The sequence below is a fragment of the Bufo gargarizans genome, chromosome 5 (assembly GCF_014858855.1).
Source record: "Bufo gargarizans isolate SCDJY-AF-19 chromosome 5, ASM1485885v1, whole genome shotgun sequence".
NCBI classification, from domain to species: Eukaryota; Metazoa; Chordata; class Amphibia; order Anura; family Bufonidae; genus Bufo; species Bufo gargarizans.
Genome location: NC_058084.1, coordinates 490,837,057 through 490,981,235, shown reverse-complemented (window position 1 = coordinate 490,981,235; position 144,179 = coordinate 490,837,057). Strand labels below are relative to the sequence as shown.

Sequence of the window (144,179 nt, the reverse complement as noted above, 5' to 3'; positions counted from 1 at the left end):
CGGAGCGGAGAGGGGAGGCCGCCATGTACTGACAGAGCGCTACCTGGTCCTGGAGGTCAGGGATGAGGACTGTGTTTCCCAAGGATCATTTTCTACTGGGAAATACAGGGCACAGTATAATACACTAGAATCTATATACTATAAAGATATTAGCCCTACCCCCGAATAATAATACAATTAGGGGGTCATTTATTATATAGAAATACGTCTATGTTGGGCGTATTTCTGACACAGATTGTGGCGCAAAGGTCCTTAACACCGCAATCTGCATATTTTTCCCGCTCATGCCAGGTCTAAAAAAGGATGGTGTGGGCAGGGAAAGGGATACAGTTATGGCCATCCAGTTATTGGATACCACCGCCATACACTGACCGGATAACACCTCTGTACAGTGACCAGATAATACCGCCATACCGTGACCGGATAAAAGGGTATAGGAGGGCACAGTACAGGGAATGACTAGGGGCACTGCACAGGGTGTGGTAAGAGGGTACAATGCAGGGTATAAGGGGGCACAGTACGGGGTGAGGGGCACAGTCACATGACCCTGTGACATTAGAAGGTCCTTATGGTGAATGCGGTTCATACGCCACCGTAATGAGAGGCAGAGGAGTGAGACAGGGGTGTGATTATGTGGCTAGAGATAAAAAATGTAACTGTCAGCCAGGAGAGGCCCCAGAAATTAGGCAATAGGCATTCACCTGACAGCAAAGAACTTTGGATTCTGTGGCTGGAGGTGCATTAGGCGGTCACAGGATACCCACTGTTTCGCTGTGGGTGGAAATTCCTTTGCCAGTGCCCGCAACAGCAGAATGCAGCATCTCTCGCAGCAAGGCCTGGAAATGCTGCATTCTGACAGCCCTCTGTGATGCTGTTACATGTCCACCATTTTGTGTTTGTACCGGGGGTCTAAGTACGTTGCCACCCAGGACAGGTCCTTGACCTTTATGCTTTTTATACGGTAGAGCATGAAGGCCCCCATTTGCACTAAATTGGAAGCGGTGGAGCGCCCTGTCTCCTGCTCATCGCCCAGGAGAATATCGTCCTCAGTCTCCTCCCCCCATCCACGGACAACACCACGGATCCCCGAAAAGTTTAAAGCCTGCTCTTCTTGCTCCTCCCCCTCCCCCCAGCCACCATCCTCCTCTTCAGACTCCTGCTGACTTTTCTCAGATGGAGCAGCCCCCTCTGGGAATTCATTAACCATTGCAACTTCCTCATCTTCCAGCTCCTGCTCCTCGATGGCTTGATCAATGACACGACACCATGCACGCTCCAGAAAGAAGGCGTAAGGTACGATGTCACTGATGGCGTCCTGGCTGCGACTGACCAGTTTGGTGATCTCATCAAATGGCCGCAGAAGTCTGCATGCGTCGTGCATGAGCAGCCACTGGTGCGGTGAAAAGAAACCAAGCTCCCCAGAACCTGTCCTGCTGCAGAGTTCGTACAGGTAGTCGTTAACGGCACGTTGCTGCTAGAGCAGCCTATCAAGCATATACAAGGTGGAGTTCCAGCGCGTCGGGCTATCACAAATCAGACGTCTGACTGGCAGGTGGTGTCGCCGCTGAACGTCAGCAAGTCGAGCCATGGGCGTGTAAGTTCTTCTAAAATGGCCAGAGATTTTCCTGGCCTGCCGCAAGACGTCCTGTACCCCGGGGTATTTGGCAACGAATCGCTGCACGACTAAGTTCAGGATGTGTGCCATGCACGGCACGTGTGTCATTTTGCCCTGTTTCAGCGCGCTCAGCAGATTGGCACCGTTGTCGCACACCACTTTACCAACTTTCCAATTGAGCGGGGTTAGCCACTGATCGGCCTGTGACCGCAGAGCTGAAAGCAGTGCAGGACCGGTGTGGCTCTTGGCTTCCAGGCACAACAGCCGCAGCACAGCATGGCAACGTCTCACCTGGGATGTCGAATAGGTTCTGGGGAGCTTGGGGGGTGCAGAGGAAGATGCAGTAGCAGTGGAAAAGGAGGAGACAGAGGATGGAGTAGGAGGAGGAGAAGAAGAGGCAGGCCTGCATGCAATCTGTGGCGGTAACACCAAATCCACACAGGTGCCACGGGTTACATGCTTGACAGCCCTCAGTAGGTTCACCCAGTGGGCAGTAGAAGTTATGTACCTTCTTTGCCCGTGTTTGCTAGACCACGTGTCTGAGGTCAGATGTATCTTGGCACCAACACTGTGCCAGAAATATATTCACTTGCCGCTTAATGTGGCAATATAGCTCTGGAATGCCCTTCTGGGAGAAATATTTCCTTCCGGGGACCTTCCATTGTGGTGTGCCAAAGACCACAAATTTTCTAAAGGCCTCTGAGTCCACCAGTTTATATGGCAGTAGATGGCGGGCTAGCAGTTTCCGACAAGCAAGCGGTCAGCCGTTTGGCGTCATCATTTTTTTACGCTCGAACATTTGGGCGACGGAAGCCTGCCTTGTGCCAGATGAACGTGACGACAGCACAGTGGAAGGTGGAGTGGAGGACCAATGGGGGGAGAGAAGGAGAAGAGGCAGGACGTGGAGAGTCGGGAGTGTGGCTTTGAGGGTTCTGACTGCGTTACTCCCACTGGGCTCGGTGATGGGAGGCCAGGTGCCTTATTAAAGAGGACCTTTCACTAGTTTACAAACTAAAAACGAACTATATCAGTGGGCAGAGCGGCGCCCAGGGGTCCCCCTGCACTTGCTAGTATGTCTGGGCGCCGCTCCGTTCGCCCGGTATAGCCTGGCTATGAGCTGTGCGCTACGATTGGCCAGCGCTGCAGCAAGGGACACGCCTCATACAAAAAATCAGTCCAGTACAACAGACGGAGCTGGAGACACCGGAGCCTATACCGGGCGAACGGAGCGGCGCCCAGACATACTAGTAAGTGCAGGGGGGCCCCTGGGCGCCGCTCTGCCCACTGATATAGTTAGTTTTTAGTTTGTAAACTAGTGAAAGGTCCTCTTTAAGGCAGTCGTCCCTAGGTGAGTGTTGGGCTTACCGCGACTTATGCGTTGACAGCACACGATACAGATGGCAACACTATTATCAGCAGCTGACATGTTAAAAAAAGCCCACACTGCGGAGCCATGTGATGGCATCCTAGGAGCGCAAGATGTGACCGTGCATAGTGGATGATTCGCTCCAGATACATTTGCAGTCTGCTTTTTGCCTCCTGTGCACTGCGAGTTCTGCCTGCTTCTCCTCCTCCACCCTATCTGCTGCTCAGTCTCTCCCTCTGAACTCCCCTCCTCTTCCTCTCTTGTGGGCACCCACGTGACGTCCATCGACACTTCATCATCATCACCTTCACCACCACTGACATTAGAGATCTCTGAGTAGGCAGCAACAGTGGGGACCACCCTCCTTAGGCTGATCTGGGTACTGTCGTCAGACCGCTGGGTGGCGGCCGTTGCTTCCTCCTCTTCCTCATCCGATGCCAAGAATGGCTGTGCATCGGTAAGGTCTGGGAATGGATGGGAAAATAATTCCTCTGACTCCAGTGGAGGGGCTATGGTGGTGGTGGTGTCTTTGGGGGTGCACACAGCAGAGAGTAAGGAGGGTCCAGATACAGAGGATGAGGAGGGTGCAGAAGCGGAAGGCTGAGTGAGCCACTCAACCAGCTCTGGTGTGCCCTTTGAAGTTATCACACGTGTCTTCTCCAACTTCCCACTTAGGCTCTGGCCTGGTGCATCTGCCTGACCCCTACTATCCCTGCAGAACGATCTGCCTGTCATTTTCTAAATGACCCTCTGCCTAAATCCGTAGAGAAGAGCAGTATTTGGGAAAGAAGGTATATTGCAGCCCTCAATCGGTATTTGGTGGAAGAAGGTATATAGCAATAGCACCCCTCAATCAGTATTAGGCGGAAACAGGTATATGGCACCCCTCAATCAGTATTTTGTGGAAGCAGGTGTATCACAGCCCTCAATCAGTATTTGGTGGAAGAAGGTATATAGCAATAGCACCCCTCAATCATTATTTTGCGAAAGAAGGTATATGGAACCCCTCAATCAGTATTTGGCGGAAACCAGTATATAGCACCCCTCAATCAGTATTTGGCGGAAACAGGTATATAGCACCCCTTAATAAGGATTTGGAGGAAGCAGGTATATGGCACCCTTCAATCAATATTTTGTGGAAGCAGGTGTATCGCAGCCCTCAATCAGTATTTGGTGGAAGCAGGGGCAGACACAGACAGCAGAGGGCCCGTGTGCAAAGAATGTGCCTGGGCCCCCTCCAAGCCAAGTTCTCAACATAACCAATTCCGTCCTAACATTACTTATAGCAATACAAAACATACAGGTTAAGGCTACTTTCACACCTGCAGCACTACGCTCCGGCCACCTGATCAGCACTACGCTCCGGCCACCTGAGGAATTGGCCAGACACAAAGTCAGGCATGCAGCAGTTTGTGTTCCGCTGATTCTTTGCATTTTTGGCAGATTGTGGCCGGATCTTTGCCAGACCCCATTATAGTTAATGGGGCCGGCGGACAATCAGTGCTGGAGCATTCTGGTAGGCTGTTCTCTGCTGGAAGAGCCTGCCAGAATCACTATTTTAGATGTGAAGGTAGCCTAATACAGGTTCACATACCTCTTCCATCCAGTGACTTCTTCTTTAATGTAGATGTTCTCTGCCCTCATCTTCTCCTTTCAGACCACACCGCCATGATGATTTCTTTTTCAGTCATCTCTTCTCTCTGCAGGGTTTGATAGACAGACAGACATCTTAGTTTCCTAGTTTTCCATCATCCTCCCACCTAATCAACACCCCTCTAATATTGTGCCCGCTGTGCTCCATATACAGGTTACACAGATAGTTCCCCTTCAATAATTATTGCCACACATGTCCTAAAAGATAACTGTGCCCAGGAAACAGTGTCCCTGACACTAATAGTGTAAACATAAAAAAATAATTGTGCTAAGCTGATATCGTGCCAGGGTGCCCACCAAAGTAACAGTGCTCCCCAAAATCCCACCAATAGAAATAATTATCTACAGACAACACATAGAAACATAGAATGTGTCGGCAGATAAGAACCATTTGGCCCATCTAGTCTGCCCAATATACTGAATACTATGGATAGCCCCTGGCCCTATCTTATATGAAGGATGGCCTTATGCCTATCCCATGCATGCTTAAACTCCTCCACTGTATTTGCAGCTACCACTTCTGCAGGAAGGCTATTCCATGCATCCACTACTCTCTCAGTAAAGTAATACTTCCTGATATTACTTTTAAACCTTTGCCCCTCTAATTTAAAACTATGTCCTCTTGTAGCAGTTTTTCTTCTTTTAAATATTCTCTCCTCTTTTACCTTGTTGATTCCCTTTATGTATTTAAAAGTTTCTATCATATCCCCTCTGTCTCGTCTTTCTTCCAAGCTATACATGTTAAGGTCCTTTAATCTTTCCTGGTAAGTTTTATCCTGCAATCCATGTACCAGTTTAGTAGCTCTTCTCTGAACTCTCTCCAAAGTATCAATATCCTTCTGGAGATATGGTCTCCAGTACTGAGCACAATACTCCAAATGAGGTCTCACTAGTGCTCTGTAGAGCGGCATGAGCACCTCCCTCTTTCTACTGGTAATGCCTCTCCCTATACACCCAAGCATTCTGCTAGCATTTCCTGCTGCTCTATGACATTGTCTGCCTACCTTTAAGTCTTCTGAAATAATGACCCCTAAATCCCTTTCCTCAGATACTGAGGTTAGGACTGTATCACTGATTTTATATTCTGCTCTTGGGTTTTTACGCCCCAGGTGCATTATCTTGCACTTATCAACATTAAATTTTAGTTGCCAGATTTTTGACCATTCCTCTAGTTTTCCTAAGTCCTTTTCCATTTGGTGTATCCCTCCAGGAACATCAACCCTGTTACAAATCTTTGTGTCATCAGCAAAAAGACACACCTTACCATCGAGGCCTTCTGCAATTTCGCTGATAAAGATATTAAACAATATGGGTCCCAGAACAGATCCCTGAGGTACCCCACTGGTAACAAGACCATGGTCTGAATATACTCCATTGACTACAACCCTCTGTTGCCTGTCCCTCAGCCACTGCCTAATCCATTCAACAATATGGGAGTCCAAGCCCAAAGACTGCAATTTATTGATAAGTCTTCTATGTGGGACAGTATCAAAAGCCTTACTAAAGTCTAGATAAGCGATGTCTAGTGCACCTCCTCCATCTAATATTTTAGTCACCCAATCAAAAAAATCAATAAGATTAGTTTGACATGATCTCCTTGAAGTAAACCCATGCTGTTTTTCATCTTTCAATCCATGGGATTTTAGATGTTCCACAATCCTTTTCCTTAAGTATGGTTTCCATTAATTTCCCCACTATTGATGTCAGGCTTACTGGCCTATAGTTGCCCAATTCCTCCCTACTACCTTTCTTGTGAATGGGCACAACATTTGCCGATTTCCAATCTTCTGGGACGACTCCTGTTACCAGTGATTGGTTAAATAAATCTGTTAATAGTTTTGCTAGTTCACCACTGAGCTCTTTAAATAGCTTTGGGTGTATCCCATCAGGCCCCTGTGACTTATTTGTATTAATTTTAGACAGCTGACTTAGAACCTCTTCCTCTGTAAAGAGACATGCATCAAAAGATTCATTAGTCTTCTTTCCTAACTGAGGTCCTTCTCCTTCATTTTCCTTTGTAAAAACTGAACAGAAGTATTCATTGAGGCAGTCAGCTAGTTCTTTATCTTCTTCCATATACCTTCCTTCTTTTGTTTTTAATTTGGTAATTCCTTGTTTTAGTTTCCTTTTTAGATCTATGTATCTGAAGAATGTCTTATCACTGACTGAGCAAATTTCTCTCCTGCCTGTGCTTTAAAAAGCTCTTATAACTTGTTTGGCCTCTCTCTGCCTAATTTTATAAATTTGCCTGTCATCCTCGTTTTTTGGTTTTTTTTATAATTACTAAATGCTATCTTTTTGTTTTAATGATTTTGGCCACTTCTGCTGAGTACCACAGTGGTCTCTTCCATTTTTTTGCTTTTACTGACAAGCCTAATGCAATTTTCTGTTCCCTTCAATAGTGCCACTTTTAAGTAGTCCCATTTCTCCTGAACTCTATTGAAACTGTTCCAATCTGATAGGGACTCGTATACCACTAATCTAATTTTAGAAAAGTCAGTTTTTCTAAAATCTAAAACTTTTGTTTTTGTGTGGTGTGACTCAGTCACTGTACTTATAGTAAACCACACTGACTGGTGATCACTAGATCCCAAGCTTTCATCTACAGTAATATCAGATACCAAATTCCCATTTGTGAATACTAAATGTAAAATGGCCTCCTTCCGGGTTGGCTCCTCCACTACTTGCTGTAGAGATAATCCCAGTAGGGTTTTTAGAATATCTGTACTCCTGGCAGAACTAGCTATTTGGGTTTTCCAGTTTACATCAGGAAGATTAAAGTCTCCCATAATGATAACTTCCCCCTTCAATGTCATTTTAGCTATTTCCTCAACTAGTAGATCATCTAATTCTTTGACTTGGCTAGGTGGTCTATATATCACACCTACACGAGTTACCTTATGATTATCAAGCTGTAAGGTAACCCAAACTGACTATAAATTAGTCTCGCTAACTTGTATCAAATTAGATTTCATGCTATCTTTCAACATACAGGGCCACCCCTCCCCCTTCTTGCCTTCTCTGTCTTTTCTGTATAGAGAGAACCCTGGTATTGTTATATCCCAGTCATTACTTCCATTGAACCACGTCTTAGTAACAGCCACTAAATCTATATTCTCAGATGCCATTATAGCCTCAAGTTCATTGATCTTATTCCCTAAACTGCGAGCATTTGTAGACAAGACTCTGAGCTTGTCATTTCTTAACCTATGTGCTACTGGCATCTTCTGGCATTGTTCCGGGAGGCAGTCGGACTGCTGGATTATCACTCTTTTGCCCTCCTTTCCTAGTTTAAATGCTCCTTAGCAAATACTTGGAATTGTTCACTGAGGACATTCATTCCCTTGAGAGAAAGAGGCAAACCATCTTTCTTGTACAGTTCTTTTCCATTCCAACGAGGGCTAACATGAGACACAAAGCCAAACCCTTGGTTCAGACACCATTCACCAAGCCATACATTGAATTCCTTAATGCGCATCTTCCTGTCATGCTGACGGTTATGCACAGGCAAAACTTCAGAGAATGAAACAGTTGATGCAACCTCCCGTATATCCTTTCCAAGTGTGTGAAAAGCTTCCTTCACCTTTGAAACCTCATTGCAAGCCAGATCATTTGTCCCAAGATGGAGAATAACATCTACTTCCCTTTCCTGCTTTGCTTGCCTAACAATATTAAGGATCCGTCATCTATCCCTGCTAGTGGTAGCACCAGGGAGACATCTCACAACACCATTCTCCTCAAACTTCACACCTCTTATGATGGAATCGCCCACCAACAGCTGCTTACTATCAATCCTCACCTTCTCCTTTTTGTCTTTGGCTGCAGTCTTACATACTTTAGGCATGGGAGATGATTGTTTCTCACCCACTGTGCTTTAGCCATCCTCCATGTTGCTCTTGCACTATGAAAGTGCTGTAAATGAATTATGGATAGCCACAGACTGTGGGACATGTCTTCTATCAACAACTCTCAGTCTACCAGAACCTGCAGTATCCCATCTTCCATTTCTAGGGGACCTCTGTGGCAGTGGCATTGCAACGTTCTCAGCCTGAGTTTGTTTAACGGTTAATTTACAAACGTAGTAGTAATAGTGCCCCTACAGTAATAATGTCCCCACTGTTTCCCAGAAGTAATAATGCTCCTATAGTGCTCATACTAGTATTCAAGTTCCTCATAGTCCCTCAACTGTAATAAAGCCCACCATAATGCCCCCGGTAGTAATAATTCTCTTTATAACTCTTTGTGTAACAGTAGAAAAATTCCCCCTTATAATGTGCGCCAGTACATAAAAGTGCCCTGTTGTGTGGCAGTATAAAATATAACTCCTCTTAGTGCCCCCTTTAGAGCCAATGTCCCTATAGTACCTTCATAATGTGTGCCAATGCCTCCTACTGTGTGCCCAAAAAACTCTCTTAGTGCCCCCAGTTGAGCCAAAGTCCCCATAGAGCCCTATAATTTGCACCAGTATAAAATACTCCTATATCACGCACCAAAAGTGCACCTCCCCTTGTCCCTATGGTGCCTGACAATGTGCCAGTATAAACTGCCCCATAATGTGTGCCAGTATAATGCCACTATATAATGACCCCATTCTCCATAGTGGCCCTTATGTGTACCAGTATATGAGATAGTGCCCCCATATTGCTCCTCCCCCTCCATAGTGCCCCCCATGTCTGCCAGTATATAAGATAGGGCCCCCCATAGTGTTCTTTCCCCTATATAATGCCCCCTCATGTGTGTCAGTATATAAGATAGAGCCACCATATTACTCCTCCCCCTCCATAGTGCTCCTCCCCTCCATAGTGCCCCCCATGTGTGCCAGTATATAAGATAGGGCTCCCCATAGTGCTCCTCCCCCTCCATAGTTCCCCCCATGTGTGCCAGTAACTAAGATAGGGCCCCCCATAGTGCTCCTTCCCCTTCATAGTGCCCCCCATGTGTGCCAGTAAATAGGATAGGGCCCCCCATAGTGCTCCTCCCCCTCCATGGTGCCCCCCATGTGTGTCAGTATTTAAAATAGGGCCCCCATAGTACTCCTCCTCCATCGTGCCCCCCATGTGTGCCCCAGTAGATGCCCCCATGAGTGCCAGATAGGGCCCCTAGCAAAGTGTAAATAAAAAATAAATAAACACATATACTTATTACTTGCCTCCTTGCTGCTTTCAGTGATGCGATGCAGGCCTCTTCCGGCCTGTGTTTCGCGCTGTACGGCTCACACAGTGCGATGATGTCATTGCGCCACCTGCGCCGGCCTCTGATAGGCTATAGGCACTAGGCCTGCAACCTATGAGAGGGCTGTGGAAGGGAGACACCTCTCCCCTGCACCACCGCAGCATCCATCTGTATCGCCATCCTAAGGACAGCGATACAGATGAATAGAGATGAGCGCTTCAACAATGGAAGCGCCCATCTCCCCCTGGCGCCGGTAATAAGGGGCCCCCTCCTGCTCTGGGCCCCTGTGCAATGAACCGGCTGTACATGCAGTATGTCCGCCCCTGGGTGGAAGAAGGTATATAGCAATACCACCCCTCAATCAGTATTTTGTGGAAGAAGGTATATGGCACCCCTCAATCAGTATTTGGTGTAAACTGTTATATAGCACCCCTCAATCAGTATTTGGCGGAAACAGGTATATGGCACCCCTTAATCAGTATTTGGCAGAAACAGGTATATAGCACCCGTCAATCAGTATTTTGTGGAAACAAGTATATAGCAATAGCACCCCTCAATCAGTATTTTGTGGAATCTGGTGTATCGCAGCCTTTAATCAGTATTTGGTGGAAGAAGGTATATAGCAATAGCACCCCTCAATCAGTATTTGGCGGAAACAGGTATATAGCACCCCTCAATCAGTATTTGGCGGAAACAGGTATATAGCACCCCTCAATCAGTATTTGGCGGAAACAGGTATATAGCACCCCTCAATCAGTATTTGGCGGAAACAGGTATATAGCACCCCTCAATCAGGATTTTGTGGAAGAAGGTATATCGCAGCCGTCAAGCTGTTTTTTGGGGGGCAACAGGTATATCACACCCGTTGCAATTAGTTACTCCAATAACGTTTGTCCCTCTATCTAGCTGCATTATCGCAGCAGAACCGCACACAACTGCTGCCCAATACAAATACACTATAATATAATTTATATGTTAGAAAGTATATTATAAGTATATCACACCCCTCAGTATATCACACCTATTGATAGCACACCTATACTAGTCCTTAAAAGGACTTTTGTGGCCCTATTAGCCAGCGTTTGGTGTCCCTAACTGTCCCTGCTCCACACAGCAACCTCTCCCTACACTGGCAAAACACTGAATGTAAAATGGCGGCCAGATCAGGTCTATTTATAAGGTAGGGGTACGTCCATGTGCTGAAACGTCTCAATTGGCTGTCCTGTCCCACCTGATGGATGTGTCATGGGGCAAAGTTCGGCGCAATGCAAAAAAAATATGGCGCGTGCGAATATCGCCATATGTTTCCATGTTCGGCGAATCGCGAACGAGCAAAGTTCGCCGCAAAACGACCGCCGGGCGAACCGCAAGGCCATCTCTACTGATGACGTCACCGGGCTCACTGCTAGGCGGAAGCCTCTGCCTTGCTTTCCCCATGGAGATCCCGGTACGTTACCGGATCTCCAGAAAATGCCTTTGCCCTGCGGGATTGAGCACAGGGCAAAGGAGAGCATCATGGGGGGGGCTGCCTGGATGAAGAAGGGGATATGTCCGGTTTTAGCTGACCAAGCCCGGCCAGCAGTCCTCTACGTTTGTGCTGAAATCAGCGTACAAGCCATTACAGTAGTTGTGACTTTTCACAACTTCCCAAGGTGAGCATATTTGCAACCACAAATTGTCTGCCATTACATGCAGCGATCTCCTCAACAACATGGGGAAGCGTGATCGCTAATTCCATCGCTCGTCCACATGCTCTACAGTGGCGGCAGATCGTAATTAGACAGCATGATCTGCCGCCAGCAGATCCTGATCTTTCTGCATACTGAATGCGGCTCGGATGCGGAACCAAACCACGTTTGTGTGCATGTAGCCTAAGTCTCAAGCACACTCCTTGCTGCAGGAGACAGACTCCATAGAAAGTCTACAGTCCCATCTCAATTTCATCTTCTGCAGCAATGAGAGAAAACACGCTATGCAAACGCTTTTCTCTTTCCTCCTTCCAGGCATCAGTGGGAGTCTCAGTACTCAGACCCCCACGAACAAAACCTTTGTTATGTCTCTATGACCTATCTAAAGTTTTCTATAAACTCAGCATAAACTTTTGCTTTTAAATGGCACTTTAGCACTTGGCACTCTCATTCATCCGCAATACAGCGGATAGTATTTCCCATATGTAAACCATTTATTATGAATAAATAAATAAACAAACAAGAAAAAAACAAAAAAATATAAATACAGTTAATCCATTATGATTAGTAGGGATTAGCGAATTTCATGTTATGAAATTCGTTCACGCTTCGTTTGGTGGTAAAAGCAGAATTGCGTTATGGATTCAATTACCGCAGACCATAACGCAATTCCATAACGGAATGCCTTTTGAGGCATTCCGTTATTCATTCCATCATAATAGAAGTCTATGGGCTGCATTAAGGATCCATCCCGTTTCCATTATGCAGAAGAGGACTCCCCTGCGTTCACGGCACAAACTCCGGTAGTCCACTCCAGAAGAGGAACAGAGTTCACCGTATCTGGCATAGCTGTATACTGCCATGCACCCCCAGATCCTCATTGACTATAATGGGATCCAACAGGGATCCTGCAGCTTTCTGGCATAAATAACTGCTTCATACAGACAAAAAAAAAATCAGGATGCATAGTTGAACGTAGCCTAAGGCAGGATAGGAACACTATACACTGCCGCTCCTTGGTCCCTGGAGGGGGCCTGTACCCCATCATTTCCTGCAGGCTGTAATGATCTATGACATTTCTCTGTCTGTTAACTCCCATTGATTGCAGATGCCATAAAGCGCACACACACTGCAGCACTGTCTATGCACGAATATGTGCTTCCAATATGGCCGCCACCTGGAACGGTTCTTAAAGAAAAGAAGATAGCTACAACATTTTAGGAAAAAAAACAAAAACATGAATTATCTTATAAGACAGTGATAGACCCTTAAATTACATCCACAAGACATTCCCTTTAAAAGTTGAAGGTGGGTGTCCATCTAAGAAGACGTGTCCATTCACAATTACTTGCTCATTAGCCATAGGAGGTTTTGTCAATATCTAAGCAGCATTGCCCGACGGCTTGTGGCGACAGTTGGTGTTTTTTTCCACATATCCATGGGACTTCAAGTTCTGCACCAAGACTCAAGAGACATTAGGCATTAGCCGCATGGAAGATGCGCATTGTAAGTCTCTGTTCACATCTGTAAAATTTCTCTGTCACCAATAGGCCCTGATAGGTGTCAGATTATTGAACATTCTGGATTGTTGGATGGCCATAGATATGATGCGCTCTTGACCAAAATAAGAATGTTAGCATGAAATCTGCTGCTATAACTTTTTCAGAGGAGGCTGGTAATCGCTTGTCTCTGCTCAGTCTTCTGTGTCTGGCCTTGTAAAATTCCACATTATATTCCAGATCTGAGCTGGAAGCAGTTTTTTTCATTTCCAGAATGTGAAGACTGTCTAGAAAGAGAGTCTTTGGAGTCTTTGAAAGCCCATTGATTTCAATGGACAATATGTAATACTTAATTTCCCCAGTGGCGGCGCTGCAGTATAATTGAACACTTACTGGCAGGTTGTCCTTTAGATTACAGATGATCACTGGAGGTCTCAGCAGCACAACACCCTGTGATTAGCTCATTTTTAGTGACCCTTTCTAGAAAGTCATTGTCTAAGTAGGTCATCTTCATACTTCTCCTTGTGACCTTAAGGACGGCCAAATATCTTCTTCTATTTTTGGACCAGTGATATACAAACTGGGTTTAAACCGTAGAGACTGGAATAGTGTGGATGTGGAAGTTCACAGGTTGATGACCATAATAAGGTGTTTCTGTTCTTTCTTCACCACAGACTCTTGCATGGCATCATACGTGTTCTCCAGACATCTTGTTCTAACCACACAGAGAACTTGAAGAACAAAGCCTTGAATGGGGGCAGCTAAGAAACGACTATACCCCAGTGAGCCGCAGTGCGACCACAACATCCTTCTTTGTCACTTGCTGCTCAGTTCTTGATGATCAGATATCATAATCTTTTTACTTCACGTATTGCAGCAAGATTGTGCTGCTAACCACCGTGTGCTTATGTTTCTGCAGGTTCCTCTGCTGTGCCAGCAATCATACCGCCAATAAATAACCAAGACTGGCAAAAATAACAATGCAAGACCAAAACATATAGTTATCTTTTGTCAATGTGTGATTACTGGAATAGAGGAGAAAGGGCTATCTATTGGAAGAGTGTTTTAGATGGGTGGTTTCCATCCAAGGTGTCCAAATCTGGATCATAGGTTTTGGTTAGGTTTCAGGAGAGTTTCTGATATATCAGGGAGAGGGGAAGACTTTCAGGCTTTTGCTAGTTCTTGCTTTTCGATGGTTCTCTAAAGCATTTCTTACCAGGGATTGCTTCTTATCTGTCTCTGCCCATATCATATGATGGAGACAGCCCAAAAAACTTGAGTGGGTTCTTCAAGTGGAAACTTGGATACCGACCCATATGCACTTTATAGGAGGTTTTAAGAAGTACAGTGGAAATTAAGCATCGTGAGTCCAAATGGGCATCGATTGTGCATCATCCAGCTGAGATCACCCGCCAGACTCCCATTCATGGTCATATGTGAGGTAGGAGCGATAAGGGGCCGTAAGAAGGTTAGAATAAATTTGTGCACTAATGTGGTCTGAAAGATAGATGCAACCAAAAGAGGTCCTCGAAGGTTGACTGGACTAGACTTTCACTGTCATAAATTCTCAAGAGCTAAGTAAAGTGCAGTGATTCAAGTGGATCTGTTAGCCAGATCAAACCTACTGAATTAAGCATACCGTCCAGTAGGGTTGATCCTGATGATTAAAATGATACCTGTCTTCTGAAAATTGCTCTTTAATGTTAGAAATTAATCTTTAGAGTGAAGACCAATAAGAAATGTTCTGAATATTCCAGGGTAGGAACGTGTTAGGGGCCATATATAGTTACAGTACAGGTGAGCAGGACAGGTGGACCACTGTTGCTTCTGGTGTTGTCTAATGTAGAAAACCCATTTTCTTGTATTCTGGGTGAATAGAGGGGATGGATCGCCCATTCAGGACCCTTGCCCATAAGGCAGAGTGTGAAGAACAGCTATAGTCCCTCCTGGAGGACCAAACATGTCTCAGCATTACATGAACAACCAATTGGTTTCAATGAGAAGCTGTAACACATAATTTCCCCTCTAGGGGCAATGCAAAAGAATACTTTACTGTAAATTAAATCTGATTGCAGTGGATCAAACAGCAGGTCACACTGTGAGCTCTTCATCTTTGGGGGCTTCTTCTAACAAGAAAGAGGTGTCCAAAGCAGACAACCCAAAGGGTTTTACATTTTAGGTGAACAGATCCCATCATTTTATATTTTTTATTATATATCTTATATTTTTTTTATAATTTAATGAAGATATAGTTTTTATCCAAAGGCTAAAAACAATGCAGCTGCAGGACTCATTACAGTGTGTCAGAGTTGTCTCTTGAAAGGAATCTAGAATTAAGAACAACACAAGGGATTGCAAATACCTGTTGCCAGGTTGCGATTCACAGAAGGCTGTGATGGACAAAATACCAAGTAGCTAAGCAACTAGAAGCTTGTAAACATTCCCGGCAGACTACATGAAATCTCTTGGTAATTCCAACCTCATGTGATTGCAGTGTTGTTCCCAGAAATGGAAACTTTTCCCAGGCTTCGAGCCTTAGGATGTGTGGTCTGTGGCGATCCAGTGTCTCCATGCCCATCTCCAGCATGCCCACCTGAACTCTTCAGTGAGGTGGCTCAGGTGGTCTACAGGTCTGTCTTACTATCTTCTTCACATCCTAAGTTGACCAGACAAGAAATTGAGTCTAAGCTTCGGATGGGTGAGATTGAGAGTTTTCAAAGCTATCCACTCAAGAACCATCTGAAGTCTCTGGAGGACCAGCCTAGTTATGGACAGTTCCCAGCCCTGGCTGGTAGTGACTCCATGATGGTGTCACGACGGTACCACCCACATCAGAAGACTTCCCCAGGCTTCTTTTCTAATCTAGCGCATTTGCAGAGGCAGCTTGTTTCTGGTAGGTAGATTTTGAAATATGTATTTTACAGCTGGATGTCATCTATTGCTCTCTGTTATCAGCCATCAGCTGTTAACCAGATTTCTAGAAAAATGCCCCCATCGTGAGGTCTGGTAACAGCTGGGTGCTCTTTCTTCTCTGTTTCCATCAGTGTCAAACACTGGGGAGCTCCAATTTTTGCCCTGTCTTAGGAGACTAATTGGGGGCAGTTTTTTTTTCAATTCTTCAGTCAAAAATGCTGGCCCATCTTCCAACAGAGGACAGAAGACATTTGTAGGATTGCTAGGACCCCTCAATGATTAGATAATTTTGCATATCTACAGTCATCTTTTAATATTACCAGCTCCTTTTATATATTTTGTTAGGTCCCTACACAAACTCTGCAAATGGGCCCCCACCTACCATGTGGAATTTATAATAATGGGGTCTCAGTATGTGGCAGAGGGGCCTTTCCTGGAGTATGAAGGTCTGAATGCTACTGCTAGTTTTGCACCCACCGGGTCTTAGCTAGCTTTCAAAGGCATAATTACACTGCAGTCTATTTATGAATTATGGCGAATATTTATATTATAATTTGGCCCATATATTTCCAATATTAATTCCGCAGTGGAACAGAATGCAAATAATGTTTTGTTGCAGATTTAATGTAGCTGAATGTCTCCTTTCATTTCAATGGAGATGTAATCCGCACAGAAATCCGCAACATAGTTCACAAAGAAAATACTGGAAAAATCTGCAACAAAATCCATAACAAAAACAAAAACTTAGCAAAACCTGCACCTGCATATTTTGTTTGCTGAAAAGTCTGCAATGTGTAAGTGGGGGCCTTAAGCTCCACTCATCTTGCTTGCCAGGTATTGGGTCGTCAGGTTAAATTACCTTATAAGTATGTTTTTGGTGTGGGAGGAAACAAGAGACCACAGACAAATGCCAATCAAGAAGAGGATATACAGAAATCTGAAAAAGTCCAACACGAATAGTGGCCACAGGAGCAGTGCTACACAAAGACTGCCCACGGGAGCAGTGCTACACAAAGACTGCCCACGGGAGCAGTGCTACACAAAGACTGCCCACGGGAGCAGTGCTACACAAAGACTGCCCACGGGAGCAGTGCTACACAAAGACTGCCCACGGGAGCAGTGCTACACAAAGACTGCCCAACGGGAGCAGTGCTACACAAAGACTGCCCAACGGGAGCAGTGCTACACAAAGACTGCCCAACGGGAGCAGTGCTACACAAAGACTGCCCAACGGGAGCAGTGCTACACAAAGACTGCCCACAGGAGCAGTGCTACACAAAGACTGCCCACAGGAGCAGTGCTACACAAAGACTGCCCACAGGAGCAGTGCTACACAAAGACTGCCCAACGGGAGCAGTGCTACACAAAGACTGCCCACGGGAGCAGTGCTACACAAAGACTGTCCACAGGAGCAGTGCTACACAAAGACTGTCCACTAGAGCAGTGCTACACAAAGACTACCCACAGGAACAGTGCTACACAAAGACTGTCCACCAAAGCAGTGCTACACAAAGACTACCCACCAGAGCAGTACTACACAAAGACTGCCGACAGGAGCTGTGCTAAACAAAGACTACCCACCAGAGCAGTACTACACAAAGACTGCCCACCAGAGCAGTGCTCCACAAAGACTACCCACCAGAGCAGTACTACACAAATACTGCCCACAGGAGCAGTGCTACACAAAGACTGTTCACTAGAGCAGTGCTACACAAAGACTACCCACAGGAACAGTGCTACACAAAGACTGCCCACCAGAGCAGTACTACACAAAGACTGCCCACCAGAGCAGTGCTCCACAAAGACTACCCACCAGAGCAGTACTACACAAATACTGCCCACAGGAGCAGTGCTACACAAAGACTGCCCACAGGAGCAGTGCTACACAAAGACTGTCCACTAGAGCAGTGCTACACAAAGACTACCCACAGGAACAGTGCTACACAAAGACTGCCCACCAAAGCAGTGCTACACAAAGACTACCCACCAGAGCAGTACTACACAAATACTGCCGACAGGAGCTGTGCTAAACAAAGACTACCCACCAGAGCAGTACTATAGAAAGACTGCCCACCAGAGCAGTGCTCCACAAAGACTACCCACCAGAGCAGTACTACACAAATACTGCCGACAGGAGCTGTGCTAAACAAAGACTACCCTCCAGAGCAGTACTACACAAAGACTGCCCACCAGAGCGGTGCTACACAAAGACTGCCCACAGGAGCAGTGCTACACAAAGACTGCCCACTAGATCAGTGCTACACAAAGACTACCCATAGTAACAGTGCTACACAAAGACTGCGCACCAGAGCAGTACTACACAAAGACTGCCCATCGGAACAGTGCTACACAAAGACTATCCACAGGAACAGTGCTACATAAATACTACCCACCAGAGCAGTGCTACACAAAGACAGCCCACAGGAACAGTGCCATATAAAGACTGCCCACAGGAGCAATGCTACACAAAGACTGTTACAGAAACGGTGCATACAGAGTTCCCACAGAACAGTGCCATAGGAATAGTGGTAGTCATATAGTGCTTGCAAACATAGTGCCATACAGTGTGTATAAAGGGGTCAGTCCTCACAGAAAGGATATTTTCTTTTGTGAGTGGCATACATGTCTCCCGACTCTAAGGCAACAGAAGGAAACAGGTGGACACTGGGCTATCAGAAACAATGGCTTTTACCGTTCACATGTGACTATCGTATGGTTACCATCTGTCAATGAGGGCACAGTCTCGGTCAGAGGCAACAAGTGTAAAAGCAGTACTGTCTCTCTAAGTAACAACAGCTTACACTCTCACTCTGACTGGATGGGTAAGCATGGTGAGCATGGGTAAATTGCATTTGGCGCCACAGTATCTCCACCACGTGGTGCTGTCTCACACAGTGTATCACAAAAACAACAGAATTAAGTCAGCTCACCAGTCTACGACCTTCAACACATGAGATTACGGTTCAGGGAGAAGAAATATCCCGGATCAGTCAAGGAACAAACGTAGTTTGAAAAAGTAAAAGAAAAAGCTCTCCATAAAACTCCAATATCTATTGCCACATCTTTTAAAACATTGCAGGCAACAGCCTAAGACTCTATTTTTTTAGTAGTTTAGGAGATTTTTTTCTTCTATGTTTTTAAACTTGCACAATTTAGACAGTCTCTCACAGGCCCCCCCAGATATTGGTATCTCACAACCACAGCATACACTGTGCATTACCTCCTCTCCGATGCGGTATGCACTTCTACATGACATATAGTATAGCTTACAGGCCGCAGGCTGGCTTGTCTACAGTAGGTCACGGTGGTCGCAGGCCTGTCTGATACAAGGACCATAGCTGTTACCAGGATGTGAGGGTTACGAGGTTCTCTTCTACCCATATGCCTCAGCCTAAACACTGTCTAGCTTCTGAAGCTTCCATGTTTCACAATACAGTTGTGCTCAAAATAATAGCAGTGTGTTTAAAAAAAGTGAATAGAGCTCAAAATCCTTCTAATAGCTTTTATTTCCATACACACAAATGCATTGGGAACACTACACATTCTATTCCAAATCGAAACATAAAGAAAAACATCAAATTTGTGTTGTTCCTCTAAAATAATTGAAGAAAAGTGATTAGACTGTTCAAAACAAAATAGCAGTGTTTGTCTTCTTTGCAAACTCAAACATTTACTATATAAACTGAAAAATTTAATAAATATAGAGAATGTCGCACTAGAGTGAGATGGGGATCCAATAGAGGTGCACCCACTAACAGACAACACCCAGTCTGATAAGGATAAATATATATAAAAAGAATGGAAGTGGGGCACACTCTTAAAGTATAGGGATCTTTATTGCAACACACTAGTAAAATAATCACAGTATAATATCAGCAGTAAAAAAGCAGATAAATCATGTAAGCGGTATAAGTGGTGTCAGTAATATTTAAAATAGTATAAATGGTAAAATGATGGAATAAACAAAATAAAAATGTAAATAAAAATATATTAAATTCAAGGATATCAATATAAATAAGAACCCGATAGGTGTATGGATTTCCTTGGAACGGGTTAGTGTTCAGTATTATTCCTCCATACACTGGTGCTCACTCCGGTACCAGTCCTTATGACAGGTGTTTGAAAGGGTTAAAGTCCCAGGCGTATACAGCTATACAAGTTTGTTTAGACAGTAAATCAGCTGTTTGTACGCACAGCGGCGTCCCGCTGTATTGGTAGGAGGCTATCGCTTTAAGTGGGCTATGCAAGCTCTTACCCGAGGATCCTTGATGCTGGATGATGACCCCTCGACTCGGCGTATTGCTGGTGCCTTCGGTCTCAAGGGGTAATGTTCAGATTTAAATTTGGCGCCAGTAGAATTGTTTGCTCCACGTGGTTAGGTTCGTCTCACGTGTGGTAGCGCTTGTGTGTACCGGCAATTCACTGGTAACCACTGAAGAAGGGGTCTTTCTTGTAAATCCCCGAAACGCGTCTGGTATCCCCCCCATTAAGAGGAGAGGGTCTGCAAGTCCGAGGAAGTCTGGAGATCATCTTATTGCCAGTGAATTGCTGGTACACACAAGCGCTACCACACGTGAGACGAACCTAACCACGTGGAGCAAACAATTCTACTGGCGCCAAATTTAAATCTGAACATTACCCCTTGAGACCGAAGGCACCAGCAATACGCCGAGTCGAGGGGTCATCATCCAGCATCAAGGATCCTCGGGTAAGAGCTTGCATAGCCCACTTAAAGCGATAGCCTCCTACCAATACAGCGGGACGCCGCTGTGCGTACAAACAGCTGATTTACTGTCTAAACAAACTTGTATAGCTGTATACGCCTGGGACTTTAACCCTTTCAAACACCTGTCATAAGGACTGGTACCGGAGTGAGCACCAGTGTATGGAGGAATAATACTGAACACTAACCCGTTCCAAGGAAATCCATACACCTATCGGGTTCTTATTTATATTGATATCCTTGAATTTAATATATTTTTATTTACATTTTTATTTAGTTTATTCCATCATTTTACTATTTATACTATTTTAAATATTACTGACACCACTTATACCGCTTACATGATTTATCTGCTCTTTTACTGTTGATATTATACTGTGATTATTTTACTAGTGTGTTGCAATAAAGATCCCTATACTTTAAGAGTGTGCCCCACTTCCATTCTTTTTATATAAACTGAAAAATGTTTGAAGATTTTGCTTTCCTTTGAATCACTTCACTAATATTTAGTTGTACAACCGCTGTTTCTGAGAACTGCTGGACGTCTGTGCTGCTCGGAGTCACCACCTTCTGCCCCTGTGACCAGGTTCTCCAGCCCAGGAGGATTGGACTATTTTCCACAGTTCTTCTCTATTTCTTGGTTTTGCCTCAGAAACTGCATTTTTGATGTCACCCCACAAGTTTTCTATTGGATTAAGATCCGGGCATTGGGCTGACCGCTCCATAACGTCAATCTTGTTGGTCTGGAACCAAGATGTTGCACCTTTGCTGGTGTGTTTGGGGTCGTTGTCTTGTTGGAACACCCATTTCAAGGGCATTTCCTCTTCAGCATAAGGCAGCATGACCTCTTCAGGTATTCTGATGTATTCAGACTGATCCATGGTCCCTGGTCTGCGATAAATAGGCCCAACACCGTAGTCTGAGAAACATCCCCATATCATGATGCTTGTCCACCATGCTTCGCTGTCTTCACAGTGTACTGGGGCTGGAATTCAGTGTTTGGGGGTCGTCTGACAAACTGTCTCCGGCCACTAGACCCAAAAAGAACAATCTTACTTCCATCAGTCCACAGAATGTCTCTTCAGGCCGTCAATGTGCTCTTTGGCAAATTGTAACCTCTTCAGCACATGTCTTTTTTCAACAGGGACTTTGCGGAGGCTTCTTGCAGATAGCTTGGCTTCACAGAGACGTCTTCTAATTGTAACAGGACTCACAGGGAACTTTACACCTTCTTTCATCTTCCTGGAGCTGATTGTTGGCTGAGTCCTTGCCATTTTGGCTATTCTTCTATCCATTCGAAGGGTAGTTTTTCACTTTCTTCCACGTCTTTCAGGTTTTGGTTGCCATTTTAAAGCATTTGCAATCATTTTAGCTGAGCAGCCTATCATTGTCTGCACTTCTTTATATGTTTTCCCCTCTCCAATCAACTTTTTAATCAAGGTACGCTGTTCTTCTGAACAATGTCTGGAACGACCCATTTTCCTCAGAATTTCAGAGAGAAATGCACTGTAACCAGCATGTTCAACATGTGCTGCCTTCCTTCCCTAAATAAGGGCAATGATTACCAACCTTTTTTCAAAGAATGAATGACCTCACTCATTGAACTCCACACTGCTATTATTTTGAACATGCCCCTTTCAATTAGTGATTCAATTACACAGAATCAGCAGCATTCATGTCATGACTGTTGGGTCCTTTGGATTTCTATTACTCTACTACACCTTCTAGTAAATTATTTGCCATGTAGAAATATAATTTCTACCAAAAACACTGATTGATCAGGTTAGTGATGTCTGACTGCTATTATTTTGAACACAACTGTACATGGCAGGTGAGGAAAGTGTTCTGGGATAAATCCTTCAGAAAGCACTTTGACTGCTCTCTTTTACCTCTCCTGAAACAACTTATAAGCTGACCAAATCAACGTTGAACTTGAGAAATCATAAATCAGCTTAGAAAATCGTTCAGGAGAGGTCAGAGAGGGACTGAAGACAGAGTCATGGGGTGAGGTCTCAGGCAGAGTTATTATGCAATAGCTTTCTGCAGCTGCTGTGTACTGTGAAACACGGAAGCTACAAAAGCCAAACCATGCAAAATATTTAATAAAGATATTAAAAATACATGTAGATAGATAATATTAAAAATAAATGGGGTAATTTATTAAGACCCCTGCACTGGCGCTTGATGCACCTTAGTTATGTAGAGGCACATCCACTGCCAGTCTAAATCTACACCAGCTCCCTTGCTGGCGTAGATTTAGCTCACTGTTTACACCTAAAACAGGGCGGCCAGCCCGCTCCCTTCCCCTTCCAAATCATGCCCTCTTTTTTAGAACTGGCATATGTGGCATGGATGGGAAAGTAGGGGATTCAGCTGCAAATCTCCATTGCGCCTGATTCTGCGACAGATATACTCCAAAAAATGGCGTATATCTATTCATAAATGACCCCCCAAATCTCTCTAAAAATGCCCATTGCCTTTAAATGTAGTGGAACTAGGTACTAACGGGGTCATTTATTAGAACCAGCATTTTAGACACTGGTCTCAATACCCCTGCGCTGGCACTTGATGAGCCTAAGTTACCGTATGTAGAGGTGCCGTATAAAAGCATGCACCGCCAGCGTCAAACAGCCTTAAGTCTACGCGAGCTCCCTTGCTGGTGTAAATTTAGATGATTTTCTTCGCCAAAAATTGGCGTAGAAAACGATAAATGAGATGGGCCTATTCGCCTTATTCCCCACCCACGCCACACGGCCACTGCTTTAAGAAAAATTGGTTATGTTTTTAACATTATATAAAAAATGAGAAAAATAAAAACTTCAAGTTTATTCTTAAAAAAAACTACTTTTGGAGTCTCTGTGTACAAAAAGTCTGGAATATTACACTAATCCGTCATAATTAATGCCATTAAAAAATACAATATTACACAATGCCAAAATTGCTGTTTTTTGCCCACCTTGCCTCCCCCGAAAAACTAGAATATAAAAAAAATTCAGAAAGTCATGTGTACGACAAAATGGTAAATATGGTACATAAAAACTACAACAAAAAAAAAGCCCTCACATAGCTCCATCAACAAATTTGGTATTGCCGGAATTGTACTGACCTGTAGAATAAGGTTATCACGTCATTTTTTACTATAAAGTTAATGCTCTAAAAACAAAACCCCCATAAATTTCGGAATTGCATTTTTCCCCATTTTACACCACAATATTTTTTACAATTTTGCAATACTTTATATGGAACGTTAAATAATGCCTTTAAAATACAACTCTTCCCGCAGATATAAGTCCTCATACGCTAGAAGAGTAAAAATGTGATAGCTTTTGGAAAATGGAGAGGAAAATCCAAAATGTTGCCAAAAATTGGCTCGGTCCTTAAAGGGTTTTTCAGGGACTTTAATATTTACAAAATATACTAAGAAAGGGTCATCAATATCGGATCAGACATGATCAGCTGTTTGAAGAAGCCTCAAAAGACTCTTTTTACTATACCAAGCACAGCGCCCTACATTGTATAGTGGCTGTGTGTGGTATTGCAGGTCAATAGCATTCACTTGAATGGGACTGAGCTGCAGAAAGGCCATGTGACCGATGAAGGTGACATCATTGCCCTAGGAAAAGGACGTAACATTCATTGGAGTGCAACTGTCTATTCAAACAGTTGATCGGATAGGCCATCAATATCAAAATTCTGGACAGCCCCTTTAATATAAGGAGGCGCTGGATGACTAATTTCTTTCAGACAGGCTGAGGAGCTAAACACAGCGGCAGTACCAGTCTGTCTCCCGTCCTGATTACATACAATGTATCAGTGCAGATAAAATGGGTCACTCTAGAGCAGGGGTATCAACCCCCGACACTCCAGCTGTTGAAACTACAACTCCCAGCATCCACACTTGCTCCGCTCTTCTAAGAACTCACATAGAACTGAATGGAGCATGCTGGGAATTGTAGTTTCACAACAACTGGAGTGCCGAAGGTTGCTGACTAGTGATGAGCGAACTTGTGTTTTAAGTTCGGCGTCTAAAGTTCGGCTTCCGGTTAGCGGAGAATCCCGATATGGATTCCGAATTCCGTTGTGGTCCGTGGTAGCGGAATCAATAATCGGCCATTATTGATTCCGCTACCACGGACCACAACGGTATTCGGAATCCATATCGGGATTCTCCGCTAACCGGAAGCCGAACTTTAGACGCCGAACTTAAAACACAAGTTCGCTCATCACTATTGCTGACCCCTGCTCTAGAGTTAGGACAGACTCTTAACAGTGAAAAGCATTAGATCTGTGTAGAATGTGGTAAATATTTTTCCCATTCAGTGACAGCAAACAGAGATCATGAAACTAGTGAAGAATTGAAAACGTGAATTTTTTAAAAAGTGGCAGACATCTCATTACAGCTTCAGTTAGAGGAGACAGGACCTGCCCTTCCATTCCTTTTTCTACCATGCTGACCATGTTTTACTATTCTCCCTGCAGGACCCTCACGATGGAGCCCACCTATTGGCCAACCAGGCGAAGGAAAACCATCCAAGGCGTTATCCAGCTCTAGACGTGAAGCGGCACAGAATGCCAAATTATCAAGAGCGCCTACGTATGGTCTGTTCCCTCCGGTTCTCGATGTGTGGACCCAGCATGATGCAATGCAGAGGTCGATTGTACTGCGGATCTAGAAATCTCATGTTCTTCACTTCAGACCAATGGTTTCCAACTTGTCACCCCCAACGTTCTCATAGGCCACCATAAGAAATATTCGGACCTCATGACGGTAACACTTATGTGAAATGAAGGACATCGTGTTGAGAACCAAGTTTGCATTCCAGGACTGGTGGCCTTGGGTAGTGGGTTGGTTGGGGACCATTAGTTCCCAGGACCTCTGACAACAGCATTAAATTGACTGCCCTAAATGGCTGCCATGGGCAGAGGTGTAGCTTCATGGGGTACAAAGGTAGCAATATATTACTGTGTGCATTCCTCCCTACTTTTTGGATGGTCTAATGATTCATTGAAGGAAGAATTGTCACTGACACATTAAATGGAACTTGTCACTAGCTTTTGGGATTAGTAGACCACCAGCATGTGGGTAGGTAGCGGGTAGGTAATGATGCCCCTGTGAAAATGAACTCAGGGCTCCCCAGCGAAATCGGGCACAAGCACATTGAAGCTGGGTGGACTGACCTCAGCTTTATATGCGCATGTGCCTTGTGACGCATGTGCAGTGAAATGACATGGACTGTCCTTGGAGTCCATGATCATGGATGGATTTGGTGTTTCTGGGACCCCAAAGTTAGCTCCAGTATGGCACCAGTAGGCCCCATTCTCAGCTTAGCAGTGTAGCCCAGTGTGGCACTACTGATACTGCTCTACAGCTGGGTAGGGTCTCCTCTCCCATGGGCACCTTTGCAGCTGGACCAGCTGCATAGGTAGTACAGTTGAAACCAGAAGTTTACATACACTATATAAAAAGACACATATGCAGGTTTTTCTTAATATCTGACATGAAATCAGAATAAACCTGTTTTTGGTCAATTAGGATTACTATAATTATTATTATTTACCAAATGCCAGAAAAATGAGAGAATGTTTTAAGGCATTTTTATTATTTTCTGCAAAGTCAAGAGTTTGCATACATTTTATTAATATTTGGTACCATTGCCCTTAAACTGTATGACTTGGGTCAAACGTTTTGGATATCCTTCCACAAGCTTCTCTCAATAGTTGGTCGGAATTTGGGCCCATTCCTCCGGACAAAACTGGTGTGACTGAGCCATGTTTGTTGGTCACCTGCCTTTTCAGCTTTGCCCATACATTTTCAATAGGATTGAGATCAGGGCTTTTTGATGGCCACTACAAAACATTGACTTTGTTATCCTTTACGCTGGGTTCAGACCTGAGCGTTCTGAAAGGAGCGCTCTGTATGCGCGATTGTACCGGCGTTTGCAATCGCGCATACAGAGACAAGCGAACGCCCATTGCCGCGTGTTCCCGAAAGTCTATGTACGGGAACCAGTTTGGCAGTATGCTTCGGGTCATTGTTCATTTGGAAGACCCATTTCCGCCTAAGCTTCAACTTCCTGGCTGATGTCTTGAGATGTTGCTTCAGTATTTCCACATAATCTTCTTTCCGCATGATGCCGTCTATGTTGTGAAGTTCACCAGTCCCTCCTGCAGCAAAACAACCCCACAACATGATGCTGCCGCCCCCGTGTCTCACAGTTGGGATGGTGTTCTTAGGCTTCGGAGCTTCTCCCTTTTTCCTCCAAATGTAACGATGGTCATTATGGCCAAAAAGTTAAATTTTAGTTTTGTCAGACCACAGGACATGTCTCCAAAGTGTAGGTCTTTGTTCCTGTGTGCATTTGCAAACATTAATCTGCCTTTATGTTTCTTTTGGAGTAATGGCTTCTCCCTGGCAGAGTGGCCTTTCAGCCCATGCTGATACAGAACTCGTTTCACTGTGGACACTGACACAATCTTACCAGCTTCCTCCATCATCTTCACAAGGTCTTTTGCTTTTGTTCTTGGGTTGATATGCACATGTCGGACCAAAGCACGTTCATCTCTGGGACCCAGAACCCGTCTCCTTCCTGAGCGGTATGATGGCTGGACGATCCCATCTTGTTTGTACTTGCGTATAATTGTTTGTACAGATGAACGAGGCACCTTCAGGAATCTTGAAATTGCACCCAAGGTTGAGCCAGACTTGTGCAAGTCCACAATTCTCCTCCTGATATCTTGGCTGATTTCTTTAGACTTTCCCATGGTGCTACACAAAGAAGCCGTGTGTATCAGGTGTGCATTTACATACATCCACAGGTGTGTCTCTAATCACCAACCTAACAGACGCTTCCAAACACATGACATCATCACATGGGCAGTCCAGGATTGTTTAAAGGCATAGTAATCTTAGTGTAGGTAAACTTTTGACATTGCAGAAAGTAATAAAAATTTCTTAAAACATTCTCTCTCTCTCATTATTCTGGCATCTGGCAAATAATAATAATTATGGGAATCCTAATTGACCAAAAACAGGAAAGTTTTTTTCTCTGATTTCATGTCAGATATTGAGAAAAAAACGCATATGTGTCTTTTTATATAGTGTATGGAAACTTCTGGTTCCAACTGCATGTCCACTCCCTAGTACTTGCATTTGGTTTGTGTGGTGCATGTCCCTGTCCATGATGCCCTTGTCTCCTATTAAAGGTCATCCTGATAAGTTACAATCAATGGGAATTATTGGTCTGAAAGGTGTCATCCAGAATGTGATGGAGTAAATGAGTGACAGGGGAGCTGCATACCTCTGTGCATAGGGTTAGTACTATCCTGCCTTATCCAGTAGTACAATAGAGTTGGCACTACCCCCCTGCCCTGTAAAGATAATGAGACGGCTCTGCTCATTCTGTTCCAATCTATACAGCAAAGCTGACAAATGAGTTGCAGAGAACAGGAAATGACGGCCTCTTCTGCAATATTACAATGTTTTTTTTCATGAAACCTGTTCATTGTATTTTCAGTATTACCCGCACTGGATGCTTAATATCATGATTTTCTCATGTGTTTTTATTACTTTTCCACTGTCCACATATAACGTCCTCCTCGATGGATGTTTCAGAAGAAATATGTATCGGAAAATAAACAAAGAACAAAACAGTTTCCATCAGCAAATAACATGAAACCACTTCCTGCTTTTAGATGATATGGAAAAAAAAAAAAAGATCCTATAGAAATGCAGAACACATAATGACAGTGGCGGCGTGTACACAAGGCAGAGTCACGTCAGCGGCGAAGAGGAGCCACCGAGCAGCACATATGTGTCCCATATAAGTGACCTAGTTCTGCTTATTACGAAATATTTCTAAGACGTGTCTGTCTCACTGGGGAGAGACAAAGGGGAGGGCGAAAGGGGAAACTGCCTAAGGGCCTCCACCTTTAAGGGCCTTTTATGAGGGGCGATGATCAGGAAGGAACTTAACAACATTTGTTTGCCTCAGTCATTGCCACGTGTAAACGTGTTCCCAATCACATCACTCCATGTTAATAGGCGGTGCTGGGGATGAATGATTGTATTAATGATCATTCATCCCCAATGCAGTTTGCAACTTTAAACAAGCACCTATCGACCTTTTAAATATCACCCCCTAGTTCTGTTTATGGCCACACGTTGGGCTATGTAAAAGGATGAACTAGATGGACAGATGTCTTTTTTCAGCCTTATGAACTAAACTACGAATCTTAGTACCCCCAGCGCCAGCCGGGATGTGTACAGTCATAAAGTGCACAAATAACAATACCAAACCGGCCGAAATATAAGTGCCATAAGGTATGGTGCCCAAATTACATTGCCTATCACTTCCATACAGGTGTCTAAATAATAAGGTAATACAGTGCTGTCGTCATAGACTGCAAAAATAATATACTATACAGTGCCAAAGTAATGAAACATCTATCTATCCATCTAATCTCATCTCATATCTATCTATTGTGACACAGTGAAGGGTATGGTCTGGGTATTTTTCTCCCAGCGTGTGCTGCTGGGCTGATTTGCAGCCAGGTGGGGTCAAACACCGGACTGGATTTTAAGTGCCGGTCCGGGTTTTGGCAGCACCTGGCTGTCCTTAAATAGGCAGCTGGGCTCAGCAGCAAGATGTGTGTGTGCTGGGATCTGAGGCTTGTGCCGTGCTGGAGGGCTGAGACCGTGCGTAGGGGAAACAGGCCCCCTAAAAGCCTGCTATGGACTGCTGGAGGCAGAACTGCCAACAAAGGTGATTTTTGCTCTGTGGACTTTCCATTGTGTGTAAACTAACACCAAGACTGCAAAGTGATGTTTTGTTTTTGCTTTTGCTTTATGTGTGAATAAACATGGAAGTTTGATTTAAGAACTGGTAATGTACCTCTGTACTGCGTCCGCACACCCTGTCTAACAGAGCGAATCCCCACAGTATCTATCTATCTATCTCTATATCTAATCTTATGTCTATCTTTCTATCTCCTATCTATCATGTATCTATCTCATATCTATCTATCTATCTATCTATCTATCTATCTATATATCTATCTATCTATCTCATATCTATCTCATATCTATCTATCTATCTATCTATCTATCTATCTTCTATCTATCTATCTATCTATCTATCTACCTCATATCTATCTCATATCTATCTATCTATCTCATATCTATCTATCTATCTATCTATCTATCTCCTATCTATCTATCTATCTATCTATCTATCTATCATGTATCTATCTCATATCTATCTCATATCTATCTCATATCTATCTATTATCTATCTAATATCTATCTATCTATCTATCTATCTATCTCATATCTATCTATCTATCTATCTATCTATCTCATATCTATCTATCTATCTATCTATCTACCTCATATCTATCTCATATCTATCTATCTATCTATCATGTATCTATCTCATATCTATCTATTTCATATCTCCCTATCCAGACTGGTCCACAGGAGAACAGGTGAAACTCGAAAAATTTGAATATTGTGTAAAGTTCATTTATTTCAGTAATGCAACTTAAAAGGTGAAACTAACATATGAGACTCATTACAGGCAAAGCGAGATATTCCAAGCCTTTATTTGTTATAATTTGGATGATTATGGCTTACAGCTTATGAAACCCAAAAGTCTCCATTTTAAGGTCCCCTTTGCTCGGAGGGTATGGATTACTTAGCTGACTAGAGTGTGACACTTTGAGCCTAGAATATTGAAGCTTTTCACAAAATTCTAATTTTAAGTTGCATTACTGAAATAAATGGACTTTTGCACGATATTCTAATTTTTCGAGTTTCACCTGTATATTGCTTTGCCTCAATAATAGCACCATCGGGGGCGTAGCTCTAGGGGAAGCAGGGGAAGCGGCTGCTTTGGGGCCCTGACCCAGAAGGGGCCCATCCAGGAGGAGGAGGACTACAAGATTTTGTCAGGGCCCCCTGAACAGTATTACACAATGAAATTATATACAGTGGCGGTATAGACAGTGTAGAAAACGGATGGAAAAGCTGACGGCCCTGGTCTGAGAGAGCGATCTTTACTAGCCACAGGAATGGGGGCGGCATGAAAGGAAGGGGTTGCGAAAAAATTACTGGGGGAGGGGGGCCCCATTCAAAAATATGCTGTTGAGCCCAGTCATTTCTAGCTACGCCACTGAGCACCATTCAGCAGTAATGTACAGCCATCACAGCACCTGTGTAATAATACAGCTATATGGAGCCTATACTACACAGTAGCATGCAGTGAACTGATGACACTTCCATATAATGCACCAGGGATCAGACAGTGAAGGTTTTTTTATAGCGGAGACCTGACCGTTATCACCCCCTTTCTTCATGCTACACTGTAAATGTGGCATCCATTAGACGGGCTGATATAGACATGTAACATTGTAATGTGTTTTTGGGGGGGTAGGAAGTCGCCGCACATTCCTGATCTCTACTTTGTAAATAACTTGTTTGCAGATTTGTTTGATGCGGTTTAATCTGGAGGAAAAAACTGAAAACTCTCAGCAACCCTTCAGGCCCCGTTTCCTGGGACGCGTCCTGTAGCAGATCACTTTGATGAAGTCTGCGGTTTCCTTTAGTGTCGAATTTGCTACTTTATTTTGTAGATGCAAGAAAATATTGTCTTGTGGTGTCAGAGCCGCACAATAACAAATGCATCAGACGACGGGGGCAACATCCCGCGGCCGTGCAGAGCTGCCCCAAGAAGATATCATACCGCGTCCAAACATGGCCGAGACCAGTGGTCTCCACTGCGATCCTCATCATCCGCTCAAGAAGGAAATAGAAGTGGAAACAATCATAACTTCCAATAGACATTAATTCCTCAATGGCACCATCCACCACAATGCAGCACCAAATACTACAATACAGCACAAAACATCTCCCCGCAGCATCAAATACTACAATACAGCACAAAACATCTCCCCGCAGCATCAAATACTACAATACAGCACAAAACATCTCCCCGCAGCATCAAATACTACAATACAGCACAAAACATCTCCCCGCAGCATCAAATACTACAATACAGCACAAAATACGTCCCGCCAGCATCAAATACTACAATACAGCATAAAATACTTCCCCGCAGCACCAAATACTTCCCGGCAGCACCAAATACTACAATACAGCACAAAACATCTACCCACAGCACCAAATACTACAAAAACAGCACAAAATACCTCCCAGCAGCACCAAATGCTACAATACAGCTCAAAATACCTCCCAGCAGCACCAAGTAAAGCAGTACAGCACAAAGTACCTCCGCGGCAGCACCATACACCACAATACAGCACAAAACATCTCCCCCACAGCACCATATACAGCAGTGCAGCACAAAGCACATCCCTAGCTGTACAAAACAAATATCATAGTGCAGCACAAACTACCTCCCCAGCAGCACCATACAAATACCACAATGCAGCAAAAATACCTCCCCTGCAGCACCAAATACTTAAATACAGCACAAAATACCTCCCTGGCAGCACCAAATACAGCAGTGCAGCACAAAGTACATCCCTAGCAGCACAAAACAAATACCATAGTGCAGCACAAACTACCTCCCCAGCAGCGCCAAGCAAATGTCACATATCAACACAAAATACTTTCCCATCAGCATCAAATGAATACCTTCCTAGCAGCACAATACCACAGTGCAGCACAAAGTACCTCCCCAGTGGTACCAAATATTACACAGAAGCACATAATACCTTCCTAGCAGTGCCAAACAAAATACCACAGCGCAGCACAAAAAAATCTCCTCAGCAGTGCCAGATTCCAGAGTGTGGCCCAAAATACCGACCCAAAAGAGGCAAATACCACAGGGCAGCACAAAACAAACCTCCCCAGCAGTGCCAAAGATCACAGTGCAGCAAAATATAGCTCAATAGCAGCACTAAACAAATACCACAGTGAAGCATAACTGGTTGCAGCAGTGTCCCCCTTCCCACACCATCCTCACTTGCAGCAGCTTTGTCCCCCTTCACGTTCCACCACATCTGGAAGCAGCATTGTCCCCCTTCTCACCCCTTCCCCAGCAACACTTTTCCCATTTCTCACACCTCCCAAGTTGGCAGGACAGGAGCACAGGTGATGCTGGAGGTGAAGGCAGAGTTCACTGATGCTCTCCAGTCTCTTATCTCCTCTGCTTCTCTGTCCTCCAGACTACTACTGATTTTCACTGGGGGAAAGACCTGTGGTCATATGACCATCATTATTTATACCCATTCCACATAATTGGACCATTGTGCACATCCCAAGAGTTGAGTACTTGGTGCGAAGTGAATGCTAGCTGAGATTTGGGCCCTTTTTCATACATGCGACAGACTAAATGGGTTCTACAGGAGGTGGCCACACTATTTGAATATATAACAGGAGTTTCAGAGGTCAATGAGACCAAAGCGTGACTTGGATCACCTACTGACTATCTTTTATTTTTATTTCATAAAACATATACCTTTATTGATTCTATTTTAAAAAATATCACTCTAATTTTAAGATTAAAATTCCTCAGAGTGAGCGGTGAGACTGTAGTTTTCACTGTGTATTTCTCTTCTCAGTACATATCGCTTAGTAGGATAGTGTCACGGCCACGGTTTTGGCCGTGACTCCTTGGGAGCCGCATACTGTTGCCCGCGGTTTGGGTTGTTGTTTCAACCGCAGCTTGAGGCATGATGTTTCTTGTCTCAGGTGCGGTTGCCGCGGACAACAGGTGTGTGTGCGGTCCCTTTGGAGTCTGTATGCGTGTATGTATGCACCGAGGTTTGTCTGTGTGCACTCTGGGTGTTGTGTGGTGTGCACTGACACCTTTCCTGCACTGTGGTTGCCCGTGGCAATGTTTGGTGATGTGTACATGTGGTGGCAGTGTCACGGCCTTTGGGCTGACTCCCTCCGTTCTTAGGAGGAGTGGGTTGTCTTACCCTGCTCCTTAGCCCAGGGACCGGACGGAGGGTAAGTCAGGGCTCCGAGGTTCCTGCGCATGGGTCCTCCTACCATCAAGGTCGGCCCATGCAGGTAGGAGACAGGGTCAGCGTTAGGGACGCAACAGGAGGTGACCTGCTCCCTAACTCTGTGTTCCTGGCGAGTAGCGACTGGACATCTTCTGTCACCGCACGGCTGAGGATTTCCCCCATCCTCAGCCGTGAGAGATAGCACCTGATAACATTCTCAGGGCTTGCCTTACTGGCCTGTATCTCTGCAGCAACTTTATATTTAGTTGCCTGTAACTCTCTACTTTAGAGGCTCACAAACGCTCAGTCTGAACTAAAAAGTAAATGCTCCCACATCCCTACATGTTTCGCCGAACTTCGGCATCCTCAACGGATAATGCAGGTTTGCATTGGAGGGGGCGGTCCCTGAATATTATAGGTTCGGTTCCTATGGGTGGGGTTTAAATAACCAATCGAAGCTGAGCTCTCTATGATTGGCATTAGTGACAGCCAATCCCTGTTTTATTCCGGTACCAGTTGTCCACGTCATCCTACTTGCACTGGTGACGTAATCTCGGCCACTCCCATTCACATCCGACACTTCCTCCCTCCGTCACTTCAACTTCCGCCAGTGACGTTTCTGGGCCTCAGTCGGATGGCGTATCCAGTCCCTATGCAGTTCCGGCGCATAGGCATCCACGTCATTCGTCCCTTGTTGATGACGTTTTCCTCGGCGCCGGGCACTCAAAAATGACGTCTGTTTTCTGTCGTCGTCCCGGATTCCATCTACGCATGCGCCGGTACTTAGAATAATTTTAGTTTATTATGTCTGATATTTTGAGGTATTGCGCCTTGCATATGCGCCTGCGTTCACACTTAGAGAAAATCCTGTAGTCTCTCTCATATAGATCTTCACATTCTTCATTATAGTAAGACTGGGGGTTGAATAATATATACACCGAGCCCTTAAATTATATGCTGGATGTTCTATTCATCAATATTGGAATGTCACATTCTCTCTCTATTATTTATACATTATTTCTATTATTTGTACATTATTTATACATTATTTCATTATTTCTCCTGTGGTCACTCTCTAATCTACACTCAAAAAGCCTCGCACCTGACTTGTGTTCTTTCTTTTTTTTTTTATCTTTATTCTATTACTGTAATTGTGCTAGTTTTTAGTTTTATTCATACTTAGTTATTCCTATCTTCTCCTCTTTCTGGTCACGTGATATTTAATTTATATTTTTCCTTAGTGTTTATTTATTTATTATTTTAGTTATTTTCTCTCTTAGTTTTTACTATTTTATATCTAATTATTATTTCTAATGCTTTTCATTTAAATTTATTATTTTTAACACACCAAAATATTCTTTTATTTTTTATTTTTTATTAATTTTTCACATCTTTTTTTATTATTATTATTATTTTTATTATTTTTGAAAATATATCTTATTTTTGTCATTTTTTAGTTTTTATGAGATTGTGATTGTTCATTACTTCCTCTCCAGCATAAAAATCCCCTCTCATCTTCCCCTGATCCAGAATTTCTTCTCACTGAATGTATTGTTCAAACCTTCTGGTTTTTATTATTATTTATTTTATTCTATTTTAATATCCGACTCATTATTTATTTTATCTTATTCCTCTTTGAATTTTTGGGGAATTTTTATTACTATTGCAAAGTTTATATATTTCTATTGCCTAGTCTTTCTGATATTTTTTATTTTTTATTAATTTTTGGACTACTGTTTCTCCTTTATGTATTTTTTATATTTTATGTTTTATTATAATTTCATTGTTTTCATTTTCTTTTTTCAAAATATTTTATTTATTATCCAATACCTTTTCTATACTCGGATGCTTATTAATTTTTATTATTTTTTCTAGCTATTATTTCTAAAAAAAAATTGGGAGCTCATGTTTTTGTTTATTTGAATTTCTTTGCATCAAATTCATTCCTTTCTTCTTCCTTTTCAGGTATATTCCCCTTTATGCCCACCCTGTAAGGTAAGTCATATGTTCTTTAAAGGGATCCCTCCTAAAATCTTTCTTAGAGTATCACTACTTGCTCTTACTTTTAATTTTCCATTGGTATTCTATCTTCTTCTATGCCTTTTATTTTCCAAATTATAAAAAAGGAGCAAACGTAAAACCTTCATTGAGACCGTTCGGTGCTAGTGACCTAAGACGGTGTATCCACCTGGTCTCTTCTTGCTGTAGCTTTTTATCAATGCTTCCTTGTCTAGGATTCCCTTTCAATTTTTGTATTCCCCAGATTTTGAGGCCAGTTGTTTGCCCCCTATGAAATCTTTGTAGGTGTCTCGACAGGGGTGTGTCTACATCTGTATTTAAGACGCTAAAGTGCTTTAATATCCGTCTCCTAAGTTCCTGAATCGTTTTCCCAATGTATAACATGTCACATTCACATTGTATTGCATAGATGAGGCCCGTACTTCTACAGTTGATGTATTCCCTAATTTTATACTTTTTGCCATCCACTGGGTTAATGAACTCTTTTTTGACGGTCATGTATTTGCAGAACGTGCAGGCACCGCATGGATACGATCCTTTGGTTTTTAACCATGTTTCCTTTTTTCGGATGTTCTTTTGGAAATGGCTTTTTACCATCATCTCCTTTAGGTTCGTTCCACGTCTGTATGTAATACTAGGGTACCTTGGGAGTATCAATCCCAGATCCCTATCTGCTCTTAAAATGTGCCCATGTTTTTTCAGGATGTTGTACACTTGTTTATTTTGGATATCAAAGGTCCCTATACACCTAATCGTTTTTTCATTCTCTCTCTGTTTTTCAACAAGGAGATCTTCTCTGTCCGTATTTTTGGCCCTATTGTAGGCTTGATGCAGTACCTTTTTCGGGTATCCCCTCTTACAAAATCTGGAATATAGGGTTTGGCACTCTCTGTTGAAGGTGTCTATGTTGGTGCAGTTCCGTCTTGCCCTTAAATATTGCCCTATGGGGATTCCTCTCTTCAGTGGCTGAGGGTGGTAACTTTGCCAGTGTAGAAAACTGTTACTAGATGTCGGTTTTCTATATATTTCCGTTTGAACCCTCCCACTGCCATCCAGAACGATTCTCAGATCCAAAAAGGCAATACTTTTTTCTTGAATTTCTGTGTTAGTTTTTCTGTAAACTGATTGAATTCTGCTCTCGTCCCGTCCCAGAAAATAAGGATGTCATCGATAAACCTTCCCCAAAATAATATTAAATCAGTGTACTGTGTATTGTTATCAACAAAAACGTGCTGGTCTTCCCACCACCCTAAAAATAGATTAGCAAAACTTGGTGCACAAACCGTGCCCATTGCAGTCCCATGTGTCTGTAAATAAAAAGTGCCATCAAACGTAAAATAATTGTGAGTGAGAAGAAATCGTAGCAATTGTACTACAAACTCATTATGTGAATGAAATTGTGTTCCCTTTGTGTACAAATACTTCTTAACAGCTTCTATTCCCAATTCGTGATCTATGCTTGTGTACAAGGCCTCTACATGGAGGCTCGCTAGAAGGGTATTCGGGCCTACTTCGACATCATTTAATTTCCTAACCATATCCAAGGTATCTTTTACATAGGACGGAAGACTGGCAACAAAAGGTCTGATCACTGCATCTACATAGGAGCTTATGCCTTCGCATAGATTCTCATCACCAGAGACTATCGGTCTGCCCGGTACAGGGTCTCTCTTCTTGTGCACCTTAGGTAGGGCATAAAAGGTGGCTATTGTGGGGTGAGGATTGTACAATACTTTAAATTCTTCTTTAGTGATTAGATTGTTATCTTTTGCTCTTTTTAGAATGGTTTGACCACAGAAATTCAAGAAAAAAGTATTGCCTTTTTGGATCTGAGAATCGTTCTGGATGGCAGTGGGAGGGTTCAAACGGAAATATATAGAAAACCGACATCTAACAGTTTTCTACACTGGCAAAGTTACCACCCTCAGCCACTGAAGAAAGGAATCCCCATAGGGCAATATTTAAGGGCAAGACGGAACTGCACCAACATAGACGCCTTCAACAGAGAGTGCCAAACCCTATATTCCAGATTTCGGAAGAGGGGATACCCGAAAAAGGTACTGCATCAAGCCTACAATAGGGCCAAAAATACGGACAGAGAAGATCTCCTTGTTGAAAAACAGAGAGAGAATGAAAAAACGATTAGGTGTATAGGGACCTTTGATATCCAAAATAAACAAGTGTACAACATCCTGAAAAAACATGGGCACATTTTAAGAGCAGATAGGGATCTGGGATTGATACTCCCAAGGTACCCTAGTATTACATACAGACGTGGAACGAACCTAAAGGAGATGATGGTAAGAAGTCATTTCCAAAAGAACATCCGAAAAAAGGAAACATGGTTAAAAACCAAAGGATCGTATCCATGCGGTGCCTGCACGTTCTGCAAATATATGACCGTCAAAAAATAGTTCATTAACCCAGTGGATGGCAAAAAGTATAAAATTAGGGAATACATCAACTGTAGAAGTACGGGCCTCATCTATGCAATACAATGTGAATGTGACATGTTATACATTGGGAAAACGATTCAGGAACTTAGGAGACGGATATGAAAGCACTTTAGCGTCTTAAATACAGATGTAGACACACCCCTGTCGAGACACCTACAAAGATTTCATAGGGGGCAAACAACTGGCCTCAAAATCTGGGGAATACAAAAATTGAAAGGGAATCCTAGACAAGGAAGCATTGATAAAAAGCTACAGCAAGAAGAGACCAGGTGGATACACCGTCTTAGGTCACTAGCACCGAACGGTCTCAATGAAGGTTTTACGTTTGCTCCTTTTTTATAATTTGGAAAATAAAAGGCATAGAAGAAGATAGAATACCAATGGAAAATTAAAAGTAAGAGCAAGTAGTGATACTCTAAGAAAGATTTTAGGAGGGATCCCTTTAAAGAACATATGACTTACCTTACAGGGTGGGCATAAAGGGGAATATACCTGAAAAGGAAGAAAAAAGGAATGAATTTGATGCAAAGAAATTCAAATAAACAAAAACATGAGCTCCAATTTTTTTTTTACAAATAATAGCTAGAAAAAATAATTTAAATTAATAAGCATCCGAGTATAGAAAAGGTATTGGATAATAAATAAAAAAAAATTAAAAAAGAAAATGAAAACAATGAAATTATAATAAAACATAAAATATTAAAAATACATAAAGGAGAATCAGTAGTCCAAAAATTAATAAAAAATAAAAAATATCAGAAAGACTAGGCAATAGAAATATATAAACTTTGCAATAGTTTATATATAGTCGGATATTAAAATAGAATAAAATAAATAATAATAAAAACCAGAAGGTTTGAACAATACATTCAGTGAGAAGAAATTCTGGATCAGGGGAAGATGAGAGGGGATTTTTATGCTGGAGAGGAAGTAATCAACAATCACAATCTCATAAAAACAAGAAAATGACAAAAATAAGATATATTTTCAAAAATAATAAAAAAAAAAAGAAAATGTGAAAAAATAAATAAAAAATAAAAGAATATTTTGGTGTGTTAAAAATAATAAATTAAAATGAAAAGCATTAGAAATAATAATTAAATAGTAAAAGCTAAGAGAGAAAATAACTAAAATAATAAATAAATAAACACTAAGGAAAAATATAAATTAAATATCACGTTTTAGAGGTAATGATTGACCAGAAAGAGGAGAAGATAGGAATAACTAAGTATGAATAACACTAAAAACTAGCACAATTACAGTAATAGAATAAAGATTTTTTTTTTAAAAGAAAGAACACAAGTCAGGTGCGAGGCTTTTTGAGTGTAGAACAGAGAGTGACCACAGGAGAAATAATGAAATAATGTATAAATAATGTACAAATAATATAAATAATGTATAAATAATAGAGAGAGAATGTGACATTCCAATATTGAGGAATATTCTAATGCATTCCAATATTGATGAATAGAACATCCAGCATATAATTTAAGGGCTCGGTGTATATATTATTCAACCCCCAGTCTTACTATAATGAAGAATGTGAAGATCTATATGAGAGAGACTACAGGATTTTCTCTAAGTGTGAACGCCGGCGCATATGCAAGGCGCAATACCTCAAAATATCGGACATAATAAACTAAAATTATTCTAAACAAAGAAGAATGACCCCAGGTAACCCCCAACGTGAATACAAGGACAGTGCCTACATGTATATCATATAGATACTAGGGGGTACCCGACAGAGGGTAACTCGGTACAAGCTCCGAGTGTAATAGCAGAAAAATAGAGGAGAAGCTTAAAGTACCAAACTAGTAGTTAGAAAAATACAAAATGTTTTTATTATGGAATACATGATAAAAAAGTACACATATAATACATGCCACAGACAGAGTAAGGGAACAGGGAGGAAAAAAGAAAAAACGCCACCCTGGAAAAGCACACTGGTCACAAGAGAGTATATAAAAAAATTGTTATGATATTATGAACATGAGGAACATACAACAGTATGTGGTGCAGTGACCACCTCATGAACACAGTATAAAGAAAAATGGGTGAATGGGTATAAAGGGGTGAGTGAAGATCAGAGAATCTCAACCGACATGGCTATAATGCACAGAGTACAAAAAGCATTGACAATGCAAATATGTCAATAAAAAGATGATGGAAAGCCAAGTGAGGTGTCTCAACATCGGCAGCATAAAACCATGGCGGGGAGACTGTGATCTAAGACTCACCAGGAAAGGACCAGATGTGAACAGGAACCAGGGTGGCGCTACCCCAACGCGCGTTTCGGCGTGCCTTCGTCAGGGGGTTTCTTCTTTTTTCCTCCCTGTTCCCTTACTCTGTCTGTGGCATGTATTATATGTGTACTTTTTTATCATGTATTCCATAATAAAAACATTTTGTATTTTTCTAACTACTAGTTTGGTACTTTAAGCTTCTCCTCTCTTTTTCTGCTAAAATTATTCTAAGTACCGGCGCATGCGTAGATGGAATCCGGGACAGAAAACAGACGTCATCTTTGAGTGCCCGGCGCCGAGGAAAATGTCATCAACAAGGGACGAATGACGTGGATGCCTATGCGCCGGAACTGCATAGGGACTGGATACGCCACCCGACTGAGGCCCGGTAACGTCACTGGCGGAAGTTGAAGTGATGGAGGGAGGAAGTGTCGGATGTGAATGGGAGTGGCCGAGATTACGTCACCAGTGCAAATAGGATGACGTGGACAACGGTGGTACCGGAATAAAACAGGGATTGGCTGTCACTAATGCCAATCATAGAGAGCTCAGCTTCGATTGGTTATTCAAACCCCACCCATAGGAACCGAACCTATAATATTCAGGGACCGCCTCCTCCAATGCACACCTGCATTATCCCCTGAGGACGCCGAAGTTCGGCGAAACATGTAGGGATGTGGGAGCATTTACTTTTTAGTTCAGACTGAGCGTTTGTGAGCCTCTAAAGTAGAGAGTTACAGGCAACTAAATATAAAGCTGCTGCAGAGATACAGGCCAGTAGGGCAAGCCCTGAGAATGTTATCAGGTGCCATCCTACTAAGCGATGTGTACTGAGAAGAGAAATACACAGTGAAAACTACAGTCTCACCGCTCACTCTGAGGAATTTTAATCTTAAAATTAGAGTGATATTTTTTAAAATAGAATCAATAAAGGTATATGTTTTATGAAATAAAAATAAAAGATAGTCAGTAGGTGATCCAAGTCACGCTTTGGTCTCATTGACCTCTGAAACTCCTCTTGGGCCCTTTTTCAGCTCATTTGGCCCCTAACAGCAGGACATATAACAGGTCAGCCAGTGTCATAGGTACAAAACTGCTGACAGATGCCCTTTAAGTGTTGCAGGTTATAACTATTGAAGAAGTGGGTCAGTTCACACAGCCGAATGCACTGCCACTGAACTGCAGAATTTTTTATATCTGAACCCTTATTTTAAAGGGGTTCTCACTTTAGACATCTTGCTCGAGTTGTCAGCTACCTCTCCATCCAGTCTTCTCTTGGATGCCACCACCTTAGCTAATAAAAGTGGCAATTTCACTTTATGTCCTCACCAACATTTGAACAAAATGGTTCTATCATAAATTAACCTCTGAACAAACCTTAACCACCAGAGATATTCTGCAATGAAGGGAAACGGTGAACGCGCCGAACCGCTTTATTTAACCTCTCAGATGCCGAGATCAACATTGATTGTGGCATCTGTGAGGCAAGGCTGAGAGATGCAGCTCTGAAGCTCCCTCTGTTTTCTGGTTGGAGCCCCGCGATTTTACTGCAACCATGGCAGCCTGGATGCTTCTGAAGCTTACCACACCTGCCATGGTAAGCTACCTGCTAAGCTGTGCATGAAGCATAGCTCAGCAGGAAGTGTGTCAGAATCCACTTCACCCCAATAGATGTCTATCAGGGTGAATAGGATAAGGGAGCAAAAGATCCCAGATTCTAGCCCCCTAAGGGGGTGAAAAGTTATTACTGTAAAAGAGGGGTTAAAAAAGTATTGCCCTAAAAAAGTTTAAATCACTCCCCTATCCCAAATTTACATGTAAAAAATATTAACAATAAAAAAATACCGATATCAGGTATCGCCATGTCTAAACTATTAAAATATATATTTTTTTATTCCTGTCCGGTAAATGCCATAATGGGAAAAAAATACCACTTGATTCGCCATTTTTTTTGTTATCTTTTCCCTCCAAATTTTTTTATAACAGTGATTAAAAAGTCGTATGTACTGCAAAAATTGTACCAATAAAAACTACAGTTCGTCCCACAAAAAACAAGCCCCATACAGTTCTGTAGACCGATACATAAAAAAGTTATGGCTAAAAGTTATCAGAAAATGGCGATGCAAAGAAAATGTTTTTTTTTTTTTCTTTAAGTAGTAAAACCAAAAAATACCTATTAAAGTTTGGTATTGCCGTATTGGGCCGCAGAATAAGGACGCCATGTCATTTTTAGTGCACACTCAACACCGTGATGTAAAAACACAAAAAACCTTGGCGGAATTTTTTATTTCTTTTTCAACTTAACCCCAAAATATTTTTTTTTCCGTTTTCCAATAACAGACATGGTAAAAATACAATTTATCCCACAAAAAATAAGCCCTCCTATGGCTATATAAACAGGAAATTAAAAAAAGTTATGGCTATTGGAACTTGGGGAGACAAAAAAAAAAGCAAAACCCAAAATGGGCCTGGTACTTAAGGGGTTAAACACTTAGCCACCTTTGACAACCAGAGAATTTTAACTAACCCTGAACCAACCTAGATCACTAGGGACAATGTGTCACCCACAGCCAACCTAGACCATCAAGGACTTTATAGTTAACCCCCAAGCCAACATAGGCCACCAGGGACAATATAAGTAACCCCCAAGCCAACTTAGGCCACAAGGAGTATAATAACTGACTCCCAAGACAACCTAGACCACTAGGGACATAACTAACCCCTAAGACATCCTAGACCACAAAGGACATAATATATTATAGGCTTCCACCTACCGTAATATTTTTCAAAGAGACCTACATGTGTATCATCTATGTGAAAAAGTCCCCACCCTCTTAAAGGGTACCTATCACATTGTAAATGCAGTCCTATCTGTGAGAAGCAGGTTATACTGAATCTTTTCCCACAAAACAATATATCAATCTGCTCAGCTCCTCCTGCTCTATAACACGCTGACCTTATGTTCAATGTGACAGGATCCCTTTAAGTTACCCTCATGCCATCAATTTACCAACACCATGTGTTGCTGCTAGACTGGCGTCCCACAGCACTAATGCGGCCAAATTTTAGGGTGTATATTATGGTTCTACTGAAGTATGATGTTCTTGATGTTAAATACTGTATTTGCTTTACAACCAACATCATGGGACCAGTGTTGGCCAAAAAGTTCCAAGACTCATCTGTCTTGGAGATCATCTAGATCTTTTTCCTGCAAATGATAAATGAGCATTGATGTTACTCTTGGACGTTCACAGAGCTGAATTAACAATGAGGTCACCTGGACAATGGTGGTGGCCTCGTCCAAGATGGACATGAACCAATGTCAAAGGATCTATTAACAATCTGATGTGTAGGAGGGTGATCCGTGTCCGTGTTGGGGGAAACAAGGATTGAATTTTTTTTGTTCATCTGGGAGATAGGTGGAAACAGAAGTGTCAGAAAGCTGCTTATCTCTGGAGGAGCTGGAGGGAAGTCCTAGGGCATGTGCCCATTGTGCCCTTCCTATAATCCAGCTGAGCATAGCGATATTTCCCACTTTACTTCCATGAATCACCTCTATGTCCAGTCTCCAGTGACGGATCCCTTTAAGATGGCCATAGAGGATGAGTTGTTGCTGCAGGTAATACACTGCCTATGGCATGTACAGTAGTCCAAGGAGGGCCAAGGAAAAGTGATTGGTCTTGAAGGGGCATGGGGTTCAGAAGAGCACGGCAGCGTATCGGTTGAGGTCTCAGCTGAGGTCTATTCTGTCTCTATGACGATGACCCTTTAATGATGACACGTTGGCCACCGAAAGATATTTCCACCCATGTGTCACAGGTTCATCTTTTCTTGACCTTGTCCAGAATTAGAAAAACATTTTAATATATTGGTGGTATTTTCGGTGTACGGCAGGCAGGTTATGTTATTTCCACTGCGGGACACTGTGAGTGGCTCATCCAAAAATTTTCAAAAAGTTTCACAAGGCTTAGCAATATCCAGGGCTTCATCATACCAACAATTGTCATAAGTCCAGCTGAAAAGAATGGCGCAGAAAGAATATGGGATACAAAATACATAAATAAATAAAATAGTTACGTTACATAAGTTTTAAACAACAATTTGCACCTTGATTGATGATAAGGGGGCTGTGACCAGATAGATACCACCTATGGCAGTGAGTAACATACACCCGCCATATATCATTTTAGTAGTAATTTGTATCTTCTAACAACACAACCTCAATATTTTATCAAGATATCAGAATATTTAAAAAATTCTCTTGGTAATTTCCTCTCTCGCCCCTCATTGGTGTATCGACGTTTCCTCCTGGCTGTGGTTGCTTCAGATGTGCTGTCTACACGATGATGTGGTGGAGTCAGAGATGCTATGCTGACAGAAGGCTCGGTATCATGCACGCCTCGTCTCTCGCACTTCTCTGTCTCCTCCTGCTCCATTCATCTCTGCAGCAAAGTGGAGATTTCTCCGAGGAAGCAGGTAGAGACGGCACACTTCTTATATCTTAGTGATTAGTAGAAATATTCATTTAATATTTTTCTGTCATTGGCTAAATGGTTTCTGCAGTTATTAGAACAGGAAAAGGCAGGTCGCCCGGCTCGTGATCTTGTTGTTATGTAATTATTGGGGGGGGGGGGGGTTTGGGAGGGGGATAAAAACCTGAAGATTATGTATTACTGCGTAATGTATTAATTTTTTACAAATAAAAAGTTGTCAATTTTAAATGAAAAGCTCTCCTATTTTATATTTTTCAATGTATCACTATTTTTTAGATCTATGTTTGCTGTCAGTGAATGAGAAGACTCCTGTTTTTATTCAGAGGCAGTAAACGTGTTCATAGTTTGTCCTGCTCTCTGCTGAGAAGTGGAGGCAATTATATCCAGTCTAGACAATGCTCTGTGAGCTAAACAGCCTGGACTCCAGACTGATACATTGTAACAAACTAGCAAAGTTATATTCAGTCTAGACAATGCTCTGTGAGCTAAACAGCCCGGACTCCAGACTGATACATTGTAACAAACTAGCAAAGTTATATCCAGTCTAGACAATGCTCTGTGAGCTGAACAGCCCGGACTCCAGACTGATACATTGTAACAAACTAGCACAGTTGTATACAGTCTAGACAATGCTCTGTGAGCTAAACAGCCCGGACTCCAGACTGATACATTGTAACAAACTAGCAGAGTTGTATCCAGTCTAGACAATGCTCTGTGAGCTAAACACCCCGGACTCCAGACTGATACATTGTAACAAACTAGTACAGTTGTATCCAGTCTAGACAATGCTCTGTGAGCTAAACAGCCAGGACTCCAGACTGATACATTGTAACAAACTAGCACAGTTGTATCCAGTCTAGACAATGCTCTGTGAGCGAAACAGCCCGGACTCCAGACTGATACATTGTAACAAACTAGCACAGTTGTATCCAGTCTAGACAATGCTCTGTGAGCTAAACAGCCCGGACTCCAGACTGATACATTGTAACAAACTAGCAGAGATGTTTCCCGTCTAGACAATGCACTTTTGTGAGCTAGTTTGTTACAATGTATCAGTCTGGAGTCCGGGCTGTTTAGCTCACAGAGCATTGTCTAGACTGGAAATAACCGAGCTAGTTTGTTACAATGTATCAGTCTGGAGTCCAGGCTGTTTAGCTCACAGAGCATTGTCTAGACTGGATACAACTGTGCTAGTTTGTTACAATGTATCAGTCTGGAGTCCGGGCTGTTTAGCTCACAGAGCATTGTCTACACTGGATACAACTGTGCTAGTTTGTTACAATGTATCAGTCTGGAGTCCGGGCTGTTTAGCTCACAGAGCATTGTCTAGACTGGATACAACTGAGCTAGTTTGTTACCAGTGTCGGAGTCGGGTACTTAGGGCCCACCAGTGTAACTGATTCTGGGGGCCCACCTTAGGGCTCCTGCACACAAACTTATATTTTTTCCGTGTCCGTACCATTTTTTTTTTTGTGTGATCTGTATGTGAAACCATTCACTTCAATGGGGCCGCAAAATATTGAAATGACTCCTGTCTGTATGTCCACACGGCCGTTACACAAAATGATAGAACATGTGCTAATATTGTCCACATTACAGACAAGGATAGGACTGTTCTGTTAGAGGCCGGCTGTTCTGTTCCGCATATTGTGGAATGCACACACCCGGTATCCATGTTTTGTGAATCCGCAATTTGCGGACTGCAAAACATCCAACGGTCGTGTTCATGAGCCCAGATGAAGTATGATGGCGGACAGTCACAGCAAAATGCACAGACATACATGTGGCAGAATTCAAGCTACTTTCACACTTGCAGTAGCAGGGTCCGGCAGGATTTTCCAGCGGGCGAACAGCCTGCCGCATCCGTGTTAACGCTAGCCCACAGTGCCGCCGGAAGTCCGCTGTAGTTTTTGTCCGGCCGCCTCTCGACATGTTTGCCGTGCTGCAGCCGGACCTCTGGCCCGCCCCCATTATAGTGAATGGGGCCGGAGCAGACCGCCGGCTGCACGGTGGGCTAGCGTAAGCATAGATCTGGCAGGCTGTTCCCCCACTAGAATAGCCTGCCGGACCCTGCTACCACAAGTGTGAAAGTAGCCTTACACATATATGGATATCCTGCTCTTAAAGGGGTTGTCCGGGTTCAGAGCTGAACCTGGACATACCTCCATTTTCACCCCGGCAGCCCCCCGTGACATGAGCATCGGAGCAGTTCATTTTTTGGAGATCTGGTGCCGTAACGGGCTCTCAGGAAGCCTGGTGACGTCACTGGCACTGATGGGCGGGATTTAGCTCTGCCCTAGCCAGTAAAACGGCTAAGACAGCGCTAAAGCCCGCCCATCAGAGCCGGTGACGTCACCGAATACACTGCCGGGCGGAAGCTTCCACCCGGCAGTGTGTTATGATAAACAAAAGAGCCCGTGCCCTGCGCAATTTAACGTGCGCACCCTCTCCTACCCAGCCGTGGCTCCGGGCGCAGGTGCAGTGTGTCCCAGCCGGTTTCTCGCATGTGCATTAAGTGGGCGCTTCTCCCGTGGCGGTTCTATAATTTTGACTTACCCGTGGATTTGCGCTTGCGCAGCGTTGCACACCCCCCTCCTCCAGCTGATTCTCGTCACTTCGGGTGCGGCCGCGTCACCGGAAGTGATGAGGGTATAGCATTCTGATAAGGTATAGTATTCTGACAGAACACTGGCTTCAGCACCCGGCACACCCAGAACTCTCCCAGCTGCTGCTGGAGGCTGTAGACCAGCAACTTCATGCTATTTGGTTGTTTTACTGCCTCCATAAACAGTTTGTCTCCATGACACCTGCCCCCCCCCATATCCTGTCCTGTCCCATCATCATGGAGCCCCTGCTGTCTCCTTTCCTCCCTCATGTATCCAGAGCTCCTGTTTCACCCTCCTATCTCCTGTTGCTGCCCCTGCACAGACCTCCTGCCACTACTTCTTGTATGAATCCCCCTCAGAGCCCCTTCCACCTACTTGCTGTGTCCACCCCTCCTGTCCAATCCAGGGCCCCGGGCCCCTGTCTCACTCCTCTGCCTCTCATTATGGTGGCGTATGAACCGTATTCACCATAAGGATCTTCTAGCGTCACAGAGTCATGTTACTGTGCCCCCCACCCGGTACTGTGCCCCCCACCCCGTACTGTGCCCCTCATACCCTGCATTGTGCCCCCTTACTACACCCTGTGCAGTGCCCCTAGTTATTCCCTGTACTGTGCCCTCTTATACCCTTCTATCCGGTCACGGTATGGCGGTATTATCCGGTCACTGCACAGAGGTGTTATCCGGTCAGTGTATGGCGGTGTTATCCAATAACTGGATGGCCATAACTGTATCCCTTTCCCTGCCCACGCCATCCTTTTTTAGACCTGGCATGAGTGGGAAAAATATGCAGACTGCGGTGCTAAAGACCTTTGCGCCACATTCTGTCAGAAATACGCCTAATATAGACATATTTCTATATAATAAATTACCACCTAATTGTATTATTATTCGGGGGTAGGGCTAATATCATTATAGTATATAGATTCTAGTGTATTATACTGTGCCCTGTATTTCCCAGTAGAAAATGATCCTTGGGAGACACAGTCCTCATCCCTGACCACCAGGACCAGGTAGCGCTCTGTCAGTACACGGCGACCTCGCCTCTCCGCCACGCTGCTCCGCTGTGTACTGGGGCTTATTCTGACACTAGGGCTGGGTTCACATCCTATTTGTGCCATCCATTTAATGTATACCAAAAATTTATGTGTTAACAGATGCCTCAGACTGATGCCGCACAGTGGCGTCTGGTCACCATACAGTTCCATGGTAGAAAAAAAATGTATGTTAACATATGCATTTTTTTATGGACTCTGCAGGATACAAAACGTGGAGTGCTGCACATTTATATACATCAAACCAAAAGGAAAAACGTGATGTGACCCCAAAGGGGGGGGGGGGGAGCATTGGACGTACTAAAATTTGCTGTGGGTATACTGTGTGCGGAGGCATTGGGGGGGGGGGGTCATTATACTGTATAGGGGCCTGTAAAAAAACCTTAAGGGGGCCCACTGGGATTTATCGCCCAAGGGCCCAAATGAACTTGGAGCCGGCCCTGCACAAGGGTCTTAAAGGGGTTGTCTCACTTCAGTAAGTGGCATTTATAATGTAGATAAAGTTAATACGAGCAACTTACTAATGTACTGTTATTATCCATATTGCTTCCTTTGCTGGCTGGATTCATTTTTCCAACACACTATACACTGCTCGTTTCCATGGTTACGACCACCCTGCAATCCATCAGTGGTGGTCGTGCTTGCACACTATAGGAAAAAGCGTCAGCCTCTCTGGTGGCCGGAACCATGGGAACGCACATAGGCTAGTGCTTTATCCTATAGTGTGAAAGATCGACCACCACTGATGGATTGCAGGGTGGTCGTAACCATGGAAACGAGCAGTGTATAGTGTGTTGGAAAAATGAATCCAGCCAGCAAAGGAAGCAATATGGATAATAACAGTACATTAGTAAGTGGCTTGTATTAACTTTCTCTACATGATAAATGCCAATTACTGAAGTGAGACAACCCCTTTAAGACCACGTTCCGTTGATCATGGGGGTACCAGCAGTCAGATCCCCACCATTCAGACACTTATCACCTGTCGTGTCATATCTGTTGGACCTTTTCACATTCCCTATCCTTAAAGGTTTTCTTTGGGTGTAATAAAAAAAAACTTAATAAAAATTTAAAGTCCCGTGACCCCTCCCGTGTCGGCGATCGCCGCAAACCACAGGTCAATTCAGACCTTTACCTGCGGTTTGCGGCGGTGTATGGCATGGAAGGCAGCACGCTGCCTTCCGGTGACGAGCCTGTGAGATCCAGCCCCTGGATCTCACAGGCCCCGGAAGCTGTATGAGTAAGGCTACTTTCACACTAGCGTTGTTTGAATCCGGCGTTCAATTCCGACACCGGAACTGCCCGCCGGATCCGGAAAAACGTGTAAAAACTGATTACATTTGAATCCTGATCAGGCTTTCGATCACAATGGAAAAATGCATTGGAAAAAACGGATCCGCCATTTATGGACTTTAACTTTTTTTTCATATTTTCCGGGTTTAACATGCAAAAGCCGGATCCGTTTTGACGGAACACACAGCGCCGGATCCGGCCTTAATGCAAGTCAATGGGAAAAAGACCGGATCCGGCTTTCAGTCAAAGTGTTCAGGATTTTTGGCCGGAGGTAAAAATACTGCATGCTACGGTTTTCTGAAAAGCCTGATCCGTCAAAAAGACTGAACAGAAGACATCCTGATGCATCCTGAGGGACGGACTCTCCATTCAGAATGCATTAGTATAAAACTGATCAGTTCTTTTCTTTTGAGCCCCTAGGACGGAACTCCGCGCCGGAAAAGAAAAACGCTAGTGTGAAAGTACCCTAATACACACACAAGGATTAGACCCCCAAAAGTTCAAGTCCCAAAGTTTCCCCCCAAAAAATTTTTAAGTTTCAAGTAAAAATAAACAAAAACATCATTTTACCGTAAAAAATAAAAAATAAAAACTGTGCTAAATAAACAATTTTTTGTCACCTTACATCACAAAAAGTGTAATAGCAAGCGATCAAAAAGTCATATGCACCCTAAAATAGTACCAATCAAACCGTTATCTCGTCCCGCAAAAAATGAGGCCCTACCTAAGATAATCGCCCAAAAACTGAAAAAACTATGGCTCTGAGAATATGGAGACACTAAAACATCATTTTTTTTGTTTTAAAAAAGCTGTTATTGTGTAAAACTTACATAAACAAAAAAAAGTATACATATTTGGTATCGCCGCGTTCGTATCGACCAGCTCTATAATAATATCACATGACCTAACCCCTCAGATGAACACCGTAAAAAAATTAAAATAAAAACTGTGCTAAATAAACAATTTTTTGTCACCTTACATCACAAAAAGTGTAATAGCAAGCGATCAAAAAGTCATATGCACCCTAAAATAGTACCAATCAAACCGTTATCTCGTCCCGCAAAAAATGAGGCCCTACCTAATATAATCGCCCAAAAACTGAAAAAACTATGGCTCTCAGAATATGGAGACACTAAAACATGATTTTTTTTGGTTTCAAAAATGATATTATTGTGTAAAACTTACATAAATAAAAAAAAAGTATACATATTAGGTTTCGCCGCGTCCGTATCAACCGGCTCTATAAAAATATCACATGACCTAACCCCTCAGATGAACACCGTAAAAAAATTAAAATAAAAACTGTGCTAAATAAACCATTTTTTGTCATCTTACATCACAAAAAGTGTAATAGCAAGCGATCAAAAAGTCACACGCACCCCAAAATAGTGCCAATAAAACCGTCATCTCATCCCACAAAAATCATACCCTACCCAAGGTAATCGCCCAAAAAATGAAAAAATTATGGCTCTCAGACTATGGAGACACTAAAACATGATGTTTTATAGAATGTAGTTTATAGAATGGGGTCATTTTTGGGTGGTTTCTATTATGTAAGCCTCGCAAAGTGACTTCAGTCCTGAACTGGTCCCTAAAAATTGGGTTTTTGAAGATTTGCTTCTAAACTTCTAAGCCTTGTAACATCCCCAACAAATAAAATGGCATTCCTAAAATGATCCAAACATTACATTATAGAAGTAGAGAAATTGAAACTTGGAAATTTGCAATTTTTTACAAATTTTTGGTAAATTTGGTATTTTTTTTATAAATAAAAATTAATATTTTTTACTTCATTTTACCAGTGTCATGAAGTACAATATGTGACGAAAAAACAATCTCAGAACGGCCTGGATAAGTCAAAGAGTTTTAAAGTTATCACCACTTAAAGTGACACTGGTCAGATTTGCAAAAAATGGCCTGGTCCTTAAGGTGAAATAATGCTGTGTCCCTAAGGGGTTAAAGGGCCTGTGTCCACTTTTCTAGTTCTCCTCTATCCACAGGATCGGGGATAACTAAGTGATCCGTGGCAGTCTGAACGCTGGAGCCCCCCCTGATCCCCCTTCTTGATTGAGTGGCAGGTGGAGCATATTCCCTGCCTCTCCATTCATTCTCTATGGGGTCACTGGAGATGGCGGAGTACAGCGCTGGCCAATTCCAGTGGTCCCAAAGAGAATAAATGGAGCAGCAGGGCGTATGTGTGGCCTGCCACACCATCAAAAAGGGGGAAAACTGACCATCAAAAAGGGGGAACAGGACCCGTTCCTGATATTAGTGGGGGTTGCAGAATTGGACCCCACTAATCATATAGATGTGCTCTATGGTGTGGAGAGGATAACTTGAAAACCTGGACAACCCCTTTAAATCCTCCACCACCAGTATCTCTTTACATGACAGCAGTGTACAATGTATCAGTCTGGAGTCTGGGCTGTTTAGCTCACAGAGCATTGTCTAGACTGGATACAACTGAGCTAGTTTGTTACAATGTATCAGTCTGGAGTCCGGGCTGTTTAGCTCACAGAGCATTGTCTAGACTGGATACAACTCTGCTAGTTTGTTACAATGTATCAGTCTGGAGTCCGGGCTGTTTAGCTCACAGAGCATTGTCTAGACTGGATACAACTGTGCTAGTTTGTTACAATGTATCAGTCTGGAGTTCAGACTGTTTAGCTCACAGAGCATTGTCTAGACTGAATACAACTCTGCTAGTTTGTTACAATGTATCAGTCTGGAGTCCGGGCGGTTTAGCTCACAGAGCATTGTCTAGACTGGATACAACTGGGCTAGTTTGTTACAATGTATCAGTCTGGAGTCCGGGCTGTTTAGCTCACAGAGCATTGTCTAGACTGGATACAACTGAGCTAGTTTGTTACAATGTATCAGTCTGGAGTTCAGGCTGTTTAGCTCACAGAGCATTGTCTAGACTGGATACAACTGAGCTAGTTTGTTACAATGTATCAGTCTGGAGTTCAGACTGTTTAGCTCACAGAGCATTTTCTAGACTGGATACAACTCTGCTAGTTTGTTACAATGTATCAGTCTGGAGTCCGGGCTGTTTAGCTCACAGAGCATTGTCTAGACTGGATACAACTGTGCTAGTTTGTTACAATGTATCAGTCTGGAGTTCAGACTGTTTAGCTCACAGAGCATTGTCTAGACTGGATACAACTGTGCTAGCTTGTTACAATGTATCAGCCTGGAGTCCGGGCGGTTTAGCTCACAGAGCATTGTCTAGACTGGATACAACTGAGCTAGTTTGTTACAATGTATCAGTCTGGAGTCTGGGCTGTTTAGCTCACAGAGCATTTTCTAGACTGGATACAACTGAGCTAGTTTGTTACAATGTATCAGTCTGGAGTTCAGACTGTTTAGCTCACAGAGCATTGTCTAGACTGGATACAACTCTGCTAGTTTGTTACAATGTATCAGTCTGGAGTCCGGGCTGTTTAGCTCACAGAGAATTGTCTAGACTGGATACAACTGTGCTAGTTTGTTACAATGTATCAGTCTGGAGTTCAGACTGTTTAGCTCACAGAGCATTGTCTAGACTGGATACAACTCTGCTAGTTTGTTACAATGTATTAGTCTGGAGTCCGGGCGGTTTAGCTCACAGAGCATTGTCTAGACTGGATACAACTGTGCTAGTTTGTTACAATGTATCAGTCTGGAGTCCGGGCTGTTTAGCTCACAGAGCATTGTCTAGACTGGATACAACTCTGCTAGTTTGTTACAATGTATCAGTCTGGAGTCCAGGCTGTTTAGCTCACAGAGCATTGTCTAGACTGGATACAACTGAGCTAGTTTGTTACAATGTATCAGTCTGGAGTCCAGGCTGTTTAGCTCACAGAGCATTGTCTAGACTGGATACAACTGAGCTAGTTTGTTACAATGTATCAGTCTGGAGTTCAGACTGTTTAGCTCACAGAGCATTGTCTAGACTGGATACAGTTGTATCCACTTCTCAGCTGAGGGCAGAACTGGCTGTGGACAGAATTACTGCCTATGAATGGAAATAAGAGTGTCCTCAGTCACTGACACCAAACATTAGTAGAACCTTTCAGGGCTGGACTAGGAAGAAAATGCAGCCCCGCCTCACATGCCAGACCAGCGCACACACAATAGCAACCACTCCAAATTAGGCTACTTTCACATCTGCGCTTTCCCTTTCCGCTATTGATATCCGTCATAGGATCTCAATAGCGGAAGAAAACGCTTCCGTTTTGTCCCCATTCATTGTCAATGGGGACAAAACTGAACGAAACAGAATGCACCAAAATGCATTCTGTTCCATTTAGTTGCGCTCCCAAGCAGGGTTTTTCTGTCCGGGATGTGGTGCAGAACAAGACGGATCCGTCCTGACACACAATGTAAGTCAATGGGGACGGATCGTCATGGCTATAGAAGACATAATACAACCGGATCCGTTAAAACGGACCTCAAAATACTTAAAAAGCCATACGGTCGTGTGCAAGAGGCCTAAGTCGCACAACACATAAGGCACAACTACACTGCAACATGTGTCGCGCGACATTTTGTCCATTCTGCTGTGTTCCACCATTGCTGACAGTATCAGGCAGTGCAGGGACACATCCTGTTGACAAGTGGAATGGTACTACTCACAGCTGTCAATTAGGGCTGGGCTACACTGAGACCTTCCTGTAGAGCAACTGATTGATTTTATCTTCTGAGTGACAGTCGTAGGTCACACGATTTCATACAATGCAGTGTCACGCTTTGTATGGCAGCAAGGGGTTCAGTTGGCTGCAAAACAGCTACATATAAACCATGTCTTAGTCATACATTTCCAGTAGGAATAACAGAAGAACGACACAGTACAAAGTTCTAAATAAAGATGCTCCAGAATTGTTCTATCACGGGTAATATAGTGCATGGATTTACTATAGCAGACAGGAGAGGTGCCCGCTCCTCAGGAAATCTAGTGGCTTATAGGCGACTTCTGTAATGTAATGTCACCATTTAATATTGCATACAATGGATTGAGAACCTGGGAAAAAAATTCCAAATGGGGTGGAACTGGAAAAAAACGCAATTGCGCCATAGTTTTACAGGTTTCCTTTTTTACAGCGTTTCCTACGCTGTAAAGAAAACAGACTGTGACAGCTTGCAGACTGATTTTGAACCCTTGTAACTCAGAAACAGTGGAACATTTTTAATGAAGACCAATTGAAAAAATAATTTTAGCCCAAAATAAGTAAAATTATTTAAAAAGAAAATTGCCCGAAGGTGTCCATAGCCTTTAAAGGAATTTTCCAGTTGAATGCCCCTGAAGGTGTACATAGCCTTTATGACCAACTGGATGCTGTGTGTCCCAAGATTATTATTATTATTTATTATTAAAGCCCCATTCATTCCATAGCGCTGTACATATGATAAGCGGTGCACATTCATAATACAGACAACTGCACTAATCATAAACAAACTGGTACAGAAGGAGAGAGGGCCTACAATCTACATGGTATGGGAGAAGGACACAGTAGGTGCGGGTGAAGTTGGTCATGGCGGTATAGAGGCAGCAGGGTCACTGGTTTAGGCTTGTCTGAAGAGGTGGGTTTTCAGGTTTCTTTTGAAGGATTCCACTGTAGGTGAGAGTCTGATATGTTGGGGTAGCGAGTTCCAGAGTATGGGGGACACACGGGAGAAATCTTGGAGGCGATTTTGGGAAGAGGCGATAAGAGGAGAGAAGGTCTTGTGAGGATCGGAGATTGTGTGTGGGGATGTATCGGAAAAGTAGCTCAGAGATGTAGGGAGGGGACAGGTTATGGACGGCCTTGTATGTATTTGTTAGTACTTTTGAAGTGAATTCGTTGGGCAATGGGGAGCCAGTGAAGGGATTGGCAAAGGGGAGAGGCAGGGGAGTAATAGGGTGAGAGGTGCATTAGTTGGGCAGCAGAGTGGAGGTTAGATTGGAGGGGTGCGAGAGTGCTAGAGGGAAGGCCACAGAGGAGAGTGTTGCAGTAGTCTAGGCGGGAGATGATGAGGGCATGTACAAGCATTTTCGCAGATTCAAAGTTAAGGAAAGCACGGATGCGGTAGATGTTTTTGAGTTGGAGGCGGCAGGTTGTGGAAAGGGCTTGGATGTGCGGTCGGAAGGAAAGGGCAGAATCCAAGGTCACTCCAAGGCAGAGGGGCTTGGTTGACCAGGGAGAGTGTGCAGCCATTGATCGTGATAGATAGGTCTGTTGGGGGGGGTTTAGCAAGATGGTAGAAAGATTATGAATTCTGTTTTATCCATGTTAAGTTTTAGAAAGCGAAAGGCGAAGAAGGATGATATAGAATATAGACATTGTGGGATTCTTGATAGTAAGGTGGTGATGTCTGGACCAGAGAGGTAGATTTGTGTGTCGTCAACGTAGGAGTGATACTGAAGGCCATGGGACTCTATGAGCTGTCCCAGGCCAAAAGTGTAGATGGAGAAGAGCAGGGGTCCTAGGACAGAGCCTTGCGGGACACCAACAGAGAGGGAATGAGACGAGGAGGTGGTGCGGGAGTGGGAGACGCTAAATGTCCGGTCTGTGAGGCATGATGTGATCCAGAAGAGGGCCAGGTCAGTGATGCCAAGAGATGAGAGAGTTTGCAACAGAAGGAAGTGGTCAACAGTGTCGAAGGCAGAGGACAGGTCAAGGAGAAGGATGACAGAGTATTGTTTCTTGGTTTCTTGGTCTTGTCACGAGGGTGTCAAGAGCCACGCCTGACTCCGTTGTACCCGGGGTCAGGAGGTCGCAGCGGTTGGCTGCACGCTCTATGTCAGATAGGGAAGTTTCCTTATTGTAGCTTTCTGGGTTTGCTTTACAAACCCTTTTGGCTCACTCAGGGATCCGTAGCTCCTTCTCTCAGCTGTTCCTTGTCCAGCACTCCCAATCCTCCTTATATTCCCCTCTCACACTTCTCTGGTTGCCAGATATAGAGCTTCCTGCCTGGACATCTATTCTGACCCACTGGAGCTGTGTTGCTGCGTTCTCTGAGTGTTGCCTTAGAACGCTACCCTCCGGATCCCTGTTGGACCTTTGTGGACAATTGTTGCCGTCCACCTGGGTGTTTGTGTTTGTCTGTGTTTGTCTGTCCTCTCCCTGGTGTTTCCCTCTTAGTGCAGTGGTGAGGACTAGCGATCCCACCGGCTCGTTCATTATCTAGGGCTCATTTCAGGGAAAGCCAGGGTTTAGGCACGTGATCGCCGCACGGGTGAGGAACCCGTCTAGGGACGTCAGGGCAGGCAGGTGCCAGCTGCAAGGTGAGTTAGGGGTCACCACCTTTCCCTCTCCCTTGGGCAGGGCTTTCCCTGTTTTCCTCCCTGTGCGTGTTGCCGGTCATTACAGGTCTGTAGGTCATTGGTGACTTTGGTAATGGCAGTCTCAGTCGAGTGGTGGGGTCGGAAGCCAGATTGTAGGTGGTCAAAGAGGGAGCAGGAGGAGAGGTGAGAGGACAGTTCAGAATAAACATGTTGTTCAAGTAGCTTTGAGGCATACGGAAGAAGTGATATGGGGCGATAACTGGACAAAGAAGATGGGTCAAGTGAAGGCTTTTTGAGGATGGGTGTAATGGTAGCATGTTTAAAAGCAGAGGGGAAGACACCAGAGGTTAGTGATAGGTTGAAGAGATAAGTTAGGGCTGGGATAAACACTGTGGTGAGGTTAGGGATGAGGTGGGATGGGATTGGGTCAAGTGCACAGGTGGTCAGATGAGATTTGGAGAGTAGAGTGGAGAGTTTTTCTTCTGTAATGGTGGAGAAGCGGGTTTTGGGAGAAGAGGACCGAGCAGTTGTGTAGAGGGTCTGTGGGGACTGTGTAGTGAAGCTTTCTCTGATGTTGACTATCTTTTGTTTGAAATATTTGGCAAAGTCCTCAGCTGAGAAGAGAGGAGAGGGTGGGGGCGCTGGGGGACGGAGAAGGGAGTTAAAAGTGCTAAAAAGTTGTTTAGGGCTGTGGGACAGGTAAGATATGAGAGATGAGAAGTAGGCCTGTTTTGCATCAGCGAGTGAGGATTTGAATATGAGTACGGATTGCTTGTATGTGGATGGACATTACATATATTGGTACAAAAAATACAGTAGAATACAGCACCCCATACCTCTTACATCCAGCCACGTCTCCTCTGAGGTACACTCTTTCCTCAACGTCTTCATTCGAAGATAAGACCGCCATGATACCTTCTTTCAGCTGTGTCTCGTCTCTGCAGAACATTTTCTTTTAGATTCCTCACTTTACTCTCATCCTCCCCCTCCTGTTGCCTCAACACTGTCATCCTGCTGCTACCCCCAATACTGTGCTAGTACCATACAGATAGTCCCCCATAATAATACACTCCCAAACTGTCCTCCATGGTAATAGTGTTCCCTGTATCACCCTCAATAGCAACCCTATTAGTAGTAATGTCCTCCAAATTGTGCGCAATAATAAAACCCCCTCAGCACCCCAGTATTAATAATGCCCCCATAGGGCTCCTAGTAGAAATGAGGCCTCCTATAGTGCCCCCAGCAGTAACAAGGCCCCTCTATAAGGTACCCGTATAAGATCCCGCAATAGTAATAAAGTCCCCTATAGTGTCTGCAGTAGTTATAATACCTCCTAGAGTGCCCCAGTATTCATAAAGACCGGTTGCAGTGCCCCCTCTGTATTAATATATATAATTACCCCCTCTGTATTAATAGTATATTGGCCCCCTCTGTGTTAATATTATAATGAACCCCTCTGTATTAATAGTATATTGGCCACCTCCGTATTAGTAATATATTGGCCCCCTCTGTATTAGAAGTATTGGCCCCCTCTGTATATGAAGTATTGCCCCCCTCTGTATTAGAAGTATTGGCCCCCTCTGTATATGAAGTATTGGCCCCCTCTGTATATGAAGTATTGGCCCCCTCTGTATATGAAGTATTGGCCGCCTCTTTATCATTATGGCCCACTCTCTCGCTCTCTATACATAGTAATCCTCCTCCATCCTCCCCACCCCCCATGGTGCCCCCAGTGCTGCCTGCCTTAGGATGCATACATTAAAATAAATAAATACTCACCTCTCTTCTTCACTCCGTCACCGCTTGTGGCCTGTGTTTGGGCACCCCGGCGCAGCTGGTCACGGACACATCCTGCGCCACGTAATCTCGCGAGAACCGACTAGTGGCTTGTAGCCTATAAGGCATAACAGAAGGGAAAGGGAACCATAGGCTTCTATCTCCCTCATTTTACTGCCTGCTGCCTGGCACCCCCTGCAATTTGGTGCCTGGGGCAATGCCCCACACACACACACACGCTACGCCACTGTGTTGGTGGCCTACAGAGCAGCAGGAGATGACTGCCTATCTAAATGCTATCATGCTGAAATTCAAGGGCCAAGTGGCGGAGAGGGTGTTTGTCCGAGCCCTGAATAATCACAGACGTTAAGGACTGGCACTTTGTAAAGCTGAGGCACTGAGGAGGACTTGCTGATAGTTTCCCCCCTAGATCACAGCTGAGCACCCCAATTTCTTTTGAGTGACAAAAAAGGGACTTAGTCTTCCACCCAAAATGTAAAAATGGCCACTTGTTATAGAGGTTTTCAGAGATTCCGATATCCTCAGGATAGGTCATCAATATCAGATCGGCGGGGGTCCGACACCCGGCACGCCCGTCAATCAGCTATTTGAAGAGGCCACTGTGCTCCAGTGGTACCTCGGAAAAGAACCTGAGTTCGGGAAATGTTTTTTTACAATATAAATCAATTTCTGAAGCTATTATGCAAAGTCTCGCGAAATAATAACTTCGGCTCATCGGAGCCAATACATTCTAATACTGTATGGAGCGCTCGCTCATTACAGTATTGAAACAAAGTTTTAGGCGAATCGACTTAGGATGTTTCATCCAAAGTCGATTCGCTGATCCCTAGTCATCAATATCTGAATCTTGGGAAAACCCCTTCAATACATCAGATGTTAGGGAGATTGACATTTTGTTGTTTTGGCATAAATGACTATGGGAAATGTGGTCATACTGGTGTCAGTTTTCTCAGACGTTTTATGACCTACTCTAATTTTGTCAAACTGTTCAGGCAGTAATAAAGAGACAATGTTCTGTAACAACCTAGAGGGTTACTCTTCCTGTTGTCACTTTTGCAAACATGATCCCTAAAAAATAAAATAAAATACAAATTTTAATAAAGTAACTGTTGTTTCATCTTTTTTCCATAATCAATATTACAAGCAAATAGAAGAAACTGTAAAACATCTTATCAGAAGAAGAAAAAAAAAGCCTCTTTCTCCACTTATTAGTCTCCTCTATTAGGGAGGAGCTGATGGAGAGAGACAGAGGCAGAGAGATACACAAAGGCAGAGAGACGCTGCTGCAGCATCTAGCAGGGATTCTCTCCCAATTTCACAGTGACACAGCTCAGTACTGCCATATAATGTCCTCCATGCTACTGCTGAGGGTGTGTTACAGAGAGACAGGGGGGCAGAATCTCCATCCACTGGAAAAAAACTGGAAAAGTTATTAACCTTTTCCCATCCATTCATCGTACAATTATTGTGCAGTGATGGCATAGGCTTAGAAGCTGTGCCCAGGGCCGCCATCAGGGGGGTACAGCCAATACCCCAGTAAGGGGCCCAGACCCTGGGGGGGGCCCGGCCAGTGCCAATAAAAATAAAAACTAAAAAAAAATTATTATTTTTTTCTTCCCCTCCCTCCCATTTGTCAGTGACTTGAGTTGAACTTTATTGCATCACTAGAGGGGGCAATTGATTATTCCTTTAGTGATGTCTGGTTCATGAACGAATCGTTCATTTGAATCGATTCAGTTCACTGAACCGAAGGAGTCGATTCCTCAGACTGAGCGGATCCGAGTGAAGCCGCTCAGTCTGACCCAGCACACAATAGCAGAGCCGCTGGCAGCAGGGAGGGGAGGGGCTCGGGAGGAGTGTAATCTGATCCTAGAGTGGAAGCTGCTTCTGCCAGCCCCTCCCCTCCCCGCCCACCGACCAATCAGAGCTGAGGCAAGGCAAGCACTAGCAGCTCTGAGTCTGAGTCACTGACACAAGTGCAGGGAGTCTGAGAAAGAATCGGATGAGTCACAGGTTAAAAGAATCTAAAGATCCGACTGCAAGCAGCGTTTTGGTGTCCGCCTCCAGAGCGGAATGGAGGCGGAACGGAGCCAAACGGATGCATTCTGAACGGATCCTTATCCATTCTGAATGCATTGGTGCAAAACTGATCTGTTTGGGGCCGCTTGTGAGATCCCTGAAACAGATCTCACAGGCGGACCCAGAAATAGCAGTGTGACAGTAGCCTATGCCGCATACTGCGCTGAGCTATTTCAAAGGCTCCAAATTATTTATTTTCATATTGATCCTTATGTTGTCTCCTTGGCTCGGCAGCTCTATGTTGTGTGGTCTTTGCTCGGGGGTAAAATGCAAAGCTGTTTTCTGGATTATCCCACAGGGCCAGGATCCTCCATCACTTATTGTTATTAACCCCTCCCTTGCCAGCCCACCCAGCCCTATTTAGCTTTGTGTTCTGCTTTGAATTTTTTTTTTTAGGCCATGAAGGGGTTAATTAAGTGTTGGAGGGGGTGGGGGGTATTATTGTGCATATTGTGTTTGGGATCCATTTAACAAGTTTGACCAGTTGGGTTTGAGAGTGGTTGATCCACAGATCGCCCATAAAAGTGTCATCCACAGATCCCCCATAACATTGTGTCATCCACAGATCCCCATAACAGTGTTCATTATTCACAGATCCCCCATAACAGTGTTCGTTATTCACAGATCCCCATAACAGTGTGTCATCCACAGATCCCCCATAACAGTGTGTCATCCACAGATCCCCCATAACAGTGTGTCATCCACAGATCCCCCATAACAGTGTGTCATCCACAGATCCCCCATAACAGTGTTCGTTATTCACAGATCCCCCATAACAGTGTGTCATCCACAGATCCCCCATAACAGTGTTCGTTATTCACAGATCCCAAGTTCACCCATAACAGTGTTCGTCATCCACAGATCCCCCATAACAGTGTTCGTCATCCACAGATCCCCCATAACAGTGTTCGTCATCCACAGATTCCCCATAACAGTGTTTGTCATCCACAGATCCCCCATAACAGTGTCATCCACAGATCCCCATAACAGTGTTTGTCATCCACAGATCCCCCATAACAGTGTGTCATCCACAGATCCCCATAACAGTGTCATCCACAGATCCCCATAACAGTGTGTCATCCACAGATCCCCCATAACAGTGTTCGTTATTCACAGATCCCCCATAACAGTGTGTCATCCACAGATCTCCCATAACAGTGTGTCATCCACAGATTCCCCCATAACAGTGTGTCATCCACAGATCCCCCCATAACAGTGTGTCATCCACAGATCTCCCATAACAGTGTCATCCACAGATCCCCATAACAGTGTGTCATCCACAGATCCCCCCATAACAGTGTGTCATCCACAGATCTCCCATAACAGTGTGTCCTCCACAGATCCCCATAACAGTGTTCCTCATCCACAGATTCTCCCCATAACAGTAAGTCCTCCACAGATTCCCCCCATAATAGTAAGTTCTCCACAGATTCCCCCCATAACAGTAAGTCCTCCACAGATTCCCCCCATAACACTGTAACAGTAAACCTTGTGCTTTTATGGTGTTTTTTCTTAAATGTGCCAGGGGAAGATTGCTAGGGCAGATTAGAACAGGTAGTGTAGTTAGTGTTAGTGGAGGGTCCTGCTTAAAAGAGTCTACCTTGTCGTGGTAGCAGGCTTCATATTATTTGGTCAAAAATTAATTCCTTACTGAAATCACAGATTATCACTTTTTACTGTCTTTGTAGTTGTAAAAAAATAATGAAATTGGGGGTAGGTCCTTGGGGGTAGAGGAGAGGTGGAGTCAGGACGGATTCTAAATCGGCGGGATAGGAGGGGGGGCCCAGGCCTTGAGCTGTGTAAGGGGCCCCAAAATTTCTGATGGCAGCCCTGGCTGTGCCCAATCCCTGACTTGCAGGTACAGTCTCTTTTATGCAGCTAGCACCTTGCACTCACTGCCAGAATCGGCAATAACTACGATCCCAGCATTTTAACCTCCTTTAGATGCCGAGGTCAATGCTGGCTGCAGCATCTAGAAAGGGAGGAGGCATCCCATAGCCATCACAAGGTCATGGCAGTCAGGGACATAACAAAGGTCGCCAGGTATGGAGGACTTTGGCAGGGTCTGTCTTAGGCCTCATGCACACGAATGTATTTTATTTCCGTGTTTGTTCCGTTTTTTTTGTGGACTGTATACGGAACCATTCATTTCAATGGGTCCGCAAAAAAATGTGCATTCCGTTTCCGTATGTCTGTATTTCCATTCCGCAAAAAAAAGAACATGTTCTATTATTGTCCACATTACGGATAGTACTGTTCTATTAGGGGGCAGCTGTTCCGTTCTGCAAAATACGGAATGCACACGGACGTCACCCGTATTTTTTGTGGATCCATTTTTTGCAGACCACAAAATACACACGGTCGTGTGCATGAGGCCTTAGGCCCCTTTCACATGAGCGTGACAGATTAGGTCTGGATGCGTTCAGGGTGCACTCACGAAAACTCGCACCATTTTGCAAGCAATTTCAGTCGGTTTTGTCTGCGATTGCGTTCAGTGGTTTAGTTTTTTTCACACGGGTGAAATGCGCATTGATAAATTTTTCACGCGCGTGATGAAAAACTTAATGTTTACAACATCTCTTAGCAATCATGAGTGAAAAATGCATCGCATCCACACTTGCTTGCGGATGCGATGCGTTTTTCACGCAGCTCCATTCACTTCTATTGGGGCCAGCGTTGCGTGAAAAACGCAGAATACAGCAGTCGCCGCTATGGTAGTTATGCCCTTGCTGATGACCTATACTGAGGATATATCAGTATACAACACTCTGAAAACCCCTTTAACTGCAGCAACATAAAAACAAATGATTTTCAAAAATAAAACGTTTTTAAAGTCAAAAATAGAAAAACATTTTAGAAAATTATATGAAGTTCGTATGACTTTGGACAAACAGAGATGGAAATATAAAAAAATGCTGCATTGAAAGTTCAAATTAGGATGCGCCCCTAAGAGGTTAAATGTCAGAAAGCAGAGATCTTGAAAACGGTAATAAAATAAACTATATTGAATGTTTACTGGGAAATTGTATAACTTGTCTGTAAAGAGGTGCAGAATACAGTAAATAAATAAACGTCATTATGCACAGAATATATTTGATACATCGTTAGGAGCAGTTTATATAGTGTTCGCTTATACTCTATCGTGTCATTGTATCTTCTGCCAGATTTACGCATTTCAAACTATGTTATTATGTGGGTAACCACAGCGAGAGCTCGAGATCACAAACCTGCACGTGATAGCCTACACTGGGAAATAACACGGTGTAAACACTAGAGGGGTGTGAGTGTCTGTGCTGGGATGTGAGTGTCTGTGCTGGGATGTGAGTGTCTGTGCTGGGATGTGAGTGTCTGTGCTGAGATGTGAGTGTCTGTGCTGGGATGTGAGTGTCTGTGTTGAGATGTGAGTGTCTGTGCTAGGATCTGAGTGTCTGTGCTGAGATGTGAGTGTCTGTGCTCAAGTGTGAGTGCCTGTGCTGAGATGTGAGTGTCTGTGCTCAAGTGTGAGTGCCTGTGCTGGGATGTGAGTGTCTGTGCTGGGATGTGAGTGTCTGTGCTGAGATGTGTCTGTGCTCAAGTGTGAGTGCCTGTGCTGGGATGTGTGTGTCTGTGCTGAGATCTGAGTGTCTGTGCTCAAGTGTGAGTGCCTGTGCTGGGATGTGAGTGTCTGTGCTCAAGTGTGAGTGTCTGTGCTGGGATGTGAGTGTCTGTGCTCAAGTGTGTGTGCCTGTGCTGGGATGTGAGTGTCTGTGCTTGGATGTGAGTGTCTGTACTGGGATGTGAGTGTCTGTGCTGGCGTGTGAGTGTCTATGCTGAGATGTGAGTGTCTATGCTGAGATGTGAGTGTCTGTGCTGAAATGTGAGTGTCTGTGCTAAAGTGTGAGTGCCTGTGCTGGGATGTGAGTGCCTGTGCTGAAATGTGAGTGTCTGTGCTGGCATGTGAGTGACTGTGCTGGCATGTGAGTACCTGTGCTGGCATGTGAGTACCTGTGCTGGCATGTGAGTGCCTGTGCTGGGATGTGAGTGCCTGTGCTGGCATGTGAGTGATTGTGCTGGGATGTGAATGTCTGTGCTGGGGTGTGAGTGTCTGGGCTGGGATGTGAGTGTCTGTGCTGGGGTGTGAGTGTCTGTGCTGGGCTGTAAGTGTCTGTGCTGGGAAGTGAGTGCCTGTGCTGGGTTGGGAGTGTCTGTGCTGGGAAGTGAGTGCCTGTGCTGGGAAGTGAGTGACTGTGCTGGGTGTAAGTGATAAACAGCTGGTACATCAATGATTTACTTGCCATTGGTGGAAGAGCAGTCCCTTCGTGTCTTCTGCACACAGGCGTGCGTAGCCCCAGCTGGGGGAAAGTGAATTGTTTGTTGTTTTAAATACAAACAAGAGATAAAAATATGCAGAATAAAAATACAATTCAATAATAAGCAATAGAAAATAATAAAAGCTGATCCGTAAAAAATCTAAGTACTAAAGATAAGGAACAAAAAGATGCAATATCATTATAGACTAAAAACAAAAAAATAACAATAACAAATAAAAAACATAAAATGACTGCAAAGAAAGATGAAGATGGAGTACAGAAGGATTATTAATCCTGCAGGTTCTTATACACACTATGCGGCATTTGAGCGATTAAATCATTATTTATAATGACCCACGGACACTGAATATGGGCAGGTCAGGCCACTGTGTCTAACTTAAATTTAGAAACATTTGAGCTCTTGTGTTCACAGTCTAGGCAAAAGCCATATAGGTGTGACAGATTTTTATGAAAGAATGCGGCAAGTAACAATGAAAACCGGAAGCCTATTTAACATCCAAGGACAATACTCAAACCCATCTCTGACTAAGGAATCCGTAGCATTCCGAAACACGTTGGAAGGTTTGTGGATCATACAGGCATCCGTAGAACAATGTGACGTCACACAGAAGTTTTTCCGAGAACTACCTGCTGGAGTGAGTGCAGAAGCAGAGGACTCAAAGGATAACTGCACAGTATCTATTCGGCAAGCGCCTATTAGAGTAACTCAGGATCAGTACAGGATAAGTAATGTATGTACAGTTCGTGGCCAAAAGTTTTGAGAATTACATAAATATTGGAAATTGGAAAAGTTGCTGCTTAAGTTTTTATAATAGCAATTTGCATATCCTCCAGAATGTTATGAAGAGTGATCAGATGAATTGCATAGTCCTTCTTTGCCATGAAAATTAACTTAATCCCCCAAAAAACTTTCCACTGCATTTCATTGCTGTCATTAAAGGACCTGCTGAGATCATTTCAGTAATCGTCTTGTTAACTCAGGTGAGAATGTTGACGAGCACAAGGCTGGAGATCATTATGTCAGGCTGATTGGGTTAAAATGGCAGACTTGACCTGTTAAAAGGAGGGTGATGCTTGAAATAATTGTTCTTCCATTGTTAACCATGGTGACCTGCAAAGAAACGCGTGCAGCCATCATTGCGTTGCATAAAAATGGCTTTACAGGCTAGGATATTGTGGCTACTAAGATTGCACCTCAATCAACAATTTATAGGATCATCAAGAACTTGAAGGAAAGAGGTTCAATTCTTGTTAAGAAGGCTTCAGGGCGTCCAAGAAAGTCCAGCAAGCGCCAGGATCATCTCCTAAAGAGGATTCAGCTGCGGGATCGGAGTGCCACCAGTGCAGAGCTTGCTCAGGAATGGCAGCAGGCAGGTGTGAGCGCATCTGCACGCACAGTGAGGCGAAGACTTTTGGAAGATGGCCTGGTGTCAAGAAGGGCAGCAAAGAAGCCACTTCTCTCAAAAAAAACCCATCAGGGACAGATTGATCTTCTGCAGAAAATATGGTGAATGGACTGCTGAGGACTGGGGCAAAGTCATATTCTCCGATGAAGCCTCTTTCCGATTGTTTGGGGCATCAGGAAAAAGGCTTGTCCGGAGAAGAAAAGGTGAGCGCTACCATCAGTCCTGTGTCATGCCAACAGTAAAGCATCCTGAGACCATTCATGTGTGGGGTTGCTTCTCATCCAAGGGAGTGGGCTCACTCACCATTTTGCCCAAAAACACAGCCATGAATAAAGAATGGTACCAAAACACCCTCCAACAGCAACTTCTTCCAACAATCCAACAACAGTTTGGTGAAGAACAATGCATTTTCCAGCACGATGGAGCACCGTGCCATAAGGCAAAAGTGATAACTAAGTGGCTCGGGGACCAAAACGTTGACATTTTGGGTCCATGGCCTGGAAACTCCCCAGATCTTAATCCCATTGAGAACTTGTGGTCAATCCTCATGAGGTGGGTGCACAAACAAAAACCCACTAATTCTGACAAACTCCAAGAAGTGATTATGAAAGAATGGGTTGCTATCAGTCAGGAATTGGCCCAGAAGTTGATTGAGAGCATGCCCAGTCGAATTGCAGAGGTCCTGAAAAAGAAGGGCCAACACTGCAAATACTGACTCTTTGCATAAATGTCATGTAATTGTCGATAAAAGCCTTTGAAACGTATGAAGTGCGTGTAATTATATTTCACTACATCACAGAAACAACTGAAACAAAGATCTAAAAGAAGTTTAGCAGCAAACTTTGTAAAAACTAATATTTGTGTCATTCTCAAAACTTTTGGCCACGACTGTACACAGTGACTCCACCAGCAGAATAGTGAGTGCAGCCCTGGAGTATAATACAGGATGTAAGTCAGGATCAGTACAGGATAAGTAATGTATGTACACAGTGACTCCACCAGCAGAATAGTGAGTGCAGCTCTGGAGTATATAACAGGATTTAACTCAGGATCAGTACAGGATAAGTAATGTATGTACACAGTGACTGCACCAGCAGAATAGTGAGTGCAGCTCTGAAGTATAATACAGAATGTAATTTACGATCAGTACAGGATAAGTTCAGTGACTAAAATTTTTGATTAGATAAATTATCTTTACCTTTTCATTACAGATTATGAAGATCATGAACCTGAAGCAGACTTTGCCTGTTTTTCTAAGATTCGTATGCACAATATCAGGCTTTTATGTAATGTTACAAAGTTACCTCTGACAGCACAGAATATTACTTTTAAAGTTGGGTAAGTTGAAATTGATCATTATTGAACAGTACCGTATATCGCCATCGCCTAGTATACTGACCCAAGCTAAACTGCAGGTTGTCCACAAGCTTTCACTCTTCAGCACCAATCCCGCCTAAAGATGAAAACTGGAAAACAGTATGAAAATCCCTATGGGAGCTTTAGTGGCGGCCATATTGGTTGTTACCCAAGTTCACCGGACATAATGTAATGGGTGAATAGAATTTATGTCAACTTGGCAGTAGACAACATTAACGGGCAACCTCAGTCCTCATCAGCCATATAAGTATTCTGGGCCATAATGATATTACCTTTAGGGGTACAAGCTCCTCAAGTTTACCATTCTTCGCAATCTTCTTGGAGTTTAGACCTCCAACCCTCAAACATTGGTGGCCACATTGATGGCAAAGGGATATTGGTATGATACCTGGGGACAGTGTCCAGCTGGGGTTTCTTGGGCTTAGCAGAGGATAATATTCTTGGGTACCAATCTCTATTAACCCCTATTCCATCAAAAAGCTAATAGGCCTTGAATTAAAGTAATAGACCCTAGTGGCAAATGAATGGAAAAGGCAGCCAAATAGGTTTTTTTACTCCAGAACCTACGGGAACCACTATGGTATTAGAGTCTAGCCCCACCTGAGGATCTTCTGGTACTCTGGTGGGCCAGTCATGCCATCCCTGGGGCACTATGGGGAAATGATCCAGGGGGAAAATACTGATATGGCTGAATATGGTAAAAGCTGGTGGCCAGAGACCTGAAGTACCAGGCAAAAGATCCAGCTCACATGGCCTCTATGTCAAGTGCTAGAAATGCCACTGTTAATAGCCTATTCTAAGAATGGACCATTAGTGGTTAAAGGGGTTGTTCCATCTGGACATTTATGGCATATACATCTCTGGGACCTGCTCCTATCTCATGAATAAGGGTCTCTTCACGTCTAAAGGAATTAGAAAAATTGCAAACCATGCTTACTTGGCTATTTTCAAGTTTTGTTTATAAAGCTGGTTGTCTAGCACTACAAATCTCAGGATGAAGCAGGAGTAAAGGTTAAGTTAACTCTCCTAGAATGTGCCTGAAAGTCCTCACACCCAGTCCTCCAAAAAGACCATTGTCACTTTTAGGAATGGTGTTTTTACTTATTATGGTGTCCTCAATCCCCACTGAGCTAACAGGATTATTTTTAGCTAAATGAATCCAAATTAACCTGATCATGATATCAGGCCCTGATGGTCTTCTTGGCTTGACCAGGAAATTAGCATCTCCAGCTTCTCCTGACATCTTCAGGCTTGACCATGCCACCCCTAAATCTCTGCATTCTTCTTCTCCACCACTGCCACTCTTTTCCTCTGGATGGCTTCTCTTGGCCAGTGGACCACATGGCTCCTCAGTTGGTTGGTTCTATGATGATGTCATGATGCATGGTATGTAAGAAGTGGCACCACCCTAGACGCAGTTAATATAAACTATGTGGCAATGCTGGACTGGACATAACAAAAAATGGGAATAGTGAATCTTCTGGTACACAATGTGACTTTCCTTCTCTGCATTTCCAGATGTTACATTCATTTTTAGTCATGTTTTATAGAGGTGAACCAAAAACAACCTGGAGTGAAAACAAACATGTTGAGTTTAGTTTGCATTTGAAAGAATATGAGGTGTGCATGATCTGGGAGAAGATACATTGTAAAAATATCAACATGCCGAAAATAGGTAAGAAGCTTATTTCCCCTAAACTCATATTTGTGATTATTGTGTAATGACTGAGCTTTCACGTGAATCTCCATCGATTATCGTCATGTGACTTTTAGGTGAATTTCATAATATATCTTTTATAGAGGGCAGAGCATTCTCCTGCAATAGAGCTGCATAGAGTTATAGGCCATGGACACCTATGACATGACACAATGATTTCACTTAATGGTGGTTTACTACCAAACGTTTTATTACATTTCAGGCTGCAAACCCCATTTCATTCATTTTCAGCTCCCCCCCCCCCCCCTCCTCCCTATAATCAGTTTGAAACCTGCTGCTAATTAACTCCCAGTAATAAATGCTGGATTTGTATGTCCAGGATGCTACTGCCTTCCCCTGCTTCCTATCTACAGTCTATGTAATTCCCCCTCCATCCCCCTGCAGACTGCCTTGTGTGTGCATTACTGCCTATCTAAAGGGAGGAGTAGAAAGAATCATCAGACACAAAAGCAGAGCTTTGACTAATATGTCATGTTTATCAGCACCAAAAGCTAGGTGAAGGACTTGTACACACTCTGCAGAAGCAATGAAGACTATTTAAAAAGATGCTTAATTTTGTATTTAGGAAGCAGTTATACAGTAAAAAACAGGAAGTCTTTACGGTATATAGTAATCTCCTGAGCTCCCCCTATTTGTGGTTGTATATATCTGTATACTATGAGCTTCTTATCTCCCCTGACTGTACAGTACATACAGTCTGCAGTAATCTCCTGAGCTCCCTCTAGTGGTGGCTGTATATATCTGTATGCAGTAAGCGTCTGAGCTCCCTCTAGTGGTGGCTGTATATATCTGTATGCAGTAATCTCCTGAGCTCCCTCTAGTGGTGGCTGTATATCTGTATGCAGTAATCTCCTGAGCTCCCTCTAGTGGTGGCTGTATATATCTGTATGCAGTAATCTCCTAAGCTCCTTCTAGTGGTGGCTGTATATATATGTATGCAGTAATCTCCTGAGCTCCCTCTAGTGGTGGTGGCTGTATATATCTGTATGCAGTAATCTCCTGAGCTCCCTCTAGTGGTGGCTGTATATATCTGTATGTAGTAATCTCCTGAGCTCCCTCTAGTGGTGGCTGTATATATCTGTATGCAGTAATCTCCTGAGCTCATTCTAGTGGTGGCTGTATATATATGTATGCAGTAATCTCCTGAGCTCCCTCTAGTGGTGGCTGTATATATCTGTATGCAGTAATCTCCTGTGCTCCCTCTAGTGGTGGCTGTATATATCTGTATGCAGTAATCTCCTATGCTCCCTCTAGTGGTGGCTGAATATATCTGTATGCAGCAATCGCCTGAGCTCCCTCTAGTGGTGGTGGCTGTATATATCTGGATACACTAAGCTCCTTGGTTCCTCCTAGTAGTGGCTGTATATATCTGTATGCAGTAATCTCCTGAGCTCCCTCTAGTGGTGGCTGTATGTATCTGTATGCAGTAAGCTCCTGAGCTCCCTCTAGTGGTAGCTGTATATATCTGTATGCAGTAATCTCCTGAGCTCCCTCTAGTGGTGGTGGCTGTATATATCTGGATACACTAAGCTCCTTGGTTCCTCCTAGTAGAGGCTGTATATATCTGTATGCAGTAAGCTCCTGAGCTCCCTCTAGTGGTAGCTGTATGTATCTGTATGCAGTAGGCTCCTGAGCTCCCTCTAGTGGTAGCTGTATATATCTGTATGCAGTAAGCTCCTGAGCTCCCTCTAGTGGTGGTTGTATATACAGTCTGCAGTAATCTCCTGAGCTCCCTCTAGTGGTGGTTGTATATACAGTCTGCAGTAATCTCCTGAGCTCCCTCTAGTGGTGGTTGTATATACAGTCTGCAGCAAGCTTCTGGGCACAGTTGCTGCAGGCAGTGGGAATTTTATCATGTAAGTCTAGTATCATCCCATTGTACCCAATATCCCTGAAGATGGCGTGTATGCGGCGAAACATGTCGGGGGAGCTCACTTCTGATTTTTAATCTAGCAAAAGCATTTCGTGTTCAGGATCACTGCAGCACTGCAGGCACCCTGATCAAACTGATCCAGGTAGGAAATCGATGTATATATCAAGCTAAAGGATATGTGCACCATTAGGAACAAATGAAATGATTAGGCTGTAAATATAGCCAAACGCTTGAAGCCCAGTGACATGCTTCTCTTCATATAAACACGCCGTGTAGATCGGGCAGTGATTTGCAGAGATAATTACACTAGCGATATATTCAAGGAAAGTGATTGAATCTATTGCTACAACATAAGCAAAGAGATACAATCTCTCTATATAGCACTCATATGGGAAGTATTAATGTAAATACTCCCCTGTATACAGATTGCATTTTCTGCACTTGCCAATAAAAATAAAAAGACATATCGATAACCTTCTATCCAGTCCAGGCTGTTTAGCTCACAGAGCATTGTCTAGACTGGATACAACTGTGCTAGTTTGTTACAATGTATCCGTCTGGAGAGCGGGCTGTTTAGCTCACAGAGCATTGTCTAGACTGGATACAACTGTACTAGTTTGTTACAATGTATCAGTCTGGAGTCCGGGCTGTTTAGCTCACAGAGCATTGTCTAGACTGGATACAACTCTGCTAGTTTGTTACAATGTATCAGTCTGGAGTCCAGACTGTTTAGCTCACAGAGCATTGTCTAGACTGGATACAACTCTGCTAGTTTGTTACAATGTATCAGTCTAGAGTCCGGGCTGTTTAGCTCACAGAGCATTGTCTACACTGGATACAACTCTGCTAGTTTGTTACAATGTATCAGTCTAGAGTCCGGGCTGTTTTGCTCACAGAGCATTGTCTAGACTGGATACAACTGTGCTAGTTTGTTACACTGTATCAGTCTGGAGTCCAGGCTGTTTAGCTCACAGAGCATTGTCTAGACTGGATACAACTCTGCTAGTTTGTTAGAATGTATCAGTCTGGAGTCCAGGCTGTTTAGCTCACAGAGCATTGTCTACACTGGATACAACTCTGCTAGTTTGTTACAATGTATCAGTCTAGAGTCCGGGCTGTTTAGCTCACAGAGCATTGTCTACACTGGATACAACTCTGCTAGTTTGTTACAATGTATCAGTCTGGAGTCCAGACTGTTTAGCTCACAGAGCATTGTCTAGACTGGATACAACTGTGCTAGTTTGTTACACTGTATCAGTCTGGAGTCCAGGCTGTTTAGCTCACAGAGCATTGTCTAGACTGGACACAACTCTGCTAGTTTGTTACAATGTATCAGTCTGGAGTCCGGGCTGTTTAGCTCACAGAGCATTGTCTAGACTGGATACAACTCTGCTAGTTTGTTACAATGTATCAGTCTGGAGTCCAGGCTGTTTAGCTCACAGAGCATTGTCTAGACTGGATACAACTGTGCTAGTTTGTTACAATGTATCAGTCTGGAGTCCAGGCTGTTTAGCTCACAGAGCATTGTCTACACTGGATACAACTCTGCTAGTTTGTTACAATGTATCAGTCTAGAGTCCGGGCTGTTTTGCTCACAGAGCATTGTCTAGACTGGATACAACTGTGCTAGTTTGTTACACTGTATCAGTCTGGAGTCCAGGCTGTTTAGCTCACAGAGCATTGTCTAGACTGGATACAACTCTGCTAGTTTGTTAGAATGTATCAGTCTGGAGTCCAGGCTGTTTAGCTCACAGAGCATTGTCTAGACTGGATACAACTGTGCTAGTTTGTTACAATGTATCAGTCTGGAGTCCAGGCTGTTTAGCTCACAGAGCATTATCTACACTGGATACAACTGTGCTACTTTGTTACAATGTATGAGTCTGGAGTCCAGGCTGTTTAGCTCACAGAGCATTGTCTAGACTGGATACAACTGTGCTAGTTTGTTACAATGTATCAGTCTGGAGTCCGGGCTGTTTAGCTCACAGAGCATTGTCTAGACTGGATACAACTCTGCTACTTTGCTACAATGTATGAGTCTGGAGTCCAGGCTGTTTAGCTCACAGAGCATTGTCTAGACTGGATAGTTACATTTGTATCCACTTCTCAGCTGAGAGCAGGACTAGCTATGGGCAGGATTACTGCCTCTGAATGGAAACAATGGTCTTCTTATTCATTGACAGCAAGCACATATCTTGAAAATGGTAAGGTCTGGCCAGATATGTGAAAAGCAGCTAGCAATATAAATTCATCCTTCTGATCATATAAAAATCCTCGTTCCTGCCCCTTAACAAGGTAAATTTGTATTTACCATCTCCAGGATCCGCTAGAAGTTTTTTTTTACCCATTTTCACGAAGTGAGGTAATAAAGAGGATGAAAAATTTGGAGAATTGGACTGTGATTAGAGCAAGAAGTTCCCTTGCATGTCAGCCATAGAAGACATAGTGAGGCTGTGATAGAATTGGAGACCTTAAAGATCAGCTTTCTGCATGTGAGATACTCGCAGACGTAACTCGGCTACTTCTGATCTTGAGTATAGATTGGGAAATTCCATTGTGGGTACAACCAGAAATGATAGAAGGCCCCAATCCCTCTAATTATATGGAAACCTGCCTTTTAAATCTATTTAATAAAGTGACTGACACCTCTCTTGGTGGTGGAGTGGGTGCCTCTCTCTGTCCACCTCAGTAACATGGCAGAGGTGGTCACTCATGCTTGGTTACATCCATCAACTGCCACCAGCCCTATCTACTGTTAGAAGCTGTGATACAGTTACAGGGAGAGAGCAGCAGAAAGGACACGTCCTCTGAATTATGACTTCGACACCTTTCCTTGTGGTAGAGAAGGTGATATTAGAGACCGACCAGGCCAATTCCCATCTCCTAATCCTTGTCAAGCCATTGCCCACCCTGGCAGTCAACTGGTTAAAAGCACTGAACTAAAGCATATATAGGAAATTAAATTCTGGCCCTGTTTGCATTCAAAATCTCGTGCCTGCGCCGTACCTGTCTTCACCCGGCGTAGGCGCACTGAGAGGCGGCCGCTCGCTCGGCCGCTCCAACCTCAATGCGCCTGCGCCGGGTGTAGATGTGACGTCATCGGCGCAGGCGCATTGAGGATGGAGCGGCAGAGCGAGCGGCCGCCTCTCAGTGCGCCTGCGCCGACTGAATACCGTTACGGCGCAGGCGCGAGATCTTGATAGCAGACAGGGCCAGCAGAGAACGATCCCGTTCCCTGGCCCTGTCAATAAACATGCGGAGGGAGCGTCTTTAGGATCGGAGGATGCGGCTGCTACCAGCAAGTAGCCGCCCTACTTGCTGGTAGCAAGGTAATTTACATATTTTAAAAGCACGTTTTTAACACAATCTACTGGACCAAAACGATGAATTCGATTATGTAGGCATAAATCGCAGTGTAGGGATTATAAGTAAACAAAAAAAAAGTTTAGTGGGGTGACAGAAGCCCTGTAAATCCACAGAAGCCTCCTAGCTACCACAGGCTTCTATCCTTATTTACTCCAGAAAAATGGCATAAAGACAGATGTGGATGCCCTTCTGGCACGCTCTTTTTGAAAAGTGCCGTGATGGCAAAGTCATAAATTTTGCCGGAAATACAGCATGCAACGAAATTTGCAACTTGCCAACACCACAATTCTGGCATAAAAAGGCAAAGTAAATGCCATCCCATTTACAGAAATGAATCAGTACCTACAGTAAATACAGAAAATACTTTTAATACATTTCTCACCATCTCTACTTGCTGTCAGTGAATCGGACATTCTTATTTACCTCCAGAGATGATGGTTTTCCTACATCTAACGGATGAGAGTTTGCTACAACTGTATTCATTCTTCAGGAGCCAAACAACCTGGACATCTAGTTGATACATTTGAGCTTCATTCATACATTGTAGCCAACTAGAATGACAGAGGACATTTTCCAGGTGCCACAGGTGGACTCTTTGTAGATCTAAAACGGGTCGTCTCACTTCAGCAAATAGCGATCATCATGTACAGAAAGTTGATACAAGGCACTTACTAATGTATTGTGATTCTCCATATTGCCGTCCTTTGCTGGCTGGATTCATTTTTCCATCACATTATACCCTGTTTGTATCCAGGGGTTACGACCACCCTGCAATCCATCAGCGGTGGTCGTGCTTGCACACTATAGGAAATAGTGCCGGTCTATGCTCTCACTCCCTTGGTCCCGGCCACCAGAGAGGAAAGTGCTTTTTTCTATAGTGTGCAAGCACGACCACCGCTGCCGGATTGTAGGGTGGTCATAACCCTCTGGATACGAGCAGTGTATAATGTGATGGAAAAATGAATCAAGCCAGCAAAGGAGGCAATATGGAGAATCACAATACATTAGTAAGTGGCTTGCATTAACTTTCTCTACATGATAAATGCCACTTGCTGAAGTGAGAGGACCCCTCTAAGGATCGTCCGTGTCATTTGTCATGGTCTTTGTGTTTGATGTATTCCATGTTAAGTGGACAGGACGTAACGCTGACTTCATTTCTTCTCATTTCACAGCAATTCCTGACAGTCCAATCAATGTAACGATTAGCTATGATAAAGCATCAGAGGAATTCCTGTTTCAAATAGCTTTGAGATATGGTCCTTTGGAATATCTTGTCAAAAACACAATGTACCATGAGATTGTTCTACGCAAGGAAGGCACGACATGGCCAGTAAGTGGAGTCCCAGTGGGTGTAGAGGGGAATGTACCAAGTACACATGAGACCCCACTGAAACATTACAAATGGGAAATAAATCTGCCATTACCACCTTAAGTAGTAAGTTCAGAATATGAAAAGCTTATAATCATTTTAGTTTCACTAATTCCCAGGGATAATGCAAAAGGTGGTGCCACAACACGGGGTAATAAACACAGTGATGTCACAGTACAGAGATAATAAACACAGTGATGTCACAGTACAGGGATAATAAACACAGTGATGTCACAGTACAGGGATAATACACACAGTGATGTCACAGTACAGGGATAATAAACACAGTGATGTCACAGTACAGAGATAATAAACACAGTGATGTCACAGTACAGGATAATAAACACAGTGATGTCACAGTACAGGGATAATAAACACAGTGATGTCACAGTACAGGATAATAAACACAGTGATGTCACAGTACAGGGATAATAAACACAGTGATGTCACAGTACAGGGATAATAAACACAGTGATGTCACAGTACAGGGATAATAAACACAGTGATGTCACAGTACAGAGATAATAAACACAGTGATGTCACAGTACAGGATAATAAACACAGTGATGTCACAGTACAGGGATAATAAACACAGTGATGTCACAGTACAGGGATAATAAACACAGTGATGTCACAGTACAGGGATAATAAACACAGTGATGTCACAGTACAGAGATAATACACACAGTGATGTCACAGTACAGAGATAATAAACACAGTGATGTCACAGTACAGAGATAATAAACACAGTGATGTCACAGTACAGGGATAATAAACACAGTGATGTCACAGTACAGGGATAATAAACACAGTGATGTCACAGTACAGAGATAATAAACACAGTGATGTCACAGTACAGGGATAATAAACACAGTGATGTCACAGTACAGGGATAATAAACACAGTGATGTCACAGTACAGAGATAATAAACACAATAGAGGGTGACCACTGCCATAGCAATCACTCAGTACATTTGACTTCTGTGAAGAGATGGGCCCCTTAGTTTCTGGCCTCCATAGCAGCTGCCGTGCCTATAGGGCTGGTTCTGTGTATTCTGTATTTGGGTCCTGTGAAAACACAGTGGGCTCCAGGTCTACTCCACACTAAACCTAGAGCATGTTTTACCAGATGACCATGGGCCCTGACATCACACAACCCTTGTTTTATGCTCTATTTGGACCACTGGCAATCATACAGGAGGAGGTGACCCCACTTCAGACCCTTGTTTTTGGACTGTGAGCTAAAAAAGGAATACAAGCTCACAGTATTAATGGGCAATATAGCTGGTACTATTATGGACGGTGTATGGCAGTATTGTATGAGCACAGATATGCTGCCGTCGCTGTATGGGATCCTACATGTGGGTTCTATATGACTATTGCTGATAACTGAGCGCCGTCACCTTCATGTCAGTTTTTATGTTGCAGGACTGTGAGGATAAACCATACGACGTTAAACACTACAAGGTGGTACGTATAGAAGTCCTGCTGAGAGTTGTGATGTGACAAAGTGCAGGGTTCCAGCACCAGTCCAGCCCAAAACGTCCTTTATTAAGTCATGGAAGGTGAAAAAAGTTAAATCATAAACAATACCTACGCGTTTCGAGTGGACACCCCACTGTTGTTCATGCCAACATACCCCACTTGTATACGGCAAGCAGAAGGGGGCGTGGCTAAAAAGATAAACACATAACAAACATTTATACAACAACAAAGTAAATGATTGCAAACAGTATCTGGAATATTTATGTCATTAATAAAAAATAATGAAGGTCTGTGCTGCAGGTCGGCTGAATATTTTATGCCATGATTAAGAGTCCATTCGAAACGCGTAGGTTGTTTCTCATCGTTTTTCCTCTTCCATGACTTAATAAAGAACAGGACTGGTGCTGGAACTCTGCCCTTCATCTTCTGCACTTTAGCAGGTGGCTGGCCCTGCATTTGCTCCGGCACCGGGTGATTACAGGGCTGAGCCGTCCCTTACAATCCGAGAGTTGTCATACGTCAGACACACATGGTCTATGGAGCCCGGGCCCTAGGTAACGCGGAGGCCATAAGACTGGATTCACACATGCAGTTTTTGGTGCATCTTGCTGCCAGGAAAGGATCTAAAAGGCAGAAGAAGTGTAAAGGCAGGACTTGGTCTACGTTCAGACATGGTGGTTTTGTTGCAGATTTTCTGTGCATCAGTTTACAGTACAATACACGTGGATGGCAGATTCACAATGACGCAAATTATGCAGCAGAATCCATTGCAAACCTACATGTAAAATGGGGATTGTTATGGGCGTTTGCCACGGATTTGTGATAAATTCCACAAAAGAAATCATCCACCATGTCTGAACCCATCCCTGCAGTTTGGAATCTGCTTTTAATATGAGCATTGGGTTTATAAAGGGTTTACAAAGGGTTTGCTACAGTGTGTCAGTGCAGGTTAAAAATGCATCTCAACAGCTGAATCCCAAATCAATCAGTTTAGATCCTACTCGTTCCACCCAGGAAGCCCCTGAAATACCTATAGTTGGGCATTTCTGGGGTCCTAATTTTTTTTTAACTCTGTGGACCCCTTATGTGCTCCCCTTCCACAGTACAATGCCCCTTTCAGTGCCTCTCACACAGTATGACGCCCCCTTGTGTGCCCGGCCTCAACACAGAAAAATGGAACTTATATTGTCCCAACACAATACAGAACCCCTTATATTACCCCAGGACAATATGTGCCCCCTTATATTACCCTTGCACAATATGGTGCCCCTTATATTGCCCTCACACAATATGGTGCCCTCTTATATTCCCCCAGCACAATATGGTGCTCCCTTATATTACCCCAGCACAATATGGTGCCCTCTTATATTCCCCCAACACAATATGGTGCCCCCTTATATTACCCCAGGAAAATATGTGCCCCCTTATATTACCCTTGCACAATATGGTGCCCCTTATATTGCCCTCACACAATATGGTGCCCTCTTATATTCCCCCAGCACAATATAGTGCCTGCTTATATTCCCCCAGCACAATATGGTGCCCCCTTATATTCCCCCAGCACAATATGGTGCAGCCTTATATTACCCCAGCACAATATGGTGCCCCCTTACATTACCCGAGCACAATATGGTGCCCCTTATATTCCCCCAGCACAATATGGTGCCCCCTTATATTCCCCCAGCACAATATGGTGCCCTCTTATATTACCCCAGCACAATATGGTGCCCTCTTATATTCCCCCAGCACAATATGTGCCTCTTATATTACCCCAGCACAATATGGTGCCCCCTTATATTACCCCAGCACAATATGGGCCTCTTATATTACCCCAGCACAATATGGTGCCCCCTTATATTACCCCAGGACAATATGGTGCCCTCTTATATTCCCCCAGCACAATATGGTGCCCCCTTATATTACCCCAGGACAATATGGTGCCCTCTTATATTCCCCCAGCACAATATGGTGCCCCCTTATATTACCCCAGGACAATATGGTGCCCTCTTATATTCCCCCAGCACAATATGGTGCCCCCTTATATTTCCCCAGCACAATATGGTGGCCTCTTACATTCCCCCAGCACAATATGGTGCCCCCTTACATTACCCCAGCACAATATGGTGCCCTCTTATATTACCCCAGCACAATATGGTGCCCTCTTATATTACCCTCGCACAATATGGCACCCTCTTATATTCTCCCAGCACAATATGGTGCCCCCTTATATTACCCCAGGACAATATGTGCCCCCTTATATTACCCCAGCACAATATGGTGTCCTCTTATATTACCCCAGGACAATATGGTGCCCCCTCATATTACCCCAGCACAATATGGTGCCCCCTTATATTTCCCCATGCACAATATGGTGCCCCTTATATTGCCCTCACACAATATGGTGCCCCCTTACATTACCCCAGCACAATATGGTGCCCTCTTATATTCCCCCAGCATAATATGGTGCCCCCTTATATTTCCCCAGCACAATATGGTGCCCCCTTACATTACCCCAGCACAATATGGTGGCCTCTTACATTCCCCCAGCACAATATGGTGCCCCCTTACATTACCCCAGCACAATATGGTGGCCTCTTACATTCCCCCAGCACAATATGGTGGCCTCTTACATTACCCCAGCACAATATGTGCCTCTTATATTACCCCAGCACAATATGGTGCCCCCTTATATTACCCTCGCACAATATGGCACCCTCTTATATTCTCCCAGCACAATATGGTGCCCCCTTATATTACCCTCGCACAATATGGCACCCTCTTATATTACCCCAGGACAATATGGTGCCCTCTTATATTCCCCCAGCACAATATGGTGGCCTCTTACATTCCCCCAGCACAATATGGTGCCCTCTTATATTCCCCCAGCACAATATGGTGCCCCCTTATATTACACCAGCACAATATGGTGCCCCCTTACATTACCCCAGCACAATATGGTGCCCTCTTATATTACCCCAGCACAATATGGTGCCCCCTTATATTACCCTCGCACAATATGGCACCCTCTTATATTCTCCCAGCACAATATGGTGCCCCCTTTTATTACCCCAGGACAATATGTGCCCCCTTATATTACCCCAGCACAATATGGTGCCCCCTTATATTTCTCCATGCACAATATGGTGCCCCTTATATTGCCCTCACACAATATGGTGCCCTCTTATATTCCCCCAGCACAATATGGTGCCCTCTTATATTCCCCCAGCACAATATGGTGCCCTCTTATATTCCCTCAGCACAATATGGTGCCCCCTTATATTTCCCCATGCACAATATGGTGCCCCCTTATATTACCCTCGCACAATATGGTGCCCCCTTATATTACCCCAGCACAATATGGTGCCCCCTTATATTACCCTTGCACAATATTGTGCCCCCTTATATTCCCCCAGCCCAATATGGTGCCCTCTTATATTACCCTCGCACAATATGGTGCCCCCTTATATTACACCAGCACAATATGGTGCCCCCTTATATTATCCTCACACAATATGTGCCCCCTTATATTACCCCAGCACAATATGGTGCCCCCTTATATTACCCCAGGACAATATGGTGCCCCCTTATATTACCCTCGCACTATATGGTACCCTCTTATATTCCTCCAGCACAATATGGTACCCCCTTATTTGCCCAAAAAACACATTATGATGCCTGTAATGTGTCCCTAGCACAGTATAGTGCCCTTTATGTGCCCCAAACACAAAATGGATTCCCTTATGTACAGTACCCTTACATCCCCCAACACAATATGGTGCCCCCATGTGCCTCCAACACAATATAGTGCACTTTATGTGCCCCCTGAAAACATGTTGCCCCTTATAAGCCCCCAACGCAAGATGGCATCCCTTATGTGCCTTCAACGCAATATGGTGCCCATAATGTATCCCCAACACAATATGGTGCTCTTTATGTGCCCTTAACACGATATGATGCCTCTCACCTGTCCCCAAAACAATATGGTGCCCCTTTAGCATCTCCAAACAAATAGTCCATATTCCCACGAGCGCTGCAGATCGTCTCAGTTCTGTGTGGCAGCTAGATACAGCAGGAGCGGTGACGTCACTTCATCCTCCCTGCTGGCACCTTGCCACCGGTAGCAAAGTGAATGGTGGGACAGGAAGGTGACCGCATCCTGCTTGACCACTGTATTCAACTGTATCCGCGGGGGTCCCATGCAATTGTGTGGAGCCCCATGGTGGTCAAATCAGCCATTGCTCTTATGCAGACCACCACATTCTGGTATGGCATTACTCCCATAGAACAGAATGCAGAGACCCACCGCCACCTCTCCATTCATTCTCCTCCTAGATGCTCGGGCATGCGTCACTTCACAAGGTGGAAGTGCAACCTCCATTCTCCATAGGTGTAGGAACAATGGATCCATCAACAGCAGATTGCTGACTGTTTCCAGTAATAACTCCATAGACAAAGTAAAATTAAAATCCCCAAAAATTAAATTAAATTATTAATTATTTGATTTCAATGTAATTACTTAGCCCCTAATGACGGCCTAAATCCCATCCATGCTCCAGCATTAACCCTTTCATCTCCCGGCAAAACCAGATCGTTTTAAGAAATGAAAACTCTTGCAACGTAAAACTGACGTATTTTTGCCTCTTCGCATTCTTTTCTCTCAGTGTTTTAAAACAACAGACGACTTATTCTATGTTTCGAGGAGAAATCTTGAATATTCGACAACGTATGAGGCAAGAGTGAGATCGATCCCTACAGGGGATTTCTTTGGCGGCTTCTGGAGCCCGTGGAGTGAAGTGACCACGTTCCAAACAGAGATGGACGAGGGTGAGAGAAAACGGTGACATCTGCTCTGCTGCAGACACTGCTGAATGCTGGGGAGTGCTTACTATGTCAGTAGGATATCTGATCACCAGATGGCGGTGGTCTAGGGTAGAAGGGGGTTCATGTTTGATTTACTGGTGGTCTAGGCCAGTGGTGGGCAAACTTTTTTGTCAACTGAGCCAAATATCGCCAAAACCACGATTGAAATTTTTTTGGAGAGCCACATTTTTAAAACCTAAAATATTGCGTCAACAGTACCAGTGAGGACTATTAGGGCTCATGCACACGACCGTGTGCCCGCCGTTGCCATATTGCAGGCCGCATACGGCGGGTCCGCAATACACGGGCACTGGCCGCGTGCAGCCCGCATCAAGGACCCATTCACTTCAATGGGTCCAGGATCCGGGATATGAGTGCTACAGAGTGCTTCCGTGGTGCTTCTGGCTGTGCCTCCGCGCCGCAAAAAAGTAGCTCATGCACTACTTTTTTGTGTGCAGCCCGCATCATGGACCCATTCACTTCAGCATGCGCTACTTTTTTGCGGTGCGGGCAGTCGGATGCGGATTGCGAACCCCATTCAAGTGAATGGGTCCACGATCCTCATGCAGCTGCCCCATGGTCTGTGTCCGTGCATTGCAGCACAGGCACGGCGCCCTTACATTCGTGGGCATGAGCCCAGAGTGTGTTTTTACATACTTTTATATGTACTTTTATTTGGATCTTGATTATTATTTCATTTTATCTTTATCATCTGTGGATGACGCACTTATGGGGGATATCTGTGGGTGACGCACTTATGGGGGATATCTGTGGATGACGCACTTATGGGGGATATCTGTGGATGACGCACTTATGGGGGATATCTGTGGATGACGCACTTATGGGGGATATCTGTGGATGACGCACTTATGGGGGATATCTGTGGGTGACGCACTTATGGGGGATATCTGTGGGTGACGCACTTATGGGGGATATCTGTGGGTGACGCACTTATGGGGGATATCTGTGGGTGACGCACTTATGGGGGATATCTGTGGGTGACGCACTTATGGGGGATATCTGTGGGTGACGCACTTATGGGGGATATCTGTGGGTGACGCACTTATGGGGGATATCTGTGGGTGACGCACTTATGGGGGATATCTGTGGGTGACGCACTTATGGGGATATCTGTGGGTGACGCACTTATGGGGGATATCTGTGGGTGACGCACTTATGGGGGATATCTGTGGGTGACGCACTTATGGGGGATATCTGTGGGTGACGCACTTATGGGGGATATCTGTGGGTGACGCACTTATGGGGGATATCTGTGGGTGACGCACTTATGGGGGATATCTGTGGGTGACGCACTTATGGGGGATATCTGTGGGTGACGCACTTATGGGGGATATCTGTGGGTGACGCACTTATGGGGGATATCTGTGGGTGACGCACTTATGGGGATATCTGTGGGTGACGCACTTATGGGGATATCTGTGGGTGACGCACTTATGGGGGATATCTGTGGGTGACGCACTTATGGGGGATATCTGTGGGTGACGCACTTATGGGGGATATCTGTGGGTGACGCACTTATGGGGGATATCTGTGGGTGACGCACTTATGGGGGATATCTGTGGGTGACGCACTTATGGGGGATATCTGTGGGTGACGCACTTATGGGGGATATCTGTGGGTGACGCACTTATGGGGGATATCTGTGGGTGACGCACTTATGGGGGATATCTGTGGGTGACGCACTTATGGGGGATATCTGTGGGTGACGCACTTATGGGGGATATCTGTGGGTGACGCACTTATGGGGGATATCTGTGGGTGACGCACTTATGGGGGATATCTGTGGGTGACGCACTATGGGGGATATCTGTGGGTGACGCACTTATGGGGGATATCCCACAGATATCCCCCATAAGTGCGTCACCCACAGATATCCCCCATAAGTGCGTCACCCACAGATATCCCCCAAAAGTGCGTCACCCACAGATATCCCCCATAAGTGCGTCACCCACAGATATCCCCCATAAGTGCGTCACCCACAGATATCCCCCATAAGTGCGTCACCCACAGATATCCCCCATAAGTGCGTCACCCACAGATATCCCCCATAAGTGCGTCACCCACAGATATCCCCCATAAGTGCGTCACCCACAGATATCCCCCATAAGTGCGTCATTTACAGATATCCCCCATAAGTGCGTCATCCACAGATATCCCCCATAAGTGCCTTCTAGTAAGTAAAGTAATGTATTAGTGGGGGGAAGGGAGGAGGCAGGGACACTTGCGGCGGGGCCGGTGCAGTGCCCGGCGCTGTGCACACACCGGGGTCAGCTCCTACCTTTCTGCTGCAGGACATTTCGCTCCTCCTGAGCGGCGGCCTCTTCACCACTCCTCACATGGCCGGCAGTGGGCATCTGAACTAGAGCGCCGCTGCCCGCCTTTCTGCTGCTGTGCGCAGCGTGACATCTCTCCCTCCGTCATGCGTCTCCTGCCCCGCCTGCCTGCTTCATTCATAAAGTGGAAGGAGCAGACAGACGGGGCAGGAGGCGCATGACGGACATTTTGCAAGCAGCGACCGCCCACCCGCCAGCCCGCACCAAAGAGCCGCAGTGAAGGTTCTAAAGAGCCGCTTGTGGCTCGCGAGCCTCACTTTGCCGACCACTGGTCTAGGCTCACATCTAATTATGTGATTTTATAATAGTCTTGTGTAATGTTCCCCTCCTTGGTGATTTCTGGTAGTATTTCTATCTGGGACATTTATGGCATGTCATGAGGATATGCTATAAAACCTGATCGGTGTGGGTCTCACCCTCTATCTCCATAACAGGACTCCCAAAGTGAAGGGAGAGCAAGCTGCACATTTTCCACCATCCTCTATTTACTACTATGGAACCTCTGAAAATAGTTGAGCATGCTCGCCTGCCTATTATTGGAAGTCCAATAGCAGTGAATGGACAAGACCCTGTGCATGCGCAGTGTGATCTTCATTCAGTCCAAGGCTTCGTTCTTTAGATAACAGTGGGTCCCAGAGAACCTATGGAACATCCTAGAGATATGTCATAAATGTCCCAGATGGGAATATTGGATCTGGATATAACTCAGGATCAGTACAGGATAAGTAATGTATGTACACAGTGACTGCACCAGCAGAATAGTGAGTGCAGCTCTGGAGTATAATACAGGATGTAACTCAGGATCAGTACAGGATAAGTAATGTATGTACACAGTGACTCGACCAGCAGAATAGTGAGTGCAGCTCTGGAGTATAATACAGGATGTAACTCAGGATCAGTACAGGATAAGTAATGTAATGTATGTACACAGTGACTCCACCAGTAGAATAGTGAGTGCAGCTCTGGAGTATAATACAGGATGTAACTCAGGATCAGTACAGGATAAGTAATGTAATGTATGTACACAGTGACTCCACCAGCAGAATAGTGAGTACAGCTCTGGAGTATAATACAGGATGTAACTCAGGATCAGTACAGGATAAGTAATGTAATGTGGGTACATAGTGACTTATTTTATGCAGTGCATTTGGAAAGTCTTCGGTCACTTTTATTTTTTCTCATTTTGTTATGTTGCTCCTTGTGCTAAAATCTAAAGAATTCAAGTTTTCCCCATCATTCTACACTAAATCCCTCTTAGTAAGTAAAAATAAATAAATAATGAAAACACAGTTTTAGAAATGTTTGCAAATATATTAAAAGGAAAAACTAAAATGATGCATGGACATAAGTATTCAGTCCCTTTGCTATGACACTTGACATGTCTCTTGATCATCTTTGAGATGTTTCTGCACCTTGATTGGAGTCACCTGTGGTAAATTCAGTGGATTGGACATAACTTGGAAAGACACGGGCCTGTTTATAAGGTCTCATAGCTGCAAATGCAGATCAGAGCAAAAACCAAGTCATGAGGAGGAAAGAACTTCCTGTAGAGCACAGAGACAGGATTGTGTGAAGGTATCTAGAGAATGTCGGCTGCACTGAAAATTCCCAAGTGCACAGTGGTCTCCATAATTCTTAAATTGAAGAAATTTGTAACAACCAGGGTTCTTCCTACAGCTGGCCATCCCACCAAACTAAGTAATTGGGGGAGAAGGGCCTTGGTAAGAGAGTTGACCAAGAACCCAAAGGTCACTCTGGCTGAGCTCCGAAGATCCTGTGTGCAGACCATCACTGCAGCCTCCACCAATCTGGGCGTTATGGCAGAGGGGCCAAAAAGAGGCCTCTCCTTAGTAAAAGACACATTAAAGCAGCCTGGAGTTTTCAAAAAACAACCTAAAGGACTCTCAGACTGCAAGAAACAAGATTCTCTGATCTGATGAAACCAAGATTGTACTTTTTGGCCTCAGTTCTAAGCATCATGTCTGGAGGAAACCAGGCCCTGCTCATCACCTGCCCAATACCATCCCTACAGTGAAGCACGGTGGTGGCAACGTCATGCTGGGAGGACAGGGAGACTGGTCAGGGTGAAGGGAAAGCTGGATGGAGCAAAATACAGAGATATTCTTAATGAAAACCTGAGCTCTGGACCTCAGACTGGACAAAGGTCACCCTCCAACAAGACAATGGCCCTAAGCACACAGCCAAGACAACACAGGAGCGGCTTAGGGACAACTCTGTGACTGTCTGTCACAGCTGAGGATGGGGAAAACCCTCAGCCGTGCGATGCCAGATGATTTTAACCCCTGCTCGGCCAGGACGACAAAATTAGGGAGCAGGTCACCTCCTAATCGCATCCCTAATCTGACCCTAACTCCTAGCTGCATGGGCCGACCTTTAAGGTAGGAGGACCCATGCTCAGGAACCTCGGATCCCTAACTCACCCTCCGACCGGTCCCTGGACTAGGAGTCAGGGTAAGACGGCCTGTTCCTTCTGGACACGGAGGAACAGGGGTCTCACTGGCCAAGCTGCAGGGAAAAGGGGAAACACAAACAGATCTATGGATATGGCAGGTGAACTGAACCAGTTCCACCTACCTGCCACAGCCTTGCTGACTGGATCCCTGTGGTGGCAAGCTGAAGATCCCAACGCATCCACACACAGAGACCCAGATCCATAGCTGCACAGAAAAACAAGGAAAACATCAAATAGACATCACACATAAACTTGACATAAACTAAATGTGACATAAATCTTATGACCACAAGGGTGGCCCCCACTGGCAGGTTGAAAACACAGGAGGCTGCTCCAGCTAAGCATGGCTGAAGCAACCTCCTGGAGGCATTTTGTTGTTTGCCTCAGGTGCGGTTGACACAACAACCCAAACCGCGGGCAACTGTATGCGGCTCCCAAGGAGTCACGGCCATAAACATGGTCGTGACACTCCGTCCCCTCAAAGCCCCCCCCCCCCCACCAAAAAAAAAAGAAAACTAGTGAGGGACTCACACAAGGGGATAGGAGAAGGGAACGTCCACTCTCAGGAAATGGTTCCCAGAAAGTCGCTGCCAGCTGCATCCTCTCCCAGCACACACTAAGCCAGTCCAACGAGGCCTGCAGCCAGCCACACCGACACAGGGGAGAGAACCACTGAGAGGTGGACGAGGGGACTCTCCACTCACGTCCCCACTCCAGTCGCTGCCAGCAGACACTCCTAACCAGCACGCAGCCGGGCCACTAACGGAATGCTGCCAGCAAATGACCAGAGATGGGAACATGGAGAGGGACGAGGGATCACCAACACGGACACGGAAGGTAAGGTGGCGGGGAATAAGCCACCAACCGTGCCGTTAACGGTGATCCCCCCGGAATGCTCTCCCTCCGGAGAACGCGCATGCAGGCCAAAAGAGGATGGCACTGCATGCTGCACCCTCTTTCGAAGGTGTGCACCCGCACACCAAACAAACACCACGGTGCAATAAAAATCAGGGGACGCCAAGACAGAGCACGGTGAAGAGATGGCGGGGAAACGCCACTCACCGCGCCGTCAGCGACAAAACCCCCCATAACGCTCTCCCTCCGGAGAACGCGCATGCACCCCATCCGCAGATGGCGGTACATGCTTCACCCTCTTTCGAGGGAAAGCCAAGTGAGGAGCCATTGTGGTCATACTGTCACGGCTGAGGATGAGGAAAACCCTCAGCCATGCGATGCCAGATGATGTTAACCCCTGCTCGGCCAGGATGACAGAATTAGGGAGCAGGTCACCTCCTAATCGCATCCCTAATCTGACCCTAACTCCTAGCTGCATGGGCCGACCTTTAAGGTAGGAGGACCCATGCTCAGGAACCTCGGATCCCTAACTCACCCTCCGACCGGTCCCTGGACTAGGAGTCAGGGTAAGACGGCCTGTTCCTTCTGGACACAGAGGAGCAGGGATCTCACTGGCCAAGCTGCAGGGAAAAGGGGAAACACAAACAGATCTATGGATATGGCAGGTGAACTGAACCAGTTCCACCTACCTGCCACAGCCTTGCTGACTGGATCCCTGTGGTGGCAAGCTGAAGATCCCAACGCATCCAAACACAGAGACCCAGATCCATAGCTGCACAGAAAAACAAGGAAAACATCAAATAGACATCACACATAAACTTGACATAAACTAAATGTGACATAAATCTTATGACCACAAGGGTGGCCCCCACTGGCAGGTGGAAAACACAGGAGGCTGCTCCAGCTAAGCATGGCTGAAGCAACCCTCAGACATGTGCTAAACACTGAGGCTTTATAGGCCCAAGTAGCCACACCCAACAAACACACCCAGGGCACACACACACTGGGAAGGGAGTTAACCCTTCCAGCACCAGGGAAGGGAAACACAAACTTAAAGGGAAAGTGCCCAACCCAAGAACACACTGTGGTTGTTGCCGCAGGCAACGACATGGGTGGCAACCATGTCCTGGGAGTCAGCCCGAAGGCCGGGACACTGCCACCACATGTACACATCCAACCAGACGTTGCCACGGGCAACCACAGTGAAGGGAAGATGTCAGTGCACACCACACATAAAACAGAGTGCACACCAGACATACAAAAGTGCATACATACACGCACACAACTCCAAGGCAACCGCACACATACCTGTTGTCCGCGGCAACCGTACCTGAGGCAAACAACAAAATGCCTCCAGCTGCGGTTGACACTACAACCCAAACCGCGGGCAACTGTATGCGGCTCCCAAGGAGTCACGGCCATAAACATGGTCGTGACACTGTCCTTCAGTGGCCCAGCCAGAACCCTGACCTGAACCTAGTGGAACATCTCTGAGAGACCTGAAAATGGCCCCATCCAACCTGACAGAGCTGGAGAAGATATGCAGAGAAGAATGGCAGAAAATCCGCAAATCCAAGAAGACTGGAGGCTGTAATCACTGCCAAAGAGGCCTCAACTAAGTCCTGAGTAAAGGGTGTGAATACTTATGCAAGATTATAATTTTTCCTTTTCACAAAATTTGAAAAGATTTCTAACATTCTTTTCTCGCTTTCTCATTATGGGGTACTGAGTGCAGAAGGATGGTGAAAAATGTGAACTTTTTTAACATGAGAAAATGTGAGAAAAGTGAAAAGGTCTGAAGACTTTCTGAATGCATTGTACTGAGCGTGTGTAAAATGTAAAACTGTGCTAAAAGGTGGACTTACCCTTGAAATATTACAAAAAAACATCTGTTACTTATTTGCATTTTGTCTATTTTTTTCTCCAAAGGGGATCAGACTTCTACTATACAGATGGCTTTAAGTATAAGCATCCCTTTTTTCTTGCTTATTAAAGTTATATTAATTGCCGTATTTTGGAAAAGCAGGTAAGTAAATAAAAGACCTATGTATTATAATATATTTTATGTTCTATGAGTTGTATTTAAATAGTATGCTCTCCCAGAAATGTCCACTTTGGGACATATCTGCTTAAAGGGAACCTGTCACCGGGATTTTGGGTATAGAGCTGAGGTCATGGGTTGCTAGATGGCCGCTAGCACATCTGCAATACCCAGTCCCTATAGCTCTGTGTGCTTTTATTGTGTAAAAAAAATCGATTTGATACATATGCAAATTACCCTGAGATGAGTCCTGTCCCTGAGATGAGTGCAGCGTGAAGGAGTCCAGCACCGCCCCGCATCCTCAGAATCTCCTCCTTGCTCCCTGATGTCAGAAAGCCAGAGTGCCGTAATCTTGCGATGCGTGAGCTAGCGCATGTGCAGTTCGTTCCCGGATGCCAGCACAGGGAAGGAACACTGCGCATGCGCTAGCTGACGCATCGCAAGATTACGGCGCTCTGGCTTTCTGACATCAGGGAGCAAAGAGGAGATTCTGAGGATGCGGGGCGGTGCTGGACTCCTTCACGCTGCACTCATCTCAGGGACAGGACTCATCTCAGGGTAATTTGCATATGTATCAAATCGATTTTCTTTACACAATAAAAGCACACAGAGCTATAGGGACTGGGTATTGCGGATGTGCTAGCGGCCATCTAGCAGCCCATGTCCTCAGCTCTATACACAAAATCCCGGTGACAGGTTCCCTTTAAGCCCCACTGGTTTGAGGTTCATCTCACAGGATATTCCTGCAGAAAAGTGGATGGTTGGGAGGTTTGCTTTATGGCCTCTTTTAGGTGTATTATTCATGCCTAATATTGCTGGTTTGGGATGGTGCAGAAGTTATTCTACTCAATCTAAATAGGTCCAAAATTCAGAGCTCTGTTTTTTCTAATAGAGAGCCCTAAATCCACAGCTTCTCTTCACACTTAGAGGGATATAATTCTGCCTGCCTGTAGCCACCACTAGAGGGCACTCTTATTGAACTCAACAATAAAATCGGTCAGCAGTGAACCAACCTTTCCCCCCCTTGTGGCCATGTGGTGTACACACAGGTGTCACAGTGAAGAGCTGGACAACTGTGTGTCCGTTACATGGTAAGGACAAGTTTTTTTATCCACTCCAATCAGAGTTCTTATAAAATGACAGCAAGCCAAAATTGTAAACGTCATGAGGAATTGATAGAGAAAGAGCTGTATACTATACTGGAAAATTGTATAATGAGTGAGCTTTAATTGCTGAAGCAGGGCCTGAGGGGTCGGAGCATTATAGAGACATCCTCTTATTGGTGTTGTCGATGTCGTGCTTCGCCTCCTCAGGCCTGGCACTAAGATAACACTGGATTTGTCTGGTCGTTCCTGATTTTTGGTACATGCTAATTGAACAATTATATTTTACCTTGAAGAAATTACCATCTGTAACGTTACATTTGCAGAATTAAACCTTTCATCTGGCCAGAAATTCCAAATCATAAAAAAACGCTGGAGAAGTTTTGTAACAAGCCAAAACAGGTATGGACCACTGTGATCGACATGGCGTTTGTCCACTGAATGTACATGCGTTATGTTCTCGTAACCTAGTACGCTTACATTATAGGTGATATCATGCAATGTATCAACTCCAACAATCACACAAGCAGTCATACTGATCAGGCTAGAACGCCGTGCGATATCACTTGGAGACTTAAAGACTATCTACACCTATGTACTATTGCATTGTACTCATTTTGAGCTAAAAATCATTTATTTCAATTGGCCTTTATTAAAAATGTTGAACCACTGTCTCTATGCAGCCTTGAGTTTCTCCAGTAACAGGATCAGAAATTTCACTCTGTTCCATCAGGCAGCTCAGTTGACGGCTTCTTATCTCTGATCTCTGACCTTATAAACACTCAATATAGCTCAATTCTATGCAATCATAAAAAGGTGTACATAACCTTTAAGCATCTGATCTCCTCATCGCTAAGATACTACATTGCAATACTTCTGAGTTGTGCCTCTAGCAGGGCTTAATAGGTGCACATAAATGGTAGACCTGGGGGCTTCCTCAAGTCTTGAGCTTGCACAATAAATTAAGGGTGGATGAGAGGAAGGGGTTAACAATACACGCAATACATTTCCTTGTATTTTCTTGGAAAAACTCATAGAGAAAGCCTGAGAGTCCTGCCTCAATTGCCCACTCATAGAGAAGCTCATACATCCTGCTTCCCTTGCCGATTCATAGATAAAACTTGTGTGTCCTGCTTCCCCCACCCACTCATAGAAAAAGACACAGTCCTGCTCCCTTCACCCACTCATAGAGAAAGCCTGTAAGTCCTGCTACCTCCTTCCACTAATAAAGTGTGTGAGTCCTGCTTTCACCACCCACTCATAGAGAAAGCCTGAGAGTACTGCTTTCACCACCCACTCATAGAGAAAGCCTGTGAGTCCTGCTTTCACCACCCTCATTCATCCTGCTTCCCCTGCCGACTCAGATAAAGCTTGTTTGTCCTGCTTTCCCCACCCACTCATAGTGAAAGCCTGAGAGTCCTGCCTCCATTGCCCACTCATAGACAAGCCTATTCATTCTGCATCCCCTGCCGACTTATAGATAAAGCTTCTTTGTCCTGCTTCCCCCACCCACTCATAGTGAAAGTCTGTGAATTTCTGCTTACCCACAAACTCATAGAAAAAACCTGCGAGTCCTCCTTCCCCATTCCACTCAAAGAGGAAGCCTGTGAGTCCTGCTTCAACCATCCATTCACCTAATCCTACAGAAAGCCAGTGACTACTGCTTCACCGTTGCTAAATTTTAGAAAACGTTCCACCATCCACTTATAGAGAAAGCCTGTGAGTCCTGCTTCCCCTGCCTACACAAAGAAAAAGCCTGTAAGTCCTGCTTCCCCACCAACTTATAGAGAAAGCCTGTGAGTCCTGCTTCCCCCACCAACTTATAGAGAAAGCCTGTGAGTCCTGCTTCCCCTGCCTACACATAGAAAAGGCCTGTGAGTCCTGTTTCCCCCACCAACTTATAGAGAAAGCCTGTGAGTCCTGCTTCTCCTGCCTACACATAGAAAAAGCCTGTGAGTCCTGCTTCCACTATCAACTTATAGAGAAAGCCTGTGAGTCCTGCTTCCCCTGCCTACACATAGAAAACGCCTGTGAGTCCTGCTTCCACTATCAACTTATAGAGAAAGCCTGTGAGTCCTGCTTCCCCTGCCTACACATAGAAAAAGCCTGTGAGTCCTGCTTCCCCTGCCTACACATAGAAAAAGCCTGTGAGTCCTGCTTCCGCTGCCTACACATAGAAAAGGCCTGTGAGTCCTGCTTCCGCTGCCTACATATAGAAAAAGCCTGTGGGTCCTGTTTCTCCCACCAACTTATTAAGAAAACCTGTGAGTCCTGCTTCCCTGTGCCCAGTAAGTCTGACTGGTACCAGGAAACAATGTACCGTAACTTACTTAGTGCTATTTTATAAAAAATGCATATAAATGGCGATTGATAATACTGATACTTAGGTATTTATTTACGATTTGTCCTACAGAACTTGCACATAAGCTTCAATCTTGACTACTACGAGAACATTCCCATACATAAAATAGATTATATCAAGGCAAAAGAGATTCCAGAAGATTTTCATGAGATTGGCACCAGAACCAGCAGCATGGAGAAGCTGTCTGTCCATACTGGTAATACCCTTTTGCCTCCTGCAGAGGGCAGCAGAGTACCTTCTACTAATAACACTGGTCAATGTACGAATCCTGGTGAAAATGCTTCACTAGATCCTCCTAATTCTGGAACTGTCACACTGCTACCTGGTGAAGGCGTCTTTGAGAAATGCAACCCATCAAACGGCAGCAATGGGATCATGTCGGGGTCCGCAAAACATTCAGGAAATGGATTAACAGGTCTATGCTGGGAAGATATTTATATAGCTATGTCTGCCTTCAAGACGCCCAGCAATGCCGTAAAGCAAGTCCCTAAAAATGCTTTCTAATGCTTCAAAAAAGGGACCACAGTATAGTATATGAACTGTAGTACTCATGCTTGGTGGAGTACTACTCCATAGTACCACAAGGGGGAGCTATTTGTGGTAATTTCCATCAATTATACAATGTATAGCAATGCATGGCCTATAGGCCGACACTGCATCCAGCCATGATACATGGCGTTTCCAGTTACACATCCTACTGGGGCGAAAAAGGTAAGAAACGTAAACGATGGATGATAATCTCCATCCAAAAAGTGTGCACTGTGCTCGTATCCATAGATCATCGGACCACCACTCCACTACTTCAGGCTCAATGAATGTTAGATATTAGCTGCTAATGATATGTGTAAGGGTAACTGACCCATCTTGTATTTGTGGCTGCATAAAATATAATATATATATATATATATATATATATATATATTTCCTGCATGGCTAAAAGTATGTGCACCTCCTCGGTGGCATCAGAAATTTCAGCTTCCATTATTCCATACAGCTATGCAATCTCTATAGACAAGCATCAGAAAGCAGTGCCGGACTGGGCCCACCAAAGGAAATGAGTACAGCACAGACAGGACCAGCTCCTCATGGGTGGGATGTTTGGATGTCCACATATTTTGGCCATGTAATGCATTTGGTGCCTGTATTTGGTAGAGCAGTTGCTCCATTTATTACTTATAAAAAGTAGTCGTATTGAACCCTTTTTTTGCGGCGCTGGAAACAGGAGGCGGATTTTCATAAAATACTTTTTTCGAGAATGAGAGTAAAATAGCTTGTTTATTTTTTTTGTCAACGCGTTTCAAGGGCATCCAGCCCTCTTCGTCAGGACAATAAAAGGTTATACTTTTATTGTCCTGACGAAGAGGGCTGGATGCCCTTGAAATGCGTTGACAAAAAAATAAACAAGCTATTTTACTCTCATTCTCGAAAAAAGTATTTTATGAAAATCCGCCTCCTGTTTCCAGCGCCGCAAAAAAAGGGTTCAATACAACTACTTTTTATCCTCCTACTTATCCCTTCTGCCACCGCTGGTGCAGAGAATAAGGAACCCTTGGCAGCAGCACAGGACCCCGCATGCTGGACGGGAAAATACCAGCACAAGCCTTCTACAGTTGTTGTGGCTATACACAACAACACACGGTAAGCGCTTCTTGTATAGAGTGAACCAAGACCGAAAATACAGCCACACACACGAGGCGCGGCCTCCTGTCTCTTTTTCTCTCCTTTCCTTTATCCATTTATTACTTATAATAATTCTGATAATTTCCCTTATTGAGAGAGCTTTATCAGAAGTGATTGAAAGGAAAAAGGAGGAGCTTGCCCAGAGGAACCAAAACCCTGGTATAGTCAAAGTATAAAGAGCTTAGAATCTTATTGCAAACGAGCTACCTTCAGCCACTACTAGCGGGGCTCAGGAGGTTAGTGCAGATATATACAGCCACCACGAGGGGGAGCTCATGAGCGCAATGCATAAAGATATATACAGCCACCACTAGATGGAGCTCAGGAGCTTACTGCATACAGATATATACAGCCACCACTAGAGGGAGCTCAGGAGATTACTGCATACAGATATATACAGCCACCACTAGAGGGAGCTCAGGAGATTACTACATACAGGTATATACAGCCACCACTAGAGGGAGCTTAGGAGATTACTACATACAGATATATACAGCCACCACTAGAGGGAGCTCAGGAGATTACTGCATACAGATATACACAGCCACCACTAGAGGGAGCTCAGGAGATTACTGCACACAGATATATACAGCCACCACTAGAGGGAGTTTAGGAGATTACTACATACAGATATATACAGCCACCACTAGAGGGAGCTCAGGAGATTACTGCATACAGATATATACAGCCACCACTAGATGGAGCTCAGGAGATTACTGCATACAGATATATACAGCCACCACTATAAGAGCTCAGGAGATTACTACATACAGATATATGCAGCCACCACTAGAGGGAGCTCAGGAGATTACTGCATATAGACATATACAGCCACCACTAGAGGAAGCTCAGGAGATTACTGCATACAGATATATACAGCCACTGCTACAGGGATCCTAGGAGTTTAATGCATGTAGATATATAGTCACCAGTAGAGGGAGCTCAGAATATTACTGCATACAGATATATACAGCCACCACTAGAGGGAGCTCAGGAGATTACTACATATAGATATATACAGCGACCACTAGAGGGAGCTCAGGAGGTTACTGTATACAGATATACAGTATACAGTCACCACTAGAGGAAGCCCAGGAACATATTAGATACAGACACATACAGCCATCACTAGAGTGAGCTTAGCAACTCATGCAAACAGTTCTATACAGCTACCACTACAGGGAGCTCAGAAGATAACTACATACAGATATATACACAGTCACCACTAGAGGGAGCTCAGGAGATTACTGCATACAGATATATACAGCCACCACTAGAGGGAGCTCAGGAGATTACTGCATACAGATATATACAGCGACAACTAGAGGAAACCCAAGAACATATTACATACAGACACATACAGCCATCATTAGGGTGCTCAGGAACTGACTGCACAATGCATTATTATTGGTTTCAGCCCATAGAACAGTAATCTCCTGAGCTCCCTCTAGTGGTGGTTGTATAGATCTGTATGTAGTAATCTCCAGAGCTTCCTCTAATGGTGGCTGTATATATCTGTATGTAGTAATCTCCTGATCTCCCTCTAGTGGTGGTTGTATATATCTGTATGCAGTAATCTCCTGAGCTCCCTCTAGTGGTGCCTGTATATATCTGTATGCAGTAATCTCCTGAGCTCCCTCTAGTGGTGGCTGTATATATCTGTATGCAGTAATCTCCTGAGCTCCCTCTAGTGGTGGCTGTATATATATGTATGCAGTAATCTCCTGAGCTCCCTCTAGTGGTGGCTGTATATATCTGTATGCAGTAATCTCCTGAGCTCCCTCTAGTGGTGGCTGTATATATCTGTATACAGTAATCTCCTGAGCTCCCTCTAGTGGTGGCTGTATATATCTGTATGCAGTAATATCCTGAGATCCCTCTAGTGGTGGCTGTATATATCTCTATGCAGTAATCTCCTGAGCTCCCTCTACTGGTGACTGTATATATCTGTATGCAGTAATCTCCTGAGCTCCCTCTACTGGTGACTGTATATATCTGTATGCAGTAATCTCCTGAGCTCCCTCTAGTGGTGGCTGTATATATCTGTATGCAGTAAGCTCCTAAGCTCCCTCTAGTGTTGACTGTATGAATTTTATCTGCAGTTTATATCATAAATGTTGTGACATCTGTAATTTTATAACAAAAAGCTCCACAGCAACTTGGTGTTACCAATGAGTCGTGACAAAATAGTAGAAAAAGTTTAAAGTGTAACTTTACTAAGCCAAGGAAAGTTTGAGGTTGCAGTTACCCTGCATGCTGGGAGTTGTAGTTTTGCAACAGATGTAATCACATGATTTCTAACAAAGAAAGGTGCAGATAAACAACAATGGGGGACCCCACTGCCATACCGGTAGTAGGCTTATGTGATCCTTACTAGGTATCCTAAAATGCAATGATAAAATATTTGGGGGTTGTGTATATAGAAATATACTTGCTTATACAGACGTGGACAAAATTGTTGGTACCCTTTGGTCAATGAAAGAAAAAGTCACAATGGTCACAGAAATAACTTTAATCTGACAAAAGTAATAATAAATTAAAATTCTATAAATGTTAACCAATGAAAGTCAGACATTGTTTTTCAACCATGCTTCAACAGAATTATGTAAAAAAATAAACTCATGAAACAGGCATGGACAAAAATGATGGTACCCCTAACTTAATATTTTGTTGCGCAACCTTTTGAGGCAATCACTGCAATCAAACGCTTCCTGTAACTGTCAATGAGACATCTGCACCTCTCAGCAGGTATTTTGGCCCACTCCTCATGAGCAAACTGCTCCAGTTGTGTCCGGTTTGAAGGGTGCCTTTTCCAGACTGCATGTTTCAGCTCCTTCCAAAGATGCTCAATAGGATTGAGGTCAGGGCTCATAGAAGGCCACTTTAGAATAGTCCAATTTTTTCCTCTTAGCCATTCTTGGGTGTTTTTAGCGGTGTGTTTTGGGTCATTGTCCTGTTGCAAGACCCATGACCTGCGACTGAGACCAAGCTTTCTGACACTGGCTAGTACATTTCTCTCTAGAATTCCTTGATAGTCTTGAGATTTCATTGTACCCTGCACAGATTCAAGACACCCTGTGCCAGACGCAGCAAAGCAGCCCCAGAACATAACAGAGCCTCCTCCATGTTTCACAGTAGGGACAGTGTTCTTTTCTTGATATGCTTCATTTTTTCGTCTGTGAACATACAGCTGATGTGCCTTGGCAAAAACTTCGATTTTTGTCTCATCTGTCCACAGGACATTCTCCCAGAAGCTTTGTGGCTTGTCAACATGTAGTTTGGCATATTCCAGTCTTGCTTTTTTATGATTCGTTTTCAACAATGGTGTCCTCCTTGGTCGTCTCCCATGTAGTCCACTTTGGCTCAAACAACGACGGATGGTGCGATCTGACACTGATGTTCCTTGAGCATGAAGTTCACCTTGAATCTCTTTAGAAGTCTTTCTAGGCTCTTTTGTTACCATTCGGATTATCCGTCTCTTAGATTTGTCATCAATTTTCCTCCTGCGGCCACGTCCAGGGAGGTTGGCTACAGTCCCATGGATCTTAAACTTATGAATAATATGTGCAACTGTACTCACAGGAACATCTAGTTGCTTGGAGATGGTCTTATAGCCTTTACCTTTAACATGCTTGTCTATAATTTTCTTTCTGATCTCTTGAGACAGCTCTTTCCTTTGCTTCCTCTGGTCCATGTCGAGTGTGGTACACACCATATCACCAAACAACACAGTGATTACCTGGAGCCATATATATAGGCCCAATGGCTGATTACAAGGTTGTAGACACCTGTGATGCTAATTAGTGGACACACCTTGAATTAACATGTCCCTTTGGTCACATTATGTTCTGTGTTTTCTAGGGGTACCATCATTTTTGTCCATGCCTGTTTCATGAGTTTATTTTTTTACATAATTCTGTTGAAGCATGGTTGAAAAACAATGTCTGACTTTCATTGGTTAACATTTATAGAATTTTAATTTATTATTACTTTTGTCAGATTAAAGTTATTTCTGTGACCATTGTGACTTTTTCTTTCATTGACCAAAGGGTACCAACAATTTTGTCCACGTCTGTATAAGATGCTATGCATACCATAACTAAAGCTGCTAAATAGAAAAAATGTTTATTGATATTATATATGGTTTATTTGCTTAGACTCCATGTTCTACGAAGGAGCGTCCATCTTAACATTCTTCCCCAAGCTGAACAGGTTCTAGCTTGGCCCTTGTCACTAGAGATTCCCAGCTGCCATCTATTGATTTCACTGGCTCTTAAATCTTTTTTTACTGCTGCTCCCCCTGCTGGCAACAGCTGATCATGGAGGCTCCAGGCAGCTAGGGTGCCCCACACTTCCCCTGGGTTTCCAATGCTGGCTGTAGAGCCATAATGTAAGAAGATGTTGTTCACCTTTAAGTAAATCTCCACATTGTATCTTCAAGTTATTTTTAAGTCCGATTACTCCAGCTGATTACTTTCTTAACATATCTTTATAGCGGTCAAAGCTTTTTTCTTCTGCTACAGAGCTACAAATCTTCTGGGTAGACGTAGTATTATCTGGTATAATTCAGCTGCCTGCAGCCAACTGAGGAGATTACTGTATACAGATATATACAGCCACCACTAGAGGGAGCTCAAGAGATTACTACATACAGGTATATACAGCCACCACTAGATGGAGCTCAGGAGATTACTGCATACAGATATATACAGCCACCACTAGAGGGAGCTCTGGAGATTACTGTATACAGATATATACAGCCTCCACTAGAGGGAGCTCAGGAGATTACTGCATACAGATATATACAGTCACCACTAGAGGGAGCTCTGGAGATTACTGTATACAGATATATACAGCCACCATTAGAGGGAGCTCAGGAGATTACTGCATACAGATATATACAGCCACCACTATAAGAGCTCAGGAGATTACTACATACAGATATATGCAGCCACCACTAGAGGGAGCTCAGGAGATTACTGCATATAGACATATACAGCCACCACTAGAGGAAGCTCAGGAGATTACTGCATACAGATATATACAGCCACCACTAGAGGGAGCTCAGGAGATTACTACATACAGGTATATACAGCCACTACTAGGGGGAGCTCAGGAGATTACTGCACACAGATATATACAGCCACCACTAGAGGGTACTCAGGAGATTACTGCATACAGATATATACAGCCACCACTAGAGAGAGCTCAGGAGATTACTGCATACAGATATATACAGCCACTACTAGAGGGAGCTCAGGAGATTACTGCATACAGATATATACAGTCTCCATTAGAGGGAGCTCAGATTACTGCATACAGATATATACAACCACCACTAGAGGGAGCTCAGGAGATTACTACATACAGATATATACAGCCACCACTAGAGGGAGCTCAGGAGATTACTACATACAGATATATACAGCCACCACTAGAGGGAGCTCTGGAGATTACTGCATACAGATATATACAGCCACCACTAGAGGGAGCTCAGGAGATTACTACATACAGATATGTACAATCACCACTAGAGGAGCTCAGGAGATTACTACATACAGATATATACAGCCACCACTAGAGGAAGCTCAGGAGATTACTGCATACAGATATATACAGCCACCACTAGAGGGAGCTCAGGAGATTACTGCATACAGATATATACAGCCACCACTAGAGGGAGCTCAGGAGAATACTCCATACAGATATATACAGACACCACTAGAGGGAGCTCAGGAGATTACTACATACAGATATATACAGCCACCACTAGAGGGAGCTCAGGAGATTACTGCATACAGGTATATACAGCCACCACTAGAGCGAGCACAGGAGATTACTACATACAGATATATACAGCCACCACTAGGGGAGCTAGTTCCCCCTAGTGCTGGCTGCTGGCAGACAACTTGTTATCATGTATCTCTTATGTCTATGCAGGGGATTTAGAATTCTGTGTCATAAAATAGGCACCAACAGCTATAAAGATGTATTCAAGAGTTAACATCCACAGAATTGTGATGTTTAAAGGTGAACTGACACGTTAAGGCAATGATTTGGGAGTTCCCCATGTGTTTCAGAAGCACAACTCCCAGCAATGTCCTGACAGCCACATGCTGGGAGTTATATTTGGGAGCCATCAGTTGGAGACTGCTGCTGTGAGAAGTCTGCTGCTCCGAGGATACATACAGGATCCTCTTCTATATCAGCCTTGCTCCGCTCACTATAGGCGGCATTATGTAACAGTATACCTCTCCCTGCTGAATGTATTCCTGCTCTGCTGGATGATATTATATTGGTCGCAGTATATTATGTATATTATAAATGTCTTGTGACTAATCAGAACTTCATGTATCTGTGTAAATGTGATTGTACTCCAGTAAATACACTGACGGAACGGATCTTGTGTGGCGGGTTTCTTGTAGATTAAGGGTATGGACAGTACAATCAGGGCCTTCAATATGAAAACGAATGGCCCAGAAATCCTGGTGATCTAGCAGGGTCCAGGTCAGGACCTACATGTCCATGCCCCCGATCGGCCTCCATTACCATTCCATGACAGCCACTACTACCTTCCTAGAGGCCACGAGAAGTGGTCTCCCGGGGCCGCAGGTTTTCACTTCCGGTTCCCGTCTCGACACGTGTGAGATGCCTGTTGTGGCCAGTGACTGGTGCTCAGTCAAGTCAAAACTTGACCAAGAAGCAGAGACCTTAAAGGTCTCCGGTACCTAAAAGTTATCCCCGATCCACTGATCTCAAAATCGGAGGTCTCATACCCAAGCATGCAACCTGCCGCCCCATTCATTCTCTATGGGACTGCCAGCTGATGAGGTACCCTCACCGACCTGAGGATAGGTCTTCAATATTTAAAGGAGTGTCCTTTCTGCTGCAAATTAGCAGGTGTGTCCTTTCTGCTGCAGTTCTCTCCCTATCACAGCCCAATTAACGGATGGAACTGAGCATGAGCGTCCACCTCAGCGAGGTGGACAGAGAAATAGAAAAAAATAACAAACAGCAGGTGGCGCTATACAGATTGATTTCATTGAACAACCCAGTGGTGATACTAAGGGGGTCATCTACGAACAGATATATGCCACTTTTGTGTCGTACATCCAGCGCAGATTCGGTTGCACGCCATGTTGCGGCAGAATCTGAGACTTCTTCCCAGCTCACTCCAGGTTTTTTTAAAAGTGGGCATGGCGGAGAAGAGGACAGGCCGGCAGGCCCGTCTCATTCATCATTGTCTACGCCTGGTTTAGGCATAGGAAATGGTCTGAATGTAAGACAGCAAGGAAGCCATGAAGTCAATGGCGCCGCAAAAAATGTGGATGCAAAACGGACGGTATTTGTATTTTGCAGGTACGCAATTTGCGGACCACAAAATACATACGGTCATGTGCACGGGCAGTAGTTCCTGCTTTTTCAGTATATTCTTGTGTTACACACTGATTGTCTATAATGGCAGATACCGGATATAATATATACAAAACACACGTAATAAAACATTCACAACTACAATGCTACAGACTACAATTACACCGCAACTATTTCTCCACTGTACAGTGAAATACGATAGATATAAAAGACCTGAGATACGCCAACCACGCGGCCACAAAAGGTTAAACGGGAAATCTTCGTTATAAATGGATAATAATGTTAAAAATAAGCAAAAATTTACAGAAACTCCATAATAACCTGGTCAGTCTAGGGTAAAACACACAAGTGAAATTCTTCGATATGTGACGTGTTCTCGGTGGGGAAAGAGTCGCTGCCAGACACCTCTGTACCCCGGACTTACCTCCCTGAGAGGGCCTCTGCTGACATGAAGGGTCGGGAGGCCCCCATACACATAGATCGTCAGCCGGTCCCACCAACATCGTCAGGTTCAGCTGATATACATCTAATGTTTATGGCCAGAGATTTCCAGTGAAGGATGAGGTAGTTTACCTTCTGCCGCTTCCATCCCACACTTCTTGGATACCGCCTGTAAATTTACATCTACCGATGACCTATCCTTAGGTCTGACCCTGGTACTTCCACTAATCAGCAGGACAGGCAGTGCCCAGTCTTTTGATGGGTGTGCAGTACTGTGCAAAAGTCATAGACCAGCCTTCTTTACTTGTGCACCCTACTGCCACTTTAACTCTTCCACCCTTCCAATCTTTACTGCACTGCCCCAACTAATGATTTCTGGTGGTTGTACAGTAAGGTACAAATACCACCCTTCCTTTCTTGTGCACCCTACTGTCACTTTAACTCATTTGTCCGTCCAATCTTTCAGTCAATGCTGTGCAAAGGTCAGAAACCATCGTTCCTTACTTGCGCACCTAACTGCAACTTTAATTCTTCCACCCTTCAAATCTTTACTTCAATTTCCAATGTCATGCACCCAAATAAATGTCCTTTGGCGAGTGTCCAGCACTGTGCAAATGTCATAGACCATCCTTTTTTACTTTTATACCCTACTGCCACTTTAACCCTTCCATCCTTTGAATCTTTACTGCAATGCTCTACGTCCTGTGAAGTGGCAGAGGTCAGAGACCACCATTCCTTACTTGTGCACCCTACTGTCACTTTAACACTTCCATCCTTCCAATCTTTGCGTCAATGTTCTATGTCGTGGTGTGCAGTACTGTGCAAAAACCAGAGACCATTCTTCCTTATCTGTCCACCCTACTGCCACTTTAACATGTCCATCCTTCCAATCTTTACGTGTCACGGAAAGGTGTACAGGAAACAAGACAATGCAAAATGAATATATGACTCACTGGATCCAAAACTAAGGAACAAAAGGGAGACCCCTGCATAAGACCTGGCACTCTCCCTGACTCTGCTCAGCCTATGCAAACACCCCAATGGTGGATGATCGCATATCCACGTACCTCGACTATATAACACCTGAACACCCTACAATAGTGAGGAGACACGACCACCGGCTCCCTACACTAGACACAGAGGGAGTCAGGGTCACCTGGGATCCAGCAAACATAAAATCACAAATGAATGTACAACACTTATCTTGTAGAAGACTGGGACATAGGATCAGCATGCACACACACTCCAGGAAGTTGTATAAACCGCACACTAATGCATTATGGGGAGGAATTTAAAGGGATGCAATCAGTCCAACTACAAGACAGCTGAGAGAGGCTAACGAGATAAGGAACTGAAAACCAAAACAAAGAAAGCTCAAGGAGGAGGTTCTGAAAGGCATCTGTCAGAGCTTCTCAGATGTCTGGTTGTGACATTACGTCAACGCTCTACGTCGGGTATCCAATTAATTATCTTTTTCTGGTCGTACAGTACTGTGCAAAAATCAGAGACCAGCCTTTCTTGTCTGTCCACCCTACTGCCACTTTAACATGTCCATCCTTTTAATCTTTACATCAATGCTCTATGTCAGGTATCCAATTATCTTCTGGTCATACAGTACTTGTCCACCCTACTGTCACTTGAACACTTCCATCCTTCCAGTATTTACTGCAATGCTCTGTACAAAAGTCCGGGACCATTCTTCCTCACTTGTGCACCCTACTGTCACTTTAACTCTTTTTATTGACCTGTAGAAAACACAGTAACTCTCACACAAACAACTACCCACTGATTATGGCAACCCCGCATCTAAAGTGCAGATATTTCTGAGATCAGAGATACAATTACCCACAAGCACATGGGGGAGGAAAGTCAAGAGGAAAGTCATTTTTAGGCAAGGCTTTAAGAGGCTTCCCCAATTAGGCAAATCTTGTCCATAAGCCGCCTTATAGCATAGTGTATATAGGTCATAGAGGGCAGAGGTTCTCTGGAGGCTCCCTCTAGTAGGCCAAGTGGACAGAGCCGCTCTGTAGGACTCATATATTATATAAATGGTCGCCATTTTATTTGTATTGGAGCCAAAGTAAAAATACAAAGCGGCAAGTACAAGTAAAATGAGTGGCTTCGCCAAACCGAAGTTTTAGAAGGTGGGCAAAGCTAGGAAAACCCCTTTAAACTGACGAGAAGGTTGGTCTCTGACTTTTGCACAGTTCTCTACACCAATATATATAAACCTTTTATGACAATTTACGCCATTTTCATGGAAGGCAGCACAAAAATTTTAATAAATTATCTGCAATTGTCTTTAATGTACTTAGTCTACGCAAGGTCTCGAGGGGACCGTTGAAGCTTGCCACATGGACATGCCGATCCCGAGCCGCCATATCATCTTATCAAAGGCCAGCCGGAATCTATGGACCTCATTTATCAAAACTGTCTCAGCAAATAACCCGCCTTGTTGTCCACAGCAACCAATCAGAGCCAAGCTTTGGGTCTGCTTTTTCCTTAAGGTAGGTGGACCTAGTCTTTAAACCCAAGCTACGGCACAAGTAGGCCGTCTAGCAGATGAATGTCAGATGCCAGGCTTTCAAAAACGACTGACCACTGCCAGTAGCAGTGCCTCCATTAGTATCACATGATCCGTGGGCACTCACCAATCACTTCCGTCCCACCGGCCCCGGCCCAGTCTTGTAATATATCTAAATTAACTTTAGAAGATGATGAAAACAAATAGACAATGTGTTTTAGTGTGATGCCATAGGATTAATAAAAAAAATGCTTGAAATTAGAAAATAGTCATTTATTGCCTACTATAAGCCTCACCATTCTAAAAATTTGCAAAAATTATTAAAAAACAAGACTAAAAATGACCACAATAAAGCTGGAAAAATCATTCAAAAAATTAAAAAGTCATACATAACATGCAGCAGTAAAATCAGCTAAACTGGGCCTGAAGACTGAGGACAGGACATCAATACCTGATCGGTGGATGTCTGACACACCGCAGCCCGCCGATTAGCTGCAGCTCACCAAGCACAGCGCTGTACACTGCATAGTGGCTGTGCTTGGTATTGCAGCTCAGTCACTGGAATGAGTGTCACTGGCCTAGGAAGAGGCTGCAGCCTCTTCAAACAGCTGATCGTGAGGATGCCAGGAGTATGAACCCACCGATCAGATATAGATGACCTATTGTGAGGACAGGCCATCCATGTCAAAATCTAAGACACCCCCTTTAAACGGGTTTTCCATGACCCTCCTTAATTACTCATAGAAAGATTACAATATACTTACTGTCTCCGTCTCAAAGTCGTGTGGATCGCCCACTTGGGAACCTGATTATATGATGCTCCTCTTGCGCCCAGGGCACTTCCTTTACCAGGTTTCGTGGCTGGGCTGTGGACGGGGTGTCACTTCTGTTGTGGACAGGGCCAGAATGCATGGAGCATGCGCAAACTTCTGAATCTATCTAATCTGCGCATGCACCAGGGAGAGGAACAGTTCTGGTTCCATCCACTGCAAATGTGACGTCCCGTCCAAAGCCCAGGCCGGAAAACCTGCTAAAGGACATGACATTGTCCTCATCTGCGCATGCGCCAGGGAGAGGGACAGTTCTGGTTCCATCCACTGCAAATGTGACGTCCTGTTCAAAGCCCAGGCCGGAAAACCTGGTAATGGACGTGACATTGTCCTCATCTGCGCATGCGCAAAGGGACAGGAACAGTTCTGGTTCGATCCACTGCAAATGTGACGTCCTGTCCAAAGCCCAGGCCGGAAAACCTGCTAAAGGACATGACATTGTCCTCATCTGCACATGCACAAGGGTCAGGAACAGTTCTGGTTCCATCCACAACAGAAGTGATGTCCTGTCCATAGCCCAGGTGGGAAAACCTGGTAAAGGAGGTGACATCGTCCTCATCGGTGCATGGGCCAGGGAGAGGAACAGTTCTGGTTCCATCCACAACAGAAGTGATGTCCTGTCCATAGCCCAGGCTGGAAAACCCGGTAAAGAACGTGACATTGTCCTCATCTGCCCATGCGCCAGGATGAGGAATAGCTCTGGTCCATCCACGGGAGAAGTGATGTCCTGTCCATAGTCCAGGCTGGAAAACCTGTTAAAGGACATGACATCGGAGGAAGCAGGATTTTCAGGAGAGGAGCCTGATGTGACCGGGTTCCAGAGTGGCCGATCCACACAACTGTCTGAACGGTAAGCATATTACAAAATTTCTAGTAGAAGCGAGATACGAGTAGCTAAGGAGAGTTTGCGGGGCCCTTTAAGACAGTTTTGATAAATGTGGCTTATTATGTGCAGGATTTTAAGAATTTTGTCATGATGAGATTTCACACGCCCAAGTGAGCGGAGTCCAATTCTTCACCCAATTTATATGGGGTTTTTTTTAAGTCCAGACCACGGATGTGAAGTGTAAAAAGTCATTACAGTTTTCACCCGCACTTCTTACAGGAGGGAAGGAGGGCGCAAGAACATTTTAAATAATGTTGCCAACAAAACTGAAAAAAATTCAATAGTTAAAAAAATATATTTTTCCATATATCACAACTTCCAGGCGTTCGTCATCATCAGCACAAAGTAAACATCACTGTCGATCGAGGCGCTCACTCCCGAGTAATAGTTCAAGAATTCAGTTTTTGTCACCTGGAATAAAAAATGGGGGGAAAAAAAAACAGAATTATCTTCAAGTGATAAGATTACAAGGGGTTGCACCTGTGCACAGGGTAGCAGTCAGATCCTGGGCCCCTCTAGCCGGGCCCCACCTACCATATACTGGGGTCTTCTCATGTAGCAGAGGCCTTGTGGTATCAGGGCCTGGGTGTGACTGCTACCTCTGCGCCCATTACAGCTGCGCCCCCTGGTGGCACGTCCCATTGTAGCACTTACAGGTAACATGCAATCAAATGATCACCTATAGATAAGTTTTTGAGTCTTCCAAGTTTTTCTACTTCCATTTGCCTATTTAACCCCTCCAGGGGCCCCAGCGGTTGGACCTGCACCATTCAGACTCCCAGGGTACGTTCACACGGCGCCATGTATACCGTGGCAGAAACTGCAGTTGATCACTTTGGATGCTGCTGACCCGCCGCCGACTTGGCTCTACTGAATGAGAGGACACCCACACTCCAAGCGGCAGCGTTAAACCGTTGGCACTTCTGCACCTCACTACTATCTCCTGTGGTTAACCTAGTGTCATCCTGTGTATTTATTTCCAGGTCCTATATAATGTGCATTTCCTATTTTGCAACTGTTTATGTTCACGTGTAATATGCCTGGTTCACCAGTAGGTGGCAGCATAAATGGCAGAGCTATAGTTACATAGAGTGGAACCGTTCCATTCCATTCTAACATTCCCCTCTGTGGTGTGGTGGCCAGGAAGGGTGGAGACCGGTAAGTTCAAGTTTAGGTCTTCCCTAGACAGGGGAAGGGTGTGCAGCAGGTGCATGTCCCTGTTGAACGAGCCCTGTATAGGCCAGCAAGAGCACCTTCAGCTCAGCTGGACATGGAGGCAGAAGCTTGGAGCCTCTGAAGCCAGAAAGTATAGTTCCCTGGACTAACCTAGAGCCAGACTACAAGAGAGAAGTTGCAGCATCCTGCAGAAGCAGAGATTCTATTTAGGCTTGTCAGCACAGCAGAGCCAGAGAGCGACAGATGTAGCAGAGACGAGTTTGCCTGCCACAGTTTACATGCTAAAGCCTGCTGGGAACCAAGACAAAGTCTGAGACTGTTTGGAGAAACGTTTAATGAAAGTAAAGCTGTTATCAACTTCATCACAAGGTCTGGACTCAATTTATTTCTTCGTCCCCTTCATCAACAACCCCCCTTTTCATTGCTTCAGAGCCAACGCCTGGGGGCCAGTGTATCCAGGTAGGAGCACCGTGACACGTGCACCAACATTAAGGGACAGTATAGGCTACGCTACACCACTCTGGCATCCCTACACCTGGGTACCATCTACTGCATCACTAAAAGGGGCCCTGTGCCCTTGTTGCTTCACTGCAATTGGCGTTATGAAACAAATACTTTTTTCCCTCTTAAAGGGCCCTGGGGGGAGGCGCCTGCTGCACCTCCCATTGAGAATAGTAGGAGGCAGATACCATAGGGCTTCCGCCGGAATTTTGTTGTGGCATCGATGCCAAAATTCTGCCAGCAAATTCTGCCGTGTGAACGGGTCCTTATGGGGGAGATTTATGAAACTTTCTAAAAGAAAAACTGCCTTTGTTATCCATGGCAACCAATCACAGCGCAGCTTTCATTCTGTATGCGGCTCTTGAAAAATGAGAGCTTCACTGTGATTGGTTGTCTACGGATAACAAAAGCAGTTTTTCTTTTAGACAGTTTTCATAAAACTGCCAACTCTATCCTGTGGATAGGTGATAACTGTAATCCTGGGAATATCTCCACCTTTCATCCACTTCCAATCCTCTCCCTTCACCTGGACATAGGTCCCTTCATACTGGCTCACTTTAATCTACCTTTATAGCCGCAAAGAGCTGCATTTTTTTTTACACCAAGCTCCGAATCCCCTGCATAGATATAGAACTGAATGATAAAGTAGTGGCTGCCTGCATTTACCACTAGAGGGAGCTCAGGAGCCTACTTCATAAATCTATATACATAGAGATATATAGAGCCACCACTAGAGGGAGCTCAGGAGATTACTGTATAGAGATATATACAGCCACCACTAGAGGGAGCTCAGGAGATTACTGCATACAGATATAAGCAGCCACTACTAGAGGGAGCTCTGAAGACTACTACATATAGATATATAAAGCCACCACTAGAGGCCGCTCAAGAGCTTACTGCATACAGATATAAGCAGCCACTACTAGAGGGAGCTCAGGAGATTACTACATACAGATATATACAGCCACCACTAGAGGGAGCTCAGGAGATTACTACATACAGATATATACAGCCACCACTAGAGGGAGCTCAGGAGATTACTGCACACAGATATAAGCAGCCACTACTAGAGGGAGCTCAGGAGATTACTGCATACAGATATATATATAGAGACCACTAGAGGGAGCTCAGGAGATTACTACATACAGATATATACAGCTACCACTAGAGGGCGCTCAGGAGATTACTGCATACAGATATATACAGCCACCACTAGAGGGAGCTCAGGAGATTACTGCATACAGATATATACAGCCATCACTAGAGGGAGCTCAGAAGATTACTGCATACAGATATATACAGCCATCACTAGAGGGAGCTCAGAAGATTACTGCATACAGATATATACAGCCATCACTAGAGGGAGCTCAGAAGATTACTGCATACAGATATATACAGCCATCACTAGAGGGAGCTCAGGAGATTACTGCATACAGATATATACAGCCACCACTAGAGGGAGCTCAGGAGATTACTGCCTACAGATATATACAGACACCACTAGAGGGAGCTCAGGAGATTACTGCATACAGATATATACAGTCACCAGTAGAGGGAGCTCAGGAGATTACTGCATACAGATACATGCAGCCACCACTAGAGGGAGCTCAGGAGATTACTACATACAGATATATACAGCCACCACTAGAGGGAGCTCAGGAGATTACTACATACAGATATATACAGCCACCACTAGAGGGAGCTCAGGAGATTACTGCATACAGATATATACAGCCACTACTTGAGGGAGCTGAGGAGATTACTGCATACAGATATTTACAGCCACCACTAGAGGGAGCTCAGGAGATTACTGCATACAGATATATACAGCCACCACTAGAGGGAGCATAGGAGATTACTGCATACAGATATATACAGCCACCAGTAGAGGGAGCTCAGGAGATTACTACATATAGATATATACAGCCACCACTAGAGGGAGCTCAGGAGATTACTGCATACAGATATATACAGCCACCACTAGAGGGAGCTCAGGAGATTACTGCATACAGATATATACAGCCACCACTAGAGGGAGCTCAGGAGATTACTGCATACAGATATATACAGCCACCACTAGAGGGAGCTCAGGAGATTACTGCATACAGATATATACAGCCACTACTTGAGGGAGCTGAGGAGATTACTGCATACAGATATTTACAGCCACCACTAGAGGGAGCTCAGGAGATTACTGCATACAGATATATACAGCCACCACTAGAGGGAGCTCAGGAGATTACTGCATACAGATATATACAGCCACCAGTAGAGGGAGCTCAGGAGATTACTACATATAGATATATACAGCCACCACTAGAGGGAGCTCAGGAGATTACTGCATACAGATATATACAGCCACCACTAGAGGGAGCTCAGGAGATTACTGCATACAGATATATACAGCCACCACTAGAGGGAGCTCAGGAGATTACTGCATACAGATATATACAGCCACCACTAGAGGGAGCTCAGGAGATTACTGCATACAGATATATACAGCCACCACTAGAGGGAGCTCAGGAGATTACTGCATACAGATACACAGCCACCAGAGGGAGCTCAGGAGATTACTACATACAGATATATACAGCCACCACTAGAGGGAGCTCAGGAGATTACTACATACAGATATATACAGCCACCACTAGAGGGAGCTCAGGAGATTACTACGTATAGATATAAAATAGAAAACTCCAGTCGTATTTGTGTCAATTGATATTTTGTTTATTTTGACGTGCGGCTTCAAAGTGACGTTTCGGCCCAGAAGGCCTTTATCAAATTAAATCAGCATCGCCAGTTATGGAAGTATATGGAAGCATCTATGTTAAGGAGAAGCAATCAGTATTCTTGACCATGATCTAAAGTTGATTTCAAATGTAGGTCCTATTCTCTGCCGCTGTGGGGAGCTGTGTCAATGTTTGCTGTGCAAGGCTTGGTGATGGTGTGTGTCCACACGCCTCTCTGGGGGATGCGCCTCTCTGTGGACACACGCCATCACCAAGCCTTGCACAGCAAACATTGACACAGCTCCCCACAGCGGCAGAGAATAGGACCTACATTTGAAATCAACTTTAGATCATGGTCAAGAATACTGATTGCTTCTCCTTAACATAGATGCTTCCATATACTTCCATAACTGGCGATGCTGATTTAATTTGATAAAGGCCTTCTGGGCCGAAACGTCACTTTGAAGCCGCACGTCAAAATAGAAAAAATATCAATTGACACAAATACGACTGAAGTTTTCTATTCTATTACTATACGGGGTGGGAACCCGACTCCAAGTGATTACTTCCAGAGTGCCAGGAGGTTATATCTTTACATATAGATATAAGCAGCCACTACTAGAGGGAGCTCTGGGGATTACTGCATACAGGTATATACAGCCACCACTAGGGGGAGCTCAGGAGATTACTGCATACAGATATATACAGCCACCACTAGAGGGAGCTCAGGAGATTACTGCATACAGATATATACAGCCACCACTAGAGGGAGCTCAGGAGATTACTGCATACAGATATACAGCCACCACTAGAGGGAGCTCAGGAGATTACTGCATACAGATATATACAGCCACCACTAGAGGGAGCTCAGGAGATTACTGCATACAGATATATACAGCCACTACTTGAGGGAGCTCAGGAGATTACTGCATACAGATATATACAGCCACCACTAGAGGGAGCTCAGGAGATTACTGCATACAGATATATACAGCCACCACTAGAGGGAGCTCAGGAGATTACTGCATACAGATATATACAGACACCACTAGAGGGAGCTCAGGAGAATACTGCATACAGATATATACAGACACCACTAGAGGGAGCTCAGGAGATTACTGCATACAGATATATACAGCCACCACTAGAGGGAGCTCAGGAGATTACTGCATACAGATATATACAGCCATCACTAGAGGGAGCTCTGGAGCTTACTGCATACAGATATATACAGCCACCACTAGAGGGAGCTCAGGAGATTACTGCATACAGATATATACAGCCACCACTAGAGGGAGCTCAGGAGATTACTGCATACAGATATATACAGCCACCACTAGAGGGAGCTCAGGAGATTACTGCATACAGATATATACAGACACCACTAGAGGGAGCTCAGGAGAATACTGCATACAGATATATACAGACACCACTAGAGGGAGCTCAGGAGATTACTGCATACAGATATATACAGCCACCACTAGAGGGAGCTCAGGAGATTACTGCATACAGATATATACAGCCATCACTAGAGGGAGCTCTGGAGCTTACTGCATACAGATATATACAGCCACCACTAGAGGGAGCTCAGGAGATTACTGCATACAGATATATACAGCCACCACTAGAGGTAGCTCAGGAGATTACTACATACAGATATATACAGTCACCACTAGAGGGAGCTCAGGAGATTACTGCATACAGATATATACAGCCACCACTAAAGGGAGCTCAGGAGATTTCTTTCTTTAGATATATACAGCCACCACTAGAGGGAGCTCTGGAGCTTACTGCATACAGATATATACAGCCACCACTAGAGGGAGCTCAGGAGATTACTGCATACAGATATATACAGCCACCAGTAGAGGGAGCTCAGGAGATTACTACATATAGATATATACAGCCACCACTAGAGGGAGCTCAGGAGATTACTACATACAGATATATACAGCCACCACTAGAGGGAGCTCAGGAGCTTACTGCATACTGATTAATATTCCCTAGTCGTAATTGTAGGTGGTAGTAATTTATAATGCAATTCTATGTCTATCCAGGGGATTTGAAGTGCTGTATAAGAAAGATGCAGCTCTGATAGCTATAAAGATAAATTAAGACATTTTTTTGCACAGTATAATCGACCTAAGAACATCATGATGATAAAAGGTGGAGATTCACTGTATTAAAGGAATTCTCTAGGACTAAAGCATTGATAGCCTATTCTAAACATAGGAAATCAATATTTGATGGGTGGGGATCCAACCTCCAGGACCCCTGCTGTGCAGTGCATTGAAGGGGCCGCATTCACCTAGGCACAGTGGCTCATCCATACTAGCGGCCATGCCTGGTACTGCAGCTTGTCCCACTCAAGTTACATTAACATACATCAGATACAGTCAGATTCGTAGACGAGGTTCTTCAGACATGCTGCAAGTGATCCACAAGATGAAGTAAATAAAAGGAAAATGTATCAGACCCAGCACCAAGAGAATCGAAGAGTATCATACAGACTGGAAAAGCTTAAGATAAAGGGTTAATAACAATACATTATACATATGATTGCTATTAATGGTTAGGAGACAAACGTTCTGCTAATTACACAGACGGAAGTCATACACAAGTCATCATGGTGTTAATCATTATGCCCATTCTTATTTTACTACACTTTAGGCCTCATCGATCTGCATAGGAGCTGTAGACACAGTCCATCCCTGCTCAAAGAGTGCTGCATATACAGATCAGGGAGCGGCCATGGCACTTCCTGCTCTAGTCCTCGCAATCATGTGATCCCAGGTAACTGCAGTAGCTGCTGGGTCTTAGCAAACCCAGATCAGCTGTGCAGTGCATGTCAGGAGGCTGTATCTCCTTTAACTAGGGCTAATATGTCAGACCCAGTCACAGGAAAAACAAGATAAGAAAGAAATGCAATGTTAAAATGTCCCCCAATAAGTTTGTAAGTTTGTATAACCTTATGCTGGGGGGGGGGGGGGGGGAAGGCACAAAGTGTAAAATAGATGAATAAATAATACAATAAATTAAACACTAAAACAAAGCAAATTAAATGAATAAAAGACCACCACCACCACTTGTCCGCACCCCCGACGAGCGTAAACGATGTGTATGGAATTTTTGTTGCGCTATGTGCTATTAAAAAACATTTTCCTAGGTATACAAAAGAATGAAAAAAAAAAAAAAAAAAAAAATGGCATAAAAATAAAATATAGCCAGAAAACAAGTCACATGGACTAAAAAAGAAAACGAAAATGAGTCTGGTCAAGAAGGGCGGCAAATGGTCCGATTCTGATAATTGCACCCTTTTAAAATGGTTGACATGAATGGCATACACACAGGATAGGATATTAATATCAGAATGGTGGTGGTCCAAAACCCAACACCCCCACCGATCAGCTGTTTCATGTAGCCGCCAGCGCCAGCAGTGAGGCGGAAGCAGAAGGCTCCATTCGTTGTGTACTGCAGCTCAGCTCCCATTCAAGCGAATGACAGCATTGGAAAATTACGTGCACCGTATAGTTTCTGCCACAGGTGATCAGTGGGGGATGCTGGGTGGCGGGCTCCCAACAATCTGATGTTGATGAATAGGGATGAGCGAATCGACTTTGGATGAAACAAAGTTTTATGCGAATCGGCTTCGGATGTTTCATCCGAAGTCGATTCGCTGATCCCTATTGATGATCCATCCTGAGTCCTGGGAAAACTCCTTCAATGCAGGAATGACCCGAAATTTAAAATAACATCCTGCCAGTCTTATAAGTTTTTAAATTAAAACAAAAAAGGGGTAAAAATTAAAAAAAAAATAATAATAATTAAAAGTGAGTGAAATGCAATGATTGAGAAAGCGATTTCGTGAAGGTTAGTACAATTCGTTAGCGTTCCTGACAAAACGGTGCGAGCGCCACCACCAGCGTGTAATAGGTTAGTGAGAAAGCTGGCACACAGTCCGTGTAATTACACTTAGAGCCGCCAGGCGTTCTTCATCATGGTGATGAAGTAAACGTCCGTATCGATGGAAGCACTGACGCCAGCGTAGTAGTTTGTGAATTCGTCCGGAGTGACCTGGTACGGGTTAGAAGATAAGAATTACACAACTTTTTTTTTTCCTATGCAAACTTTTAGTTTTCTTGCAGAAATCCTAAGGAGCCTGGAGAAAACATGGGTTGAGCGTCATGTCATGCTATGGCAGGTGAACAAGGTAATTTAAAGAGGTTAGAGGTCTACTTTTATTCTTAGAAAAATCTGATTAAAAATGCAGAGTGGTATAGTGTCATTGCTGCCAAGCTGCTTTTTCCCTCAATCCACTGTCAGCACAGTACCAGGTTAGTGCTGGACAGCCGGCATATAAAGGTTACTATAAAACTAAACTAAATCTGGTCCATTTTCTGCTATGGTTTGGCTTCTGAGACGAATTGCTGATAAAGCCAATGGAGGCCGCTTTCCATAGATTACATGTTGTATTAGAGGGCTCAGCAACCTTCAGCACTCCAGCTTGCCGTAAAACTACAACTCTCAACATGCACACTTGCTCACCTGTTGTTGTAACTCCCATACAAGTGAAAGGAGGACTCTGGGAGTTGTAGTTTAAGAAAAGCTGGAGTACCAAAGATTGCAGACCCCTGTTGTATTACAAGCCAACTAGTTCATCGAATGGCCAACCCCGTAATACAAGAATGGACCAGGTACGTCAAAGGGAAAAGTGAGGCACCTCCTCATACTATGATTTGATCTAATAACTGCTTCTCAGCATAATTAACATCACTTCTCAGCGCAATTGATACTATGCCGCCCCCTATGTTGCATGAGGCATTAGTATACATTTTGATCAAAAAGCATAGGCCCACTCACCACGACAAGGTTGCCTCCTCGAGTGGGAACCTGCTCTAAATTTGGCGCAGCGCTGCACGGCGCCGCAGCGAGCAACCAAACAGGGCCTCCGCTGCCTGGCAAAACCACCCTGGCACTGGGCCTCACCAGCACAGCACCAAAGCAACAATGGTTGCCGCGCAGTGCTGCGTCAAATTTAGAGTAGGTTACCATTTGAGGAGGCAACCTTGTTGTGGTGGGTGGGCCTATGCTTTTTGATCAAAATGTATACTAATGCCTCTCGTATAGCATGCAACATAGGGGGTGGAATATTATTAATTGCGCTGAGAAGTGATATTAATTATGCTGAGAAGCAGTTATTAGATCAATGTCACCGCCAGATATCTGAGAAGCTCTGACAGACGTTCTTCAGAACCTCCTGCTTGAGGTTCTTTTGTTTTGCTTTCATTTTGTCATCTCGTTTCCCTCTCTCAGCTGTCATCTAGTGGCACTGATTGCATCCCTTTAAATCCCCTCCCATACTGCATCACTTTGCGGTTTATACAACTTCCTGGATTGTGTGCATGGATGCTGCAACTGATGCTTTTACAGATAAGTCTGTTCCTTTTTGTGTTTTCCTGTTGGCTTGATCCTAGGTGACCCTGACTCCCTCCGTATTAAGTGCAGGGAGCTGGTGGTCGTGTCCCCTCACTATTATAGGGTGTTCAGGTGTCATACAGTCAAGGCACGAGGGCATGCAATTATCTATCATAGAGATCTTTGCATGGGCTGAGAAGTCAGGGAGAGCGCGAGGGCTTTTGCAGGGCTCACCCTTATGTTCCTTAGTTTGGGATCAAGTCAGTTGGATCTTCATTTGCTGTCTTCTAGTTTTCTGCAACACCATCCGTGACAATCAAAGCATAGTATGAGGTGGTGCGATCCAGATTCACTCTTATTTTGGGATATATTTTTGGAGAATCTGTTCCTTTTTTCCTCACTCTAGTACCAGCACTGCTCCCCATTCGGCCCAGGTGATTTTAATTAGCAGGAGACTGCATAAGGGCTCATGCACACAAACGTATTTTATTTCTGTGTCCGTTCTGGGTTTTTTTGCGGACCGCATGCGGAACCATTAATTTCAATGGGTCAGCCAAAAAAAAAAAACGGAAGGTATTCTTTGTGCATTCCGTTTCCATATGTCCCTATTTCCGTTCTGCAAAAAATAGAACATGTCCTATTATTTTCTGCATCACGGACAAGGATAGTACTTTTCTATTAGGGGCCAGCTGTTCCGTTCCACAAAATACGGAATGCATATTTTTTGCGGATCCGTGTTTTGCGGACTGCAAAATACATACGTTTGTGTGTATGGGCCCTAACACTGACAACCTTGCAACCAGTCTGGCTCAAGTCTCCAAACTGAAGACCATGAGCCGAGGACAGAGAACTAGCTAATGCCACAGACTAAATTAACCCCCCTTGCACTAGTAATCAGATTTTTGATATAATACCTTTAGGACAGACTAAAGGGCCCTTTACACAAGATAATAGCTAACGAGCGTTCATAGGAATGCTCGTTAGTGATTATCTGGCGGTATAAATGAACCGCCATTACCCAATGAACAATCAAAACGCTTGTTCATGGAGTAATCCGGTCGTTTATTGCTTGCCGGTTGCAGATCGCGCTGTGTAAACACAATCTGCTGCCGGCAAACAACGAGTCTGTATGGAGACGAGCGATGGCATTGGAGATCGCTTCTCCCCATACTGTGGAGGCGATCGCTGAAGTGGTCTCCACCTCTAACGAGCAAGCGATTGTCGGGAAAGGACTCTTCCTTCCCGACAATAAGCTGCGCTGTCGTCCTGTGTAAAGGGACCTTTATTCCTAGGGAGACGCCAACATTGGAAACATAGCAATCAGTCTGAAGACCATGAGCTGAGGACACAGAAGAGGAAAGACGGTTCGGCTGCATTCACTTAACCATCCCATGCAGCACTAGTAATCAGATTTTTATCAAAATAAATTTGGACAGAAATAGAAAAAAACTTAAAAATATCTCAATAAAATCTCTCAGCACAAATGTCTAAGGGGGGGCTACAATCTGGACTGCAACATCCTCATACCAAGAGGAGACATATGTTTGTGATATATATATGGGGACTGCACACTGGAGAGGTACCAGTGACAAGGAAGGGATGCTGTGGTACCAGTGACAAGGAGGGAACTGGTTACAAAGTGCATAACCCAACCCAGGTCTGGTTGGTCCCATCTTCTTTAATACTGTGCAGGACTCCCTTCTCTAGAGGAACTATGGGGAAAGGGGAGCCATGAAATAGACATGGAGGGGGACGCAAAGACCAGGACCTTCACTGCTCGGTGAGAAAACCACATATACATGTATGAATCGATATCTATCGTGTATATCAGATATTAACGCCTGCTTTGATGGTTTTGACGACTTTATGCAATCTATAAAGGCACAGATCAGATGGTGTCACTTACCTGTCCGTCTTTGTCATACGGAGAGTCAAAGTTGTCTAGAAAACTCCTAAAAACTTGATCTTCTGTCCACTCTCCGTTCTGATACTTTGGATGGTATTTTGCATTATAGACACCTCGCAAATCTTCGACGGTGACAACCCCGTCCCCAGTTTTATCCAGCTTTCTAAAGGCCTGCATGATTATTTCCTTCCTTGCATTCGACATAGGCGGCTGGAAGAAGACGAAAAACAGTCTACAGACAAAGCTTGAGGAGCAGAAAGACTCTCTGGAGCCCATTGGGTTTATAAAATGGGTTTTAGGTGTAACCTTACTGTATAAATGTAACATTCTACAACATTCTATTAGACTTTGTGTTTCAATTCCTCAACATGTTCAAGTTCTCAGCTTTTCTTTGTTTCCATTCAAAGGCAGTAATCCTGTCCACAGCCGGTCCTGCTCTCCGCTGAGAAGTGGCTACACTTGTATCCAGTCTAGACAATGCTCTGTGAGCTAAACGGTCCGGACTCCAGACTGATACATTGTAACAAACTAGCACAGTTGTATCCAGTCTAGACAATGCTCTGTGAGCTAAACAGCCCGGACTCCAGACTGATACATTGTAACAAACTAGCAGAGTTGTATCCAGTCTAGACAATGCTCTGTGAGCTAAACAGCCCGGACTCCAGACTGATACATTGTAACAAACCAGCACAAGTTGTATCCAGTCTAGACAATGCTCTGTGGCAGCTGCACAAATCTCTCTGCTAGTTTGTTACAATGTATCAGTCTGGAGTCCGGGATGTTTAACTCACAGAGCATTGTCTAGACTGGATACAACTCTGCTAGTTTGTTACAATGTATCAGTCTGGAGTCCGGGCTGTTTAGCTCACAGAGCATTGTCTAGACTGGATACAACTGTGCTAGTTTGTTACAATGTATCAGTCTGGAGTCCGGGATGTTTAACTCACAGAGCACTGACTACCTGACATCAAATGCAATGTTATAATCCAGAGCTGCACAATTATATCCACATAATCCACTCTTATTCAAAAGGTTATTCGTGGAGGTATAAATAATACTCACTTTTGAAACTTAGCTTTTTCAGTCCTTTTATTTTTCATATAAATAAATCACTATTATGCATAGTAATCCTGAGAGCGCTGCTCAGCAATTAGTTCAGTGCTCTCAGAATTACTATGCATTATAGCAATTTATTTATATGAAAAATAAAAGGACTGAAAAATATAAGCAAAGCTTCCAAAGAGTGAGTATTATTTATGCCTCACGAATAACCTTTTGAATAAGAGTGGATTATGTGGATATAACTGTGTAGCCTGAGTGAGGTTCTGAATTAGGTCGTGGTATACTACAGGTGGAGCAACAGTTGATGATTGAAATACTCCAGAGCTGCGCTCACTATTCTGCTGGTGGAGTCACTGTGTACATACATTACATTACTTATCCTGAACTGATCTTGAGTTACATCCTGTATTATACTCCAGAGCTGCACTCACTATTCTGCTGGTGCAGTCACTGTGTACATACATTACTTTTCCTGTACTGATCTTGAGTTACATCCTGTATTATACTCCAGAGCTGCACTCACTATTCTGCTGGTGGAGTCACTGTGTACATACATTACATTACTTATCCTGTACTGATCCTGAGTTACATCCTGTATTATACTCCAGAGCTGCACTCACTATTCTGCTGGCGGAGTCACTGTGTACATACATTACTTATCCTGTACTGATCCTGTACTGATCCTGCATTATACTCCAGAGCTGCACTCACTATTCTGCTGGTGGAGTCACTGTGTACATACATTACATTACTTATCCTGTACTGATCCTGAGTTACATCCTGTATTATACTCCAGAGCTGCACTCACTATTCTGCCGGTGGAGTCACTGTGTACATACATTACATTACTTATCCTGTACTGATCCTGAGTTACATCCTGCATTATACTCCGGAGCTGCACTCACTATTCTGCTGGTGCAGTCACTGTGTACATACATTGCATTACTTATCCTGTACTGATCCTGAGTTACATCCTGTATTATACTCCAGAGCTGCACTCACTATTCTGCTGGTGGAGTCACTGTGTACATACATTACATTACTTATCCTGTACTGATCCTGAGTTACATCCTGTATTATACTCCAGAGCTGCACTCACTATTCTGCTGGCGGAGTCACTGTGTACATACATTGCATTACTTATCCTGTACTGATCCTGAGTTACATCCTGTATTATACTCCAGAGCTGCACTCACTATTCTGCTGGCGGAGTCACTGTGTACATACATTACATTACTTATTCTGTACTGATCCTGAGTTACATCCTGTATTATACTCCAGAGCTGCACTCACTATTCTGCTGGCGGAGTCACTGTGTACATACATTACATTACTTATTCTGTACTGATCCTGACTTACATCCTGTATTACACTCCAGAGCTGCACTCACTATTCTGCTGGTGCAGTCACTGTGTACATACATTACTTATCCTGTACTGATCCTGAGTTACATCCTGTATTATACTCCAGAGCTGTACTCACTATTCTGCTGGCGGAGTCACTGTGTACATACATTACTTATCCTGTACTGATCCTGAGTTACATCCTGTATTATACTCCAGAGCTGCACTCCCTATTCTGCTGGTGGAGTCACTGTGTACATACATTACATTACTTATTCTGTACTGATCCTGAGTTACATCCTGTATTATACTCCAGAGCTGCACTCACTATTCTGCTGGCGGAGTCACTGTGTACATACATTACATTACTTATTCTGTACTGATCCTGACTTACATCCTGTATTACACTCCAGAGCTGCACTCACTATTCTGCTGGTGCAGTCACTGTGTACATACATTACTTATCCTGTACTGATCCTGAGTTACATCCTGTATTATACTCCAGAGCTGCACTCACTATTCTGCTGGCGGAGTCACTGTGTACATACATTACTTATCCTGTACTGATCCTGAGTTACATCCTGTATTATACTCCAGAGCTGCACTCCCTATTCTGCTGGTGGAGTCACTGTGTACATACATTACATTACTTATTCTGTACTGATCCTGAGTTACATCCTGTATTATACTCCAGAGCTGCACTCACTATTCTGCTGGTGCAGTCACTGTGTACATACATTACATTGCTTATCCTGTACTGATCCTGAGTTACATCCTGTATTATACTCCAGAGCTGCACTCACTATTCTGCTGGTGGAGTCACTGTGTACATACATTACATTACTTATCCTGTACTGATCCTGAGTTACATCCTGCATTAGAACAGACTTTAGCTGTAACATGGATAATATTTTCAGAAACCGCTGCTGGTTCAGGGTCTATAGGCAGCACACAGTTTTACAGTCTGGGAGGAATACGCTTTCCACCAGACACTACATTACAGTCACTGAGCTGACGTGTTAGGGGTGCGTTTGTCAGCACATTTTTGACAAATTCCAGAACCATGCAGCACAATTTACCCATTTTTCACAAGACAGGTATTATTTGAATCAGCAGAATCAACTCTCAGGCAGCATGCCTGGTTTAATAGGGTTAATTCTGCTGAGAGGTGACGTTCAGATGGGAATACTCCTTTAAAATGTATTTGATATTTCCACACCATTTAAACCATGTCTGGTTTAATGGGGTTGATCCTGCTTATAGATGTTCTTTAACCACTTACCATCTGGGCCATTTGCCCCCTTCCTGACCAGGCCTAATTTTGCTAAACTGACATGTCTCACTATATGTGGTAATAACTTTGGAACGCTTTTATTTATCCAAGTCATTCAGAGATTGTTTTCTCGTGACACATTGTACTTCATGATAGTCATAAATTTGAGTCAAAATATTTCACCTTTATTTATGAAAAAATCCCAAATTTACCCAAAATTTTTTAAAATTCGCAATTTTCTAAATTTCTATTTCTCTGCTTTTAAAACAGAAAGTGATACCTCATAAAATATTTATTACTTAACATTCCCCATATGTCTACTTTATGTTGGCATCATTTTGGAAATGTCATTTAATTTTTTTAGGACGTTAGAAGGCTTAGAAGTTTAGAAGCAATTCTTAAAATGTTTAAGAAAATTGTCAAAACCCACTTTTTAAGGAGCAGTTCAGGTCTGAAGTCACTTTGTGGGGCCTACATAGTGGATACCCCCATAAATGACCCCATTGTAGAAACTACACCCCTCAAGTTACTTAAAACCGATTTGACAAACTTTGTTAACCCTTTAGGCGTTCCATAAGAATTAAAGGAAAATGGAGATCAAATTTTTTAATTTCACTTTTTTGGCAGATTTTCCATTTTAATCCAATTTTTTCTTTAACACATTGATGGTTAACAGCCAAACAAAACTCAATATTTATTACCCAGATTCTGCGGTTTACAGAAACACCCCACATGTGGTCATAAACTGCTGTATGGGCACACGGCAGGGCGCAGAAGACAAGGAACTCCACGTGGTTTTTAGATGCCATGTCCCATTTGAAGCCCCCTGATGCACCCTTACAGTAGAAACTCCCAAGAAGTGACCCCATTTTGGAAACTAGTGGATAAGGGGCCAGTTTAATTGCTACTATTTTTGGGTACATATGATTTTTTTGATCATTCATTATAACACTTTATGGGGCAAGGTGACCAAAAAATGGGTTGTTTTAGCACAGTTTCTATTTATTTATTTTTACAGTGTTCACCTGAGGGGTTCAGTCAAGTGACATTTTTATAGAGCAGATTGTTACGGACGTGGCGATACCTAATATGTATACTTTTTTTTATTTATTAAAGTTTTACACAATAATAGCATTTTTGAAACAAAAACATTATGTTTTAATGTGTCCATGTTCTGAGAGCTATATTTTTTTTATTTTTTGAGAGATTTTCTTATGTAGGGGCTCATTTTTTGCGGGATGAGGTGACGATTTTATTGGTACCATTTAGTGGGACATACACATTTTTGATCACTTGGTGGTGCAGTTTTTGTGATGTAAGGTGACAAAAATTGCTTGTTTTGACACATTTTTTTTTTTTTTTTTTTTTACGGTGTTCATCCGAGGGGTTAGGTCATGTAATATTTTTATAGAGCTGGTTTTTACGGACGCGAAATACCTAATATGTATACTTTTTTTTTATTTGTTTCACTTTAACACAATAATAGCATTTTTGAAACCAAAAAATGATGTTTTAGTGTCTCCATGTTCTAAGAGCTATAGTTTTTTTATTTTTTGAGAGATTTTCTTATGTAGGGGCTCATTTTTTGTGGGATGAGGTGACGGTTTTATTGGTACCATTTTGTGGGACATACGCGTTTTTGATCACTTGGTGTTGCACTTTTTGTGATGTAAGGTGACAAAAATTGCTCGTTTTGACACATTTTTTTTTTTTTTTTACGGTGTTCACCCAAGGGGTTAGGTCATGTGATATTTTTATAGAGCTGTTTTTTACGGACGCGGCAATACCAAATATGTCTATTTTATTTTATTTTTTCTATTTTTAAATTTTTTTTTATTCCTTACTTGGGGAATTTTTTTTTTTACATGTGAAACCTTTTTTATATTTTATTTTTTCAACACTATTTTTTAGCGCGCAGCTGCAGTTTCTGAACGGACGTTTTAAAACGTCCATTCAGAAATAGAGATCCACCTCCCGGACGTTTATATCCTATGGGCGGACGGGAGGTGGTTAAGCATTTTTGCCTTGTCCACAGGATATGCCATCAATTTCTGATAAGTGTGTGCGCTACCTATCAGGAGAATGGGACTTACTTTTTATCACAGTCACTCACCCGCAATGTGACCAAGAATTCATCAAAGTCTATAGTTCCGCCTCCGTCTTTGTCGAATAGGGAGAAAAGCTGCTGAGCCTCATTTTTGTCTATCATCACGCCATAGTCATTCAGTCCTTTTAAGAACTCCTTAAAATCCAGTGACCTGCTGTTATCATCATCCATGATCTTAAATACTCTGTGGAAAGACAAGAGCCATGATCACTCTTACTATGGAAACTTTGCTGTATAGACTGGGACAGAATGAGCAGAGTCATCTCATTACCTTTAAAGGGCATGAGAGCTATGGAAACTTTCAGGGCAATTTTTTTATGATTGCATTTTACTCATTTTGGATTTAAAAAGATTCTTTCAACTGGTCTTTATTTAAAAAAGAGTTTCAGCAGTTTTTGTGATGCATACAATACAATATTACATTCGGAGCAATTTTTTATTATTACATTTTACTCATATTGGGCTAAAAATCTTTTTTTCAATTGGTCTTTATTAAACATTTTCAGCAGTTTTTGTGATACATGTGGTTAAAAATCTGTCTAGTTTCCAGACTGTCCCTCCTGAGTTCCATCAGCTGACAGCTCATGTGAAGCATTATCTCCTGAGCTCATAGCCTCTCATTTAAGCCACGTTCTAATCAGTTTAGCTATAATGAGTGTTTCTAAGTTCAGGAGATCAGAGATAAGAGCTACATCAGCCGAAGGAACTCAGGAGGTGGACATTCTGCAAATAGACTGATTTTTAACCAAATGTATCACAAAAACTGCTAAAAAAGACCAATTGAAAAAAAGATTTTTAGCCCAAAATGAGTAAAATGCAATCATAAAAAATTGCTCTGAAAGTAATACTATATACTACATGCACAGATAAGGCTCTGGATGCAGCTCCCCTGTCACTTCATGGTTTCTGGGGGAGGCCATTTCTCCGTCAATGAGCTCCCATAAATCGTACACACTTTGTGGCACTGTCTAGACAGATAACACAGGACAGGCATATCTTCAATATGGCCGTCACCAGGGAAGGTTTTAATAATTAAAAGTAAATAGCTACTACACACAAAAAAAAAATTAATAACCATATTATTTCTCTTTTACAGACTGACAACTAATTACTGACACAACAATTACATACAGGAGGTGGTCCCTTTAAATATCTGGAGCAAAGGGAACCAGAGATTTTGTCTTCGGATGAAGGGAAGGGGGGGGGGGGACACAACCTTCATTGCTCACCTTCCCAGGCCTTTAATTCCCGCAGAGCCCCGTGAGAGACATTGCAGACGAAGCTTCTCCAATGGGTCTGTGCAGGTGGTCAGGTTTTTCTTTGCCTGCATCGCCATCTCGCGGTCGTGCCTAGCCGTGCCGGCCATCTACAGGATACAGAGAAAACAGGGAAGATGTTAAAGATATTGTGGCTCTCTGGTGGCTCAACCATGTGGATCACCAGACACATACCAAATTTACAATGGAAATCTTATCTACAGTATAAGCCCCTGTGTCATGTTCCATCTAAGCTTTTGGAGTTAGCGAGCGGGCACTTTGGGACCTGGGCACTGTTCCCACTAAGCCGTGAAATACTGAACTGCAACTGGATACACAGGGCCAAGTAACATCGGAAAAAAATTGTATTAAACAGCATCCAGAACTAGTGCAGTGAAAGTTATCGTCCACATCCCTGGTGGTCTAGGGCAGGGAAGGGGCTAAAGGCCCCTATGTCATAGAGACATAGCAAATGGTTCGATCAGAGGGGGTTTGAGTGCTGAGACCCCCACCGATCGCTAGAACGAGGAGACAGAAGTCCCTGCATAGCACTCTATCTCTTCAATGCAGGAGATGGGCTCTACAGAAGTCCTCTGCAGTGAGGAGAGAGAGCGTGAGACATGTGCACTTCTCTCTCCTTGTTTTAGTGATCGCTGGGGGTCGGAGCACTCAGACCCCCACCGATCAAAACTTTTTATATGTCTCTATGACATATCAAAAGTTTCACCAAACCTCAGTAACCCTTCATCCCCTTCTATGCCCTAGACCACCAGGGGTAAAGACAATAATTCATTGAGCTAGTCCTGAATGCTGTTGAATACTATTTTCCCAGTTGTTATGTGGCAAATCAAAAATTTTTACCAAAACTTTGTGGCCCTTTAGCGTAAGGATCCCTGGTGGTCTAGAGCATTGTTTAGGCTCCGGCATTGTCCTCACTGTAACTTTCTTTATCCTGGCTACACTAATCCTAGAGATGAGAGCGGGAGGGATAGAGGAGATGGAGCAGATGTAACTGTATGGCTGCGCAGTTCTCTCTATAATAAGGCAGGGCAACTTAGGAGCGTTCTGTCCAATCATTAAAAGATATGGACACCTTCATTTTAAAAAAAATAAAATTTTTACACTAATTAATTTTGTGGAGAAAATCATTTCTCCAATTGGTTCTATTTATCTATCTTTTTGTTTTTGTTCTACAGCCTGCTGTGCTTCCTATGCACAGCTGGCTGCTCTCAGTGAGTTTACAGAGAATCCGTCATCTGACAGATTTTCTGTAACTCCTTCTTTGTGCACACTGGAGTGCGCACTGTCTCCCTCTCCCTCCTCCTCGCCCCCCCCCCAGGATGGCAGAGCAGTGCAGACTGTCAGCTGTAACATACAGCTGACAGTCTGCTTCAAACTGCAGACATAAGCTCTTTCATGCCATGGTCCTTAGGGACCGCTATATGGAAGAAGCTAACCATCGGGCCACTGCTCTGCAGAGGCCAGATGCTGTCCCTCCCCCCCCCTTCCCCCGCTGTGTAGGATGGCCATCTGAACCCCCATAGAAGCCGTCCTCATCAGCCTAACAATCACTTCAATACAAGCCGTCACCCCCCCTCCCCTTCAGGATGGCCGGAGTGGCAACAAGCCCCCCTTCAGGATGACCGGTGCTGCAACAAGCCCCCCAGCCACCCCCCCTTCCTTCAGGATGGCCAGCAACGCAACAAGCCCCCTTCGCCCCCCCCCCCCCAGTCAAGGTTTGCAGAGCGGCAGCGGGGCAAAGTATTAACTGTAACATACAGCTGACACTCTGCTTGAAACGTCCAACACCGATGTCGGCTGTTTAACCCCTTCCATGCCGCGGTCCTTAGGGACTGCTGCATGGAGGGGATAACCATCGGGCCGCTGCTCTGCTGGAGGGGATAACCATCGGGCCGATGCTTGAAGGGTAAACTGAGGGAGGGAGCTTCCTGCTAAAGGCAGGAGCCTGATCAGGCTTACTGTGAATGACAATACACTAGAGTACACTATACAGTGTACTGTAGAGGCATCAGACCCACTGGATTTTCAAGAAACAAGTGGGACTAAGTCAAAAAACTCCAAAAAAAAAAAAAAAAAAAAGGGGAAACAAAAATTCTAACTTCTTCCTATATCCGCACATATAATTGGCTAAAATTTGTAAAAAATAAAAAACACCAAACATGTTTGGTATCGCCGCATCCGTAACGACCTGATCTATAAAAGGATCATGTACTTTTACCGAAACAGTGAACGACGCCATAATAAAAAAGAAAAACTATGTTGAAATTGCAATTTTGCCCACCGCACTTCCCACAAAATAGTATAAAGTGATCAAAAGAGTCATATGTACCCCAAAATAGTACCAATCAAACAGTCATCTCATCCCGCAAAAAATGAGCCCCTACCTAAGACAATTGTCCAAAAAATAAAAAAGATAAGGCTCTCAGAAAATGGAGACACTTTGTTTCAAAAATGCTCTTATTGTGTAAAACCAAGATATATATATTAAAAAAAAAGACATATTAGGTATCGCCGCATCCGTAACAACCTGCTCTATAAAAATATCACATGCGCTAACCTGTCTGGTGAACACCATAAAAGAAATAAAATAAAAACCGTGCCAAAAAAGCCATTTTTTATCTCCTTACATCACAAAAAGTGTAATATCAAGCGATCAAAAATTCATATGTGCCCCAAAATGGTACCAATCAAACCATCATCTCACCCTGCAAAAAATGAGCCCCTACCTAAGACAATCACCCAAAAAAATGTTATTGTGTAAATCCAAAATAAAATGTTAAAAAAATAGACGTATTAGGTTATTACCGCGGCGTTTCGACCTGCTCTATAAAAATATCACATCTACTCTGTCAGGTGAACATTTTAAAATACCAAAAATAAAAACTGTGCCAGAACAGCCATTTTTTTGTTACCTTGCCTCACAAAAAGAGTAATATATATATATATATACACACACACACACAATGCACAACTACCTCTAGCAAAAGATTTATATACTGCAGGAGTAACCGTTATATATATATACAGTACAGACCAAAAGTTTGGACACACCTTCTCTTTTAAAGAGTTTTCTTTATTTTCATGACTATGAAAATTGTAGATTCACACTGAAGGCATCAAAACTATGAATTAACACATGTGGAATTATATACATAACAAAAAAGTGTGAAACAACTGAAAATAAAAGTGTGAAACAACTGAAAATATGTCATATTCTAGGTTCTTCAAAGTAGCCACCTTTTGCTTTGATTACTGCTTTGCACACTCTTGGCATTCTCTTGATGAGCTTCAAGAGGTAGTCACCTGAAATGGTTTTCACTTCACAGGTGTGCCCTGTCAGGTTTAATAAGTGGGATTTCTTGCCTTATAAATGGGATCGGGACCATCAGTTGCGTTGTGGAGAAGTCAGGTGGATACACAGCTGATAGTCCTACTGAATAGACAATATAAGAATTTAAAAAAATGGCAGCACTCTCAAAAAATGAGTGAAAAGAAAAAACACTTTATTCACCCTGTGGTTCAGGTTCGGGTTATGTAAGAATTCCGTTATGGATTCTGCTATCACGGGCCATAACTAAGGGTCCATTCACACGTCCACATCCGTTCCGCAATTTTGCGGAAGGGGTGTGGACCTATTTATTTTCAATGGGGCCGCAAAAGATGCGGACAGCACATGGTGCGGCCCCGCTAAAAAAATAGAGCATGTCCTATTCTTGTCAGCAGCCACGGACAAGAATAGGCATTTCTATCATAGTGCCGGCCATGTGCGGTCCGCAAAATGCGGAACGCACATGGCAGTTGTCCGTGTTTTGCGGATACACACTATGTGGAACACAAAACAGTTGCGGACCCTTGTGAATGGACCCTTATGGTCCGTGGTAGCGGAATCCATAACGGAATTCTTAGATAACTCGAACCTTGAACGCCGAACTTGAAGCACAACTTTACTCAACACTAGTCGCACTAGAAAAGAGACTCTGTGAATGAGCTGAAAACATTGCTACCACAGGGGTGAATAACGTGTTTGAGAGTGCGGACATTTTTTTCTTTACACATATATATATATAGTCATTTATCAAACTGGTGTAAAGTAGAACTGGCTTAGTTGCCCATAGCAACCAATCAGATTCCACCTTTTATTTTTCACAGCTTCATTGAAAAATGAAAGGAGGAATCTGATTGGTTGCTATGGGCAACTAAGCCAGTTTTCCTTTGCACTAGTTTTAATAAATCTTCCTCTGTGTACTTATCCGTGTACAGAGCATTGTGTGTCGTCACACTGTGCTAATCTGTGTGGGGAAAAGTGACAGTTCCCTGTGCGGCCTGCAGGGGCGTTGCTAGGTTAAAACATTTGGGGTCTCGGCCCCTGATGTTTTGTCCCAGGCCCCAAACGTCCTGCCTGTCAGCTAGATACTACTGTATTGCCGTCCTCTGGAAGGAAATCCAATTGAATCTAATGCACTGGAAGAGCTGAAGGACCTGTGATGACATCACAGGTGATGTGACCAGTAAAACAGGCAGTGGGGGTATGTATATATTTTAACTTTTATTATTTTTTTCCACTTTTTTTTGGGTGGTCGTTTAATATATATTTATACACACACACATTTTTTATATTTTTTTACTATTTTAAATTTTAAAAAAATCTTATTACAACTCCTGCATTTGCTTGGCACTTTCTCCCCCTAAACAAAAAATGCTATAAAAACCGCAGCTCGTTTACTTGCGTGTGGCAGCCATTTTTTATAGCATTTTTCTTTTTAGTACCATTTTTGGAAAAACGCCTGAAAAAATATCTACACTCCTTAAAAAAAAAACACCACTAGCAAAAAAAAAAAATCCATGCGTGGCCTGCATTTTAAATTTCTCAAAGACTTTCAGCTGACATTTTTCCTGCATGAAAAAAAAATAAATGAACCAAAGAAATACATGAAAAAAAATAATAATAAAAAAATCTAATAAAAAAAACAAAAGTCAAGAAAAAAAACAAAACAAGCATGAATCCAGCCCTCAAAAGGCAAAACACACTGCATGTTCAGCGGCTGAAACCCCACCAGTTTCTGCTGCGTTTTTTCTACGTGATTGCCATGGACTTGCTCATGGTTTAGCTAAACCGCCAGCAGACCTGGGAGTCTTTATGAGAGTCTGGCGGCCATAAAAACCCATAGGGACCCCGTAACCACCTTGCTCCGATGGGCTGAGACCTCTCTGCCAAAATCATTTCATGCTGCAGCATCTGAGGGGCTAAAAGGCTGGGATTAGCGCTGTATGTTAGCTGTATTATACCCACTGATGATGATGGTGCCGCCCAGCTCCTGTGCCCATGCCATCCATTGCACCCAGTTTCCGTTTGGATGGCATTCATTGGCAGGGTGCAGTTAGACATGGAAGAAGGCAGAGTAGGCAGCTGCCTAGGGCTCTATCAGGGAAGGGGGGGTGGAATTTATGGATAAAAAATAAATAAAAAAAATAAAATGCTGATGGAGCAGTGTGACCGAATGGCTGACAGCGCTACCAATGGTGGGGAGCACCCCAGCACCGCCGTCATATTACTCAGTTTCTGCTCTCTCGGCACCGGACGGCAGGGACGGCTCCACAGAAGAGTCTTTGTTCTGATTATTCAGAGATTTGATCTCACCTTACACCCGATCCCCAAGGTTGTGCCCGATCTCTGTTATTGATTGATAGGCCTGGTTAAATATTACTACGTCACCAGATTCTTTCTTCTCCAGCATAACAGGGCGGTGGGCGGCAGGAAAGTGTCTTCAAAGGAACTGTCAGGATTAGAAAAACACATCTGCTGTCTTCCCCAAACAGCGCCACACCTGTCCTCAGGATGAATGTGGTACTGCAGCTCAGCCTCTCTCACTGCTATGGAGCTGCAAAACCGGACACAACTCATGGATAGAACATAGAAGCCATGATGATGAAGTGTACCACCGCTCTATCCTGCTTTCTGATGGTCACCATGAACCTTAAGCGGAGGACCTAGATCAAGGGCCTGGGGCCCTCCAGTCTCGGGGTGTGGAGAAATATATAGTTCAGTCTGCTAATGAAATAGAATGATTACAGCGTAGATTTACAGAGATGTCAGCCATAAGCAGCTCCATCAGCAACACAGAAATTGACGCCGGTTTAGCTAAAGGGGGTTACAGAGGAGTAATCCCAGCTTAGGGGTCCACAGTGCACCCAAAGGTGGTGCAAAGATAGCGACCTGTACTATTCTAAATCTCAATGCAGTGTGTGAAGTGGTTATGTAGAGGTCCACCATTGGGACCCCGACTGATCATAGTCCACCACTGAAACCCCAACTGATCATGGTCCACCACTGGGGTCTCCATTGATCATGGTCCACCACTGGGACCCCCACTGATCACGGTCCACCATTTGGACCTTCACTTACCACGGTCTACCATTGGGACCTCCATTAATCGCGGTCCACCACTGGGACCTCCACTGATTACAGTCCACTGCTTGAAGCCCCATTAATCATGGTCCAGTCCTCGGACCCCCACTGACCATGGTCCACCACTGTGACCCCCACTGATCACGATCCACCACTGGGACCCCCACTGATCATGGTCCACCACTGGGACCTCTATTGATCACGGTCCACCACTGGAACCTCAATAATCATGGTCCAACCCTGGGACCCCCACTGATCACAGTCCACTACTGTGACCCCCACTGATCACAGTCCACCACGGGGCCCCCACTGATTACGGTCCACCACTGAAACCCGAACTGATCATGGTCCACCACTGGGGTCTCCATTGATCATGGTCCACCACTGGGACCCCCACTGATCACGGTCCACCATTTGGACCTTCACTTACCACGGTCTACCATTGGGACCTCCATTAATCGCGGTCCACCACTGGAACCTCCACTGATTACAGTCCACTGCTTGAAGCCCCATTAATCATGGTCCAGTCCTCGGACCCCCACTAACCATGGTCCACCCCTGTGACCCCCACTGATCACGATCCACCACTGGGACCCCCACTGATCATGGTCCACCACTGGGACCTCTATTGATCACGGTCCACCACTGGGACCTCCATTAATCATGGTCCAATACTGGGACCTCCACTGATCACAGTCCTCTGCTAGGACCCTCACTGATCACAGTCCACCGCTGGATCCCCATTAATCATGATCCAGCCCTACGACCCCCATTGATAACAGTCCCCCACTGGGACCCCCACTGATCACGGTCAACCACTGGGACCTTCATTAATCGCGGTCCACCACTGGGACCTCCACTGAAATTCCAACTAATCACGGTTCACCATTGGGATCCACATTGATCACAGTCCACCACTGGGACCCCACTGATCATGGTCCACCACTGGGACCCCCACTGATCCCAGCCCACCACTTGGACACCTATTGATCACGCGGTCCACCACTGGGACCTCTATTAATCATGGTCCAGCCCTGGGACCCCCACTGATCACGGTCCACCACTGTGACCCCCACTGATTACGGTCCACCACGGGGCCCCCACTGATCACGGTCCACCACGGGGCCCCCACTGATCCCAGCCCACCACTTGGACACCTACTGATCACGGTCCACCACTGGGATTCACATTGATCACAGTCCACCACTGGGACCCCACTGATCATGGTCCACCACTGGGACCCCCACTGATCCCAGCCCACCACTTGGACACCCACTGATTACGGTCCACCACTGGGATCCACACTGGCACCCTCAGTAACAGGTCGCACATGTCTGCTGCATTTATTCTCTAACCCTGGGTTCAGAGCTGAGCGTTCTGAAACGAGCGCTCTGTATGCGCGATTGTACGGGCGTTTACAATTGCGCATGCAGAGACAGGCGTGCACACATTGTCGCGCGTTCCCGAATATCTATGTGCGGGAACGCGCGACAAACGCCCAAAAAAAAAGCTCAAGCACTTGTTTGAGCGTCGGGCGTTTTACAGCGCGATCGTACGCGCTGTAAAACGCCCAGGTGAGAACCATTCCCATAGGGAATCATTGGTTCTTGCCTGTTGTGCGTTTTACAGCGCGTAGGAACGCGCTGTAAAACGCTCAGGTCTGAACCCAGGGTAAGAGATGCTGGATTCTGCTTCTTATCGGCAGTCCCATGTACGGGCAGTGAACATGCACAACCTGCTGCTTCACACGGGGGGCACAGGACTCTCATTCTCATGATCAGTGGGGGACCCCCATCCATTCAGAAACATACACTTATCCCCTTAATGCTAAGTCTATAACAGGATCCCCACCTGCCACGTGCCATTTATAATACTGATGATTTTGGGACCCCTGAATCCTTAAGGTTCAACCTCCATTAAAGAGGTTTTCAAACTTCATATAGTTTTTTTAAATATTGCCCCACCAGCAGTGTCGGACTGGGGCACCTAGGGCCCACCAGTAAAATGTATTTTGGGGGCCCACCATACGGATACATTTAAATATAATAAAAAATCTATCAGGTTTTTTATAAGAACATCGGCTGGTGGAGGTGCTGTACATGGAATATATGTATGTAGTGCAGTAGGTCTAATGTGTTATGTCCAAAATACAAAGGAAAATGTCTCTAGTTATCTTACGGTAAATCCTCGGCGCTGCAAGCCGCAAATAGTGACGTGGGTTTTTGTCACTTATGATTGAACTAATGTGTTATGTGCCACTGGTACAGGGGGTGGGAGACTAGGGGGCCAACTTGCTCAGGGGCCCACCAGGGAAATCCCGTGTACCCCTGTGGGCCAGTCCGAGCCTGCCCACCAGCTACCCAGCGGAAACTGTCGAGGGAAGCATACCTACCTGCTCCCTGACGCCCGGTTCTGGTTCCGTGGGTTCACCGCTGTCTTCACTCAGCTTTGGCCCTGCATGTAAACGCCCTGCATAGACGGGGCGAGGTGCCCACGGTGAACCTACGGAGCCAGAACCGGGCGGCAGGGAGCAAGTGGGTATGCTTCACTTGACAGGTCCTGCCAGGTAAGGGGGGGAGGAGGGTTATTTAAAAAAATATATATCAAGTTAGACAACTCCTTTAGGCCCCCTGCACACGATCAGGATTGCGTGCGGATTTTCCGCGCGGAAAATCCGCACCGTAGGTCATGTACATTGTATTCTATGAGAATTTGAAATTCTCAATGCACACGATGCAGATTTTTTCCGCGCGGATTTTGACCTGCGGTGCGGATTTTAAAATCCGCGACATGTCAATTAATTTTTTTTTTCCTGACCAGATTTTCTTAATTCACTTAGTGAAATCCGCATGCGTAAAATCCGCACCGAATCCGCACCGAATCCGCACCAAATCCGCACGCAAATCCGCACCAATTAATGCGGATTGACCGCACGGATTTGCCTGTGAACACCTGCGGATTTCAGTGCGGATTCTCCGCACATGAATCCTGAACGTGTGCATGTAGCCTAAATCCCCTGAAAATCAGAAACACATGCATTGCTTCCTTGTTTTAGTTTTTTTGCAGGAGAAACATAAAAAGGGGTATTCCGGCTGTTAAGTGTTACCCCCTATCCTATTAGATCACTGGGGCTCCAACCGCTTTTTTATGTGTGATGCATTTTCCGAAAGCAACAAAACAGTAACCGGTAAACGCGCCCTCAGACTTCAGGTCCCTTCCTTCTAAAATTCGATGATCACCCACCAGTTATTCTCATACTGATTCCAAACTTCCAGACCCACCCGCCGTGCGGTGTACGGGGCAGGACCCCCCCCCCCCCTCATTGCCACTCTAAGGCCCCCTTCCCACGGGCGTCGCCGGTGAGGACCAGATGTGATGCAAGTGCGTTCAGGGAAAATCGTGCGAGTAGGCACGCAATTTCAGTCAGTTTTGACTGCGATTGCGTTCCATTGTTCATTTTTTTTTCCGCGCAAGTGAATGTGGTACCCAGACCCGAACCTGGACTTCTTCACTGAAGTTCAGGTTTGGGGTAGGTGTTCTGTAGATTTTATTATTTTCCATTATAACATGGTTATATAATAGAATTCTTTAATACAGAATGCTTAGTATAATGTCGATTGAGGGTTAAAAAATAATAAAAACATAACTCACCTCATCCACTCGATCGCGCAGCCGGGATCCTCTTCTTTGTTCTTCTTGAAGGACCTGCAAAAGGACCTTCACTGATGTCAAATGACATTATACTTAGCATTAAAGAATGTTATTATTCTCCATTATAACCATGTTATAATGGAAAATAATAAAGTAAATGTGGTCACGGGTCATACATCCCTCGTCTCCTTAGCAAGCATCCGTGAAAATCACTCCGCTTGCGGAGGCGATGCGATTTTCAAGCGCTCCTATTCACTTCTATGGGGCCTGTGTTGCGTGAAAATCGCAGAATATAGAGCATGCTGCGATTTTCACCCAACGCAAAAGTGGTGCGTGAAAACCACCGCTCATGTACACAGACCCATTTAAATGAATGGGTCCGGATTCCGTCCGGGCGCAATGCGTTCGCATCACGCATTGCACCCGCGCGGAATTCTCGCTCGTGTGAAAGGGGCCTAAGGTTGAGAAATCTGCAGTACCCTGGGGTATTCACGAACCCGAGTGTAAAAAAAAAAAAAACGCATCACGCCCCATCTGCTGAGGACACGCCCCCTGCGGATTTCAATCATGCAAAGAGAGGGATCCGTAATGAAACCTGCTGGAAAAACATGGATTTGATTGCAGATTTCAGTGCGGATTTACTTCTGGAATCATGAATCGCCCTAAAACCCTGTGCACACTGCGCCCTGTGCCCTTTACGCAGTGCATACGCTGGAGACAAACCTCCTGCCATATATTTTAAGCATATAATAATGAGACGGATGAGAGAGGGTCCTTTTGTCCTCCGGCGGCCCAGTACATCATGTCAGCATACTTCTTTACCGCACAGGACAGCCATTTTCTATCCCGAGGACCTCTGCAAAACACGTACCGGGCAGTATACATTATTTTATAACTGGCCCCTAGGGACGGCGAATACCGTTGTGTCCGTATACAGTCGCTGACCTATATGTCCCTCCCAGGAACCCACTTTCACCCTATTTTAGGCTTCAGCATGCCTTCCCGTAAGACTGGATTCTGAGCGGATCCATATCAGCTCGATACCGCCTAAATCTGTACATAGAGGGCCACTATCCAATGTCAGAAGACCCCTTTAACATGGCAGACCCCACCTTACAAAACTCACGCCTAAGTTCTATGGATCAGATGCAGAAGTTTCTAAAGTAGCAGAAGAAGAAGAAGATGAGACATAAAGGGCACTTATAGATTCCTCGAACGTCACCTTCAAGTCTCGGGATGCGGATCCTTCCTGCAGCGACCCGGAGCTTCCACCTGAAACTATGGAAGCGGCTCTCATTCAGCAGGTACGCTAGAACCGCCCCTTTACTCCGAAGCCTGGCTTTCTGATTGGCTGACTGGACAGAACCCTTCTCAGTGATTGGTGGAAGTGTCTGCCTGTCACCTCTTCTCCGCCCCCCCCCGCCCGGGCTGGTCGCTCGGGGTTAGTTACACATAGTAGGGTTGCTATGGAGACGGCTTCTGTTCGCATACAGAACAGTGCTTCTGCCTGAAGGCCACGCCCCCGGAGCACTGTCAACATAGCGTTAACCCTTCCTTTACTATAGCGCCTTGAATTGTCAGGAACTTACCAGAAGAATGACTGAAGATGATGATATTACTCCCATAGTATTATTACCAAAGGAGGTGCCCGGCCAAGAGTGCTGCAAAATACCCCTGAAAGTATTACAGGTGGTCAGCCACAAACTCCCCCTTAACCTCTTCAGGACCGGGACATTTTTGAAGCGTTAGGGCCTCCTACCCTTTTTAATTATTTCTTATCTCTGCATTAAAATAACTTTCTTTTTATTTTTTTGTGCTGCAAATAGTATGCAGCAATATGGAATATTGTCTTTTTGCGGTACATATATATATCCATATATATATAAAAAAAACTAAAAACTAAAATTCTGCCATATCCGTCACCACCCACTTGTACAGTGCACTGAAAAGGTTAACAGTGCACCATCGCCAGAAGGGGTTAAAGGGGTTTACCTCCACCGATCCGCTGGAGGCGCCGCGGTCACCTACCTGCACCACATCTGCATCCTAAGAGAACGGACAATGCTGCAATACTCTGCACCAGAGGAGTATCCAGGAGTTTAGGGGTCAAAAAACAAACCCATCGCCTGAGCGGGTAATACCGCTAAACAGTGACTGAATGTTATCTGCATAACAAAAACAAAGCACTGCACAAAGACCAATATTACCGCCATACAGTGACCGTACAGTGGTAGATATTAGTGTTACAGAGGCGCTCGGCGGGATATATAAGCGATTACAGTGCAGTTATATCCAATGACTTACAGCTGCCGTCTCTAATTGGAATTGTTCCTCCATCTGGCCCAGACCACCATGAAGACTTCTTCCATCCATGGCTCGTGTCCGCAAAGTTTGTAACAAATACATTTTTGGCTCCTCACCTTTCCCCATCCTGCTGATATACCCAATTCTGTGCCTGTTGCTGCCCCATCTGCCCTTATTGGCACAGTGCCCCCACATATAATGGTGTCATAGCTATAATTGCACCCCAAAATAGTGCTGCCTAGACAAACAAAAGTGACCCCCAATGAAAGTGCCCATTAGGGTGCCTCAGACAGCTAGATTGCACCACACATATATGCACACTGCCGCTCTACGTACATATTATTTATACCATCCATATGCCTTCTAGACAATAATAATAATGATCTTCTTGTACCACCTAGAACATAATAATTAAATCTGTGAGTTTCCTATAAATTAATTAATTCATTAACTAATTGCCCCCTTTTTAATCCTAGACAGTAATAATGCCTGATGTATGACTTTCTGAAGGTAATAATGTCCTATGAGTGCCCCTAAAAAATAATAATGCCCTTTAAAGGGGTTGTCCCCCACAAATATTTTGCCGTTTTGCAAACCAGCATCTGGATCTGAATACTTTTGTATCTGTATAGCACTACCTGCTGTTTGTTCTTTTTTTTATTTCTTTGTCCACCTCACTGAGATGGTGTCATGGAACCATGAACCAGACGTACAACAAGAGATAAGTGGAAATAAGAAGGCTTTATTGAAAATCAAGCTGTAAGCAAAAGTCCAAACGGATGGCTAAACCGAAGCAGGGTCTTGCGTAGACAGGGGTCAGGAACTAGAAGGGTAGTCAGACGAAGCCTGGATCAGGAACCAGCAGGGTAGTCAGACGAAGCCAGGATCAGGAACCATCGGGGTAGTCAGACGAAGCCAGGATCAGGAACCAACGGGGTAGTCAGACGAGGCCAGGATCAGGAACCAGAAGCAGCAGCAGTCTTAGAAGCATGTGAACACAGGAGGACCAAGCAAGGAACTGAAGCCACAGACCTCCTATATATGAGCTAGGCATCCAGCTCCTCCCAGTGGGAAGGAGAAGCCGCAGGGTGGGAGGCTACAAGAAACCCAGAAACCAAGATGGCCGCCAGCACATGTCAAACGAAGGAGAACAGTAAGAAGGTAAGACCATGACAGTACCTCCCCCTCAAGGGCCCCTCCTCCGCGGAGTAAGGAACGGTTTCTGAGGGAAGCGTACGTGGAAGGCTCGGAGCAAAGCAGGAGCATGGACATCTGCGGAGGGAACCCAGGAACGCTCCTCTGGACCATAACCACGCCAATGGACCAAAAACTGCAACCGACCGCGGACCAGGCGTGAGTCCAGGATATTGCTCACCTCATATTCCTCACGATTGCCCACTTGGACCGGACGGGGCCGAGGAACCGAGGAAGTGAAACGATTACACACCAATGGCTTCAACAGGGAGACATGAAACACGTTGGAGATCCGCATGCCAGGAGGAAGCGCAAGGGCATAGGCTACCGGCTTTACCCTGCGAAGCACTCGGAAGGGACCAACAAAGCGAGGCGCCAGCTTGGGAGTGGGCACTCGAAGGTTGAGGTTGCGGGTGGACAACCATACACGGTCTCCGACCTGGTAGGAAGGAGCGGGCGCTCGTCTGCGATCAGCCTGGAGTCTCTGGCGCTGCGCAGAGACCTCAAGGGACCTCTGGATCTGTACCCAAGAAGCACGTAGGACGGAAAGGTGATCCTCCACAGCCGGAATATCCTGGGGAGAGAATACCTCCGGTAACACAGCAGGTTGGAACCCATAATTGGCCATGAAGGGAGACGTCCCAGAGGAAGAGTTCACCGCCGTGTTCCTGGCAAACTCAGCCCAAGGCAGGAGGTCAACCCAATTGTCTTGGTGATCGGAGACATAGCAACGAAGGAATTGCTCCAAGGCCTGATTGGATCGTTCTGCGGCCCCATTGGACTGAGGGTGGTAGGCCGAGGAGAAAGAGAGATGAATCCCCAACTGGGAGCAAAAGGCGCGCCAGAACCTGGACACAAACTGACTCCCCCGATCCGACACAATCTCCTTGGGCAAACCGTGCAACCGGAAGACCTCCCTGGCGAAAATCGTGGCCAACTCTTGTGCAGAGGGTAACTTCTTGAGAGGAACACAGTGGCACATTTTGGAAAACCGATCCACAATCATGAGAATGACCGTATGGCCTCGGGATGCAGGGAGGTCCACAATGAAATCCATCCCCAGGTGTGACCATGGGCGCTCCCCGGTGGCTATGGGTTGCAAAAGGCCCAACGGAAGGTGCCGAGGGGACTTACTCTGGGCACAAACGGAGCATGCCGCTACATATGTGGCGATGTCGGAACGTAGAGAAGGCCACCAGAACAGACGTGAAACAGCCCAGGACAGCTGATTCTTACCAGGATGCCCCGCGGCCTTGGAGTTATGGTAGGTTCGCAACAACCGAGTGCGCAACTCCTCAGGCACAAAACACCTGCCGTTGGGTCTCCCAGAGGGAGCACCAGATTGAGCCGCCAAAATCTGCTCACCCAGGGGAGAGGTCAGGCTGGTGCGAATGGCGGCCAGGATCTGATTCGGAGGTATGACCGAAGTCGGAATCGACTCCTCCCCGGACAGCTCGGAGTACTGCCGTGATAAGGCATCCGCTCTGATGTTCTTGGAACCGGGTAGGTAGGAGACCACGTAATTAAAACGTGACAAGAACAGAGCCCATCTGGCCTGACGTGGTGTCAATCTCTTGGCCTCAGAAAGGTAGGTCAGATTCTTGTGGTCCGTCAGGATGAGAACCGGAACCACCGAACCCTCGAGCAAGTGCCTCCATTCTTTAAGGGCCTGCACGATGGCCAATAACTCCCTGTCACCAATCTGATAGTTGCACTCCGCGGAAGACAGTTTCCGGGAGTAAAACCCACAGGGAAGCAGAGGACCCTCTGGTGTTCTACGCTGAGACAGAAGGGCGCCTACTCCCGTCTCAGACGCGTCCACCTCGAGGACAAAGGGCAACCCAGGGTTGGGATGCGACAGAGGCGGACTTTAGAGCCTCAAAAGCTCGGATGGCCTCGAGCGGCCAGACCTGGAAATTACTGCCCTTCCTGGTCAGATCCGTGAGAGGCTTGGCTAGCATAGAAAAGTCCCTGATGAACTTCCGATAATAATTGGCGAAGCCCAAAAAGCGCTGCAGGGCACGGAGACCACTGGGCTGGGGCCACTGTAAGACAGCCGAAACCTTCTCAGGATCCATGGAGAACCCCTCAGCGGAAATGATGTAACCTAAGAAGGTTACCTGGGATCGGTGAAATTCGCATTTCTCAAGCTTACCGAACAGCCTGTTCTCTCGTAACCGTTGCAACACTCGTCTGACATCCATAATGTGGGCCTCCATGGATTCAGAATATACCAAGATGTCATCCAAATAGACCACCACACACTGCTGCAACAGGTCACGGAAAACATCGTTGATGAATTCCTGGAAGACTGCGGGCGCATTGCACAACCCAAAGGGCATAACCAAGGATTCATAATGACCGGTCCTGGTGTTAAACGCGGTCTTCCACTCATCGCCCTGCCTTGATCCTTACCAGGTTATATGCCGCCCTCAGGTCGAGTTTGGTAAAGACCGTGGCCCCTTTGAGGCGATCGAACAGCTCGGAAATCAAGGGTATCGGGTAAGCGTTCTTGATCGTGATGCGATTGAGACCCCTGTAATCGATGCAAGGCCTCAACTCACCGCCCTTCTTTTTCACAAAGAAAAATCCAGCCCCTGCCGGGGACGAGGATTTGCGAATGTGTCCGCGTGAAAGCGCCTCCCTCACGTACTCCTCCATGGCCTCATTCTCCGCTACCGACAGTGGATAGACTTTGCCACGAGGAGGAACGGCACCAGATTGTAACTCTATGGCACAATCGTATGGGCGGTGCGGAGGTAGGGCAACCGCGCGCACCTTATCGAATACATCCCGGTACTCTTCGTATTCAGGAGGCAACAGAGAGTCCGAGGAAGTACACAGCAACTTGACAGGCCCATGGATGCAACTAGCCCCACACTGCGGTGACCACGAGAGGATCTCGGCCGATCTCCAATCGAAAGTCGGATTATGCATTCTGGAGCCAGGGGTACCCCAAGACCACCGGGTAGTGTGGAGACGAAATCACCTGGAGACAGACCGACTCTCTGTGAACGGCACCAATGGCTATCCCCACTGGAAGGGTCTCATGAGTCACGTGTGGCGGCAGAAGGGGTCTGCCGTCTATCGCCTCAAGAGCCAGTGGGGAACCTCGAGGCTGCAGAGGAATGGAATTGGCGGCAGCGAACACACTATCAATGAACAAACCACCAGCACCAGAGTCCACCAACGCCTGGGTCGTCACCGAGCCCCCGACCCAGGAGAGGACAACAGTGATCAGTGGTTTGTCAACACGGGAAACCGGGGACGAGGAGACTCCACCCAAGATCTGCCCCCGACAGGATCTCAGGTGCGAGCGTTTCCCGGACGGTTCGGACATGCCAACCGAAAATGCCCACCGAGACCACAGTACATGCATCGGCCCTCGCGTCTCCGGAGTACCCTCTCCCCCTCGGACAGGCGAGCAAACCCCAGCTGCATGGGTTCACCCCCAGACAAGTCATCCCCAGGAGGCGTGGGAGGAGAGGGAGGCACGGGTGGGACAGCAAACGTAGGCGCCAATCTGTTAGAAGACCTCCGCAGGCTCTCCTTAAAGGAAGGCCTCTCCCTGAGTCTGGTGTCAATCAAAATCAGGAAAGAAATAAGAGACTCGAGCTCCACTGGTAGGTCCTTAGCTGCAACCTCATCCTTCAAGGCATCCGAGAGACCATGAGAGAAAGCAGCGACCAGAGCCTCATTATTCCAGCCCACCTCTGCTGCCAGGGTACGAAACTCAATGGCGTATTCAGCTACGGATCGTGAACCCTGTCTGATGGACATAAGGAGCTTCGCAGCAGAGGCAGCACGAGCCGGCACATCGAATACCTTCCGAAGAGAAGCAACAAAACCGGAAAACTCGGCAACCACCGGATTGTTGTTCTCCCATAAAGGGCTGGCCCAGGCCAAGGCCTTGTCCGAGAGCAGCGAGATCAAGAAGCCCACCTTTGATCTCTCAGTAGGAAAGGCATGTGGCAGCAACTCGAAATAAATGCCCACCTGGTTAAGGAAACCTCGGCACTGAGTTGGCTCTCCCCCAAAGCGCTGTGGAAGGGGGGCAGAACCGGTCATACCCCGAGACACCGCAGGCGCAGCAACAGGTTTCGGGGTAGACTCTTGCGCAACAACCGGAGCGGCAGTAGGAGCGGGCCCAGGAGCGACAACCGACCCATCGGCAACGGAAGCGAAATGAGCCGTGCGTTCAAGCAGGGTTTGCAACCCCACAGCGAACCGACCCAACAGGTGATCCTGCTGATCAAGTCTGG

At 44.5% G+C, this 144,179-nt stretch overlaps 2 protein-coding genes across 7 annotated transcripts; one reads left to right on the top strand and one right to left on the bottom strand.

The window, feature by feature from the left end:
• The first annotated feature begins 44,696 nt into the window (after positions 1 to 44,696).
• IL7R (interleukin 7 receptor) lies at positions 44,697 to 94,533 on the top strand. 3 transcript variants are annotated; one of them, XM_044295231.1, is made up of 9 exons: positions 44,697 to 44,795; positions 67,815 to 67,941; positions 69,531 to 69,655; positions 76,109 to 76,266; positions 77,734 to 77,775; positions 82,452 to 82,614; positions 90,262 to 90,358; positions 91,803 to 91,878; positions 93,890 to 94,533. In XM_044295231.1, the coding sequence occupies exons 1-9, from the start codon at positions 44,711 to 44,713 to the stop codon at positions 94,340 to 94,342; spliced, it is 1,326 nt and encodes a 441-aa protein (XP_044151166.1). In that variant the 5' UTR covers positions 44,697 to 44,710; the 3' UTR covers positions 94,343 to 94,533. The 3 variants fall into 3 exon arrangements, with proteins under 3 accessions (XP_044151166.1, XP_044151167.1, XP_044151168.1); XM_044295232.1 differs by lacking the exon at positions 77,734 to 77,775; XM_044295233.1 differs by lacking the exon at positions 44,697 to 44,795 and having other exon boundaries at positions 67,812 to 67,941; positions 69,518 to 69,655.
• Positions 94,534 to 105,574: 11,041 nt separating this feature from the next.
• On the bottom strand, positions 105,575 to 137,705 carry CAPSL (calcyphosine like). Of its 4 annotated transcripts, XM_044295625.1 has the most exons (7): positions 137,642 to 137,685; positions 136,420 to 136,473; positions 126,315 to 126,451; positions 125,092 to 125,269; positions 119,301 to 119,510; positions 115,950 to 116,053; positions 105,575 to 107,984 (listed from the first exon to the last, which is right to left on the bottom strand). In XM_044295625.1, exons 3-6 carry the CDS (start codon positions 126,449 to 126,451, stop codon positions 115,952 to 115,954), a joined length of 627 nt encoding a protein of 208 aa, XP_044151560.1. In that variant the 5' UTR covers positions 136,420 to 136,473; positions 137,642 to 137,685; the 3' UTR covers positions 105,575 to 107,984; positions 115,950 to 115,951. The 4 variants fall into 4 exon arrangements, with proteins under 4 accessions (XP_044151560.1, XP_044151557.1, XP_044151559.1 ...); XM_044295622.1 differs by lacking the exon at positions 136,420 to 136,473 and having other exon boundaries at positions 137,642 to 137,705; XM_044295624.1 differs by lacking the exon at positions 136,420 to 136,473 and having other exon boundaries at positions 137,546 to 137,682.
• Between the last annotated feature and the right edge of the window lie 6,474 nt (positions 137,706 to 144,179).

Excerpts from the sequence above, each read along its gene's own strand:
- IL7R (XM_044295231.1), top strand. The coding sequence starts at position 44,711 with ATGCACGCCTCGTCTCTCGCACTTCTCTGTCTCCTCCTGCTCCATTCA. Across the intron at positions 44,796-67,814 it reads AGATTTCTCCGAGGAAGCAG|ATTATGAAGATCATGAACCT; the intron begins GTAGAGACGGCA and ends TTTTCATTACAG. Across the intron at positions 90,359-91,802 it reads GCCGTATTTTGGAAAAGCAG|AATTAAACCTTTCATCTGGC; the intron begins GTAAGTAAATAA and ends TTACATTTGCAG.
- CAPSL (XM_044295622.1), bottom strand. The coding sequence starts at position 126,451 with ATGGCCGGCACGGCTAGGCACGACCGCGAGATGGCGATGCAGGCAAAG. Across the intron at positions 125,270-126,314 it reads GGAATTAAAGGCCTGGGAAG|AGTATTTAAGATCATGGATG; the intron begins GTGAGCAATGAA and ends GTCTTTCCACAG. Across the intron at positions 116,054-119,300 it reads CGTATGACAAAGACGGACAG|GTCACTCCGGACGAATTCAC; the intron begins GTAAGTGACACC and ends AACCCGTACCAG.